The sequence below is a fragment of the Limanda limanda genome, chromosome 5 (genome assembly GCF_963576545.1).
Source record: "Limanda limanda chromosome 5, fLimLim1.1, whole genome shotgun sequence".
In the NCBI taxonomy this organism is placed as follows: domain Eukaryota; kingdom Metazoa; phylum Chordata; class Actinopteri; order Pleuronectiformes; family Pleuronectidae; genus Limanda; species Limanda limanda.
In genome coordinates, this window is record NC_083640.1 from 9893420 (window position 1) to 9998094 (window position 104675).

Consider the following 104675-nt stretch of genomic DNA (forward strand, 5'->3'; position numbering starts at 1 on the left):
GGGTTAAAACGGTGCAAACATCCTCTGTTCTTAGCCCTAAACAAGAGTAAGGGGAAACTTCCAAAATTCTCTATTAACAGGGGTAAAAACATATACATCCTCAGAGAGAGAACACTGTGACCTTGAGAGGTCACATTTAACAACACTCATAAGGTATAGATAGGTGTGAATCATACACCGTAAAAACTTCTGTAGAATTTACAGTAAACATATGACAAAAATGTTGCCAATGAAATATTGTAAAATTGCTCTTGGTACGGAAACACTTTTTTGTATAATTTACAGTAAACACCAGACAAAGAATTTGCTGAAAAGTACAGTTAAATTACTTTTGGTACGTTAAAGTACACAAAATAATCTACAGCTCCCTGAATCTATAACAGGTGTTTTTTTAAATAAAATAGTCTTGCCTTACAGTAGACATCTGGCAAAAAAGTTGACAATAAAGTATTATAAAGTTGCTGTTGGTACCTGAACATACACTGAAATGAACCTTCTGTATAATTTACAGTAAACACCGGGCAAAAAAGTTGCAGATAACAGAATGTCATATTGCCGTAGTTACATATATACACATATACATATGTAAAGAATTTAAAGTAAAAACCTGACAAAACTGGCAACAGTAAATGACAGGATACCACTTAAAAAGGGGGTTTTGCTGTATGTAATTTACCGCAGTTCATTTCGTTTTAACAGAAAACCAATTGTAAACTAGTTCATACCATTATCTTGTCTTTTATTCAAATCAAGCCGTTTTGAGATATTAACTCCGGAGAACGTTTGAACAATTGGGTCTGGACTTTCTCTGGAGTTTGTCTTTCACTTATGCAATACACAACAGGAGATACAGGCGTGTTCACAACAACACAGAAATCTCAGGAGCGTTCAGGTGAGAGGTAGTTCAGCAGGGAGGATATAATATAAAGTGAAATTGTGGTAAAAATGCATTGAAATGTTTTGGTGCTGCCTACTAAAATTGATGAAAGAGACTGCCTGGTTAAATAAAGGTTTTAAAAGTCAAAGAATCCGACAGGTCTCAAACATCAATCGCTACCCACACGTCTTGGCTCAGTTTACTTCATGTGAGTTCTGCAGACGTTTTAAATTCTCACACTGTATCAATGATCCCTCACATCATCCAGTGTTTGTATAAACTGAACCTCAGTGTGGACCCTCTCCACATGTTACCCTGTATCATCACCTCTCACGTTCTGTCTCTTATCATCAGTTACATACTTCACTTATCATCACTTATCTTTATCATACTTTGCTGCGTTTACAGCCTCACTGGTGTCAATATATTATATTACATGCTTTCTAGTTTAAAGCCAAGTCTGAGTTAAACAGAAAAAGGGACTAAGGAGATCTGGCTGTATTCTAAACGCTTGGCTAAGTATCCAGGGGTTTGTATTTTGGCCTTGACTGGCTTGATGAAACTTGTAGACCGAGGAAGGAGGAGGGGCTCTTACGCTCATGGAAATTTGGCTCCGGACCATGTTTCCGGTTGCCCGATCTGGCTCCAATGAAAACATGTTGGATCCCATTGTGGGAAATATGTAAACAGATGAGTATCTTCCCCAGGGGAGTTGAGCCTTTTTCTACTCACTTAGGCCCCTCCATCTCTATAAACAAACGCTCCTAAACGTTCACTCAAACTTCGGGATAAGAGCCAGTCCTTAAGCACCTCGCAGGATAAATCCTATTGCTGCACAGTGCAGGAGCAGCCAAGCAGCTCAGCCAGCGAGACACTCAACTCATATGGCGCACCGCAGCCTCCTCCAGCTTGTCTAATGGCCATGTAAAGACTTAGGTTTCTTCTTATACAGTCTTTCCCTTCACTATAACAAATGATTAGACAAATATTCACCTTTTGTTATGGAAACATCTTATTGAAAAAGACATTTCAGCTAATTCTGTATATGGACAATAGTTCAACAGGCTGGATTAGTCATGGAAAACACACACAGATGGCAGGAATATGCTGTTTTATTGCTGGATTTTAGGTCCTTCAGGTTTTCCTCTTCTAATTTGTTCTGTCTTCTTATGCCTCTGACTTCTTATTTCGAAAGCAGAATTGCATTGTGGGTAAAACTGTCATGTGAACCTTATCTCTAAACACTATAGAGTTACATATGCATGCTGTTGTCCTGTGTTTGTGTTCATGGACAAATAATTAAAGAGGAGTCCCTCAGGTCACAGTGGCTATAAGCCAGAGTCAACCCACGCTGCACAACCATGCAAATACACTATGCAAAGCCCTTTCTCTGGCGGGATGCACGCACCTAACATAGCATAAGATTGAGGCAGGTGCGTGAGAAACAACGTGAAAATTGATAGTTGACAGGACAGTTGTTGATTGATTAACTGCCTATCACTGTAGAAAACCCAGTTTTAGAGTTGAGGAGGATTCTTCGGCATGAGAATCCGAAATGTAATAAGCGTATTCACCATCAGAACAAAACAGAAATATGTTTGACACTCAAGTCAAGTTTTTTTTTTTTCTGTCGATATGTAATAAAATAAATATTGCTCCATTGGATCCATTATCTATATTTCCCTTATCCTTTAGAGGGCTGCGGGGGCAGGGGGGGCTTGAACAAGTCCCAGCTGATATTGGGCAAAAGATGAAATACACCACGTAGAGTTCGGCAGTCTATCACTGCACTGACTTGCCAATGTCTCCACTTAAAAACACATTTTTAGGTGCAACACCCTGCTAATGAGAAGAAGGTGGTTTATGGTACACTAAGTTGGAATTGGGGGAACGCTGCCACTAGAGTTCTCACCCTCACCCCAAACGCCTTTTCTTTCTCTCTATGTTACTTTGGTGAGTGATCTCCTGTGGGAGGTTTGTAACTTTCTGATAGTCGCAGCTTAAACTGCCACAATCGGACCCAACAAGTTCAAGTGTAATGTTGGACTGGAGATCCGTAAAAAAGACTTTGAAGTTATTGAAAAATTTGGTTGGTGTATTTGTTACTGTAGCAGTTTACCATCACCCGTACATGGAGCCCAACAGAATAAATCTCCACGTGTGGCTGCAGAGGGCGGTGCTTAGTAAAAGTAACATAGTGTTGCTTTAACAAATATTCAACTTTTGCTTTGTGCATCTTTGATAACTACGGTGTGTGTGGGAGTTTCCCTGTTTCTCCTCACAGAGAGGGATATGCTAATTAACCTTCAGCCTGGTTGGACACGTTTCTGTGTGTAAAGTTTAACTGCCGGCTGCTTTTCTCATATATGTTTTATAGTATGCCCCACTGCGAAATGGCTATGCAATATTAAACACACCCTCAACACCCAATCTATGGTGTGGGGACCATGGCCAGATTAAAGCAGGTGCAGCTTCATGGAATATACAGCCAGTGGAACCAACAGGATATAATATTTCCAGACGATCCTTATTGTTTGTTTTAACCCTGCTCAGACTATTTCCTGTCTGAGATTAATAGCGACTTGCTATCAGTTTGACATGTTTTTTTTATTAGTTGTGAATAGGCTTCAACCCACAAGCTGTGATAAAGTTTTCATAGCATGAGACGAAAACAATGGAGTACGACTTCTATCCTCATTTTTCATTTTGTGAATAATCTGGATATGTTGAGACTTAAGCTGAAATGTTCATAATAAAGTCAAACTAAATCATAGGTCGATTTGTGTTGTATTTGGAGAAGTCGACCAGGCAGTTTTTTTGCAGTTTCTTCAAAGGCCTGATACTAATCTCAAGTGTCTGTTTATGTGCTAAAAGAGAGAATATTCAGTTTGTGCAGTTTTACAGGCAGTCATATTTGTGCTCATGACTTTTGAAGTGAGTTAGTTTTTTAAATTTTAATTTAAATATATATATCAAGGTTATTCTTGACATTTTTACTTTATTTTTGATATGCAAAATTTTATCAAAAATCTTCTCCCCTGATTTATTTCTCTTTATTTACACAACATTTAGACTTTTTTCTTGACATTTTGTCTTTGCCAATACGCTCGTTGAGGGGATATGGCCTATACTGCAGCCAGCCACCAGGGGGTGATCAAGATGATATAGTCTATGTAAAGTATATGGAGATTTAACATTGTATACAATGCCTGGTACTAGACACGGAATTATAATCTTGCTCCATATCTGATGTGGTATTAGGTACCTGTTTGCCATTTTTAATTATTTTCTCCACAGAAATTATATGTTAATGTTATGTTGACTGATCCCACTCTTGCCAGAACATAAATTAATATGGATTAGTATTTGATTTGGTCTCTTACAGGTTGAATGCATGCTTTTGATGGTTTGTTTTCTCTGTCATTTTACAGTTGGGTGAAATTCAAAGTGAATGGTTACTAGAGCTGTACAAGGTAAGTTTTGTCCTCCAAGGTTTTGGATCAATAATTTATAGATTCAAACATTTGCACTCTTGTCATATGTTGCTCTTAGGTTTTTGCTCTTAGTCTGGTCCAGTTCAGGCAACAACACATTTGTCACACATCGTTTTTTCTAGCTCACTTACGTAGGCTGCTGCTGCATCATCATCATCACACACACCTGCTGCCTGTGCCTCTGGAAAACAGATACTGTGCTGATAAGTGAGAACAAAGCCACACTGGGCCCAACACCGAAACTCAATAAGATAAAAAGTCCACATGACCTCTAATAGATGGTTAACTTCCTCCTGTAACACACAGCGATGACCCTCTTCACTCCTCGTTACTCTGTAATGTCAGATGTGTACACTGAGGGCCGCCTGCTTTGTTACAGACTGTCCACATCTACAAGCCTCAGTTCATCGCCCTGCACTTCCAGGAGGTGGGAGGGAAGGACTACATGGCGAACATGGGCCATGCAGAACACTTCTTCAGGTACGATTCATGTGCAAAATTCATGACCCTCGCCCCATCTCACAATGTTAAAGAAAAGGAAAATATCTTCCTGAATCCCCTCCCAGATCTTGATCCACACCAAAATTTGATGTGTTTTCTCTGTCCCATACCACATCCTTCCATCAAGTTGGTATCATGGTAATCCGACCTGTTTTTGGCAAAATTCTGCTAACTAACAGACAGACCTTGACCTGTTATAATTTGTTGGATTATTCTCTACTGACCAACGTTGTTACCTCAACCATACATAACCGAGGTCATGTTTTCATTGCTGTTTTCTGTTTGTTAGCAGTATTACGCAAAAACCACTTAACTGAATTTCATTGTAGTTTGGTGGATTGTGGGCCAAGGAAGAACCCTTTTTGACTTTTTCATTTCCACTTTGTTTGATGCAAGACTGTAAGGGCCGTTTTGTCCCTTTTTATGTAAATTCTCAAAGAATAATTTGGAGAGCTTAATGAAAAAAACAGGGTTTTTAGAAGACTGTGTGTGAAATTTGGCGCCACTTGGTCGAATGTAATATAAATTGTAACAATTCATTAGAATGTCTAAAAACAACTAGACCTACGTTATTTATTTTGTTGACTTGTTCTACTTACATTATCTGAAATATTGTCAACAATGTTCAAAACGTTTACTCAAGGTAATGGGACGTTTTATCTTTTGTTAATATTTCGAGTGAGACACCCCTAGTGGCCAAGGTTACATATTGTTTAAGATGAGTGCCGTGCTTAAGCAGTGGTGTACACACTCTACAAGTTCAGTTTATACAATTTCAGAAAATAGTTAAAAAAATAAAAAATACTAACATTAAACCCCAAAAGACACATTTTAAAAATATAGAACAAGTGAAGATTTGGCTTTTTTTATTTTAAAAATGCTGTTAAATTATTTAATAATCCCTAATAACTGTTTTAGATTAATTGTCTAATCTCTTCTCTTCCTCCTCAGGAACAAGCTTTTTAGTTTGTGTTGTCGCCTCCTGACTGATCTGTCTTGTGTTGTTTCCAGGAGCATTGAATCCCATCAGGAAATGAAAGACTACAACAGGGTGTGCATCTATGTGGACACCAAGTTCCAAGCAGAGGACGGCTTTACAGTAAGTCCTCAGACAAGTCAGAGTAGTTCACACCTGTTTCCACTAGATGGAGTCCTCCTCCATGTTAGTGCTCAGTGGCCTTTGGAGCTACTGCTTGGATCTGCTATGAAAAGGAGCTGGCTGTAGAGTGGAGCATCATAAATAGTGCTGGTCTGTGTGAAGCACACATTTTAACTTGTAAAACTGTCCATATCAGAGAATGTTAACGTATGTTATATGTGTGTATTTAACACATTTAAAGGTTTGTATTTGCTGTGGAAAATAGAGGCCAAAATCAGCTTTCTAATAATGGAGGTGACATCATCCGGCTGCTGCGTAGAGGCTGAAATGTGATGAAGACATTTAATCCAATTCAATAAAAGATCTGGAGTGAGACACTGTGCTCATTAAATGTTGTTAATCTGACCACAAAGTCATTTTGAGTATCAAAGTCAATAATTGATCAACATTTCTTATTTTGATAAAACAAAATGGACATTATGGGAGATTTGATCAAAGACAGACTCTCCTGTATGTCTCATTGAAAGTTAGTTTTTGTGATGAAGACATTTTGTTTTGTTCTCGAAAAACAAAACAAAATGTTTTTAGTACATTCTGTTGTAGGTGTGCCGATTCCTGCTCTAACAAGAATCTGTTTTCCTCTGTGAGTTTGTGTTTCTGAGTTTGGTACATTACTCTCAGGTATGCAAACGCATCTTTTGTAAGGCTCATAGATCTCAGATATACAACGGCAAACAAAGTTGTAGAAGTAACACAATGTGGGCACAGACCTGGCACCGGCAGGAGATATTTTAAAGACAGGTTTGTTAAGTCGTGCCATTACCTTACATCTCTTTATCATTGTATATCGCTGCACCCAGAGACTGTCTGCATAGCTGAAACCAACTGGTCATAACAACTGCTAGGACGTCGCCCGGGTCATGATGCCGACCTCGATGCCCTACATCTGTCCTGACAGAGATTATAATAGTGACTCACACAGCATGAGGGTGTTTTCAGCATCTATTGTATGATTGAATTGTGTTGTGTTATTGCTCCCAATGCGTTTTTCAGTGATTCCGTTCATATGTGGTTTTAACATCCATCTTAAAGGGATTCGATCACAAGTGGTCAGTGATAATTTTATGTGAGGCCGCACCCCCATGCGTCCTGAGATCCACTTTCTGGACACATTCTTTTTGCTGTGTAAACACAAATGTGTCCCGGGCCACGAATGAGAACCAACTACTCAGCGGACGTCCTCTGATTCGTTCCTGTTTTTATGGTTTTTTTGCGCTTCTTAGTGACCATTCATTGATTTGTTTGTGGCCACCGCCACATTGTCAACACTGATTACCACATCATGATCGATACTTTTTCTTGTATTGGTAAAATATGTCTGCGCACAGTCATTCATTCAGCCCCTCCTGACTCTAATCCCTCTCTTTCATTCTCTGTTTCTCTCTTTCTCACTCACACACACACACATTGTCACTGGACACATCTGTAAACTCTTAAACTGGGTAAAAACATAATTTGGTCCTCGTGAACAGAAATGACGCAGGTGATTATTTGCATACAGAGCTGTGAGAGAGTGAGATCCAATCACACACAGTCACAGGAGACACATTCAGGATGCATTTGTATTCCAGAAGTGAACAGACAGACGTAACGCTGACCCCTTATGATCGGACCTCTCAGGACAGATGTTAATACCGGGTGTGGACAGGGCCAGTGTTAGTTTGTGCCCTGGTTTGTGGGTGTAACCCCTCCCCAGGGGAGAAAAGTGGCTGCGTACTTCTTAAACTATTAACCCTCACTCCTCCCAGGTGATACCCTCACACTGCATGTGTGACAGTAGGGGTCAATGGCAGCATCTGTAGACTGTTGGTGTGGGAGGTAAAAAAGGGGGAAGTCAATGGCCAGGTGTGTGTGTGTGTGTAGGGGGGGGGCAGGCCAGGCCAAACTCAATACATTTAACTCCAGATTAAAACTATTGATCCCAGCCTATTTGTGCACGATAAATAAAGTGTGCGAGGGGGTTGGAAGACAGCTGGGACTAAGTTTCCCCTGCGCTCCGAGTGTTCGCACCCTCCACTCTTTGCCCTGAGAGGGTTGCGCCCCCCCCCTCCCTCACCGCCGCTCCTAATGCCTCATTCTCATTTCGTCGGTGCCACCCGCATTGATTTTCAATTTGTTTCCCCCTGGCTGCAGATCATCAGTTATGTGGCCAAGAGAGAGTTTGGGGGGTTCTCCTCTCAGGGCTGCGGGAGTGGAGGGGGCTGACTTGCATGCATTCCCAGTACAAATGGTGTTTTGATAAAAAATCACTTGTAAGTCAATATTTTTTTATTAAACTGTGCACAAACCTGATTGATGAAGATAGGTGTTTGGCAGAGTATGTGGAGGAGAATGTGTATCTGTGTTTGAGTGTGTGCTTTGCTGCACGGTTTGAGCGCTCTGTGTTGTCACTGATCCAACATAAACAAGGACACGCTTAGGTTTTTTTAAAATAACTAATTATCTTGATATCCTCCTTGATTTTCCCAGAAGAATAATAAATATACTCTTTTTTTTTCAAGCAAAAATTTTATTTTTAACTTTTTCTAGACCTGGTCCTCAGAAATATTTGTGTTTTGATTTAGTTTAGTTAAAAACAAAAGAAAACTTTGGGGCTTGTACCTGAAGACGAGATGTCTGGCCTTGCTCTAACCTCGCTCCCTCAGTTTGGACGAGTTGGTCACTAATTGCCGCTCACTGGAGCCGACAATGGAGACTCTTCCATTTTATTAAATGAGGAGGACTTTGGCACCGAAGATGAATGATCTCTTCAGGGAGAGATCTCTCATGCTCTGGCTGGATGGGGAAGGGGTGGGGGGGTGTACCGTGGCTCGTCACGCCCTGAGCCCTCCGAGCCCTGGCTTATTTTTCTTTGTCCCCCCCCCCCACTCCACCAGTCACATCGGCAGCACTGGCAGACAGCAGGCCTACTGCTTAATACCTTTTAAATTGTTTTAATTTTCTGTCTCTATTGATCTCGCGGGGCATGATTAATCAGATCAGTGGAGCAGGCAGTTAGTACATTAAAAATTGTCAGCACCACGTCAGGGATGATTGGGCGCTGAAGTGTGTGTCTGAGGGATAGCATGTGGATGTGTTGTGCAGCCACGCAGCGGCTTTGTGCGGCGAAATTCTTTTTAAAGTTTCATGTGTCTTTGGGAGAGTAACGATAAACTGTGTCGTACTGTATCGTTCAATACAAGGCTCACAATTCAACTCACATGATGGGGGAATAAAACGATTAAATCCATCATTGCAGCAGCTGAGGTGATTACTCCTGTTTATGACATCTTACTTTTGGTTTCATTGTTAATCACTGCAGAGAAAACCTCTACAAGCTATTGGTGAATTTCAAAATGCTGAAAATATATAATGTTTTGATGAAGTGTAAAGTTGCAATTTGAAAAAGGACACGTTCAGGTCATTAGACAATTAATTCTGTTGTTACCAACAACATTTGAAATTGCAACGTTTTTCTTTAAAAACTGCTAAATATTCCAATGAAAATATTGTGGTTCACATGTTTAGGCCCTACTTAGATTTACCACATTTAAAATACTAGTTCAGTCAGATGCTGGTTGCATCTCTCTCTGAAACCGTCAAAGTGAAACTGCAGTAATTGAGACCGACTGCAGGACTCAGTCCACGGAGCCCTGAATCCACGGCAGCTGCACAAAGAGCTGTTCACCTGTTTATTCAAAGTTCTGTGAAGCTTGACTCACGCAGAACCAGGAACCTGAGGATCAATTGCTGTTACTGGTGTTATGCTCTATGACCTCACTTATTTAAAGTTATTAGTATTGAGGGTATCACACATCGAAATTGCACCAAATTCACCACTGCACTATTGAGCCTTAACAACACACGTGCAGAGTGTGAAGCCCACAGGATGAGTGGTTCTCGAGATATCTGAGCCACAGACAGAGATTTTTGTAGAATTAGTAGATGTGATAAAAATAAAAATGATTCTGATGTTACTGAAAATATTTAAAATTGGTAAGTTGACTTATTCTGGGCTTCACATCAAACTTTAGCTTTTGGTCATTTTCCTGCTTATCCTTGCAGCAGCTGTCTCAAAGTAAAAGTGTTGACAAAAATAACAAGAGTTATGTTCCACTTGAGTGGGATTTGTCTCACACTTTTTAGACGCTTCAGTTCCTAAGTGATTTAACAGAAACCGATCTTGCATACGATAACTTGTGTTGCTCCCAGCTGCATTTATCGGATATTGTACAATTTGAACACTCTTTATTTCTGTCTCTCCGCAGGCCCTGGGCAGCATGTACTTCATCCACAAGACGCTGAAAGACATCTATCAATATGACTTTAATGGTAAAAACTTAGAATGCTTAATTGTGACATTCACATTGATTGTGATTATTTCATTATTCCTTAACTGATGAGAGAATTGTCCCTTTTTTCTTTGTAAAAACAAAGGAAGTAGAATTAGCTCCATGTAAACCACTCCCCTTTTACCAAGTGCTGTTTCGGTAATGTTACATTAATGCTCATAATTTCAATGTTGTGCATGATTGACAAGATTCAGGTCATTTTTCGAAACCAGGAAGAGCAAAACAGCTTTCGGTGTGTAACGACACTTTGATGGCCGCCCCACCTGAGCATGTATTTGCAAAGAACCTGAATTCAAAGTGGAGCTGTTATTTTCCTGCTGCATAGTCCAGTCACGTTAGGTGTGAAAAAGCTCCTCCGAAAAGCTTATGGAAGAACCATAAACATCCCGGAGCTGCCACTGGCCGCGTGGCCCCAAACCGATTGTTGCTCGCCGAACGCAGTCTAATGGCTCGCTTATAGATTCTCTCATCACGTATGCCGCTCTGATGAGGTTAACACCAGTTTATTGATTGCTGTTTGCATGTTTTCTCACTCTTTTACATGTCACGCTTCTCTCCCCCCATCTCTCTCCCTCTCCGTGCAGTTAAGGATTTTAAAGCGGTGTCAGGGCAGAGCAAGTACGTGGGCTCCCTGGACGGGGTCACCACAGTGGAGAAAGAAAAATTCCCAAAGAATTTCTGGCCTGATGTGAGTTCGCACGCATGAGTGTGCATCTGTGTACGGCTGCATCCGTGTGCAGGTGTAGGGAGGGGTACGTGTGGGCTGCAGGGAGACGTTGTTGGGACAAATGAGTCTACTGGGGCTGTGGGGGCCGTCTGCCTGCTCTGACAGGGAGATGAGACAAATTATGGGGAAGAATCAATAATGATCAGTTTGGCCCTTCAAACATTTGGAGCGCTGCTGTTTACTCACTCACTCTAATCTGTCTCTGTTGCAGTTCAAGTGGTCCAGGAAGGGCTTCATGAGGACCCGCTGGATCATCCGCAACCAGTATGTACCGTGCACAGACCTCACGTTTTATAACACAGTCAAGGTCGCACTCAAACCGCTTTCAGTTTTGGTTCTTTGCGGACTTCTGCATTTACTGGAAAGCTCGTCTGATGACTCATAATGAAACTGGCTCTACTGTGACCTAAAGCTTCTCAACAAACCTGAAAGCCACTGATAACATCTGTGTTGGATCGTTGATCAACAACTCAAAGACATTTCATAAATGTAGGACAAGTGTTTTTTGCTTTTAATGTCGAGCTCCAACACTAATCTCACACCAAAGTAACCTTAAGTTTTGAAAAACAAATCTTACTTAAAGACATTAAGATGTTTATTTTAAATTTAAAGAAAAGCTATAATCAAAACATTTATATTTAAATGGGTCACATGCCTACTTTTGTGAGAAACCTAAAAAACTTTATGGTGACAAACCAATAAAGATTTATCACCCACATTTACTGTTTTGTTCTCATTTATGATCAGAGTTGTTTTCAGATGCAGCTGTTTAGTGGAGCCCTAAAACTCTCCTTATACAACAGCAAGCAGCCAACACAAGCTGATATTTCCTTCAGCACTCGGTGGAGACCAAAACAGAGCTAAAACAGAGGGAATCTTGGATGTATAGCCAGGTGTATTCTGGATGTGTATGCAAGCGAAACCCAGGAGGCAAATAAAAGCAACTAACGCAAGTTTAATTTTCTGTGAATAAAATAATGTGTAATTCACAAAATGTTAATTAATAAACATCTGATCTGACATTCCCGCTTTCAAAGCATACAATAAAAATCAGCGAGGTACAAATCCTATCTTGGCCTCATTTGTTGTTTGAGCTCTATCCACGTTTAGGAATAATACTCCAGTGCTGCTGCAGCAGCTCAAACTCAGACCTCCTGTTTTCTCATCACCCAAGTTATTAATATAATCTGTGTTGACCCCTCCCCAGAGTTTTACAATAACTGGAATTATTCCTATAGTTTAGGAACTAAACTTTCAAGTTACCAGCTATTTAACCTATACAGTTTATGTAGCAAATATAGTATGTTGCTCTGGTGCTGATTGATATTTTTATTTACTATTAAGAAGCAGAGAGCGTATCTTTCTGTCACTGAATGAAAATGAATGAAACACACAGTGATGCTGCTGAGTAGTGTAGTCACTGTTTGCTCAGCCCTGGTGTTACATGGGGGTAAAAACAAAAGGAGACCACAATCCATGTGCCACTGCATCACGTCCTGAGTCAACACTGCCCTATTGTCCGGCGCACATTAATTGTCTCCCAGCGACAGCCGAAGAAAAGGAGTGAATGCTCGACACAAAAGACAAATGTGCTTGTTTGTGGACTCGGATTTTGAACACGAGTGCACTTGCTGATAAGCAACCGTTGCAGTGACACCTGTGTTGGCGCACACATATTAACACACCCACATGCATACTCTCCTCTGGTGTTTCTTCCTCCACCTGCTTCATATCACCTTATTGTGTTTGTGTTTGCTTCACAGAGGTTTGGACCTGGTCAACGTCCACCTGTTCCATGATGCCTCCAACCTCACTGCCTGTGAATCCAGTCCTTCCATTTACTCAGCCAACCGCAAAAACGCTCTGAGATACGTCATCAACAGGTTGGCCCTGCAGCTGTGTATAAACATGGCTGTAAAACGCTCATATATGTACAAACATATATATTTTTTATTTCTGTGTCGTGTGAAAGCAGCTGGCCCATCCCTTCTTGGGATTATAACACAGCTAATTTACCAACACATTTATCTTCTTCCGGTATTACATGAACAAACATGAGGAACAAAAGACGTTATCATATACAGAACTATTACATCTATACACGATAACAAGCTTTTTCTCTCTCCCAGGCTTTCTCAAGGGAACTGACTAATTTATATGTTTCATATGTAAACAGCCATCTCAGTATTTGCACCTCATCCATATGTACCACCCTTGTTACTTTACTTTACAGAGCATTACACAGTTCACAATAGAAGGCACAGTAGAAAACAAAATGAAACTAATTTTCTGCGTTGATACAGCGCATTGGACAGATCAGTTTTTCCTCTTTTAAAGACATGGATTAAATTACCTCTTTGAATGGATTGTGTCTAATGCCTAATTTATACCAACATTTGCAGTTTTTGTTAAACGTGGGTAAACCTGTAAATACTCCTTTCTCTTTGCAAGTAGAGGTGTTTGCTTCTGTTTATTTATATATATGCACACACACACACACACACACACACACACACAAACACACTCAAAATAAGGTTTAATCCGTGTGTTTTGTTTCCAGGATATCAGACAGCCGTTACTCTCCTCTGCCTTTCTTCCTGTTTGGAGATTTTAACTTCCGTCTGGACACTCTCAGTCTAGTCCAGGTACATTATATATATTTATGATATTTATGATATAACAACTGTTGTTTTCAGCTGAAGCTTGTGTGTGTAGAATGTGTGTGTGTGGAAAATGTGTGTTTTATGGTATTTTAACACACACACCTTCCTTGTGTTTGTTGTCTGTGAGCAGCATCTGTCCACTAAGGCAGAGGCTCAGACAGTGAAGAAGGACAGCAGCAACGAAGTGGAGAGAATCACCTGGGAGGAGAAAGACAATGACCACCAGGTGAGTGAAGCAGTTAAACAAACAGCTGACATTTTTTATTTTGAAGTGCTGCCTCCGAATCCCTTGGCTTTGCCTCTCGTGCAGGTGTTGCTCCAAATTAAGGAGAAGCAGTTTGCCTACCTGCACCAGGCCTATTTCATGGAGGACAACGTCCCGTCGGTGAGAGCACCATCTCAACTCTCACCCACACAAACCCCATCAGCTCTGCCGCAGTCTCACAGAAACTCTAGTGATGTAACATACTTACAATTCAACCCGCTGCTTAGCAACTATCTGGCACGTCTTCGCAGATATAGATTAGATCCTATCGGTAGGAAATGATGCAGTGTGAGTGACACATGATAAATGCAAAAGTCCGGAGGTAAACAAGACTGATAACTGAGACGGTGATTTGGCTTTTCACCTGGTTTTAAGTTGCACTCACTCACCTCATGATGTTTTTTTTTCTACGTGTTGAGATTTCCTTAGCGATTATCATTGATGTCTTTTGTTCCTCAGCTTCTGAAATATGACAAGGAAGTCGCAGACTTTCAGGATGTTATTAGAGAAGAGGAAATCAAGTTTCCACCGAGGTAAAACTGGAAACATTCTGCATATAAAAACTTCCAACTCTGTTTTAATTCCTCTCATGACTCTCATCCTCTCATCCTCAGCTACCCCTACAGTGAAGAGTACACTAAACCCACCCAGTACATGAACACTCGCTGTCCTGCCTGGTGCGACCGTATCCTCATGTCACACACTGCCCAGGAATTCATCCGCAGGGTCAGTCAGTGCCTACTGTGGTTGTATTTACAGCTGAAATCCCAAACTCTTAGAATGTCATCAATTATCATCTCCACAAAGTGTAAAATATATTTAAAGAATCACCCTTTTTTGTAATGTTTAAGAAAATTAACAGAAAACTGTATCTGGACGTTCTCTCTTCACCCTCTCTTCAAGTTTTAGAGAAATAAATAAATAATTAATGAAATTTTTTCGACATTATGGCTCAAAAACATGCTAAGTGACAAAAACAAACAAATTTCTTCTTTACAAAACATCTTTGCAACAGCAAGCATTCAAGGGGAAAGGCATCACTTTGAAAAGTGTGGAAAACATGTTAGTCTCTGTCTAGTGGCTCCAGTTTGAACAGTATTGTTGTTATCATCGTACGGTTGTGTTATCTATCGGGGGCTCATGTGCAGATCTCAACAACTGTGTTTTCTTTTAATTTGCTTTATTAATACAAATGACAGAGAAATGAATTGTGTCTTTTCAGAGAGACGATGGTGAGAGGGGCATTGTTTACAACACACTGGGTCCTAACGTCTGTATGGGAGACCATAAGGTAACAGAGGAGAAGGTGTGAGCTGGAGGTGAACAAAGCAGCCACACAGAGTAACTCTGTTGTGTAACTCTCTGTTTTGTGTTTCTCCTTTAGCCTGTTTTCCTCTTCTTCTCATTGAAGACAAACGACCATTGACTTGGATCCTTGTCAAGGGTAAGAGTGTGTGTGTGTCTATGGGATGGTTCCAGAAGGAGGACTCAGAGTGTGAGAGCGATCATAGTAATCTTGCTCCTGTCCCCGGAGAGCCATAACCCCGGCTGGCCCAGTGGACTCAGGATATGAACTAAGATGAAGTGCCTGCGGGACACAAGCTCTCCTTTGTGCCCAGTGTAGTTGGAGCCCGAGCGATCAGCACCTTTCACTGATATATGTCTATTGAATCCTCTCCACTGTCACTGTGGCACCGTCCTAAGTGCATCGCTGGGCCGCTTTTCATTAATTACCAGACGGACGGTCGGCCGAGAGAGACATACATTGTGCCGGACAGCCTATTGGCATTTTTATGGCCATGATTTTGTTTTGCTGCCGCTCAAATTTATTTGTTTTAAGGACGGACGGCTTTTTCATGAGAATCCTTCTTCACTAGGCTGCAAAATGATGAGTTACATGCAACGAAGAGGCTTCAGGGAAGAGTCTTTAAGACAAAGTTCAGTCCAGTTAAGCAGCAACTTGGTATGTCTCGGGCTGATAAGGATGGCTGCCATTTAGCGTTTATCTTGTTTACTACCTTTAAATAATAGGTTAGGCTTGTTTTATATTCCTTGAGTGCAAGAGCTGGTGTCTCCACCCACAGTGACCTGCACCGACACTCTGACCTACACATTTAAACTGAGTTTAACTGTATATCTTCTCTCATATCTGGGTGTGTGTGTGTGTGTGTGTGCGTGTGTGCGTGTGTGTGTGTGTGTGTGCAGGTCCCATCCTCGGAGCTCCTCCACACTGTCAATACCGGAGGACTTTTCAGCATGATGGTTACCCACTAATACCCACCTGTCAGCTGGCCACAGGGCTCGATTCAGTCCCCCTGTGCCCTCGGACACTCCACCCTCACATCACCGGTGTCTCCGAGCTGCTCTCACTCTCACATCCTGTCCACCAGAGCTTTAGCGACTCGGAACACTGATCTATCCACAGCTGCTGTGAATTTCTGAAGCAGTTTTTCAGATTTTTCTCTTTCTCAGAAATCCACCAACATCAAAACCAAGTGACACTAAGGATGAAAAATTCCTGCAGGTTTTCTTTTTTTAATGGGAACCAAACATTGATGTGAAGACTTGAATGTGTGACTCTGGACCGGGCCCTTTACATGTAGGTGTACATGTAATATATTTAAATATTCCTAAAGGTGTGAGTAGAGTGATTTTAGTTGTATTTTTTAAAATATGCCTTTTTTAACAGGCAGTGTCAGACAACCCACAGCCAAAACCACGAATTTAGTCATGTTCTTTGGCCCTTAATACTGTAAAAAGTGTAATTTAGTAAATCCTCTCTGGCTGGTCAGTTGTAAGTTAGAGGTCAAATTCAGCCAATCATAATCCAGTGTTTAAAGATTCAGGGTAATTTACTATTATCGTGAATTGTAAAAAATGTAATCATGAAAACTAAAAAGCAGGTAACCAACAATTGGAAATAATCAGCTCGACTGCTCACATGATGTATGCTTTTATTTTGTATTTGTCGCCATTGTGAGTTCAGGTATTTAATGTCAAGTTATTTACTGCAACAACAGCGGGAGAAACAACAGAGGAATGCTTCTAGCTCCGTCAACTGATGATGTCTTCACTCAGATGTCCCAGTTAGATAAAACGCAGAGAGGATTTCTCGATGACATGTTTGTCTAACACACTGGACTTAACTCCTGATAACATTTTTGATCACACGATAAAAAACATTTTAGAAAAATTTCTCAGAAATGTGTCAGAGGTTTATATTGGTCTCATTATTCAGTCAGAGCAACAACGAACCAACTCAAGCAGTTAAGTTCATTTTAACCCAGAACCAGAATCTTTTTACCCTGTTGATTATACAATGATGTCCATTCTGTGCACCAACTGTACTTTCCTACTAAGTGCTTTATTCCACAGCTACAATCTCAGCAGTCCTCACATTGTTTTTACTGTTCTCACTAAGTGTTAGTTATTTTTTTCCATTTGTCACAGAAAACGATTTCTCTCTCTGTTCTGGTTGGCATCGACCATATTTCATTGCCAAAAGAATTTAACTGTACAGGCCTCATGTGTGAAGATTAGGTGTGGATGTGCGAGTCAAAAATCCTGTTTATATACAGTATATATATATATATATATATTTAGCACCAGAGCTGTAGCATAATGTGTTTGTGATGTGTGGCTTAATGTTTTCTTTATCTGGCTTTGAGAGAATATAAAACATGTTTGTGGTTTGTTGCTCATTCTGTTTTTGATTTTTGTTGAGTGTTTTGTGAAACTTATTTTGTCATAAAGATCTTAGTGGTAAACCAACACTCCGTATAGATTCTTAGACATCAGCTTCTTTTTTTTTATGCATAAATTCACAGATATTCATATTAGGTTTTATCTGTCACGTTTGAAACGTTGCCATAATAACATCAAGGTCAGACTCTGTGAATCAAGTCAGTTCGTGTAGATTGAATTTAAGTAATAAATGTAGCAGTTCATTTATGGACCAGTCATGGGAGTGGAGGTGGTTTTAAGGCCAGTATTACCTTTAAATTAACCCTGGTCCAACACTACATTACTTTTGTAAATAAAATATTACCCTCACAAATATGTTGTGTTGTTTATTGGCTTTTAGCAGCAACGTCTTTTACTCTAAATCCAGTTGTAACACTGCCGGGGATGTTGATTGACAGCTTTAGGTTAAGGGAACAAACAGTCATTATATAACAAATAAATTCAGGCTTTTCACAATAGTGTGATTTCAATCTTTGTTCTCGTTGGCACCTTCTCTCATTTCCTTGAATCAAAAAAACTTCTCCACCCTAGTTTCTGATGATCCTATCTGAACTGATGTCAACTGCAGTGTCCGAGATATGAGAAGAATCCCGTCATACTTATATCATCGCATTTTGCTGTGTTTTGATTCGGAGCATGCAATAGCACACTAATGAGAACTCGGGAGTCCGACCTGCATTAAACAACATGTTTATTACTGTACGTCTGCCCTGTGTTTTTCTAAATCCAGTTGTGGAAGGAGTTTTGCTTATTTTGTGGCAGAGGAGAAATCACATCTAAAACGGACGAGGCAATCAAGTCGCCCTCCAAAGCTGCAGAGGGCTGGTGTTTTTTACGACGTGCTTTCTAGACTGAAAATGTTCAAGGGCCGACAAATCAAAAGACTGATTCCAACCTGAAAAAAAATCATAGTTTCCTTATAAAAGATTTATAATGTCTGATTTCCTTTAAATATTTGCAGCATCAAAACTCCAATATGGACGTAAACAAAACATTTACTGGCAGGATGGTAGTGTAGGTCATGATCATGTGTACAGTGCATTTACTGGTAGTTTCCGGCCTGTTCTATTGTCTTTAATGTGACTGGCTGGGCGGCATTCCTCTCCTCTCTTCCTCTGGCACAATCATGTCAGGCCAGATGGAGGCTAAACTCACTGAGCTTTAATGGTAAATGAGCTGCTCTGCCGCTATTGATTTTGTGTTGCGTGATGTCGAGCGGGCTGCTGGGGTCATTGTCTTCAATTAAGCCGAGCCACACTGGTAAAGCACACAAGAGTTGACCTTTGAACCTTGTACTTCTCTCCAGCTTTTGTGCTTCTGTCGCTCGCGGTTTCACTTTAACTGTCACTTGGCAGCAAATGCACCCACGGAGGCTCCAGCCTCCCCAGCCAACTAATGGTTCAGTTTGAGTTTGGTTAAAAGTAAGAATGAAATCACCAGATATTACAAATAACGCACAATAGTTTATTGCATTGGCCATTGACATTTTTCACAATGTACAAATTAAATCAAAAAGGTGTATCTTTATTTTAACCATCTTTGATTTAAAATGTATTTATATAACATTTAAGAATTTTTCCATTGTGTCTATATTAATAATGTAAATTAAAATGTGTTCCTGACATCGTAACAGAACTCACATGTACGTTAAACTCATTACAATAATGTTAAACTCATGACAAAAATCTTTTATTATTTCAAAGTAACTTTCCGGATTATATTTCCCTTAAATTTCAACCTCAAAATGTTCCAGCATACTGGGTATATCAATGAGTAAAGAAAGTTTCATAAAGTTATTTGTCCATATGACATGACACTTTGCTGTTTTATTTTGAAATTCAAATAAGCACAAACAAGTCTAGCTGTTCAAATGTAGAACACATGACTACCGTTGTTCTCTTCTTTATTCATTAGAATCAGAAACAGCTCCATCATGCACTTCTTTCCCCCCATGTTACTTTCTCATGTTTTTACAAAATGAAGAGACCTAATGCCCCCACATGTCAGTGTAACCGTGTAAAGGTCACCGCAGTGCACTTTATGGATCAAAAAAAAAAGGCTACATATGTCATTGGTCAGACACCTTAAAACTATAGGAATGAGGAAGTGGATCTATGTATGTATTTGTTTATTATTTGTGGGATTGTTTATTATTTGTGTGATTATGTAAATATGGGGTTTTTGTAAAGGAAATGTGTTAAATATGGGGAAGTGACGTCCCGCCGGGAGGTGTGTGTTTTTTTTGGAGCTGCGGGCGGGCGGTGCGGCCAGTGGTTCGAGGAACTGGATATATAATTTACAACCGAAAGGATTTTTTCTCTGGAACGGGATTATTACCTGGGAGATTTTTGTAATGGCTTATATCGTGGACTGAACATTTTCTGGGCACTGGAAGGGGGTGAGAAAGCGTGGACTTTGATTTGTTTGCGGCACTCACCTCGCCACACCTGCAGACATTTTTGTTTTGGACGTTTGTTTGGGGATTATGTTTGGACCTGGGGTGGGAAAATATTGTTGTTTGAGTGTGTGTAAATAGCTTGTTTATGTTCACGGGTCCGCCAATGTTTGCGGGCATGAGCGAGGGGGGTTATTGGTGTTTTGTGTAAATACAGTATATAATAAGCAACCTGTTTGAGTGTTTTCCGTTTATATATATATTTAGTTAATTTTTGGTAAGACCGATAACTAGGTTATCGGTCCAATTAGGGATTTTTCGTTTATGTTAACTTGTTCAGGCAGCGTGCAACAAACACAGTGGGTCGGCTCCGCCCGTGTCCTTTAAATTTAATGCGTAGTAACTTTGCCCTGGGGTTGAAACAGGGCGATTTGTTACAGAGTGGTGGCCAGTATGGGGCCCAGTGGATGATAAAATTAAAATCGATATCGCTGTGTACGGAGCATGTGCGTTTGTCCCGAGGAGTTTTTTTCTCCCGTCGGGCTTTTGTTTGTTTCAAGTTAAAATAACACGGGCCGAAAATTGTGTTTGATACAGCTTCTTCAGTATCACGGCACTTTACGTGTTATCTATATTTCATTAAGAATTAAGTTGCATAACTGTGTTGTTTTTTCCAATAACTGTATTAGATATTCAGTGACTGTTAAGTTTAATTAATTGATTTGTGGCATAACTGTGTTGTTTTTTCCAATAACTGTATTAGATATTCAGTGACTGTTAAGTTTAATTAATTGATTTGTGGCATAACTGTGTTGTTTTTTCCAATAACTGTATTAGATATTCAGTGACTGTTAAGTTTAATTAATTGATTTGTGGCATAACTGTGTTGTTTTTTCCAATAACTGTATTAGATATTCAGGGACAGTTAAGTTTAATTGATTTGTGAAGATTAGGATCAGAGCAGGGTAGCTGTGCAAACCGGGCCTACCTATATATATATATATATATATATATATATATACATACATGTATATTGCAACTACAGTACAGTGAATACATCCTTTTATTAACGAATACTGCAACATTACGCACACATTTCCCTGAGGGCTTAGCTTCACTTGTCAGTAAAATGGCGGCTTCAAGGCAGCAGGGGTCACCCAGGTGTGATGATGCACCTGAAGAGAGCTCACTGCCCCTCATCGATTTGGCTCGAAATATCCCTTCTCCTCCTGAAGATGACAATTATCGGCATGTTACCTGTAGACACAACCGCAGTGGCCTCAGTGAGGTAACCAGCATGCTGGAATCGATGTATCTTGACCCCCAGGATGAGGATCAACATCAGTCAGAGGACAGTGATGATAATGGAGCCATTGGAGTGGAGGAACATCTGCAGGACTTACAGTTAAAAATTGAGTCTTTGGAGAACCGGTTTAAGGAAGCAGCCGATAGTACGCTCAATCGGGAGGAGGGGCTCCGAGCAGCAATTGATGCAATGGCTAAGGAGGCGAAGGAGTATATTGACACAAGGCTGCAGAGATTTGATCAAGCTCTGGTATCCTGCCTGCAGCGGAGGGATAAACGGTGGGATGAAGAACTTAAGAAGACCATCAACAAAAGCCGGTCTTCATGGAAGCCTGTTAGTTTCTCCACTCCGGCTGTGGTCTTGTCTGCCGGCCGCCAAACATCTGTGAGAGATGGTTCACTCCCGGCCGCGGCCGCAGCTTCAGCTAAACCACCTATTAGAATGGAGTTTCCCCAGTTTGGTGACTCGAGGAGTTCAGCTGATGTCACTGATTTCATCGAACAGTGTGAGAACTTTCTTTCTTTAAGACCACTGAGTGACTTTGAGTTCCTGGGCACCCTTAACGCCGTTCTAAAAGGACCAGCACGGAGCTGGTGGTTAGCCGCTCGCAGCAAAATAGCTAATTGGGAGATGTTCAAAAATGCATTCCTGGAAGCTTTCTTGCCCACTGATTACCAGTCGGAGATTGAGGAGCAGCTCCGTTCTAGTGTGCAATCACCCGATCAGTGCCTGAGGGACTTTGCCTATGATCACCGGGCACTCTGCCTGAAGTGGAGTTCCGATATGGCAGAGGAAGAGGTGGTGCGGCGAATCCTCAGATCGTGTAATCCACGGCTGGCCAGTGGCCTACGTGGCATTGTGTCCACAGTCGACCAGCTGGTTAAGGTGGGGTCTTTGATCGAGAAAGACTGGAGCAACTCCAAAGACTATTGGAACCGCGTTCAGCAGTCCCACTCTTCAGACCGTACTAGCAAAAAATCCAGCAGGAAACCTGAACATTGTCAGGGCCGTGGACATGGTGCGGATGTGGCATCGGTTCTGGGCAGTCCAACCCTCCTGGTCGTACCAGTAAGGATCAGAGGATCACACGGAGATGCCGTCCTTGACTCAGGCTGCACATACACATTGATGAACAGAACCTTATGGAACAACCTAAGGAGGGCTGGAGAGACTCTGAACGTGAGTGAAGTCCCGAGGTTCGTTATGGCCAATGGACATGAGAGTAAGGCTCTAGGGAAAACTAACCTACTCCTCACCCTCAATGACACTCATGTCTCCATCAGCGTTCATATATTGAGTGATGATCAGCTGTATATGCCTCTACTACTCGGGTTAGACTTTATGTGTGCAAGCCAGATAGTCTTAATGCCCCACCTTAGGAAGTATGTCATGCCAGGGGGGACAGAGCACAAGTTTTTAACGAAAACCCGGGATGCATTGCAGTGGGGGTTTCAAGGCTCAATAATCAATTTTTATGTAGCAGTATTTGAAGAGGCTAGCATCAAGCAGCCAAGCCTGCCTCTAGTAGAGGCTCAACCGGTGGTGGTTAGGCCACTGCTGCAGAAATGGCCTACAGTTTGGACAGAGTCCACAGGTGCAACTGAAATCGTAAGGCACAAAATCATGACCACGGATGAGCTGCCAGTGCGAAAGAGAGCCTATAGAGCATCGGTACATAAGCAAGCAGTCATCGAGGAGCAGATTAAGAAGATGCTCAGTGATGGTGTGATAGAGCCTTCCTCGTCGGCCTGGGCCTCCCCAGTGGTCTTAGTCCCAAGGAAGGATGGGACACCCCGTTTCTGTGTGGACTATAGAGGCCTCAACGCCAAAACGCATCACGATGCATATCCAATGCCGTTGGTGCATGAAATTCTGGAGTCCATGCAGGGGGCCCGATATTTTAGCTCACTGGATCTCCAGAGTGGTTACTGGCAGGTGGCCATGGACGAAGAAAGCAAAAGGAAGACCGCCGTGACCACCCATCTAGGCCTCTTCCAGTTTAGAGTTATGCCATTTGGACTGCGGAACGCAGGTGCCACTTTTCAGCGGTTGATGGAATCTGTCCTTGGGGAGTTAAAGGGGAAAATCTGTTTCGTGTATATAGATGACATCATCATTTTTTCCAAGACTCAGGAGCAGCATTTACAAGATCTGGATGCTGTCTTCCAAAAGCTGCATGAGGCCAGCCTAACCCTCAATGTGAAGAAATGCCATCTTCTTCAGACTCAGTTAACATTTTTGGGGCATATAGTATCAGGGGAGGGTGTAGCCGTGGACCCAGCAAAGATTGTGGCCATATCAGCCTATCCAGCACCAACAGACTTGAAGAGTCTCCAAAGATTCCTTGGATTAGTGGGCTGGTACCACAAGTTTCTACCTAGACTAGCGGACATTGTGGCTCCACTGAATAACCTCAAGAGGAAAGGGGTATTGTGGGAGTGGACTGAGCAATGTCAAGACGCCTTCGAACATCTCAAGATGATGTTGCAGTCACCACCAGTGTTGGCTCAGCCGCAGCCGCTCCTTGGCTTCCAGGTGCACTGTGATGCCAGCGACGTGGGACTAGGGGCCGTCCTGATGCAGACTATTGACGGGGAGGAGAAGGCCATAGCCTTTGCCTCAAGAACACTGCAGGGTGCAGAACTGAGATACTCCACCTCGGAGAAGGAGTGCCTAGCTGTCGTCTGGGCAGTGGAGAAGTGGCGACACTACCTAGAGGGGGAGATGTTCCAAGTATTCACGGACCACAGTGCTCTAACCTGGGCCTTTAACTGCCCTAAAACGTCGTCTCGCCTGACCAGATGGACTCTGCGGCTCCAGCCTTACTCCTTCAGAGTCAACTATAAGAAGGGCTGCTGTAATATTGTCCCTGATGCACTATCCCGGGCACCGCCATTATCAGAAGGGAACGTTTGTGTTGCGGTTCCAAAATCAAACTGGTCTGCCTTACCCAGCTCCCTTCAAGATATTGAAAGTGCCCAGCAGTCTGACACACTTTGTAAAGAGCTTGGCCTTTCCATCGAGCAGCCCACACCTGGTCGCATTCACTATGAATACCAACAAGGAGTGTTGTACCGGGGTGTGCCTTCAAAGTACGGGGGATTTAATTACCAGATGGTTACCCCAGATGTATTGGTGCCAGAGTTTCTGGTTTATTTTCACAACAGCCCTTTTGGAGGACATCTAGGGAGGATGAAAACCCTCCTGAAAATATTGGAGGTGGCGTGGTGGCCAACGGTCCGAAAAGATGTGTGGAGCCATGTCCGAGCCTGTTCTGTGTGCCAGCAATATAAGCCATCCAACGAGAAACCAGCTGGGCAACTCCAATCCACAGAGGTCAAGGTTCCAGGAGAAATGATTGGAGTAGACTTCATGGGACCCCTACCACTAAGCAAAGGCCGGAATTCAGTGCTGATGGTAGTCGTGGATTACTACACCAAATGGGTGGAGCTTTTCGCCCTGAAGGATTCTAAGACGCCAAAAGTCTGTCAGGTCCTGAAAAATGACATTTTCACTCGCTGGGGGGTTCCCAAGTACTTGGTGTCAGACCGAGGCCCCCAATTCACAAGCCAGCTGATGGCTAGCCTTTGTCAGTCGTGGGGCGTAACCCATAAGCTCACTACGGCCTACCACCCACAGACCAATCTGACAGAGAGGGTCAACAGGACCTTGAAGACCATGATCGCCTCTTTTGTGGGGAATTACCATTATGATTGGGACCGGTGGCTGCCAGAATTTAGGTTCGCGATCAACACTGCAGTGCACGAGACCACTGGGGTGACCCCTGCAATGTTAGCTCTTGGTCGCACCCTCAAAGGCCCACTGGAGCGTCTCATACACCAGTCCCCTGCACCTAGCTCATCAGCATATCACATCCTACACTCACACACACAATTGCTGGAGGAGGTTGAAAGGCATGTTGGGGTGGCCAAAGCTAGACAAGCCAGATATTATAATGCACGACGCAAAGATGTACACTTTGCTGTTGGGGATCTGGTCTGGGTTAGGGCACATCCTTTGTCTAAAGCCTCAGCTAAATTCTCTGCCAAATTTGCACCCAGATGGTCAGGGCCTGTAAGGGTAGAGAAAAGGTTAGGTCCTATTAATTACCGAGTTCGTTGGGTGTCTGACAAAATGAAGGTGGACAATATAAATGTGGTCGACCTGAAACCCTACTATGGTCCCGATAAGCCGCTGGCTGGGGGGGGGGGAATGTAAAGGTCACCGCAGTGCACTTTATGGATCAAAAAAAAAAGGCTACATATGTCATTGGTCAGACACCTTAAAACTATAGGAATGAGGAAGTGGATCTATGTATGTATTTGTTTATTATTTGTGGGATTGTTTATTATTTGTGTGATTATGTAAATATGGGGTTTTTGTAAAGGAAATGTGTTAAATATGGGGAAGTGACGTCCCGCCGGGAGGTGTGTGTTTTTTTTGGAGCTGCGGGCGGGCGGTGCGGCCAGTGGTTCGAGGAACTGGATATATAATTTACAACCGAAAGGATTTTTTCTCTGGAACGGGATTATTACCTGGGAGATTTTTGTAATGGCTTATATCGTGGACTGAACATTTTCTGGGCACTGGAAGGGGGTGAGAAAGCGTGGACTTTGATTTGTTTGCGGCACTCACCTCGCCACACCTGCAGACATTTTTGTTTTGGACGTTTGTTTGGGGATTATGTTTGGACCTGGGGTGGGAAAATATTGTTGTTTGAGTGTGTGTAAATAGCTTGTTTATGTTCACGGGTCCGCCAATGTTTGCGGGCATGAGCGAGGGGGGTTATTGGTGTTTTGTGTAAATACAGTATATAATAAGCAACCTGTTTGAGTGTTTTCCGTTTATATATATATTTAGTTAATTTTTGGTAAGACCGATAACTAGGTTATCGGTCCAATTAGGGATTTTTCGTTTATGTTAACTTGTTCAGGCAGCGTGCAACAAACACAGTGGGTCGGCTCCGCCCGTGTCCTTTAAATTTAATGCGTAGTAACTTTGCCCTGGGGTTGAAACAGGGCGATTTGTTACAACCGTAAACAGACCAGAGATCAGTAACTTATAAAAGTAAACATCTTCTTTTAGCTTCGTGTTGTGTATTGAACCCTCTGATGTCCTGCTCTGAACATGCTTCGTGGATTTAACTGTGATCTAAACTAATGTGATTTTTCATGTGCTCATGCATGTGTTGCTGAAGTGCGTGTGCGCGCGTCAGACGTGGTGCGGCCCGAGGCGCAGCACGGAGAAAGCTCTGCGGTGTTTGCGCAGCAGCAGGCGGATCTTGTCGTCGTCGGAGTCGGGGTCCAGGGGCTTGTTGTACTCCTCGTCCTCCACCTCGTTCTCCGAGGCCTCGCCCCCCCCGGCCTGCAGGCTGCCCTGCGTGGAGCTCGGCTCCGTGGAGCTCTTCTTCCTCCACTTGGTGCGTCGGTTCTGAAACCACACCTGAAACACAGCAAGGCGCCATTCACTGTGCTGCTGCTGCTGCTGCTGCTGGAGGAGGGTGCGTCATGTTTGGAGACATTGTGACACATCGAAAGCTGTGGAAATCAGTCATGACCCAGTTTCCGAATGGATGAATGCATGAATGAATGAGTGGGTAGAAGGATGGATGGATGGATGGATGGATGGATGGATGGATGGATGGAGGAAGCGGAGTATTTAGGACTATATATATCCTGTTTTCTTTCTGGATTGTACTGGTGCACTGATGATGACAGTTCTACGACTTATAAGTTGACTACCTTTGTTTCTAAATCTTGGAGCAAACAAAATCCTCTGGATTTTACATGGTTATTTTTATTTACTCTTATTAGTGACACTGCTGCTCTGGTTTGTATTTTCTTTTTCTGAATAATGTCTTATAAGCGTGTTTTAGATTGGGCACATTATGTGTACGATGCAATAATAAAAATCAACCAAACAACCAATCATACATGATAATTACACATTACATTACCTTCAGTTGTGAATAATTAAGGAAATATGCAGCAGCTTTCAGAATTAGACTCACAGCTGCACATGAAACCATAAAATACAACAAAAAAATAACATGGTGATGGTCAAACAAAGACAAATTAAACAAAAAAGAAAAAGAGTAATGTGTCCAAAAAGATTATCCTTCAAATTTGTCAAACGTCTCCCAGGGAACAATAATTTTCACATCCTACCTTAACTTGTGATTCGGTCATTCCCAGGGAATAAGCCAGCCTCGCTCTCTCAGGCCCGGCCAGGTATTTGGTCTGTTCGAAGGTTTTCTCCAGAGCAAATATCTGATGTCCACTGAACGTCGGCCTGGTGTGTTTCTTCCTGCCAGACATCTCCCCGAGAGGAGCACCGCCTGACAATATCAACGCAGAAAATGTTACAGACATAACACACTTTTGTTTGAGTTAATTCATTACACAAGCAATGCAATGTTATATGTACAACTTGTGAAAAACAGAGGGATTTACTAAGATATATTAATCGTCTCAGTTTGAATTTAGGCAATCCATTATATATAGTCACAAACTATCTATTTGTTTTCCTATACGCTGAGTTTTAGACTGAATCAATTAAATTATATTTATGCAGCATGATATATATATACACATATAAGTATTATGCATATTCTCTAGTATTTAGCTTACACCCCTTGAACCCATCATCCGTACATTTTATTTATTGTTTTTTCTTTATCTATGCTACACTTTTAATAACAAAACTCCTACACTCTTATTTATATTTTAGAGGAGTAAAATGTATAATTTGTATTGTATTTATGATCTCTGACATCTATGTTTTATAGTTCTGATTGATTCACAGCAAGAAATTTGTTGGTGTCAGCATTCTTTCCTTCACTAATGGCTAGCATCCTTAGGTGTGTGCTGACAGACAGACACAGGGATGTAGTAATGCAGTGATGGGCTGGATGCTGAGCCCAGCCTTCAGTATTGAGACTCACTGTTGGTGCACTGCTGCCTCCCTCCTCTCCAGTCACAGCTGCTCTCGGCCCAGCAGCTCACACTGCGAGCCTTCATCGGGCACTCGGCGCCCGGCTTGGTGAAGCCGCCCAGTGACGAGTTGTAGTCTCGGTTATAGTACATGGACGCGTTGGAGACGGAGGGGCTGAACCCCCCCATGGTCGAGTATCCAGACAGCAGGGTGGTGGTGCCCGTGGTGCCCATCATGGTGCGACTCAGGATGTCACTGATGCCGTGGGGTGTGCCTGCTTGCAGCTGGCTGTTCAGGCCAGGGTTGAGCTTGTAGAAAGAGTTGGGCACTGAGTACTGGTTAACCGGCGCCTTTAGATCCGAGGGGAACTGGTTGAGGCTGTTGTTGAACAGAAAGGATCCCTGGATGTTTGGATCCATGGGACGTTAGTAACTCTGGCTCCAGATTTCAGCAACACATCAAACGAGATCCAAGCAGGAGGAGACCTCTGACGGGCACACGAGGAGTTCTCCCAGCCACGGGTGATGTCAGGATCTGGGATCACACCCTGCACCGTTCCCAGATGCTCAAACAATCAAGGGCACCAATAGCAATTTTAACAAAGTCTGTGGTGTTTGCCAAAGTTGCTACCACATCAGAAACGTTGAAACAGCAGATAAACTCTTCACTTCCGCCCTTCCCCTCTTCTCAGCCACCGTGTGACGTTTGATAGCTCCATATCTGAAGTTCTGGACGAGCCCTCTGCACACAGATCTTAGTGTTCCCCCAAAGACATATCCCTCCTGCCGCCTGGCTCCTCAGAAATCGTATAAATAAGCAGTATCTGGAAATGGAGTGGCACCTTGATAAAGATAGGCCACATTAGAATTCAGCCTGGGATTGGCCTGGGTCTCGCTGCTTTAATGCCTTTCTATTGGCTCCTAGGTGAAAGCCAAGCCTTTTATTGGAAGGCAGCAGATTAATTGAGTTTTGAACAGGTGGAGTGGGAACAAGTAGATTTTTTGATGGCCTGCCATGTCTGACCAAGTGTGGTGGAGCTGAGGCAGCTGGAGCACACAGAGGAGGAGGAGGAGGAGGAGGAGGAGGAGGAGGAGGAGGAGGAGGAGGAGGGCATGCTATGCTTATACACTGGAGATTTTACACAAAAACATTACATAGTTTTATTGTAAATTATACAACACAATAACACAATGCACCAGTTTATAATAATTAAAATTGTGTATACATGATTTAGATCCTGAATAAATACTCTGAATAAAGCAAGGCCAGCCCAATAGTATTTTCTGATTACCGTAACCAGAATTAGATCACTAGCAAATTAAAACATGTGGAGTATTCAGATTTGACATGCTTCTTAAATAACGTCCTGTTGGAGTTTTCACAGCATTAAGCAACTTCAATATTTAGATTAAATCCTCTGTAAAATGTAAACAGGAATACGAATAGAATATTAAGAAATTCAATTAAACATCATAATTCTTAAAAAAAGGAATTAGATTATTATAAATCCTATTATAAATTATGTAAGATTATTATAATAATTCTAAATCAGAATAAGGACAATAGTCAGATCATTGGTGAACGAATAGTCACTGTGGAAAAAGTTCTTCCATCATAGGAACAGGCCCAATCAAATTAAACCAGAAATTAAATTAGAAATCTCCCTTTGTTTTCCACGGCTCCTCTACTTCCTGCTACTGGTTCAACATGGCGACACACCCTTGCTTTTCTTATCGATGAGTGGTATGACTGTATCATATCAATCTGTTTTTGTTTTACAGAATGTGAATCTAGTCATTTTAGAAAACATGGAAATCTCAGAGAGAGCCACACATGAGGGATCCCTCTCCCAGGATGGACAGAAGTGCAATAGATGCCACGTGTAACTGAGAAAATCAACAAAAACAACAGTATTTACAACATTGATTAGGAGAAAGAGTTTTAACATGTTGGAAAGGTGGTGATTGCCTATCACCACCGGAATGATGCACCTCAAAGTGTAAAGTGTTCCTGACTCAGTGATACATATGATAGATAATGTATGGAGCAGCTACCAAGTATGAATAACTGTTGTTCACACATTCACTCATTAGTCGCATGTCATGCTGTGATATGTTGTGAGTCCATCTGCAGATGCTGAATTAAAGCTCAGAAAGACCAACGTTCACTTTGCTCTTTATTCAACAGAAATCGCTGCCACAAAAATGGTCGTTGTCGGCAGGATCACTCGAGTTAGAGGACGTGTGAACACTGTGCATAGCCAGTGTCCGGGACTATAACCTTAACCCCCCCGACAAAACAGGGTGGAGAAGGATATTGTGAGGATCCTCCAGGGTTGATCACCAGTGGATCTGAGGAAAATAAGTGTGTGATGATTCTGGCCTCTGAACTATTGAAAGGTTATTGTTGAACAGATTTTCCTTGTTTTTCTTGTGTTTAGATTTGTGTTCAGTATTTTTTTTTTTCACTCCCCTTGAGTTCAGGGTGACCCTCCATTTCCTGTTTTATTTGGAAACTTCTTTCCTTGTGGGTATCTCTTGCCTTAATTCCTGTCTTTGTCCTGTTTCCCGCTCATGTGATTTTGCCTGAAATGAGCCCCCCCTGTATAAAGTTGGTTGATGTCATCGTTTTCACATTTTTCCTGTGGTTCAGTTCTACCTTCATTTACAATTTTACATGTTGTTTCTGTGCAGTTTGTTTGCTGCTGACAATTTGTTGCATTACATTTATTTCATGTCCATCAGGCAAGTCTTATTGTCTTTTTAGAATAATATCATTGTTCACAATAAAGGAAGCAATAAATGCTAACTTGTGTTATTAAGATCTGTGATTTATATTTATATTGAAATGTGCAAAGGGAGAAAATGTATACTCCTACTACTACTACTAATAATAATATAATATTTGTAATTAATGAGTGCAATATTCATGTATCCATGCAAAGGGAACATAACAGTAATCTAGTTGTCTGATAGTTACTTTTCCGATAGGGAAATAGGTTAGGGTGCATGAATAGAGTTCAGTTCTATGACTAGAATCAGATGCTTAATGTATAAATCCATTATATGCATGTGAAAACATGTTCAGATGGGTGTATTGTACTATAAAACATGCCGACTCTTCCAGTGTGTTGTGGGTGCAGCTTGCAGTATCTCTGAGTGTCATGTGATTTGGAGTTTATGGGGAAAAGCCTTGTGTTTCTCAGTAACTTTCCAGGAGTGATGATGTCATTTTGGATTTCCAGCCCTCTCCGCCTCCTGTCACATGATCATGACCGACAGTCAGTGGGGAGTGAAAGAAATGCACACGTTTGGCTGTAGAGGGCAGAGCTGTTTGACTCACTGGTCTACCTCAGTTGGGGAACTTTTTAATTATATCAACCTTTGCAATATGCAATCACTCAGCCTTGTGTGAAGTTTCTGCAAATGCCGCACAGCAGAAGTGAAATCTGATACTTTGGTGGTATTTTCCATGATGCGTTGAAATAGGGGACTTCCACAGTGTTTCACTTAGAATAAGGTCACACTGCATCAGATTACAGAATATTGCAGATAAAGGATTAAAATTAACACAAGTATAAATAAATAAATTAATAAATTAAAAATAAATAAATTAAGGAAAGCATAAACAAATAAATAGATATAAAAATAAATGGACAAATTAAGGAATACATGATTATAAAAATGGATAAATACATGTGCAGATGCGGAAAAGGCCTTTTTCATCGCAAACGTTATTTATTTATTTATACTTGAATACATTTAAGGCCTTTTTAAAGCCTTTTCTGTATTTTTTTATTTTTAACATGTATATATATTTATATATATATTTATGCTTTTGTAATTTTTTCATAATTGCACTGCGGCTTGGATAAAAAGGCCAAATTAGGGTTTGCATATTCAATTATTAGTACTAAGTGTCAGCATTCAATATCCCAGGAGAGATATGACCAACTTTGTAGTAAACACAAGCGATTACAGTAAACTGATGTATCTGAGATAGTTATATTATTTACAGAAAATTCTAAGACATCAACAACTTAAAACATACAACAACAACTTACAGGTGTTTTTACATTCTCCTCACTGGGGATGAAAAGAAAAAAATTAGGGCACCAGTGCCACCCTGCCCTCAGCTTGAGGAAAATTTCCAAAGTTTGGTTCCGCCCTCGGGTTCCTCCCCTTTCAAATTCCTTTTTGGTCTGTTTGTGTTTTGGAGCCACACGTGCGCCTTCTTAAAGCCTGACAACATTCCCATAGCTGCACAGTAGAACCAAGACAGAGACGTGAACCTATCTCCTGCCAAGACACTTAGAAAATTACTGGGAGCTGCTTCGTGATGGTGAAGGACAGTGGAAACTCTGGTGAGATAATGTCTTCTACTTTAATGTGCAAATTGCAACACTTCTTTAAATATTAATATGATTATCTGTAAATGGGAATTTGTCATTTAGGTTGAAAAATGTAAAGGTTTTTATTTTATGTTATTTTTTAACAAAATAGTAACATTTAATAGATATTAAGACATATTAGCATCATATGTAAATATGTATGTATGTATGTAAGTCTTTTCCTATCAGTTGTACAGGTGAGCAACAAATGAGGGAGAAGAAATTAAATTAATATCAGGAATCAGGCATTCATGACCATGTGCAAGTGTAACATTAAAGATCTAAGACATATAAAGAAACTACAGGATATGACTGTAAATGTGCAGCTTATCACTGATGACCTACTTGTGTTCGGTCTATGTGAGCTTGTTGATTAAATATCAAAAGTGAAAGCATGAGCTTCAGCTACTTTCAGAATGACCTATTTAGTATTTGTAAAGTTGTAAACCGTCACAAGTTTTATTGCAAATTTTATCTTGAGTGTCAATATACCTTTAAACATTAAAAAGGAAATAATTAATTATAACAGGATAAGTGGCCAGTATTTACTTCTTCTTGTCATAAAAACACTCATGAACACATTCTTAACTTCTTTTCTTGCAGGTGATGCATCAGAGACATCACACAGGTGCGGCATGTGCTGCCTCGGCCCTTTGACCTTTCACAAACGGGCAGTGGGAGAGAAGGTCCGCCTGAGCTGTGGGGATCGACGCGCAGAGAGGATCGAGGGCACCTTCAAAAACGGCCTGGTGTTCAGCAGCCGCACTGTGAAGGTCCAGGAGAAGATTCGTCTGAGGGTGGAGAGAGATTTGATCTCGTGGCACGGGGCTCTCCGCGTGGGCCTCACAAACGTGCCTCCCTCAGACAGACCCCGGCCCCTGCCTATCATGGCCATTCCCAACCTCACCGACCGCCCTGGCCACTGGGCTGCTCCTGTGCCTGAGTCTTACTGCCAGGCAGGCTCAGAGCTGGTGTTCTGGGTTTCGTGTGGCGGTAACATGTATTTCACAAGCAACAACAGCAGGCAGCACAAACTGCTAGCAGGAGTGGACCTGAGCCGGCCACTGTGGGCCATGATAGACATCTATGGACAGACGTGTTCTATTTCACTCCTGGGTAAGTTTACCCTCACATTACCATGACCTTTCTCTTCTTATCTATTTGTTGACCGGGTATTGTTTGGATGAATTTCATCAAAATGATGATATATTGTCTCTCTTGCTCTTCGCTGCAGGCTCAGAGAAGAAGAAGATGATGTCCACTTACAGATCCTGTCCTGCACCTGAATTCCCCACCTCGCCTGTTGACAGCCGTTTGATATCTGACAATTCCAGACTCTGCGAAATTGAATACATCACCTGTCCTGAAACAGACGTCTCAACAGGTAAGACTGCTTCCCTCCAAATACTCTTTGAGTCCAGTGTTTATGTCCACAGAGGAGGAGGAGGGTGTGATAGTGTTTGAGCTGAAGCTGCCAGACTTGTTTTGATGATTTCCCTGTTGTGATCACAGACGAACCGTGTGTGGTGTGCATGGTAAGGGAGGCCGAAATCACCCTGCCTTGTGGTCACCGGTGTTTGTGCTGGCTCTGCACCCCTCTGGTCCTCCAGGAGTTCGGCACCTGCCCGCTGTGTCGACATGTGATCTGAGCCTGAGGGGAGGGCGAGTTCGTCTCTGTGACAGCTCCAGGACACCAGCCAGACAATGCGTCATAAAGAATATCCTATGAGTGGCACTTCCTGAATGTGCCCGGCGGATAAAGCTGACACTTAGAACAAAAGTTGTCCTTTGAACAAACCTTGTCAACACTTTATTTCTAAATATGTGAATATTCTACTGAGATATAGATGTGAAGATACTGATCATGTACAAAAACCTAAAATATTGCAAAACTATACTTTTGTTTGACTATTTGATTTTTGCACTGGGTCAGATGTATTATGAAATAATACACATAGTGTAATAATAATGTCCATTATAGTTTCCACTGATTGATGTTGTAAATATTAAATAATTTATTGTAAATATTAAATCAATCTTTATTTTTGTAAAGTTTATAAATATTGATGCTTGATCTTATTAAATTACAACAAAAAAAGTATCAGATCACTTTCTATATTTTTATACTGGTTGAATGTGTTGTTGTTGCAAAATGTGTGAATGAGCTTCAGTTGATCTTGGCTTATAAAGTGAATACAAAAATGAAAAAAGTATCCATTGCTGTACTTGTTCGTTTTGTTCTAACATGATTTTTGCAATCACAGCACTGATGCTTATGTGTTATATAATAATAATATTATTGTACAGTGTTGTTTCCCCTTTTTGATGATGTACATTTTAATTGAATCTTTATTTTTTATAAAGAAAGAAATTGTCTTTAATTATGTTTTATATTGTTAAATTATCATACCACAAATGTAGAAATAAAAAAAGTTACATTATTCTGCTTTCTATTATTTTCATACTTATCGAATATGATGTTATTGTAAAATGTGTGAAGCATAAAAGATTGTGAACAAAATGAATCTCTGCAAACCATAGTAATCCAATTTAATTCAATTTTACTTGCATAACACCAACTCATAAAGTACATTATCTCCAGGTACTTTACCTAGTTAAGTTGAGATCAAAATTATAGAGAAACCCAACAGTTCCCACAATGAGCAAACACTTGGCGACAGTGGAGAGAAAAAAAACTCCCTTTAACAGTAACAAGCAGAACTGGACAACCCGGATCCATTTAGCACAGACCAACAACACATGAAACTAACTTGTGACTATTAATCATTGCAGTTATGATGGTCATTGGTCAATAAAGATTAATATCAACTTGGACAGGTAACACACTGATAATTTAACTTTAATAGTCTCTGATTATTCACCTTTGTGTCATTTGTGTTGCACGTTTTCAGATACGCTTCATAGTGAAAGTGTTTCAATCAGCTGCTGTTGCTTTCATTATTACCTGTTTACAATTGTTTTCAAAGCCGTTCAATGTCAAAGTCAAAGCAAATTGACTTTTAGTGGCAAATAAAAAGACAGACACAGACACATGATGGTAATTTGGTCTTGAAGACCAGTGTGACTTAAAGTTTAAGGAATCATCAGCACCAAAGCTTTTTCTCACTGATTCACATTTTAACTTTTTATTTCCATTTCAAATTGAAAGAGCCCACATGTAAATAGATTCTGCTGTAGGTGTGAGAACATGCCGGCGATTTTGGATCCCTCCTCTTGATTGACATACTGTGCAGATTTCATCTTATTCATACATATCTATGTATATTATGCAACCATTGTAGTTATCAAGATGTTGCATCCCAGTTAACGTATGTCTCAAGCAACAGCCAATCGAACCAACAACACGTTAGGAGCTCAGCCATCCACTGAGGATCTCACTAGAGATCTTTGCTGTGTTTAATGGATACGATCGGGTGACAAGGTTCAACGTCTGCAGCTTGTTCAAAATGCTACTGCTCATATTCTAACTAAACCTAACCGTAGGTCTCATATCACTCCAATCCTAGCATCCCTTCACTGGTTGCCAGTTGAATTCAGTTTTGACCTTAAGATTCTTTTAAAACACATTTTAAAGCTCCACATGGGCTGACCCCCACTTACACATCAAAGCTCTTGACTACCTACAAACCCAATCACACCCTAATATCTGCCAGCCTGTCCTTGTTGGCTGTCCCGAGGTCAAGGCTGGCTACTCAAGGTGACTGTGCTTTCTGTCAGGGCCCCGAGGCTCTGGAACTCCCTGCCTGATGTGATTAGACTCCCCAACTCACTACCTATATTTAAATCACTGCTCAAAACCTATTTCTATAGGTATGCATTTATAACAGGCAATTTGTAATTCCAGACACCACTGTATTATTTGAAGTCCTTTATTCCTCTTTTCTCACTTTTATTGCAACAATAACAATAACAATAAAACTTCAATTTTATTGGTCCAACAGAGTTCAAGAGTGATGTTCTGATGGTGTGCATCCTTGTGTCCCATTGGTCCGTCAGGGAGGTTACACGTTGACTGTGAACATGATACAATGTCACAGAGAGGGTGTGGGACGATAACCAGATGAATAGGGGTTTGGAAAGTTGTCGGTGATGACTTCTGAGGCGTCTTAATTGGATATTGAACCCGAACCTGTTGCTCTAACGCTCCTTGTGGCAAGCAGTTGAAAGTGGACCAAAAGAGCGGAAGGGAGGGAATCACAATCCTGCTAGTCATAAGAGTGCCTTACTGGCTACTTCTTTTTGGCCCAAAAATAAGGGTTGGGGGAGTAAAGGTAAAGGTTCAGGTTAAGATTAATGTAAAGGTAAGGGTCGTGTGTAATATAATAATAATTTTAATGTACAGTGTTGTTTTCCCTGTTTAATTCAATCTTTATTTTTTGTGAAATAAAAAATTGTCTGAAATTTAGGTTATATCTTGTTAAATTACCAAACCAAACATGTAGAAATAAAAAAAGTTACATTATTCTGCTTTCTATTATTTTCATACTAATCGAATATGATGTTATTGTAAAATGTGTGAAGCATAAAAGATTGTGAAACGAAATGAATCTCTGCAAACCATAGTAATCCAATTTAATTCAATTTTACTTGCATAGCACCAACTCATAAAGTACATTATCTCAAGGTACTTTACCTAGTTAAGTTGAGATCAAAATTATAGAGAAACCCAACAGTTCCCACAATGAGCAAACACTTGGCGACAGTGGAGAGAAAAAAAACTCCCTTTAACAGTAAGAAACAGAACTGGACAACCCGGATCCATTTAGTACAGACCAACAACACATGAAACAAACTTGTGACTATTAATCGTTGCAGTTATGATGGTCAATAAAGATTAATATTAACTTGGACAGGTAACATACTGATAATTTAACTTTTATAGTCTTTGATTATTCACCTTTGTGTCATTTGTTTTGCACGTTTTTAGATACGCTCAAAATGAAAGTGCTTAATCAGCTGCTGTTGGTTTCAATATCAACAGTTTACAATTGTTTTCGAAGCCATTCAATGTCAAAGTCAAAGCAATTTGACTTTTACGTGCAACTTTAGACAGACACGTGATGGTAATTTGGCCTCGAAGACCAGTGTGACTGAAAGTACAAGGAACTTTTTCCCACTGATTCACATTTAAACTCCTTTTTATTTCCATTCCAAATTGAAAAAGCTCCACATGTTAATAGATTCTGCTGTAGGTGTGAGAACATTCCGGCGATGTTGGATCCCTTCTCTTGATTGACATACTGTGCAGATTTTATCTTATTCATGCATATCTATGTATATTATGCAACCATTGTGGTTATCAAGATGTTGCATCCCAGTTAACGTATGTCTCAAGCAACAGCCAATCAAAACAACAACACGTTAGGAGCTCAGTCATCCACTGAGGATCTCAGTAGAGATATTTGCTGTGTTTAATGGATACGATTGGTTGACAAGGTCTGCAGCTTCTTCAAAATGCTACTGCTCATATTCTAACTAAACCTAACCGTAGGTCTCATATCACTCCAATCCTAGCATCCCTTCACTGGTTGCCAGTTGAATTCAGTTATGACCTTAAGATTTATTTAAAAAAACATTTTAAAGCTCCACATGGGCTGACCCCTACTTACACATCACAGCTCTTGACTCCCTACAAACCCAATCACACCCTAATATCTGCCAGCCTGTCCTTGTTGGCTGTCCCGAGGTCAAGGCTGGCTACTCAAGGTGACTGTGCTTTCTCTGTCAGGGCCCCGAGGCTCTGGAACTCCCTGCCGGATGAGATTAGACTCCCCTGCTCACTACATATATTTAGATCACTGCCTAAAACCGATTTCTATAGGTATGCATTTATAACAGGCAATTTGTAATTCAGACATCACTGTATTATTTGAAGTCCTTTATTCCTTTTTTCTCCCTTTTATTGCAACCACAATTTATGCTGTTCTCAAATATGACAGCTTCTCACTCTGCTGCCAATGAGAGTAGGTATTTAGTTTAAAAAAGCCATGAGGTTATGAGATTTGTGGTTGATATGTGTTTTAAGTGTGCGAAATGTGTGCGATATTTGTTTGATATGTGTGTGATATGTGTCTGATAAAGCACATTTGCTCTGGCAACTGTTTTATGAGTTGGTGTTGTGAAACTATTTCCACAGACTGATGGTGGCATTTTTGTGATTCTTCTGACATCTGCTGGTGGATCTGTTCAAATTTAACACAGCTGCACACAGTTCCTTTCACCACCACTGGGAGGCAGTGTAGCACTGCTCATCATGTCAATGACCTCGGCAAAGAACAGAGTAGATCTTGCTCCCTTGACTCAGAAATGAGAATTTGTTTCAGAAACATTTCTAACTTTCAGTGTCAGTTTTTAAGAGGAATGGATGGGCTAAAAAATATGTATTAGCTTTAAATGCTGAAAACCTAACAAAACATAGAATTTTTTTTTTATTTATAAACATAAAATAGATGAGTGATGATCAGTGGAAAAATACGCAAAATAAACTGAATATATCTGCAGGTTTCATGTTTTCCTCCGAAAAAGCGGTTCAAGAAGTCAATGTCGAGCTGTTGGCTGACACCTCCTGGGTCCCATCTGGGGATGGTCTCCAGGGAAAAAGACAGAGACGAGACCTGGTTTCTGATCTAGCAGCCAACCATGTTAAATATTTATTTTGGATGGCAGAGCTGAGAACTGCTTCTGCACAGAGGGTGCAGGAATTCAGCAAGCGTCTGCAGACTAATGTGTCAGGAGCAGGACACATGGGAGTGGGGACTGCAGTGATGAAGGGTCTCAACAATAGCTTCACACTGGCACTGTCGTCCCAGAGAAACAGATGGTCTGCTGGGATGACACTGTGGACGTAGGAAAGCAGTAGCACTACTTCTTTTGGCTTTAGTGCTTTAGGGTGTTCTCATGCAGGGTGGGAAAATCGGGCCTGGTACTGGAACTGAACATGGAAAGTCTGAGACTGTGTGTGTGTGTGATCCAGGTATTCCTAAAGTTGTGGGGACCTAAATCTGGTTACATAGTCATTAAATCATTACATTTCCATCTTTACATTTTAAGTTGAAGACATGTTTTAAAGTTAGGTTAAAGTAGGTAAGGGTTAGGTTAATGATTAGGTGCAGCGTTAGGGTTGGGGTTGGGTAGGGTTAGATTTACATTCAGGTTTGAGTTAAGATTAGGTTTAGATTAGGTTTATGTTTAGGTTATGATTAGAGTTGAGGGTTACGGTTAGGTTGGGGACAGGGGACCCCTTAAGTGTCAAGAGGAGCAACAAGGTACACATCATATCTGTCTAGTTTTCTTATTCATCATTATATTATGGCCAAAAGAGGGTGTAGGAGAATATTTCCAGATGAATAGGTTTTTGGAAGGTTGTCGGTGATGACCTCTGAGGCGTCTTAATCAGATCTTGAAGTCTGGACCTGTTGCTCTATCGCTCCCTTTGGCCAGGAGTTGAAAGTGGGCCACAAGAGCGGTAGGGAGGGAATCACAATCCTGCTTCTCATGAAAGTGCCTTACTGGCTACATCTTCATGTCCTACAAAATTAGGGTGGGGCGGTAAAGGTAAGGGTAAGGGTTAGGTTAGGGTTTAGGGTCTACGTTTATGTTTAGCTTCTTGTTAGGTGGTTTTGGGTTTGCTTATACGTTTAGGTTAAGATTTGGTTTAGGTTATGAGGGTTTTGGTAACCTTAGAGTAGGTTAATGTAAAGGTTAAGTTTGAGATTAAGGTTAGGATAAGGGTATGGGGTAGGCAAGTAGTAAATAAAGTAAGAGTCAATCTCTAGGTTATCAATGTAAGTCAGTTTAATGTTTTCTGGAGACTTGAATGAATCTTTGAGTGTGTGTGTGTGTGTGTGTGTGTTTGTGTGTGTTTGTGTGTGTTCTCTCTCCTGGATGTCCCGATTCGATTGACCTTGCAATGTAGCAGGTGAAGAAGAACTCTGAAACATCTGGATCTTCTAGAAATGATTTTTGGCTCGGTCTGAAAGTGACCCTACATCTAAAGACAGTGACTGATACCATCATTATGCATGTGTCTCTTAGGCCTATTTATTGAGTTTGCTGTGGAGATCGCCTCCACTTCCGCTGCATGTGAAACACTGGAGGGCGGTACCACTGAGCCTGGGCCTGTATGGGAAGCTCTATTATTTCCAGCTGTGGATGGAAACTATTACTGAGTGCCTTCTCCATGATGAGCTTCACACACACACACACACACACACACACACACACACACACAAATACACACACAGTCCTACGAGCACCCAGTCAAACATTCAGGCCCATGCTGAATCATTCACCAAAGAGAGAAGACACTGTGTTGGTCTTAGAAAGAGAAAAAAGGGAGGGAGTGTGTGGGAGAGAGAAAGAAGAGCGGCACTGGTTCCCTCCTTCTTTTTCATTCACTTCCCCTCTCCGTCTGCTCTGAGGAGACCTCAGCCTGCACTCGCCTGTAAGTACTACACAACTTGTGCTGCCACTCGAGCTAAAGCATTCGTATCACAGAGAAAAAAAACTTCACCATTCATAAAGAAGTTTATTTTTCTTTTCCTCTGTTCTCGTCATGTGACAGACTGGAGTTCTGATTGAGTAGTTTTGTGTTGCACTGCTCCTGACACAGATTTGAGCATCATGTTGTTGTTGTTATCCTTCATCACTGGAGTTTTATTATCACTGGAAACCAGTGTGATGAAATAGATAGAGCTGTTTATCTTTGACCTGTCATTGTTGTGCTTAATCTTTTCCCCTATGAACGTTGGTGAGAAACACTGGAAGTGATTATATGGAAAATGGCATGAGGGTATATGAGAGGGACTTTATTTTATTATTGTCAAATATGTTATTGTATGTGGCTGTGTAGCTGCCTCCTCGCTGTGGTGTTACTTGTTTTTGTCTGGAACATTTGCGTCAGTGAATATTTTCCACTCTGGGATTTTTTTCACCAAACTTCTCAAAGTGAGAATCCTATGAGCAGCAGGTCCCATGAGGATGTATGACTATCCCCGAGATGTTTGTCCTCATCTTCCGACGCTGTGAGTCTTGGGACGTGCACAGCTCAGAAGAATGTTGTTTACTGCTAAAATAAACCCTGATGCTTTTGTGTTTGTTCTCAGAGACATTCCACAAGTCGTACCTCAGAGAGCGACCTGTGGTATGAATGACACATACAGCAGTGTGTGCATGATGTACAGTGCTGCTCCTTATCTGTGCTCCGCGGCTCGTTTATCTGTGAACTTGTATCTCCCTGCTTATATCTTCCTATTTAATTATGACTTAATCTTGTGATTTTTGCAGACTTGCTGTCTCTTGTTTTCTCTGAGTATAAAGGAGTTGGTAAAAAGAGAAAGCCCAGGGCTGTAATCCTTGAGTAACGTCATTTTTGATTGCATAACAGATTTATATCATGGTTTATTCACTTGCTGGAATCTTCTGCTGTCAGGATATTTAATGAGCTTCTGCAGTAACGTACTGGCACATACCTCTGTGTGGGGGGCTTTTATGCAGAACTGTGCTGGAATCCATCTATGTGAGGAGGTGGGTTGAGGGTTAGGGTCAAGGCTCTGTCCTCCTGTACTGACAGTGTTTCCCTGTAATAAATGCCCTGTCTTTGTTTGGCAAAGAGACAAGGATCCAGTGTGGGAGACGTGTCGAGTACAAGGCCAAAGTAGTAATCACAGCTTGCGTGATTACCTCATTTAGACCCTGTTAGCTGCGGAGTGGCAGGGTGTCAGATGTGGTCACAGCGGGAGAAGGTTCGCTGCAGCGGGACACAGATTATGAAGGGGGAGCCTCCGGAGCTGAAGCCTTAGCTGGCCCATCTTGCCACTTCAGGTTCAGCAGCTCAACTGTTTGGCAAAAACAACCCAGTGAGGAATACAGGCTCAGTAAATGGATATCTGCCCGGCTCCACCAAGCCAGACCACTGAATTATTGAAAAAAGCTGAGGACTTCAATTTCAAGGTGGAACTGGGCAGCACACACACACATAAACACACACACACACACACACATACACACACACACACACATGCACGCACAGTTATGTCTCCATGTCTTCAAAGGACATCACATTGACTTTGAACATTGATTTCCTGCAGACTTACTCAAACCATAGTTACCATTTGCCCTAACCCTAACTCTTACCCAAACCTTAACCTCACCTTAACTTAAACCTAATGTCAACCTTAATGTAAACGAACCATAAAGCATCTTAAAATGTATTTGATTTACGTTAGGAGGACTTGCCGTTTGTCACCATAAGTCCCCATAATGTGTTAAACAGCTTTAGGTCCCCAAAACACCAGTAATACCTGGACACTAACATACACACACACACACACACATACACACTTCCATGTAACATTTGTCCCGTCTTTTTTCATGAAGGTTTTTGCCAGGACTTAAATGACATGTGAGTGAACAGCTGACTGTGTCAGCAGGTGAGCGGATCACTCACCTGCACTGTGGACCTTGTCACTCAGTCCTCCTGCTGCACACGCAGTGCCAAAAACTCGCCTGTGAGCAGGTTAGATTTCAGATTCTGCAGTTGTTCGTCTCTATTGGCAAGAAATGCGGGCAAACTGGTAATCCTTGTTTTATTTGGGAAAGTGGTGCACGCTGGCGCGCCAACGGGATTTGAAAATTTGCTCCATTCCTTTTTGACTGTTGCAGGCTTTGAAGGATGGAGCAGCCAATCCTACTGGAAATTGTCTTATCAATACACTCATTGCATCTTCAACTTGGATAATAATTTGCTGTTAAAAGAGCAAATCATTTTTTAATCTTTGTCGTTCCGTCTCGTTACTACTGCTGCTGTGTGTGTGATCATGTGAGAAAAGTCTACAGGACTTGTGGTGTCAGCGGTTGATTAGATGTTGTTGAGTTAAGACTCCGAAACACTTCGAGAGCTACTGGAACAGACAGAGCTCCTATTCTCCTTTCGTGCCTGAGACCTGGCCTTTGGACACACACACACACACACACACACACAAACTCACACAAACTCACACACACAAACAGACACACACTGAAACACACATACCCACAGGGAGAGGGGGTGGGCATGGGAGAGATAAAGTTAGGAGGGGGTCCATGAAGTCATTGGTCAGTGTCTGGGCAATGGAGGTGATGAACTATTTGCGTTCCCCCTTGGTTAACCCTGAGCTGTGAAATATCACCTTATCGCAACAATAGGGCCGCTTCAGTGAAGGAGGTGCCCCGGACTGGCGGGCCAAGAGCATGGGTGGCTTTTGAACGGGGGCCGAGGTGGGTTGCCATGGTGATGCCTGTCAACCGGGAAGTCCTTCGTGGTGGCAGGCAGAGCGAGGGCTCAAAGTGAGAGTGAGAGAGAGAGAGAGAGAGGGAGATAAAGAGAGAGGGAGCTTGCGTGTCCTGGCCAGTTTCATGAGTGAGAGGTGGAAGGAGCAGGGACGGTCAGCGGCGTTGCTTACGTGCAGGACAGAGAGAGAGAGAGAGAGAGAGAGAGAGAGAGCGAGAGAGAGAGGCGTTGAGGTGCAGATTTGAAGGTGAGTGCACTCTTTCCTATGGGAGCTCAAGTGAGAGAGGGAGGGACATATAACATTGTGATTGCATGGGAACTTACTTCTGTTGGCCTGTTTTGCTACTGTGTTTTTTAAAGGTTGAGTAACCTGTTGTCCCAGGTTGATGCTCAGGGCTTGTACACGCTGCTCTGCAGGATTAGTGGTGTAGCCTAACCCAAGAGTTAGAGAGATGCCTTTGCAGGGCACCTGAAAACAAGCTGACCCGTGTGATGTGTGTAGTCTTGATGTTTAAAAAGGATTGTGGAAGAGTAGCTCTAAGTTGAGCACAGAAAGACACACAGAAGTTATCTCTTATCCACCAGCGTGAACCTTGAGATGCTCGTTCAGGGCTGGTTTAGGTGCTGGGGCCTGTTCAGAATTGGTTCTGTGACCCATCTGCGTGAGGGGGCACAGTGGGGAGTGTTTCCCAACATGCCGTCCCTTATAGCAGATATCAACCCTCACGGCCCCTGGACTGTGCAGGCATCACTGGAGTCTCCCCTTACTGTCAGGGTGATTTCCACAGCAGACTCTGATTCCCTTTGTGATATTACTGAGGGGTCCAGCTGCCAGCGCTCATATCCACCAACCGCACTCAGCTTTCAAGATACAAAATGACAGGCGTGAGGATTTCTGACGTTTTCCTCAGGATACTGTGTTTCGAGCCTGTATTTTTCCTGTGCTTCTTCAGGCAGATTTTATTTTCAGGGATTAGCCAAGCTGATGAACTACACAGTGCTTCAGCCCCACTGTTGGGCTCCTCTCCATGAAAAGAGGTTGTGATTTATTTGCGTGCAGCTCCTCCTGGGAACACGCAGCCTCTACATTGACAAGAAACATACAGACTGTGACTCCTCGTGGTGCTCAGGCTTGGAGGAGCACCATACAAGGTGGTGAAATAATCCCCTCCTGATAAATGTGTATCCCCCCAATAACTTCATATCATGAACTTGCGGCTCCAGGACCTTTTATGGGCTGTGTACACACATCTGCGAAGTTGCAAGAAGGGCAAGCGTGGTTGTGCTATCGGCCTCCAAGGACCATAAACATCCCTCAAGTAAACCGCAGACACTTCAACTGTTTAGAAATAAATGCCAGCTTTTTTTTTAATTCACCAAAGGTGCCTGCAATCTCCTTTCACCACTTTTTAATGCAGGATCGCTTCACTTGTATAACCTTGTTATGTAACTTGTTTGGCAGCAGTATCATAAAGTGAGTGTTCATGCAAGCGGGTGATAAGACTTTACCCGTCACCTTGTTCTCGGGTAATATCCAAGAATTAAATACTTTATTAGAGGATCAGAATCTGTTTGCACTTTTTATAAGAGTGCACAATAAGTCAATAACAGTGTTTGAATTCAACACCTTCAGCAAATATTGAGCTCATATTTTGGCAGGTTTTCATTGTGTAAACCTGTGTAAAGGATTTTTACGGTGCAGCAGAGTGCAACCTCATGGAGTCAATGATTAACCGCTCAGCACCCTGACACAGAAGCTGAGGAGATCACTCGTGATAATGAATGCAGATCAGCTCAGTTCACTCTTGTGTGTTTTATTTAAGTCCATTGTCCCGGCTCTTCACCAAAACATTCTCCAACACTGTGATTTATGGACAACATGATCCTCCCTCTGACCGCAACTCCTGACTTCACCGATCCAACAGATCCTAGAAATTTGTGACATATATTCCTGAGGGCGTGCGTGGTCACCTTGACAGCCTCGTTCTTGGTGAGAACAATGCGTGAAGCTCAGTATGTGGTGGAGGAGGAGGAGGAGGAGGTCATCTCAGGTCAGAGTCCTTGCTCAGAAAGACCTGCTCTCATCCATCTGTGGAAGAAAGAGGCAATGAGGAAAGTTTTATAAATAAAGAGCATTATAGGTAGTGCACTTGTTAAAGTTGAGCTTTGAGTAGTACTGGCAGTAGAGGAGGAGGTACATTTTTCTTTTACTTTGTAAAAAGTTCAAATTTAAAGAAAAGAAATCTACTCATGAAAAATAGTTTTTCTTCTTGTAAAAGACAGTACTTGCTGAGATTAGCATCTTCCCGAATGTACTACTTCATCATTAATTGCGCCTAAGGGAATGTTTTGTTTGATACAAGACGAGTACAGACTCTTATGCTGGCAACCTGTCCAGGTTTTATCCTGCCTCTCGCCCAATGTTAGCTGGGATTGGCTCCAGCTTCCTAGGCGACTCTAAACGGATAAGTGATACAGATAACAGATGGATAAATGATGGATGGAAGAATCGATGGATAATACAGAGTCTAATTACTAATAGTTGTTGATAATGGCTGCGTCTCGGAAGTGTTTCTGCACCAGTGATGCAGGTGCTGCAGGGGGCGGGATCTAATGTTACCTCCCCTGCTCTGATTAGATCAGTGAACCAATTCCCCTCTGGTTATTGGTTACTTTAAAAAATATATAAAATAAACTGAACATGTATTGTAAACATGTAGTAGAATATAGAAAGTACAGATCTTTACTCTTACTGTATATGCAGTAAAGTAAAAGTGAATAGTATCAGAAAATAAATTTACCTACCTATTTATGAAAAATGTATTTAGGTATAGCAAAGTGAATATACTTTGTTATTTTCCACTCAATGTCAATGGAATGATTTTGTCTTGTCAGATTTTGTGTGGTTGTTTTGTAACATGTTTGTGTTTTTGTTCTGTGGAAACGTCCCACGGTGATTCAAAGGAGACTCAGGGGTGTGGTGAAGTTCACCGACCTTGTCACTGCTGAGTCAGTTTGGCTCAGCAGCTTCAGATAACAGTCTGGTTCAACATCCGCTCCTTTAAGATAAAAAGAAGAGGAAAAGAATTCCCAACCTCCGAAGTAAAACAAGTTTATTTTTTTATCTCACAACAGAAATGTTTCATTTTAAAAAGATGACGGTATTTAGACTTCTTTTACTAAGTTTACTGAGGTTAACATCTGGTAGAGACCGGATGAGTTTCCTCGGAACAGAGGCAGAATTTTCCATTGGAAAATCCCTTGATTCTCATTTTGCAAGTCCTCATTTGCCCTGTTGTGGGCTCAAATGTGAAACAAGAGCAGAATGCTGAATGAGAAGTGTTTTCAGCGCAAGACACTGGTGTGGTGAAAGCTTGTCTGAAGCAGGACTTCTTCTCGTCATCACATGGGCCTTTTATGGCTTCATTTTTCTTCCATCACAAAACCGACCCAGTGGTGATAATGGAGCTCTCACCTAGCAGGGGTTTGACTTGTAAATACCTCGGCTTTAACGTCCACATATTTCTGACGATAGCATCAAGGGCTCACACACAGCCAATTCTGGAGCCTTGTCTCCCATGTGAAAGCTCATAGCCGCCTCCGCTACTGAGTCGCAGTAATTACATAAGAATGCACTGAGCATTCAGAGAAACCCAGGGAGAGCCAGACTTCTGGACAGGGATTTTCTTTGCTCGATATCAACACTGATATTTCCTTATTAGGTAGGATTGTGTTTGTTGAAGGGGGGAATGTGTGCGGTGCTGGAGTCTTCTCTGTTAAATTTTTGCTCCCCACAGAAATGAGACATAGAGACACTGTTATGACAAAGTTCAGTCGTCAGAATGCAACTTCCATGGGGCAGGGTGATTTAGATTGTAGACTTCTGAGTGGCGCTAGTAATAATATACTGAAATGAGAAATTCCATATCAGTTTATTTTACAGATTGTATATAAAAGCTAGAAGCATCCCAACTTGCTCCAACTATCCAGAGATTAAGCCAAAAAAATCCTGCATATGAAAAACTGGAAAAACGAAAACTTGCACACACATCCATTTGATAATAATGATAAAATAATAATAAAACAGAATAACACAACGAGGAAATAAAAATTAGATAATGACTACCTAGCGTGACAGAAGCAAAGTTTTAGAAAAATTAATTAGACGTGTTATTATTATTATTATCATTATTATTATTTACATGCAAACAAAGTCTCATTTTCATAATAAAATAGTGTGTTGAGTTTGAAGGTAATTTGAGAAGCGGGCAGGATAATTTTCACTTACATAATGGGAAATCCAGGATCCAGTGTTTTGGGAGGTTCAGGTCCTCTCAGCCACTGTGGCTTCAGTGTCTTGTGGAACTGCACAGAATTGCAACATTACACTGGTGGAGGGCTTCATCTCATGAATACTTGTAAATTATAAATACATGACAATTTTATTGTGTTGTTGTTTGCAGCAGTACAATGATAATAAAGAATCTTGAGTACATTTGCAAATGTGACCACACCCGTTGTGAGAACCACGAATATGGTAAACAGCTGTCATGGAGTCCAGCAGCTACTGCTGAAGCTTGAATGGCAGCAGTGACAACGTGGAAAAGGAACTTTTTTTTCTAAATTAAAGAGGCATGTGTGGAGATAATAATTCTTCAAAATGCCAATGAAGTCACCCAGTTATTTGTTCATCAGTGTGATGGGGCCTTCAAGCTGAGCAGCAGCCTCCTCAGGAGAGATCTAGTATAAACCCTCACCAATCATTAGAAAGTATGCAGTGTTGCTTATTGTTAGATGGATAATCAGCTGGGTGATTACAGTGATGGTATTATCGTAGACACAGACCGCCAGTTTCTATATTTTTCCTGTTATGTAACGACATTTATTGGGAGATGATGACCCTGATAGAATGATTACTGTTGTCTGCAAACTGTTACATTGATTCTCTCACCACACAGGCTCAGTGATATCTCCTAACCTCGTGCACAGAGACACACAATGCATGTAGTTTTCTCAGTCTTGACCACAATGATTATAGACCCATTTGTTCAGCTGCAAATGCCACATGGAAAACTCATCAGTGCAAACTCTCAGCCTATGGTAGCCCAGCTCACACTTGGTTATTACTCTCTTGCCAAGCTACTTAGCCTTAGATTTCACCAGAGCATATAAACTATCATGTCGAGGGTAGGGTTGGGGGGGTGTAAGGCTGCATGCTGGCCTTATTTTTCTTTGCCTACACGTTTTTTAAAGACCCTGATCTGTTTTTTCTTATTAGATCAGTGGTCTCAACTTTCAGTAGCTGATCTTCTCTATCATCCACTCCCCCTCAAGTCCAGCTTATTAAACCATTGTATGACTGGGAATAATGAGGCAGTCATGTGCGTCACACTCGTTGTTTTTGGGAGGGGGGGGGGGTTCCATGGCAACAGGGAAAAAGTAGGTGACGCTAACTTTCCCTCTTTGGAATACTGGAGCGATGGGATAATGGAGCAGTTGTCGCTCTGCTCATGATGTAAAATGGGATTCATGATATGGAGACTTTGACTCAAAGAGTTAAAAAGCAAGATTCAGAATGGACCTTCGTATTTATCAGTGACTTTTTTAAAGACACTGATTAAATGTTTTAAAATTAAAGAATGAAAGAATTTGGAAAATATTTTGATTAAAATAGAAAAGGGCAATTAGATATTAAAATGTTTGAATTCTCTATGTCTGTGCAGATACTTTTGATGCTGGGAAGAAGAACTCGATATCCATCACACAAGGACTTACATAGATCACATGCAGTCTCAGGTAAAGCCACTTTTTAATATTTCATTTAAAACTGTTTAACAACTGTCAGAATTTCCAGAATAACCAGGGAGAACCAGTCAGTCAAGTCCAGCGTCACTTCAACAATGTGCCATTAGTGCAGACAACAATTCTCCCACTAGCCACTGTAGATGAGAGGCACGGGGGCTTTCCCATGACCCCCATGACCCCGCGACCGCACAGAGTGACCGAAGCACCTGATAGAAATATGTAGTGTTCCAATAGAAGAGCTAGACTGCCCATCATGAGTGGGAGGGAGGTAAAAAAGATCACCATGGAAACCACAAAACGACTCCTAGCCCTGCTGGACTTTAGGGTTGCCATCGACGACCCTTTCCCAACCTCCCCGGACCCCGGCTCCGCCCTCCGGCTGGAGAATAGCACAGCCCGGTGAATAGAGAGTTAATGAGCCCATAATGGTGCTCTCCTGTTTCAGTGCCCCCACTCTGCACCTTGAATGAGGCCTTTCTGCCGTTGTGGCCAGAGAGATGATGAAGTGGGTGGAACACCACTTCCCACTGCTCCTGCTTTAAATAAATTAGAGGCCTTTTCATCAGAGGCTCCCCCACAGAGCTCAGTTATTGTCTGGAGAATAGCTGAGTCCCTAACAAGTCCACATGACCTCCTACAGAGTGTGGTGTTTACCCAGGGCCAGCAGGAGGACGCGACAGGAGCAAAGTTCACACATTGTTGTTGTTCATCCATATTTCCACTTTTCTTATATGTTTAGCAGCTTACGGAAGTGGTTGGCGATCCGAATGGCTCCCGGCTGATCTACTCCGGGCAGGCTGGATTTTCATCAGGGCAGCAGATACTAACTTCTCCAGAGATGACCCACGAAGTGGTCATCTCCCCTGGACTCCCCACTCCTCCCTTGAGCCCTTTTAGCTCAGCTAGACTGCCATCTGGAGAGTTCAAGGTATGAACAGAAATGACCTGCAGGCTGTGATAATAACAACACTGAGGTGGAGAGAGTGGGATTCAGTAAACAAGTGCTCCTCCCTGTGGTAAACTAAAGCATCACAGGCTATGGACATGTCTTTAACAATCAGCTGTCATTTACATTACAGACGTGTATTTTGACTGTTTTAAATGATTCTGCTTTTTTTCTCCAGGTTTCAGAAGTGAATGGAAGTGGCCCAACAGTTCTCAGCTTTGGATCATATTATGGCCCCTCACAATTGCATGGTAAAAATGGTCATTCAACTTTTTGGCTTGGAGAATACATTGAGGTAGATACCTCACTTTTAACATAGCCCGGGGGAAAACAAACTTTCCAAGTTACCAAGTTAAAGACAAATAAGAACTGGAAAAATCAGCAAAATAGGAAAAGTAAGAGCAAAAGTAAAAGTCTTAGGAATAAATACAGTAGCCACAATTTAATTTAAAACATATAAATCGATTAAAACAAAAACAGCAAGAGGAAAAATAGGATAAGATAAAACATCTTAAATTAGCCTAAACCAAAAAATTGTGGTTGAGTTTTGGATTGTTCTGTGTGTTGTTCAATGTTGCAGGTGCATGATGAGAAATACTGGATTTACTGAGCTCAGTAAAAACAGTCAATGTAATCCCTTTCTTTCTGGTGTGATCAATGAGTCCACATTAAAGGAGAGCAGGGCCATATCAAGAAATATATAACATAGGATAATTCAAATATAACCAGGGTTTATTGTTAGATTGAAAGCTCATGAATGGTTTCGTACTTCACCTGAAATTAACACTTTTCCATAATGAAATGTAACAACATTAATACTAAAATCACATTGTGGTGACTGTAACTCAGGTGGACTGTCCAATGGTGACCATGGCTCTGCCACTCTACCACGCAGCTGGACTCCAACCAGGGAGGAGCGGCTCATCAAGTTCTCTGGAATCGGTCCAGTGGATGAAACTGGGATGCCCATTGCCTCCAGATCCGTAAGACAAAACAAAACACAAGCTTTATGGATTTACCTTTAAAAATACATTTTTATGCCTCCGCACCCCTCATAGCCAGTTGCTGGAGGCATTATGTTCTCACGTTGTCTAGCCGTCCCATTCTTGTGAACACGATATCTCCAGAGTGCCCAAAATGATTGCCTTCCAATTTAGTACAAACACTCACTTTATCTCAAAGATTAACTGATTCGATTTTGGTGGAGTAAGGTCAAAGGCCCAGGTCGTGGTGATACACTGGGGAATTTCTTTAAATCTTGCACAAACTTTCTCTTTTAATCAAGATTGGATATTCTAAGTTCAAGGTCATGGCTTCACAATAAAGGTCTTCACCTCTTCAAACTTATCCTTAAACTCTGTCTTTGTTTTTCTGGGAATTTCTTTAACTTTTGGTCAGTTGTCATTTAGTTTGATTCATATAAATGTATGTGATTTGCACTAGTTGACGGAGGCATATAACAACATTTGTAGTCTAAATATATATATAATATATCCTTCATGTTACAGTTCTCAAAGCCTTATTCGACAGGTTTGTTTACTTTCTGCACCTCCCCTCTCTTCTTATACCAGAGTGTGAACAAACCCAGAGACTGGTACAAGAGCATGTTCAGACAGATCCACAAGAAGCCAGAGGGTAAGCATGTTCCTCCTCCTTCTCCTCCTTCTCCTCCTCCTCCTCCTCCTCCTCCTCCTCCTCCCACACACTCAAATCCAGAGTGAATTCCTCTCCGTCAGTGTCAGGTACAGCTGAGGGGATCCAGTGCAAAGGCAAAATGAGACATAAAGTTTGATGTCATTTTTTAAATTATATCTGACAATAATCACGGTTCTGATCCCAGCCCCGAAAATCGAGTTCATCATTTTCTTGGTTAGGTGTTGCGTAATAGAAAACACATTCCTTGTTATTTGTCTGGTTGATGGCACCATCACAGCAGAGAGGAGGTTTCAGTGGGACGTTTCTGCCTCTGTCATTTGTCTTCTTCAACAATAACACATTTTCAAAGCACTGACAATACTGCTGCTAACTCATAATGTGAACACACCACTTGCAGAGGATACTTGAAAACCTACAGATGTGATTACAATAATATCAAACCATAATAGGAACTATAATTTCAAATGTCCATATGCAGGCATTACATTGAAGCCGATATTTATGTTATCTGTGAAAATGTGGAATTCTCCAGACAACGATTTGAAATGTTGCTCAAATATGAATATATATATATATATATATATATATAAAAATATATATATATAAATATATGGAATGTGAATAAGTATAATGTTTTCTTTTATACATTCTTTATTGATGTCACTGAGCTAAACATAAACTACCCTTAAAGTGGGTAGGTCTCACTACAAGACAAATCCAGGTTGTGTTGGTAAGTGAGTATTAGTGAATGTACAAGTATGATATTTTGATTGATTTATCAAAGCTCTCAAAAAAGGGTCTTGTATTTGTTTACTAGAGCCTGAGCTGGAGGATTCTGAGCGGTGGTCAGCCGAACGTAAGTGAATTCACAAAAGTCCACATTGTTGTCCTTGTCCCTGGATCCATAATCACTCTATACTCAAGACTAATCTGCACTGATCTGCAGGGCTCCAGTTATCCGCCAGCACAGAAGAAAGCAGCGACACAGACAAGAATCTGTTCAGACTGACACCGTATGGCGCTCTACCAGACTGGTGAGTTTGCACTGATTTGATATGACTGCTTCAGGGTCACAGGGTGGATTAACATATCCCAGCATGCACTGGAGAGAAGACGGAGGCAAATTGCCAGAGCATCACACGGCACATGCCGACAGATTGACAATCACTCATTTTCAGGGCAATTTAATAAAGTCGTGAGTCAACCTGAGCAGAATATTTTTACACTATGGAAAGAAAATGTAACCCTGAGCCAAATAGCATACGCAGAGGAGGGTTCAGAGGCAGGAGCCAAACTTTAAGGAACAGACATGTTGTCGTATTTTACACTTGCTTAGTGACTCTTCTGATACAGTATGAATATGTAACTACAGCAGCATCCAGTAAGCTTAGCTTAGCACAAAGACTGTAAACGGGTACAGATCTAAGACTGTATATAAAGATGGAAGACATGAGTTTCCAGCTTACTAACAGTGTGGAGCCAATCTGCCTCAATTGCCACCTGGTGGCTGGCTGCAATATAGATACATGAACTACATTTCAAAAGACACAACTAAAATCTGCATGTCACATACTGTTTAAAAAGCATTTGATGCTATACAAATGTGTTGAAACATACTGTAAAAGGCATATATATGAGATATAAATGCACTGTATGCCTGTGTTAAAGTTAAAGGGCTTTAAGTGGTCATCAAGTCTAGAAAAGCATATATATATATGGTACAGTTGTGCCTGGCTTTATAAAGCCTAACAAAACCCCTGAAATGCTGAATTCTGAAAGTTTAACAAGAGAAGAGATTTAACAGTACACTGACGTTTATTTTTGCAAAAGTTTTCAATTCCTTTCAACTACTAGTAGACTACACACACACCCATATGCATTCCCACTTTTCATCAGATAAAGGCTGCAAGTGACGTCTTCACCTGAATACCAACCAAAACTCAGGCAGAGTGGAGGGAAAACGTGTGGGAGAGACAAGTTTGGATTTGTTTTTACAGGCGCTCACAATGAAGCCATGATTAAGTTGCCGTCCATGGTGTTTGTGTGTGTGTGTGTGCGTGGGGTGTTATGTTTCAGGAGCGAGGATGTAGATAAGCTGTCAGACCTGGGAAAGCAGCACCCTCAGCCGAAGAGCATATTCGACTTTGAACCGGGAAAGAGCAGCACTTCAGAGATCCAGAGCCAGGTATGACCTCACATGCAGTCAGTTAAAAAATAAGCTCTGATGTCACTCTGATTTCAGCAGAATAAAATGCCTCTGTGTGACCCTTTGACCTCCGTATTTACTCAGCGTTCACAGGAATTCCACTTGTAGTCTTGTAGTCTTTACTCCAGTGTGGATCTCAAAAACAGGTTTGAGGATGTGCACCTTTTTCTTTAAGGATTAAGACTTTAAGTCCTTGTGTTGCATCTTCTCACGCGAGCGTTCTAATAACTCTTTAATAACTGTGATCATTCACCAGGGTACCTGTCGCTTACCACAGGTGTGCTCACTCCTTCAATTCTTTCATTCATTTACAGGCAAGAAAAGACACGATCAAAGTATTTTTAGTGGTGTTTCTCCACTGAAAGGCTGTTTGACACGTTGACTCATGTAGTTTTTGTTAACCTCTGGGGTTGTAATTTATTGTCTTGCAGTAACTGTGCGTGCAGCCGTCTAGTATGTCTTTGTTTAAACTGTCCACTTCCCGAGTTTTTCTAACGGCTCTTGCAACATTGTCCCGGATCGGGTGCATATTGTGCCGCGTGTCTGCGCCTGTGAAGTAAAGGAATCTTTGTTTCCACTCCCCCATGAGAGCTGAAGTGTCTTGTGATCTGTATTATGGTGTTAACCTCTTGTGGTGTATAATGGTTCACAGCATGGTGACTCATTTAATTTCCTTTCTATGACAGTGGCCAATGTTCTATCCTTTGGACGCCATTTAAAAAAAAGAAAGAAAAAAAACAGACCATATCAGGTGTGTGCTGCTTCACAGGGACACGACAGGTAGTCAGGATAACTTTCATTGAGGGGAGGGACTTGGCATTCAGAGACACATTCAAAGGCTTTTACAAATAAAAAGAATGAGAGAAGAGTATAAAGAGTAGATTAATTTGCAGAGCTAACAAAGACAAACTTTTGTTTTATTGTAGGTACTTCGGCTACCCTCTATTATTATTTTGCAGTGTTAATTATTATAATGATTTGTTAGGTATATCAAGCGATTTTTCTTTGCTAAAAAATTATTTTAAACGATAATAATTATAATGAACTTTAACACACCCAATATTCAACCCAGAGTTACGCCCTTGGATGTTAGAATACTTAATGCCCTTTTTGTTCAACTTGAAACTGCCAAAGCGTTTCACACACAGAAAACTAGAGCACATACCTGCGATAAGGCCAAAACCAGCCTTATTTTTTTCATCATCAATGATTTATTCCCTCAGAAAACGGTGAAAATATTTATAATGTCTCACAATGCTTAAGAAAGTGAAAAAAAATTATCTTGATTCACACCAAAAATGCAAAAGTTCTTCCCTGACCCATTTTTTTTTTTTATGTAATCTTGCTTTTAACAAACAGACAGGGGTGAAAACGTGACCCATTTGGCAGAGGTTAAAAGTCATGAAATCGTAGCAATGCGGCCAGGATTTAACTGTTAGAGCGGCAGATGAAAGCAATTGTTATGAGCCCCTCTATGGTGTCAATTCGTTGATATTGGTGAAAACTCCCAAACAACTTTTGAATAATTGGCCCCTAGATTCCTGTGGCCCTGGGACAGTTACTCACGTTGAGTGGTTGGTAATCCAGCCTTGGTTAGCAGGTGTATGTGAGCAAGATGAATTTAGTTTAGTTAACTGTGTGACAACAGCAACTTCTCCTCAGTTTTTTCTTTTTTATGTCCTCAGACGTATTTGTCCCCGAAGATACAGCCTGAGAAACCAAAGCCTCCTTCTATTGAGGTGAGCAGCTTCAACACAACTTTAATTTCTGTCTTTCGGGATTGACATTTTTAAACCATTCAATAAGGGACACCATAAGCTCCAAACATCAGACTCTGTACTTCTGTTTTAATTGTTGCCCTTCCAACTCCACCATTCCTCTGGGCTCAGGCCAGTCTGGTCTCTGAGCTGAGTCGATTTGAGGCTGAGCTGGACTCGGAGATCCAGGGCCTGGAGAGGACGCTTTCCCAGAAGAAGCAGCGTCGAGGCCGGGGTGAGGTACTGAGCCCCCATCCTGACTCTCTCTGCTGAAGCATCCCTCCTTCCTCAATCTAGCAGAATCCTACCTCCACTCTCAACCCCCTCCCACTCCCAATGAAAGCCTGTGTGTCAGTGAGATCCTTCTGCTTGCTAAAGCTTTGATCACGTCTGACATGTTTCTCCCTCTCTGACCTGGATGACAGCCCTGATATCGCCTGCCTGCCTTGCACTCCGATCGATCTGCTGTGTTAATCACCTACCTGCACGCCGCCCACCCCCAAACAACCCACCCCCCTCAGCAAACGTAGATCTGGCTGGCAAAAGAGGAAGAACCTTTTAAATCAGTCAAATCGTCATCTTTAAATCCAAATTATGATTCTGAAATTATTTTTGCAATCCGTTAGCAGCTTGGAAGTAACCCTGACAATTTTTTTTTTGTCTTATCTAATCAGCTTCATGGGCAGACATTTTTTCTGCGATCACATGTAGCCCAGACAGATGATAAATGGTGCTGTTTCTAGCATGAGGAGGATAGGACCCAGGGGATTTCTTGCTCCCATGGGAGTGGTCAGCACCTCTACTTTGTCTGAGTTGTTGTGAGATTTCCTCCGAGCTGTGAGATACAGAAGTGCTGTGTGTTTAATGCTCACTGTGCTTGCAGGAGGCCAGAGGCAGGGATCCAGCAGCTGAAACCGCAAACTACAGGTCAGTGGCAACATTCCTGAAGAAAGCAATGTGGTGTGATCACTCCGAGTGATAAAGAGTTTGTTTTGATGACTTCACTGACTCTTGGACCATGTTTTCATTATTCAAAATGTATGTTTCTACAATAGATTCCATTGAAAGACTGAAAACAAAGTGGTTTTCTGCATTAAAGTGTCATTGATAATTGTGTTACCTGATAGAGTACTATTGAAGTATTGTGCTCAATGTGTGCAGATTACACATACAGGATAGTTTTAATTAGAGTCAGAGCCTTCACTTCTGACTATGAATGTGAGGTGTTTCTTGTCCTTAAACTTACTTTTTGTTTGTTTCTTATCTCTCTGTGCTGCCATGATGTAGTTTAATCATCAACAAGTGGAGTCCAGGGAGACGGGTGCCTAAATCTTAAATCCTATTTAACATGGAGATGCATAGCAGTTATTAAAGTGGTGGTTGTATAATTGGGAGACATGCAGGGCAGGTTAATATAGAGGCCTGGGTCATTCTCCACATAACGGAGCTCCGAGCACAATACTCTGCTTCCTAATCTACTTTGATGACGCTTCATTAAGCAGAAGAAACGGCCCATTGCTTCCTGCTTTAGGAAACCGACCACCGTGATTGGACCGAGCCGTAATACTTTGCGGGCTACCTGTTAGTTGATCAGGTGACTCTCTGTGTTAAGCGCTGTTAGGAGGCTGGTGAGCTTTAACAAGCTCAACTACAGTATTTGTTGCTTCAAACAGCAGACAGCATTCCACATTTCTCCCGTGTGTGTGTGAGGCATTCTTGGCGGATTCTCGCTGTTGTTTGCGAAGTTGATCTCATGGGTTTTGACCTCACTGGGGAGGTGGGACAAGGGGCTTTAACATTTTTAAGAGTTTGTTGCTAAGAACGTATGAAATTAAATCTTGCATCAGCAAGCAAAGAAACAGTCCATTTTTTTTTTGCAGTTTCCTGTTATCCAGAGAAGCCGTGTGTGTGTGTGTGTGTGTGTTTGTGTGTGTGTGCGTGCGTGTGTGTGTGGGCATCCAGCTGCAGACCCTGGAATCATTTCAGAAACAGGCTGGAAATATGCAAATAAGTTGGGAGGAAGCCCGGCAGGAAGCTTTGGGCTTTTGGGTTCATTCTTAACTCGGGCAAAGAAAAAAGAACAGACCCGTGATTCTGATCATGAATTGAGTTTCATGGATTGTGAGGATAATTTTAAATTGCGGACTTCAGCTAATCCAGATTCTCAGTTGAAAGATAACAACATGAGACACACAGTATCATCATCATGTCCTTTTAGGCTGTGTGACTGTTTGTCTCATCTCTGTCCAATGTATTAAATCTAGCAGCTGCAAATATCTACAGGAAAACTACACACAGTCATGTCTTCACAGGACATGTTGATTAATTTCCGGGAGACTTAATCTAACCTTAACGATTGTTACAACTTGCCCAACTGTAACCCTTATTCTTAACCTTAACCTTAACTTAACATAACCTTAACCTAGGTTAAAACCTATGGTTAAAACATGGATTCACCAAACCTTAATGATTTACGTTGTGGGGACTTTCTTCTTGTCCCCATTAGAAAAACAAGTCCTTACAACAAGGAGTGTGTGTTTGTCTGCCTGCCCTTTGATATAATCAGAAACCCCTTCCTCCTCATTGCTAATAATTTCCTGACTTTTCCAGCAGTTCCCCATCATCACAGCAGCCCGTCCATCGCTCTGTCGGAACGTCACTGGCTTCTGCTCCCACATATGGTAAACAAAGAGTTTTTCTTCTCCTCAAACACACATGCATATAAACCAACGGTACCATTTGATAATGATTTTGAAAAGAACCCTTATTTAAAGTCTATTCCTGTCAGTACTCTCCACAAGTTTCTTGCACCCACACAAGAAAACATGCACTTTCAGTGAGCCAGCCTTCAGTTGATCAGGCTGCATATATCTGATACAATCTTGCAGTAATCAAATGTAGTCTGACGGCCTCACGATCCTCTTTCATTGCCTCTGTCGTCTCCTGTTCTGGTATTTCACATTTAAGACGAGTCTGATGTGAGCACGTAAAAAGCTTTTGCAGTTTTTCTCCTGAAGAAAGAGAAAGCGCTTCAGATGCAGATGGGTGGGGAGGAAGTCCACAAAAAAAAAGGAAGTTAAACTCAAAAGAGCTGATTAAAGATTAGCTTTTACCAATTGTTTTTCTGGAAATTACAAGACCCTTTAGAACTTTGGCCGTCAAGGCTGTGATTTCCTTTATAGCGACACATTCAAAAACAACATGTGCTGAACAAAGTAGCATGTTTAAGACTCCACTCATACCACCGTGCCTCTTACTGTGCTCTACAGTAGAACGTCTCTCCCCTGCAAATGAAACCATGGAGCTGCCGCCTAAGAAAGACGAGAAGAAGGTGCGTTTCTGAGACCTCTGTGTAACAGCTGGGAAATTTGCCGATTTTTGTTTTTGTGATCTGAATAGATTCTAAATTGTTTATATGATGAGGGGGTCTGTTCTAATTTTTTTCCAGATGAAAGCAGCACGAGCCAAATTCAATTTCCAGGCTCAGTCTCCCAAGTGAGTTCCACTGTGAGCTAGTACAATAATCTCACATTCCTGCTTGTTTAAATCGTTGAAAGGAAACATGAAGTTATAGTAATGTCAAATTTAAAACTCTGGATTAAATCTAAATTGACTTTTTCTTTTCTTCAGGGAGCTCACTCTGCACAAGGGTGACATTGTTTACATCCACAAGCAGGTCGATGCCAACTGGTTTGAGGGAGAACATCATGGAAGAGCCGGCATTTTCCCCACATCTTATGTAGAGGTGACTTATTTCATGTCTCACATTTGATTTGCAGTTTGTGTGTTTTTTTTTCTAAGCCCATGTGATTAAATACTTTTCTTTTTTCCATCATAGATTGTTCCTCCTACCGAGAAGCCGACACCTATCAAGTCTCCCACTCTCCAGGTGTTGGACTATGGAGAAGCTGTGGCTCTATTCAACTTCAATGCCGACCTACCAGTTGAACTGTCTTTTCGTAAAGTGAGTAATATCAACATTCATTGGAGCAACCAGACAGGAAGACGCTTTCCTTCATCATCGAGAAGTTACAAAGGCTGTTTGCAGCTGTTACTATACTTTATTACTTTACTTGACAGGGACAGTGCATATTGATAACATTTCTGAAAATGTTAGCCACAGTGGCAAATTTTCCTCTGTAGTTCCTGTGCAGGGAATAAAACTGCATACATCAAGAATAAAAGCATTGAAAATACAGACAAATATTAATATAATAAAAACTAAAGAGACATAAATAGGGCCTGCCTTAAATGAAAGCAAGGGCAACAGCTCAAAAGGAACAATATGACAACAATAAACAAATAGCAATATCAATATGTATATATTAATATAAGGGCTTGTGAGGCATGAATATTTAGAACAGATACAGACCAGAGATTCATGTAGTTTATAGAGTTTTTTTGGCATGGTGTTTTTGACATGTTTTACAAATTAAAGACAGTGATGCTTGATAATGTGAGCTTGTTAATAAGTGAAAGTTGGAGGCACTGGTTGTTGGATTACATGTTTCTCCCATTTTCCGTCTTAATACTAAATTAAGCTAAAAGGCTTTGGCTTTGGTTTCATTTTTGGTATAATTTTTCTCATCCCATTTTCTATAAGATTGTTCTTTCCATTTGTCATATGAAGGCTACCTGTTTATGCCAAAAAACGTTTGTAAAAATCTCCAATGTAAGTAGAAAAAAATCCCTCAGCTAGAGCCTCAGCTCATAAACAGACATGTGATATTGTTATGATTTCAAGGCGATGATGACAAGACTCCAGGTGCTCACTGTTTCCAGGGTTTGTGCTAAGCTAAGCTAACTGCCTGTCAGCTGCAGCTTCATATTTGCTTATCTCTATCAAGAGAATCTATGTGAATCTGCAGAACCTGTAGGTGAGAGACAAGATTATAGATATATTGGAGCAGGGAGCCCTCTGGTGTCCATTTCTAGTTTGACCAGTCATGTTTGATAAGGTTTTGCTTGCCTGCAGGTAAACAGTCCGTGTTTAGAGCTAAAGAGGTGCAACACATCGACCAAAATAGATTGGCTATCAGCTTTTTTATTAAAGCATATTCTTACAAATACCTGATAATTGACACAGCCAAAATGTCACCTGGAGCTAAAGTATCACAGTTTTTTGTGTGTGTGGAAAAACGTTCAACTCATGTGTTAAATGAAACTTGTTGGACTGTTAAAACTAAAATACCTAAATTACAACAGTGGTACACTTATACTGTATAAAATGTGAGCAATGAATAGTAGCTTCATGCTGTTAGAAACTAAAAGTTTTGCAAGTTTGCAATGTGAGATACTGATACTATGGCCATTAACTGTCTTATTAGAATTTGCCGGTTCATGCATATGTGAATGTTAAATAGATTCCATGTCTTCAAACTGTATGTGTAATCACTAACTGTTCAAAATCCTCTTTATTTTCACCTCAGGGTGAGGTGATCAATATTACCAGGCAAGTCGATGAAAAGTGGTTGGAGGGGAGGATCACAGGGACCAGCCGGAGCGGCATCTTCCCGGTCAATTACGTCCAGGTCAACAAGATGCCTCGCACAAAATACTCCACAGACGACTACTCACCAGGCCCCATGTCTCCCGTCTCCCCTGGACCCCAGAGTCCAGGACGTCCACTCAACTCACCCTGTCCACGTTCACCATTTTCCCCCACCTCCCTCAGCCCCAGACCTGAGCACTCCCCCTTGATGCCATCTTCACCTGTATTTTACAGCAGCCCAGCTTCACAGTCACGCTCCCCCACCCAGACAGCCGCACCCAAAGAAATGGCAAATCACTGGCCGCACAGCACCTACAAAACGGCTTCACCCACCAACCAGAACAACCACTGGGCTGGGACACACTCGGCTAACCAGAGCTCCGCAGCTAGAGCAGTTTCACCCTCCACTCAGTCATCAGCATCCGCACACAGAGCAGGAGCTACGGCAGCGAACACTTCCAGATACACTGAACCCTCGCAGGTCTGCTCTCACTGCCTCTCTCAGAAAGTCACTGCACGTCCTCACCCATGGTGTTACTGTTTATGTTGACCAGAGTGTGGCTCATCATTCCTCATTTTCGTAATGCCTGACATAAGGTTTCTGTATTTCTAGGGTGCAATACCAAACCAAGCTGCTCCGTCTCATCCACATGTCAACTCCCTGCTGCAAACACACTTCCCCAACGACACCGCTAAATCAGCGGGGCAACGCAAACCGTACGTCTTGAGATTTAAATGATTTTTCACATTGTTGCAGAACAGACCAGGCTTTACAGCTTTGTTGAATGTGTGGCTCACAACGTTTGTCTATTTTATGTTCTTAATTTAAGATACAAAGCTGTTTACAACTACAGACCACAGAATTCTGATGAGTTGGAGCTCAGAGAAGGAGACATTGTACAAGTGATGGAGAAATGTGATGATGGCTGGTTTGTAGGTAAGAATAAAGAGAGTTATTCTCAAACTTTAACTCCTTAAATGTATGTCCATGTCTTCACTAGCATAGGGAAGTGGGGCTTTTTTAATGATGGGTGACAAATTATTGGCACAATTTCCTTATTGTTGGACCCCACGGTTTGTAATTTATTCAGGTTTTTCCTTAAATGTTTCCCTTCTGTAGATTGTACAGCAATGTGGAAAGTACTATCAATAAAATATATCAAAGATAATCAATATTTAAAACGTTTTGTGGTGACAGTTCCCCCTCTAGTGGATACCATGAAACATTGCAGATGTATACAGGCGGCACAGTAAACTCTACATTGTTTTAGATTTTCAATATGTGCCTGAATGTGTGTGTTTATATTGTGTGACCACAACTTGTGCTCTCTTCTCTGTAGGTACGTCAGAACGGACTCATGCTTTTGGGACTTTTCCTGGGAACTATGTGGCACCAGTTTGACTTCCAGGTTTCATTGCTTGCCCACGTCCATCTGGACTCACGAGAGCTCAAATAATCACACCAGCAGATCCTGCTCTGAATCCTGCAGCTTGTCCTCATTCCGTCACCCACCACCTCACTCCTGAGCCTGGTTCAGTCAAACCTGCATGTTCCCTCTGCCTCTAAGAGCAGAGGTGAAGGCCGGGACCCTGTGTGGTGCCTCACCTCCCTGCATGAGTGTGTGCTTACGTGTGTGTGTGTGTGTGTGTGTTGCTCTGAGACTTGGAGAATGTTTTCACAGACACGGTTAGAGAGGAAATAATAAATGCTGATGATACAGTTTCAGAAGCAAACGGTCGTTTTTGTTCCAGGGACTTTTGCTGCAGGAAAATTTGCATTCCTTCCCACTGAGCAGCACAATTCCTTCCAATGTTCAATTACAGTATGAGGCTGCATTTAGTCCTGTCACAAACCACTGCTGAGAGTTTTGAATGAGGATGGTACATTTCTGTTTGTGCATTTGTCGGATTACTAATGTTTCCTCCATATATCCCCTCAGATTCTCTTTCAGATCTCTGAAAATACCCTGGCCAAGATTGCAGAAACAACATAAACATCTGTAGATGACATGTCGAGATAAGTTTGCAGCCTTATATAAGGCTTTGTAAAAGAGGAAATATAAATAACGCGTGCACTTATTTCTGAAGAAATTTGTTCATTATTTGCAGAGCTGCCTTTTTTTAATGTAACGTTTGTCCATCAAGCAATGTAGTGAAATGCCAAAAGTGAAAACTAAGAGGTGGATCATGCTCTGTGCTGTAATAGAATAGGAAAATACACAACAACTCTGAAAGTTGTACCCGATCATCTGTGTTGAAAAGCTCTAAGTTTATTCTTTGCCTTCACAGCAAACGCTTAATGTTTTTGCTGTATGTGCCAAATCCAACCGTCCATAACATAAACAAAATTTAGATCCAAGCCCCCTGTATTTCTGCCACATTTGCTACCACTGCTTCCACAGTGTTTTTTCTCTGTTGCTTAGGGAGTTAACATCGACAATCTGAAAAATATTCAGAAAATCATTAACGTTTGTGCCAGTGCAGCGTTTGATGAATGTTTTCTCTCTAAGCCTAATTACAAATCCTCATCATGAAGTCATCTTATTTGATATGATATATTCATGATTTCACTGTAAAAATCATGCATAATGAATTATATTTAGTAGACAGAGGGGATGATTGTACAGACTATAACATTTTATCCAATTAAAAGTATAATATATATTTGCTTTTCAAAACTGTATCTCATATGTATGGTACGTATTTTTCTAAAGCAGTTATACATTACAGAGTGATGTTGAAATGAGTTTGTGTTCTTGTGTGTTTCTTTCTGTATTAAATCAACAACAGCATATGTGAACCTGACTAATGGAAAATACAGACATTCATATGGAATATTATAATATAATCACCTATCACACGACAATTATTTCTTTCATTTTAGAATTTTCAAGCTTATGAAATAACTAGAAATAGGGCACCATGTGTCTACATACATTTACTTCCAGACTCATAGGAGGTCAACATGACCTTTGACCACTAATCTAATCCGTTAACATTTGAGTCAAAGTGAGAACTGATCAGAATTTGAAGAAATTCAAAGGCGAACTTTAAATATCCTGTTCAAGAGGCATGTATGAATTCAATTTAAAGATGTAGAAACTAATAAATACATTTATTAAACAATGTATAAATACATGAAAACATGTACAATAAATACTACATAAATGAATATCTGCAAATAAATTGCTAAAAGTATAAATATACAAATAAATTAACACTTCCAGATGTAATATACAATTTCATTTTTTTTTCATTAATATGTATGTATTTGTGTATAAATGAATCAACTTATTTATTTATGGTATTGGTTTTTCGTCCTCCACCATTATCAAGTCCCACCAATCATCTAATCAGCAACACACACATACACGTCTCCGTATAGTTGTAAGGACTATGTAAAAATGATGACAACGATGGTATTGAACCAAAATTGGCCCTCATAACTGTAGATAGACACGCACAGACACACATAAAACATGTCTTCAAATTTATTTGATTGACGTTATGGGGACTTATCGTTTGTCACCATAAGTCCCCATAATGTGTTAAACAGCTTTAGGTCCCCAAAACATGAGTAATACCTGGACACACACATACACACACACACACACACACACACCAGGTGACAGGCTCTTCTCCCCTCCGCCAGTAGATGGCGCGCGAACACAAAACGCAGACTCTGTGTGTTTTGGAATAAGTGGCTCAATTATCACTGTCCTCCTCCTCTCCTCCTCTCCTCTCCTCCCCTGTCCTCACCTCTGCTGTCCTTCCCTCCTCTCCCTCTCTACTCCTCACCTCCCCTCCTCGACACGCCCCTCTTTGCTGCGGGAGCTCAATCACCGTATTCTGGTAGAAGAGACGCATGGCATCGCGAACGCGCCCCAGTCGTTGAGCAGCCCGCGCGCTCCCACAGGTGTAGTTGGTGACGTGAGAGGACGCGAGGACGTGAAGCAGGAGACGAGGACAGGAGAGGTCCACACAGCTTCACTTCTGCTGCCGAGGGAAACCCTGTGTGTGTGTGTGTCCCCGCGGTGTGGAGGCGCTTGTTGTTCGCTGCTGAGGTGGAGCCTGCGAGTGAGCGTGTGGAGGACAGACACAGAGACACTCGGCAGGTGGAGGAGACACCTTCAGTCACACCGCCCTCACCTCGGTAAGTCCTGCTTGAAGTGTCTCAGCTCTTCGTACCTTTTTGTTTTATGTCTTTTATGAAGTTACTGGTTTGTTGTGGACACATTTCTGTTCATGACAAGTGTGGGAACATTGGACAGAACCTCATGAGCTTCATGGTGAATTCTGTCCCTTCATCCTCTGTGATCTGTCTAACAATGATGATTGAAGCGGATCAACAGTCTAAAGAGACTTGGCAAACTTCAGCTTACACAAGGTACATGTTTCCTGTCTGCTTCTGAATCTAGAACAATATGGTCCCGAAATGATATCAAGAGAACAGGTTTATCAGTTGATATTGATTATTAACACCAGAGAAGTCACATTGTTATGGATTTTAAGTGTAAAGACCCGGAGTGAAGCTTTTTTAACTCACAAAACACACATTTACAAATCTGAAGGAGATCAATTATGTGTTAGACCTCCTCCCTTTTGCTTACACCACACATTAGTTGAACATATAAATTGAAAGTCTTAGACTCCATAGTCACCAGTACTTGGTCATTGTGGGAACTTTTTGATTTATCTACAGTTTGGTTTTTTACTTCTTTATGTCAAGTGCCTTGATATAATGTTGTGACAAATTGACCTGAATTGAATTCTTGCCTCTACGCTGTGTATACATCTGTATTGAGGAGAGGAGCAGAGGTTCATTTTGCACATTAATATCTGTAGTATGATGTGAGTGGAGGGTCTGGACCAGCTGCAGCCTCAGGGATCTTTATGAGTGGTCCATCAACGAACCGGTGATTATATTTTCCATTCTAACGTGGCCTGGTCGAGGATGATGACTCCGGATCGGCCAGGTCCACTTAGAGTTCAGGTTGAAGCCCGCACCTTTTTAATTATTTCTCCCTGTTTCCATTTAAAGTGTCTAGACAATGGCTGGGCCTCCACTTCACCTAATCAAGTGTTAACAAAACAAATGGAGGTGTGTTGTGAGCTCAGCAGGTGGGGAACTGCTTGAGGTGTCTCCCCATGTGTAACTCAGTCCCAGTGAACCCTCATGTTCTCAAAGCCCCCCCACCGCCTGCTGTTTGTCTAACTTCTCCATTGTGATTGTGACCAACTGCCTTCTTAAAAACTGAGTGTGAGCTATCCTCCCCTCATTTTAAATTGTGTTGGTTTCCTGATGGCTTTTTTTCTTTGAGAGAGAGAGAGAGAGAGAGAGAGAGAGAGAGAGAACACTATGTTTTCAGTCAGACCGGATAAAGTCATCCAGGAACCAAAAACAGACCACTGTAATTTTGGACATAGCAAAGCAGTGGCTTCTAGAGAAAACGGGTAAATGGCAGGCTTGTTGCCTTCTAACTTGAATTCATGAGTGTATGTCAATGAAAATTAAGTTTTAAAGTACTGTGTTTTTAAAAAGTTTATGAATATGACTATTTTCCTGTTACTTGGGGCCTGAACTAACTTTTCTCTAATGTAATCTGTTTCGTGCAATCAAGTTTTCCATTTTTGGGTGGATGGTTTGTGACTCACTGCAGTGTGGTTTTTCTGTTTCAACTGATCTTTGACATCAAAGCTTGTGTGACAGGACGTCTCTAATTATTTCCAACAAATTCCCCTGCCTGAGCATCTATGAATGAGGCGCATCGCTGCTGCAGCAGTAAATTCTCAGAGCGTGCACCTAATGAACAAAGTGGTGCTTGGTGTGCGCCTTTTTGTGCGTAGCGTGTAATGGTGCATGCAGAGGATGTGGTGAACTGTCGTGATTGCTGAGCTGCAGAGTGTGAAGTCTGTTCAGTGTGAACAGCAGTAACATGATCTGCAGATGATGATGATGCACAGGGAGATAAGTGGAGCCAGCACCATAGTGTCCTTGTCTTGTTACAGCCAAACTTTACAGTGGACACAATCCAGTCTGCTACAGCAGTGCTGCAGCAAAGTGGTCCGGATATTTAATAAAGAAATGAGAGATATTTCTATTTTTTTTTTGTTTTAATCGCAGTGGATACGGTTATGTAACATTTTAAGATTGTTAGAGCATGTTACAAATGTTGAGATGTATATGGTGGGCTGATATTATCTAAATGCAGTGATGATCACTTCATAAGGATTAAAATGAAACCATAAAATAGTTTCCCTTGGACCACAAAGTAGGGGTACTGAGAGGGCTGCAACATTCCCTATTGGTGAGGGTGTGTAACTGCCAGTGTTTTACGGAACAATTGTTATTTTTTATATTTTATTTCATTTAATTCTATTTAATGTATTTGAGTATACATATTTGTGTTGCATATCTTGACTTCACACATAGATTAAGTTCTTTGGTGTTTTAAGTTTGCTTTCGGTTGTTGCTAAACTCCTTGGCTCAAAATAATGCAAAAATCCCAAATGTTGACCTTCTGCACTGCATTTATGATGCCATTATGTTAACTTTCTCTCGGCAACCTCAACTCTTTTTTCCTGCTGTTTCGCAACAAGATCGTGGATATGTTTGTATTGTACGTGTCAGTCTCGGTTTTTGAATCGTCACTCGCCTGCTACAGGAGAACACACCCTTACCTTTTTCACTGAAAAGGGAGTAACCACAAAAATTACACACCTCAGCCTATAATTATGTTGATGATACATGGGCTATTAGTGATAGCAGCCATGATGATGCAGGAGCCCATCAACCAACACCCTTTTGACATAATCTGTTATTGTTTTGATGTGTTCTCATCTCCCTGGTGACTGCACTTCCATCTGACCAGGGTGTGATTTAAGAATGCACAGAATGTTGTTTCAGTGTGCCCGGTCCAGGGAGAGGCTCGCTGCTGCATTCTTCTTTTTTTATTCAGTGGTGTGTGTGTCCAAGTAGGTCTCTGCCAGTTTCTGCACTGCGTGACACACATGGGTAGAGTCAACAACAGCCGGCTGCATCACTGACGTGGGCAGTGAAAGGTTCAAACTGTGTGATTCATACCAGGAATATTCCCCTGCAGACACAGTGGTTAATCTGAGCGCAAGTTTTCAGTTGGATGTGTTGTGTCTGCTATGATCATCAGCTATTTGTTCAGTATTGGCATGTCGGGGAGTCTGTGCTTGTTCATTTCAATCCAGAAGATGTTGGCTCGGAGTTCAAGGAGAAATAAAACTGTCTCAGTTAAACACTCTGGTGATTCAGGGAAGGAGGTGAAGACTGTATGTAGGTGGCCAGGTTTGGCTGCCAGACAGTTTATTACCCTGAGGACGCAGTGATCCACTTACTAAACTTAATACCCTTCAGTTTACATGTTTTCTACTACAGTGCATATGGTAACAACCTCTTCTCCCCAAAGTTTCATTCCTTGGATCTAATGAGGTGTTAATTCTTCGGCTTAGCTTTGTCAAATATAATGACAGTAATGGCACTTAGACATTCCTTGCACTTAAAAAGTATTTTTCACCTTTCATTTAAAAAAAAATTACAAATATAACTGTCAGCTGGTTGCCATATCTTTGTTGTGGCAACGTGCAAATCAAAGTTAATGACTCATCTGGGGAGAGTCATCATTTTGCTGCTCACGGTAGATCACACCGTCTTGTGTCAGGCTTGTGTTAGCAGGTTTCGTTCCTTCTGCCCAGTCTATACTCTTTAAGTACACATTACAGTAAAAGTTCAGTTCACTGTTACAGTTTGTTTACGAGCCTCAGAGTATTGACACTCAGGTTTGCGGCCCCTCATCACCAGGGAGTTGCGCTCAGGCTTGTAGTGAAAGTCTTGTCTTATTTCTAGTCAAAGACAAATAAGAATACCTTTACTGTTTGCATTTACTCTCAGAACATTGACAGCGAACACTACATGATGGATGTATGAGTTATTTTGTGATTTCTGCTGTACTGCTTAACTATCAGTATCTTAAGAAGCAGCATTACGATCAGTAATGTCAAAAGCTTGTAGAAACTCAATATAATGTTAATAATATAATATAATTTAATAAATGTTTTACCATGAGCAGTATCTAATTAATAATCCTTTGGAATGAAACCCTTGCAGCTCCCAACATGTTTGAGCAGCGGGTCCTGGATCCAACATTACACAGGGCCTGTTCTTCCCCTTCATACCTCCACTATCAGTTTTTTGCCTTTAGGGCCAATCTCTCATAGATGTGACAAGAGCCAAAGGCCTTTGACTTATAGACATGACATGCATGAACGAGAATGTCCCTTTGGAAACTAAAATACAGTCTGAGCCGACTGCTGGTTATGTTTTTGTTTACATTTTTGAATACCTCATCAATCCTGCTATCTCATAACGGGCTTCATATGCAGAGTAGCAGAACAGAGATTTGGGTCTTTGCACTATATGCGAATCGGAATATTGTTGTCAGTCAGTCACAAGCTGATGCTAATAGCTATGAACTGTGCCAGAACATTCCACGCAGTGTTGGACTTTCAATTTAAGCCATCGTGTTAACTTCGTACTAGAAACAGATTTCATTTGTAGGTTAAGCAGCTCGGTAGTGGAGAAACATGATGGTCTTTAGAGCTCAAATGTCCTGTGCTCTCCTGGCATATCGCGTCTTTAGATACTGAACGGACAAAAAAAATACTGAGATGTTCCTCAACAGCCCTCATTAATACAAATGACAGAATCCTTTGGCTGCATTTACTGATCATTTCATTATTGTATAATCTCACTAGGGTGACGCCGTGGTGCGGGTGCAACTGTCACATCAAGAAGATTCCTGGTTTGAATCCCGGTAAAGCATGTTATCCTTGTGTCTGTGTGAAAATTTCCTCCCACATTCCAAAGACATGCCGATTTTGGGTTTGGTTAATTGAAGACTGAGTATGACCTGCGATACACTTGCGACCAATCCAGGGTGCACTCCGTCTCTCGTCACCCCAGCTACCACCGCGACAAACAAACTATCATTAATCTAATATTTCTTACTGAATTAAACTACAGTTGTTTAGTGGGTAAAGAGTATCTTCAGGATAGCTTAACTCTGTAATTTGATCCACTTAAGTGTCTGCTTCAATATTTTGACAATTTAATGCTCACTATTAATGTAATACTAATAGGTACAGAAACTGCACAGTCTCTGTGTTGTATCCTTAAGGCCTACTTCCATTCAAAAGAAGGTTATGAAATTGATAATTTAATGTAAATAAACAATAATCCTGCAATAGGATTGTAACAAAGAGTCTCTTAGCACCTTCTGTTTCTTGCTATGTAGTTATGCATGTAAGTCATAAATCTGTCTATTGTGGTAGTCAGAGGTGCAAGTGTTTTACCACAGTTACAGTACGTGTTTGCATTCTCCTCACGCTGACGTCCTGCTGTTAGCGGCTGATGCTGCGAGCCACCGAAATAACTTCACGACTAGAATGTTTCTCATTGTGTCATGTGTGTGTGTGTGTTGCTGCCAGCAAAAGCAGCGAGATGTCACCAGAACAGAATTCACCTTTTATGTATCCTGGCAGCTGCCCAGCACTACTTTTGTGTGATGGAGAGGTTTCATCAAACCGTGTTCAGCAGTTTGCTTTATTCGAGCAGCAGTGCAGTCCTGAAACCTCATCAGTGGCCAATTAAGCACAGACCATGAGTGAATCACTTATCCTCACCACCACTGTGCTGTTTGTTAGCTCTGCCGCATTCTTTCTCATTCCTTTCCCTTTGACATCATCTGCCACTAGCGTTTTGTTACGCTGTGAACAGTGGACATTTACACAGAGAATTAGCAGGGTGCTTGGTACTCTACAGGAGAAGCTGCCCAGGCTCATGAAACTATTTGACATCCTCAGAGGCTGGGAAAGTTTGGGGGCGGCTGCTCCCTGTCATTATCACAACTGCACTTATTTCTTGAGGCCACAGCAATTAAGAGACGTTGATGATGGTGAGCCCAGTAACCCTGCTAATTGGCCCAGACTGTTAATGAGTAACTGCGTCTACACATCTTGTCCCAAACATTTGTGGAATGTGCAGATGATGAAATGGGCCAGAGTTTGGACTGATTTGTGAGAAATTCATGGCTGATGTCCTGGATCCAGCATCTGGGGTTTACACTACTAATTCATACACACACATTTGTAAAATGTCCAGTGTTATTCTACCACATAATCATGTTGTCACTTTTATTATATAAGGTTTATCATACAAATTCAAAATAATTGATGTGCAGTTTGTCCTGATCTGAAAAACAACTGCAACTGTGAGGTATAAGCCACAGTTCTGCAGTTCCCTTGAAAGACTGATGCAACACCAGACTCTGTGTTTTGAATTATAATAAAGATGATTTTTTTAACTATTTGGTTGAGAGAGAGAAGCAGTCTGTACTTCATTAGCTTATAGTCTATGAGTATTACTTGTTGCACGTCTTCAACTAAGATATATCCACATTTTCACAAGATGTGTTTCAGTCATAGACACACTGGCTCTCTCTCTGCAGTTTGCAGGTGTTGATGTGTTTATGAACCTGCATGTGCTCTACCCATCATCACAGCACACCTCAGACCTCTGTCTCCACACGCATTCACAACAATGTTCCTATGCAAATTTGAGCAGTTTGTGCCGTAACCTGGCAACACATTCACAGGTTATCAAGCCAAAAACAAAAGCAGCATAAATATCTCCCTGCCTAAAACATTGTGTGCTCTGGCTGTGGCCCACTAATATTTAAGAGGATAGTGTAAATACATTATATAATATCTAGTTTAGTTAGTTTAGTAGAAAACATTGAACACCTCTTCCAAAACAGTTAAAGATGTGAGAGTATATTTAAGACTCACTTATTACTGGTGTTGCATTCTGTCACTGATCAAATTACGAATACAGGCTGAACGTCCCCACTCCCTGAGCCAAAGTCAAACAACATGGAATTGGATACATAATAGTCATTGCCAGGTCAACTCCCTTTTAGCAAACAGCTTTTGTGGATCTTCATTTTCATACATCTACAAAAATGAGGGAAGTTCTCACAAGCTTCTGGAGGAAATATGTGCTACTGTGCATACTGCAGTAACGCATCATTCTGTGAATACTAATTATAATTGTCATATTTTAAAAACTCACTTTGATCAACGACTGGAGCATGTTTGTCTGCCTTGTCATGGAGCCTTCTAGTCGCATGATGGAAAATAAAATAAAGCAAAAGCCTAAAAGAGCACAAACACCTTGATAATGAATGCTGACTGTAAACACCATGCTATTGTTCACATTAAGTTATTTGTTCTATCTGGAAAAATGACAACAATGACAAACCAGTGGGTAATGTGATTTTCCTTAATATTGCAATCATGCCAATCTGTAAAAGAGGAGTAGAACAGTCAGAACTCCATCACATGGTTTTACTACACATTGGCGTCTCCATAAACATGATGTATAGTGTTACATTTAGAAATTCACAACAGACTTTGTGTATGGCAGAATCTGTAAATGTCCGTGCAAACGCTCACGATTCAAATCCAAAATATCCTCTAAGGAACTACAGATTTACAAAACACATCAGAACTGTTTATTTTTATTTATGTAGCCCATTCTCATGAAGTGGTCTTAAAGGGCCACCATACTCCATGCCATAAATCAACTATATACTGTATACACATAAACTGTACTCAGTGCTCACAGTTGAACACAATGAAACATTACACTGAGTTCGCACAAATTTTTTGTTTGCATTTTTTATTCTCTTTGTCTTGAGAGAACATTTGGATTTCATGAAACTCTTTGACTTTTTTTTAGACACTTAAACAATGTTAGTCATGTGTCTTTGGTTTCAGATTCTTCCCATTCCTTTTCAAAGTGGTTAGACAATCCATGTCAACGAGACTTAGGCCAGTTGAAGCGAAGTGTTGCTGGAGATGAAATATGACTTATATCAATGTTGACTGTCTTTACTTGTTGCTCAAATATTAAATATGTTATATGAAACAAGTCTTCATTAAAATGTTTCAAAACATTTAGATCTATGTTTTTATATTTTGTTGACGTGTGTTCTTTCATAATTCTCAATGTTTCCAACAATCTTCAAAACATCATTGTAGATTTTCATCGACAATGATTGTGTCAATGTCATCAAACTAGGTCCTTTGTCATCGTTTTGCTTTAAAGCGCCCCATGCACAAATTTAACCTTTTTAATCTGCCCAACGCAGGACTCTAATTAAATCGACATGCAAATGTTAGCATCCCAGTTGTTACTCAAACTCATTTATGTTAACTCATCTTTTTTCTCCCCCAAAGTTTTTGACAAGTGACCGTTGCCTACCTGATCAATCGATGGCGCTGACGGTGAACCTGATCGGTCCTTCACCATGGGGCTTCAGAATACTTGGAGGAAGGGACTTCAAGAAGGCCCTAACCGTATCAAAGGTACTTGTCGAATGCTGCCCTGTTGCTGAACCTCGTCACACCTTGTCAAACTATATCCTCTTGTTTTTGTCAGAACAGTCTCAATTGGCATGTCATGCAAAGTCAACTTCCTCTGCACTACAGTTCTTTTCTTGTCTTTGTTTGTGTCCATGGGCTGCTCTGTACCTATTTCCTTGACTACTGAACCTGTTAGAATAGAATGGAAGTAGATTACATTAGAAGGAAACCACTGATTACAGTACCAGTGGAAGTTGTGTTGGGAGGTGAGGGGGCTCCTGGTCCCAGAGTGCACACGTGTCGGTGTGTATTTAACTTTCTGCCAGCGTGCATCATTAAACTTGTACTTAACTTCATGGATTCTGTTTTGACTGTCCGTATTTTCACAGTCCCTGGATAAAGAACTGCATTAGAAGAAGTGAAAATATTACCACTGTAAGCAGCCAGCAGCCAGTAAACAACACCAGGAAATGTTTCTTAGATGGACTTGTGCATGCCAGAGACACCCAGTTCTCCCACATCCTGGTCCTATATCATCACCTCAGCCTGGATTTTCCAGAGCGGCTCCTCAGACCATAAAAAATAAATTATGGCAAAACTATGGCGGGTTACCAATGCCTCAAACAGACTTTCAAGCTCCTTCATAAGCTTTTATTATTTTGCCCCCTCTTTACAACTTCTGCTAGAAAAACATGTCTTCTGATGAATAATGGGCTCTCGGTCTGATTTTGTTACTGTCTAGTAAACAACGCCAGCATGTCTTCTCGTCTCAAATATCAGAGGGTTCTCTGAAGTGACAAGCATTCCTGCAGAGTGAAAAACTTCATCAGTAAAATTTGTTTGCAGAGTCCAGTTTGAGAAATGGCTCGTCTCACCCCATGGCTCACTTCCAACCCCAGCCGCCCGCCCCCTATACATACTTAAGCGGCCATAGGGTTGGACGATCTGAAGTGGTTGCGCTTGGCACTGAGACGACATTGATGCCCTCTTTTATTCCTGTTGGCCTGAAAGATGGCTTGCCCCTGTTTTTCTCAAACACAGACCCAGACCCCTGCAAAAGAAAGAACCCCCAACAGCTCTTAGTTTATGTGAAACCAGGCATGTCCTGATCAGAAAAGGCACGCACTATTGTGGGTCACCACAGCAACGCTTAATTGCCTCTGGAGTGGGCCCACAAACATGGTACCTCTGCCGTCTTGCTTGGCTTAACTTACAAATAGCCGTTTGACTGGCATTCCCGATGCATCCATTTTTCCTCTAGTGCTGCAGAAAAGAGCCTGGACCCTCATCAACGGGCTCTTTATATAAGTTGTTTTGAATTCTTTGCTTTATTGCCCCGATCTCTTTAATTTGAAGGCGAGCACTGCTTCTGCTTGTGGGAAATATTGTGTTTCTCTCTAAAGTTTAAATCAGTTGCAGCGTCAACCTCTCATCTTCCCTCTTTGTTTCAGTAAGCCTGTGTGTTTGGGTGTATACGCCTGAGACACAGGGCCCAAACGGAGACTGGTGGCTTGGACGTTATGTTTGGGCCCATTAGTGTGGAATTCACTCTGATGTGGTTGTATAACATTGGGTTTGACATGCGGTGCGGCTGGTTGCAAAGGTCAGGCCCAGTCAAACCATCAAGTAGTGTCACACTAATGACTTCTCCCCAAGGGTGTCATGAATCTGTCCACTGTTGACCGGCACTGCCTGGTTCCATATGTGTGTGAAATGCTGTGGCGTCTGTTGGTATTTACTATGAGTGGTATGAGTTGCAGATGGAGGCATCTCATCAACACCTTTTCTCATGCCATTGACGAATTGTCCGCACATCCACGAGATACCAAGCTGTCAACACTTGTGTCATTTTCAGAGGAGGACCCCAGGGCAAGTTACACCTAACTGGAACTCAATCTTCTCTTCAACAGGTCAACGGGGGCAGCAAGGCAGAACACGCAGAACTGCAGCTTGGTGACGTTATCTTGGAGATCAATGGAGAGAACACATCCGACATGCTGAACGTGGAGGCCCAGAACAAGATCAAGAACTCCAAGACCCAGCTGCAGCTCATGGTGGAGAGGTACGCTGCCATGCAAATATTCCTGCTAAAAAGACGTGCAGTTTTAAATGCATACAGTATACAGAATATTGGATTCATAAACATAATACAATACAGTGCCAGGCAACCCTTTGTAGCATAGCCCCTCCAAATGAATATCTTGCACTTCCCAAATTTTCTGTGTTTGTGCCCAGACCAGCCTCCCCAGCCTTTATCTTCCTTTACACTGTTTTTAACTTTATCATTGAAGCACTGTACAAACAAAACAACTGATTGTAATCAGGGGAAATGCCAGCAAGTATGAGCGCCACACTGTTCCCTTCCCTGGCCCTTCTTAGTAAACCCTCTTTAGACATTTGCCAAGACCTCGTTTGGATGACAGGCAGTTGGCTACTGAAAAGCTTTTGCTTTTAGCCGGGACGACTCTTGGCTGGCATTTTGATTAAAGGTCCTTCTTAAATTCTCATTTCTTGTCACTGTCACTCTCGTCACTCTCTTTCTTAGACTTCTTGCACAGAGACACACACACGGACATACACACACGCCCTCTCACGCTCATGTGCTCTCACATACTTCCTCCCTGGATGTCCCCTGTCCGTGTGAGTGAATTTTTCCCTGCTGACCTCATGTCTCAGACCCAGCCAGAAACAACACCATTACTCCTTGCCTGCCCTGCACAATGCCACTGTGTATCTCCCGTGTCTTTAATCCCACTCTGTTGACTGTCAGTACTTTTCAGCAAAAACACTGTTGCGCCCCTTACAGCCTGCTGCATTAATGCTACTGAGACAGAATATTATGTGTTTGAATTATGTTCAGAAAAGCTCCCAAGAGCTCTGTAATTGAGTAGCACGACCTGTAATGTTTAGTTTAATGTACAGAGGTCGCTCCCTTTCCAGCTCGACATCTGGTTGGCGCTCATCCAACCAGCAGTGATGTGGGTTCTGACTGTCATCACACAAATGGTGTCGCCCACTAGAAGAAGCCTTCAGCCCATCCTCAGAATAGAAACATGCTGTTTCAGATGTATCTGCTGCTTTATACAGAAACGCAGGTTTATTGTTGGTGCATCATATTAGATGTTTGTCACAGACTTGGTTAGAATAGTTTTACATGAGAAGCCAACCACACCATCGCTGACTTCTTATTAACCCCAACAGCTTTTTAGTTGGACTTTGTTTGCTGCTTCTTGTATGGATCAAATACTTCATTGATGCCTTGCAGTCTATGTCAGGTCGACAAAAGCATCTGTCACTTATTGCTCTTTCTGATCGGGACAGCCCTTAAATTAACTCGTAGGTATATGTTCAACATACAGCCACAGTTCAATAGTTTCCCCTTTGATACTGATATGATGGTGTGTGTGCATGTTCAGTTGTTTTATCCCCAGTGATTCAGAACAAAGAAAGTGATTCTGCTACAATGACAAACATGAAACCCGACTATATGACTGAGTTATGCCTGATGAAACAGCAGGGATAAGTATCAACACATCACTTAAAAGTCTGGTAAAGAAAGTTACCTTATGTGCCTTGATGAGCTTTAAAATCTCTACAACTTGCGGAATCTTCTATCCTTATGGATAAGAAAATGTGTCCAAAAAACCCTCTTAAACATCTGCATGTCTCTGGATGTTCTGTCAATCAGATGAGTGTGGGCTTTTAAGGAGGTCTCATAAGGAGGCTTGAGCTAATATTGCCTTTTTCAGTCAGTTTCAGCTGAGGGGCTTTAAAATAGGCAGTTTGAGAAAAACGAGGACTTGTTTTGAACTGTAAATCACAGAAAGTTACTCTAGTGGAGGCCCATAATCAAAATATAGAGATGTCAATGATAATAATCTTTCCCCTCTAAGTGATTTCATATTTACAGTGAACACATTTGAAGAATCTGCCTGAGGCAGGTGAGCGTGACAAGTCCAGGTAGCCTCCACAGCTGTGAACAGCTAATATCAGCGAACGGTATCACATACTGATTTATGGTGGTATCAAATCTCTGTAAAGTCTAAGTCAGCATTTTGACTGGAAATTATTCTATGAAGAACACCTGTAACCAGGTCACCGTCTGTAAACTAGAAACGGACCAATCAGTGTATAAATCTGTCCTTGTCTGAAGACCACAATTTCCTCCGGTGTTGTGATGCACATGGTAGAAAGTTTAAAAGCACAAGGAGAACATTTTTCAGCTGAGCAGCTCTGAGTTTGATTCTGAAGTTTTAATGTCTGCCACATTAATATCTCTCCTACGGGAAGAAATGTCTTACAGCCGCTGTGTCAGTTTCTGTCTCCTAGCCATCTCCCTCCTGCACACAGTCTGTGCAGCTCAGCCGCGAGAGGTGTGTTTCTGGGTGATTTACCACAGGCATCCAGGCCTTCCTGTGTGCCTCATTACCTCGGGCTCAGCCAAGAGCCAGTCAGCCTCTGGCCCTGCAGTTGGGGGGGCACTGTGTGTTTGCATTGGCCTATATACTGCCCATATTTTCCCCTCCAAATTCAATGATGGTATTGCTTGTGTTTTCAATTTAAGTGAGTGAAGCAAAAGTGACTAGTTCGAAAGATGAGAACCAGCCAGAGAATCATTTTAAAAGGGGGGGGGGGGGGGTGAGCCTGCAGTACTTGTCTGCTGTAACATTAAGATTCATGGGGGCGTACTGAAGGGTGCTCGCCAAAATATCAGCCAAAAAGGATGTCAAAAAGTTGTTTTAATTTTTTTCTAGTCTGTCTTTCTAATCAAGTCAATTTAGACATATAACTTTCAATTATTTTCTTCTACACTCAGCATTTTCCCTGAAAGATCTTGACCATTATATTGCAAAACTTGAGTCCATCAGCTCATTTGTGAATGTCATTTGGACCAGGTTCACACACGTTGCTTATTTATTCAACATGAACTTCCCAACTGCTTTACATGATTTCATTCAATCACAAAGCAGATGAACAGACTTTATTCCACATGCGACATAGATAGAATTTGTTTGGTCTGATAGGAGTAATGTTGTCAGTTGATTTTTATTGTATTCTGTCTCTCCAGACCTGAACCTTCCAGCCCTGGACAGACTAATGGCATCAGCACGCCTGAACAGCTCACAGGACGCTTCCAGGTCAGTGCAGTAGCTCCACTGAGCTTTAATATGTCTTCAGTTTGTATTGATTATCAGCCATCGTATACAAGATTGATGTAAATAATTGTATTCTCATTCTCTTATTTGCCTCTTAACTGTGATCACTATTGCCTGCTTTTATTTTTATATAATGTGGTATTTTGGTTACACAGTGTATTCTGCTTTCTTTCTACTAGAACCTGATATGGATTTTTACTGGCCAATACCGATGAAAGCAGTACAATAATTCTTACCAATATATTTATATTAATAGAAAATGGCAGTGATTCCTATGCTGTGGTTTTCAAAACCTTATGACAAAGAAACGTAATTGAGGCTTGATATTTTACAATAATATCAATAAAAGTAAATACACATACAACCAAATGTATAGAAGAAGAAACAATGCATGTATATATATTTTTTACATAAAATGTAAACATAAATGCAAATCTTTTCTGCATTGTTTATTCTGTAAAATAAGTTAATATCAGCAAACATAGACCTCCCTAGCAATAAGTATCAGCTGATATAATTGGACAAGTGATAAGGCGGTCGGCCTGTTTGTTCTACTGCCCTCAAGATGGAAGTGGCAAACCTGCAGTATTAAGATGATTTTATGTTTAGTAGCATTAACTTTCCTCTGCCATGATGTTTTGTAGGAGGCAGTAATAGTGAGTCGAGATGAGAACCAGAACTACAAAGAATACACCATCTCCAGCCCTGCATCACTGTCTCCTGGGCCATATTCACCACAACCTCCTGCCAGCCCTGACCGGAAGAGGGAGAGGCTGACGCCAACCAACAAGAGGTCGCTCCCGTAATCCTCTATTTTTCACATTGGTCAAAAGCATAGATAATTTTCCATCATGCAGATCAAATTAGATTTGATTGCATATCTGATAGAAACATACATTACTGATTGGCTGCAGTGTGATATGATTCATTTTACAAAAATTCCCCATGAAATGTAAAATAAAGGCTTATGAGTCTACTCTACTTTCTGCATTGTACACATGTGCAGTCTGGTTACTTGAACAATTCTCCTGAAATACAAGAATGAAAAGATGCTCTCCACATGAGCACAGTCTATGGTTAAGTCTTAAAACAGCTCGACCTTTCAGATGAAAAACGGGTCCATTCACTGCTTAAACACGCTCGCATCTGGACAAAAAGCAGCAACAAGTGCTCTCTAGACAACAGGGCAGTCAATAGGTATGGGAATAACAGACAGAAAGTGGAGCCATGGGATTGTACTGTAGTAACAAAGGATATGCACAGGATATCACATTCCACCGTTAGCATTCACTTTAACAAAAGGCAGAATGTGGAACGTTCACCACACTTTCTCTGTGCACGGCCATTTGTTGTCTCCCGGATGACTTTTACTAGGTCACAGTTCAAACCCAAATCTGCTCCCCATGTGGACTGAAGTTTGTTGTCCTGCACTGCCCCGATGTTGTTCTCAGTGTTAATATACTTGCACATCAGCTCATGTTTATCTCATGTTTAACTCATAAATCTCTATTTCATCACACAACACTGCCGCAATGATTTTAAGAAGTGTATTTATATTTCAAATGATGGTGTATGATTAATTAACAGGTTATAATGGCATCTTGCATTATTCCTTATGTGGTATGACAATGTATCATTATGAATAGTGTCATTTTATGAATTAGATCTAGATATAGGTGATATGGATAAAACCTTGTATCATTATAGTATGTTATTTTATATTGTATCAATTATACATCACATCATATACAAATCCAACAATGCTATTCATTAATCTGTCTGATTTGTTGAAAGCATTGTTCACAGGACTCAAACAGTCAGTTGCACATAAGCAACGTATATCAATCATTCATGTATATGTCTTCTGTTGTTCTTACATTATAGTGTCCAGCTGCGCTCATGGTCGCCAGAGGACAAGGGTCACAGGCTGTCCAGACCTCTGTCACAGGTCAGTTTCTGCCACATCCTTTTCTTCCTTCTTCGTCACTATTGACCTTTGATTAAGCGAAGATGTTCATTCAAAAGTTGCTAATATTTATTGATAAAATAAGTGTCCACCCTGAAAATATGGCAATAAGATACCAGCTGCTGTGGCTCAGGAGGTGGGGTTGTTGGTCCACTAGAAGGGTTGGTGGTTTGATCGCCTGCACCTCCAGTCTTTGTTCTGAAGTGTCCTTGGGCAAGATGCAAAACCCCAACTTTCCCCCAATGACTGTGCCAAAAGTTTGTAAATAGTGTGTGATGAAGAAATTCTCTCTGAAATAGATTGGAAAAGTGATATTTACTCAGTCAGTTGTCTTTAATTAGTTGATGATAATTTTTAAGAAATATTTGTACTGTCAATGTCCTGATTTGAATTCAGATGATCGATTTTCTATAAAAAAAATTAGTTTTCTCCTTTGTCTTTTATAACATCTGTAGAAATCAGGATGACTGTCAGGGAACATTGAGCACATACAGTACATATATTATGCAGTCGTACCGGTCAAATGCACATGTCCTCACAGAGTTGATGTGTGTTTCACGTGTGGCTGCAGTTTTAGGCTGCAGTTGACTCAGACAGTACAGTTTAAGGTTTTCGTCGTCTCCGTGGTTCTTTCTGTGGGAGATGTATTTATTTTGACTGTACTGCCCGAGTCAGTTAGAATAACATGTCTGAATTCCAAGCCTTTCCTCTTTAATTGTTACTCTGATGCCACAGAAGATGCCCTACAAAAGTTTTGTGGCGAGGCAGGATACAGAGAGGGTTTGACATTTTTATAGCAGGTAGTGAAGAAACTAAAAAGGTCAGACTTTGAAAACATCTGACATTAAGCTGGAGCTGTTTCTTTCAGAGCCCACATGCTCCCAGGGGAAAAAAAGATTAATTTCCTTTAAAACAATGGCCTTAACCTTTAGCTGCCCGAGTGGAGTCTCATTATTCTCAGCAGAGTGGTCAAATAAAGACTTGGGGTTATCATTAGACTGCAGCAAAATTATGCTGCTCTTTTTTACCATTCCAGCGCTGAAACCAAGAGGGGGGACTCGGGTGTCTGGGAAGACTTCAGTGAGTTAAAGAGAGAAAATGTTGTGGGAAAGTTCATCATGAAGTATTTGAGCTATGCCTCCATGCTTGGTCTCAAGTATGGGTCCCACTGCAAACAGAACATGTGAGATGACAGAGTGGGTTATACAAATATACAAGTCCTTTTGTCATGACACTAGGAATTCCAGCCATTTTTATAACTCTGGACATTATATAAAGTTAGGAAATATGCTGAGGTTTGAACTTCAAAACATTCCAGTGCTCCTTCTAAGAGGCCGCTCGCTGAGAAGGTTCATTTTCTCTTTGGGATTCTTTGTGTTGTTTTTGTGATATATGGGATTCAGATGCACTGTCACTCACGTCGTCCTCCGGTCTCTGGAGTGGAGGCATGCGTCACAGTTAGTGGGTTTTGAATTGTTTCACACTGGGAGAAAGATGAGCCAGTGTAGCTATGAAGTAACCAGAGTCCACGTGTGTCTTTTGAGTTTGTTGTCATTAGTTTTTATTAATAGGTGTGACTTAAAATTCCACATGTACTCAGGACCACCTTGAAATCTGGTCAGAGCATAAGGCAGAGACGGAGAGCTCCTGGTAATAACTCATTTGGTGCGACTGCAGAATCACACAGCATGTTGTCTCCTTTCAAGTTTCAGCGTGTGCAGGATGTATGTGCAGACATGAGTCAACTCTCTGACTGGCTCACTGTTTAAGTGTATTCAGCAGAAATATGTGTGATATTCACTGGGCTGACAGCCACCACAGACAGACAGTAGACTGGACTGGAGATGATGGAGCAATTCAAGGCCCTCACGCTTGACGTGAATTGGCTCGTCTGTGCCATGGATCCCTTTTGGCTGAAAAGCTGTTTTAAATAAACCACGAAATTCCTTTTTTTTAATTTTGGAACTCCTCCGATTTATACATACAAAGATCAGCTTGTCATGGAGAACATTAACTCTGGAGGGAGTTTTTTCAGGTCTGAATGAATAACCCTGATTATCAACTTCAAATGCTTATGACAGGGTTTTGTGGCCATGCTGAAGAAAAAAATTACAGAATAGTGTAATTTTGAGAATAAAGTTGTAATATTTGGAGAATCAAGTGAATATTTTGGGGATAAAGTTGGAAATAGGACAAAATGAAGAGGAAAATGTAGAAAATGAGCAGTGCAGAACCTGTGCTGCTAGGGTTTCCACTGCTGGATCAAAAATCTTACACCAATCTCACTTAAGATAATGTGGTGCTGATTAGCCATTTAGTGTTTTGTTATTCGTGAAACTTACTCAACAAGATGCTCCACATTCCTTATTTTAACGGAGGAAACATGCTGATCTTCTGACATTTTCTTTCTAAAATGACAAATATCGTAAATTATGATCTCGAAATAGTATACAAATTTCAGATTTCTTTTCACTTTAAGTGGCCCTGATGCTTTCAAATACACAGTTCAACTTATACATACAACATTTATCACTGTATTATTTATTACTAAAGGCACTGTGAGTGAAATAGAGATGATGTTTTCATCAATCCAAAACCACAATCAAAATCCCACTGCGGAGTTACAATGAGGCTGTGGCGAGCCAACCGTTTTGGAGCAAACTTCCGTATTGGCTGACCAAAAAAACACAGCTACGTTGTGGCTGAGAGCTCCATCAGTGAGCCTAAAGGAATGAACTTGCTCCTGTCATGGCCGTCCATCCAGCCTCACATGTTTGTGGTATTTATGGAGCTGCACATCCTCCCATTCTCATCACCATTTTTAAATTCATCCTTTCTCTCGTTTTCCTTATGTTAAAATTCCCATCGTCTTGTATGCTCCTGGGAGAAGTTACATTCATTCTATCTCCTTCCACTCAACTTGTTTTTTTTCACAATTTTTATTTGTTCATTCTGTGTTTTTTGAATTTATATCAATCTATAGACTCTAAGGTGGCAGCAATATAAGTTGTTTAATCACTGCTTAATCCACCAAGATTTACTTTTTCTTGTGCAAAGTTGGAGTTGTATCACTTGCTCTCTCTTTTTGGCTGACCCCTTCTTCCAAATGGATGTCTCCTCTGGTTTTAAAGTGGTGACGAGCCTGCCGCCCCAGCGCTGTGATTAGTGAGCGTACTTCTTTTACAGCGTTCAGTGGGGAACTTGCTGGGGTGAGGCCTGCCATTGGCACACTGTATTATGCTGCTCGGGCTGGCAGGAACACAACAGCCCAGTGAGCGCTGACATGCAGAGCCTCTATGACAAGGGCCTCTGTCCTGCCTAAGAGGTGCAGAGTGCCGCTGTATCAGGAGATCAGCCTTGCTAAAAAGCTCCTAAAAGGCTTTTCCTTCCCTGTTTTGGCTCCTTGAGTGAGGAGAGTGGGATTCGCAACGTGATCCACCATTTTCCAGGGTGTTGGATGTCCTGAGAAAATGCCCCTGTACAATAGTGGCTGTGAGGGCAGAGGCTGTGGACAGCTGGTGCTGAGTTTTCCTTCGCGTCACAAGGGTTGTCGTTGTGTGATGTGAGCTGGAAGAGGTAGGGGGTGGGGGGGTCTGAGTGGACATCAGGGACCCTGTTGAAATTCCCACACTGCATTTAAGTTTTCACACCACTCTGCAGAGACCAGAAGATGCTTTAACACTGCAATGTCTTTTGTGTCACATTATGGAGCCCTTCTGACAATATACCAACATTTTCTTTCAAAATGGAAAATCACGACTAAGGCAGACGCTAGCTTTGACTTGAGTGTCTTTTCCACACATTTTGACATAACTCATATATGCATTTGTATTTTTTTTTTGTGCTGCACATTTTCTGTAATTTGTGAAAACGTCATGGTTTGGTTTGGACTCAAAAATGAAATCTGTAGGGCTCATTAGTTTTCGCTCGGGCTCGGACACAAAATTGCGTCCCAAGTCTTGTAGTGTAAAACATTTTCCCTTGCAGTCTGCCTTTACCATTACATTTCCCACACTACAGATATATAGTCATGTGAATAATCGGGCATCTATATGATACATCATGATCAATAGGTCTGAAAGATGATATGAATAAGGAACCTTTTGGAAGCATCTATCCGAAAAAAGTCCCAACCCTCCAGCAGCTGTAGGGATTTAGTAAGAATACTTGAGTAAAGCTGTTTCTATCTATGTTTCTTAATTGCCATTCGTGCCATTTATGTGCAGCGGGTAGTTTTGTTCTGTCCTGCCATGATGTGCAGTTGTATTTTCATAGTATTTAATATCTCCTAGCTTACCATCAAGCTTCTTGAAAGCCTGATATTGTGTGTGAACTGACTGGGCACCGTCATGATTCAGAGCATCTGTTTATATCATTAAGAAGTGACCGCAACAGGATCTGTGCGATGAGCGGGGCCAAAACCAAACTGCTTTTCATGAGACATGACCCGTCACCCGGCCATTAGGAGCAGGCTCCATGTCTGCGTTTGCAGTTGCTGCACTTTGAGGTTCTTGGGGTTGCCTCAGTGGTTCTGCATGGTCCTGTGCTCGCTAGGGAAGGCAGATTTCTAAATATTCCTTGTCGAGTAGGATGGCCAGTTTTAGGCCTGTACAGACCCAACGTTTCCCCTCTAGGCTAAAAGTGGGTAGGGTGACCTTGGCTGGATGACATGTCTCTTTATCCAGAGATGACGTGGTAAGTATCCTTCCATACATCCTCCATCCCATACGTTTCTGTCCCCCACCCTCTTACCAGCCGCACGCTGCCCGCCAGCTCATGGCTTTGTCCTGCTCTATTCGAGAGCCTGTGGTGGACTGGAGTGCAAATCTGTGGTCATTGCTTTGGAACATATTGTACATTTGACTTGCAGGAATAGAAGTTGGTTTATGTATTTTAAATTGAGTCAAAATGTAAAACTTTTTATTGCACATACTGTTGGTTAACTGTGAAAGTCTGAAGACTTGTAGAAGTTAGTGCACCTCACCTGCAGTGGCTTCTACTCTAGGGCTAAATGGAGATATCTTTTCCTTGACGATGATAGTTAGGAATGATGTACTATTTCAGGTTTGACATGAGTGGGGCTGTTGTTTGGTTTGGCTAGCCAGAGCTGTTCTAAGCCAAGCCAGCATCAGGGGAGCAATGCTGGCTGTGTCCACGGTGGAGGGATGTTTTCTTCTTCTCCTGCTCAGCGAGCTCTGTGACTGGTCCGCGTGAGGCCTTTTCACGTGGACTTTTAGCCGTTAAGCTTGGGGTCCATTGTGGCCACTGCGCCGGCAGCATGCCTCTCCTCATCCCCACCGATTGATCAGCACACCTGTTTTTCTTTCTCCTGAAGTGGAAAAGCAAACTGGGGCACTTTTTATTCCCCTTGCTTTCCAGGCCCCCGGGCGTACTCCTGGGGACATTCGGCCCTGCAAGTTTTATGTGGGAATGTTGGCAGGGAGAGATGGGCCATTTTACTCTATGGTGCTGTTTACGAAGGCGGTTGAGCAGTATGTCAACATTCCAAAAGTTGTTGTGGAGGGAACGACCCGAATAACTGCCCCTTAGTGTGTTCACGCCTACAAAAATAGACATGTCAACATATCTTCCCCCCCAGTTTTAGAGGGGACAACACCTTCCTTTTCAGGGGAACTGTTACTAGGGCTACTTTTTTTGGTCATAAATCATAATTATTAAGCTGGTAAAATATCATCTGCAGTTAACACTGAAGAATTACTCTGCTACACTGAGACTCTAACTGCATATGTTGCAGACATTATAGATTTATGTTTTAGCCATTAACGACAATTCCTGCTGAAACATGAGCTTTAATCTGTACTCCATCGTATTCTATTGCATTTTCAGTCATAACAATATGTTAAACAGTAGAGTTATATCTCTGTGTAAAACTGATTTGAGATGTGGTGAATTTTTTCCGTCTAATTACTGTAGTTGATGCTGTAGGAAACATTAACTACCTTTTATGGAGGAACTTTGACTGAGCTGTTAAAGTAGCACTTTACTTCCAGGTCATGATTTCAGTTGGCACATATCGCTAAGATAGCTTCGTTTGATTGCTATTATCTTTTTCTCTGGATACTATCAAAAGAGGAATCCAGGCCACCATAAATTAAAAGTTTCATGAAGTCCAGCAATTTTAAGTCCAACCATAATAAACTCCAGATGTCTGATGAGCTTGATATGCTGCTCAAGTCGGAGCCTTGTGGTGAATATAATGGGGATGAAAAATGCGTTGCTCGTAGCATCCTTCATGGATAAATAAATGCTCAGACTCATACTCATTCTTCATTGTGTCTGACTTTTGGTGGCAGTGTAAGTGAGTACCTCCCCCAGACCACCTACACTTTAATCACATGAGGCGGCTTTAGCTGCTCGGTGTCTGCTCTGCATGTATTCATTTATACGGAATAAATGCTAACTGGTGGAAAATAAAGGTGAGAAAGCGGATGACAATACCTCCATACAAAGGGTATTAGCAATCACGTTAGGTTTACATGCTCTAATGTAAAGAAAACGCATCACTTTCCTTATACTGTCCAGTGGTGCACCTCGTCTTTTCAACCTCTGTTTTAGTTCCTGTATATTCAAGGCCCCCGCACCAGTAAAGCCATGTTTGCCCTGTTGGCCAGTTTGCCCACTCTCGTGTGATTGCTGTTCCAGTGCAGGAAATATCGACCTCCACTCTTGCTTTACCTGGCTTTGTTAGGATGCCAGACTTACCACTAGACATGCATTATGCAAATGTAGGGTATTGTGATGTCCAATGACATAACAATACCCTGGAAGTATCTGTTGCATCACTTTACTGAAGACTTCAGGAGTTTTTAACTAGTTATGAAACTGTCCTATTTCGACATTGCTGGCCCTTTATGACTTACAACAGCAAGAAAATTGTGATTTTCTATCAACTATTCTCAATGTGTCGCCAGGACAGATAACCCGCGAGGTCTGAGCAACGATTTATGACCGTCAAGCATGATAACCCTATGTTTAGGTCGAGGGAGAGGAAACAGAAGAGGGGGGAGTAAGCCGGGCTACGTCCTAGGCTAGAGGCTAGGCTAAAGGCTAACCAATACAGACCAGCACTCCTGAGTCTGTTCCTTGCGAACTCCAAGTCTCTTACAAACAAGATGGATGAGATCAGAATGAGAACTGCGATGCATAACTTCATTGCTATGCATCCTGCAAACAGCTGTGTTATGGTGTGGTTTGATACTCCAGCCAACTTTAAGCCCCTATTTGTCGAGAGACTTGGTATTGTCTCAGGGGGGATGTTCCATTTAACCACAAGAGGAGGAGATTTCTTGACCTGTATAAATGCAATTAATAATGAATGCTTACGTTAACTCAGTTGTAATATTGTTAGAAGATTGTCTTTACTGACACAGGGTTCATAATATGTGTCCATATTTTTATGTGGATATTTTGATCATGACGAAAGCTGTTGAGGCCCATCACCATTGGTTTTTCCTTTAATTTGTCACCCTGCGTGTAAACGCTTTGGTGTTACAGGAAAGCTCCTTAGGCACTTATACTGACTTAAGACTGGAAACTGAAAATTAATGTCCCACAGGCATAAAGTAAAACAACTAAATGTAGATCTGTTTATAACCAACAGTGGCAACAGTGCACAGACATACTGCAGTGCTCACAGTCGTCCCTCTGCTGTTCATTTGGCCTCTAATCTTGTACATATGGTTTATATCTGGAGCGGTCTGATGGTGTGTGGCCGTCGTGAGCGAATGGAGAAGAGGGGGTATCAACACTGGCATCATGGAGATCTGTCACTTTATTGAATGCTGCACTGTATAAGCCTGTTCCACGAATTATAGAGGATTGAGAAGATTGAGCTAGACTTTTAAAGCTTACTTTATGTTCCATGAAGAAGTGTACATCTTTTTGGAAAACGGTAAGATGCCTTAAAGCTGGGGTTGGTAATCCCGGAAAAGTTACACTTTGAAAAAAAATGCTACCTTTACATTCCTACCCCTCCCATTGGCCGGCTTGTTAAAGCTCATTCGCACAAAACATGAACGGACACTGACTGACAACTGCTAGAGGCTGAGTTTTCCAGGACTTGCTCACTAACTTCTGACAATCCTCCTTTGCTTCAGTGGTGTATGTCTCCCAGACTCAAGGCTCCGCTCATGTGCAGTGAAAGTACAGGCAGCACGCAGGCAGGTCGGTTAGTGACAGACAGGTTCACTGACCAATCATTTCATCCGATCCAAATGAAATGATTGGTCTTGTTTTACAGTCCCCCAAGGGCCACAGACTTCAGCTTTTTTTCTTTTCTTTACAGAAGACTTTATTGATGGCTATGAATAGGATTTGAACTTTTTACCTTTTGAAAAGGTAAAAAAGTGTTTCAGAAACAAATGACCAACCCTATAAACTTAAAACAAGATGCAGCTGTTGTATATTAAATGCTGTGCTTGAAAATACCGCGAGAGGATCACTTAAAGCAAGGTCTATAGGAGATGTAGTCAGTCTGCAGCCATCATTTGGATATATTCACTCTTTTCCCAGGGAATAATTCATGAATCTTGATTAAATAAATCAGGCACTTTTAGTTGAACTGATATGAGTGAGTGCAATGTGGTGCAGCTCAATTGAATTGAATTAGGGCCTTGGAGGAGGTATGTGCTCTACTGCGTGCCATTCTACAGTATTTGTAGTCTGAGACCGTCAGTAAAACGGCTGCATTGGGATGAGGCCATAGAAAAAAGTAAATAAAGTTAATGACATGAATTTTGATATAAAACTATGCCCCTTGATTACCCATAGATTCTCTTATTTTATTACAGAATGTGGAAACAATAATGAACCATCGCTCAGACATAATTACAAGGCAGGCACCAGCGGTGACAGTGGATAACGAGCATGTTGGCCTCAGGTCTTTGCTCAGGACCTCCACCAGTGCACACGGCTGTACACAGCCCTGATTATTACCCAGCCCAGCATGTCTGGTGTCCCCTCCCTCGTTTTAGTTCAGCAGTCATGTCTGTGGTCGAGACAGTGAATAAGCAGTAATAGCACTTTCTCACTGCAGCACCAAGCCTCTCTAAACAAAAGCTCCTCCAGGCATCACTCATGTGCGATCCTGGCCCGTGCCCTGTAATTGAAGCTGCAGGGTGGTGGTGATGATGATGATGATGCAGAGTGGCCTGCTTGGAGCCAGACTGTAGGCTCCTCCATTGGCAATGTCCCCAACATCTCCCACGGGCCTTGATTTAAAACAGCTGCCCTCAATGCTCTTCGCCATTTCCTGTTTGTTTGCGTCTTTAAGCGACCAATCATATAAGTCTTTTTAGTGTTTAAGTGATTATGTTGCATATTTTCACTATTCATCCTGTTTTTTTTTCATTTCTTCAGCGTAAGCCGGTCACTTAGTCTTTGTCAAAAGTGTGCGATGACAGAAACCATGCAGCATTAGCAAAGAATCCCTAAACCTACTAAATAAGCTTCATTACTGTTATTGTTTGTAGGTCATATATAGGTTTGAATGATTTACTGACCTGGTGTTATTTTTCATAGATTGCATGTTGGCTATTTCAGAGGCAATATACACAAGCATCAGACTTTGTTTACAATCCTTCAATAAAAGCTTTGTAATCAGCTGAATATAAAGCATCAGATTATCAAAATTATCTGCAGGACAGATATTATTGCTGACGGAACCGTTTCGGCCTGTGGGCCGCTAGTTTAACTTTATGGATGCAGAAGATTACATGTTCAACTTGGTCCGCAGACTGTCTGTGAAGCCCCGCCCTCACTGATGGCCTCTGTTTGCCTGTTTAGATTGTATTAATATTGAACATATCGTTAATTCTACATTGAATTTCCTTGGGCCCCTAACAATACACATGTCAAGTGTGAAGCTGAAAAGATCGTTCAAGATATGTTTTCCACATACAGACAGACAGAGATTTTAGGAATAAGTCGATAGATGTTGCTTTGCTGTGATTGTTTCACAGAAAGCAACGAAATCCAGTTCACAGCTCAAACAAAAACACAAACACAGAAATGTGGAAAACACAAAACTTTTCTAATTGGATCAGAAAACCGTGAAGTAACTAGGGGTTTCAGGACATCTTACTTGTGTTTGAGTGTTTGGTCTCACACATTCTGCTCAGTACAAAACTTCATTGACAGCCTTTTAAGTCAGATATGTTATTGTATATGCAAGTCAAGGCCAGCACAACATCCAGGATCATTAGGGAAAGTCACTGGTATGTTGCCTATAAACTCCTGATTACAGTTCAGTGCGGCTTTAATCAGAGTTTCCTCCTTTAGCCGGCCACAGGAACCAGGAAGAATTGGCTGCAGATTTTTCTCCAGTGGTCTCTCCCATCTCTGAGTCACGCTCCCGTCCAAGACAAAATAACAGGCTTTCCTCTGCTCGCCTTTGCCCCTCCCTGAGTTTGTTGGTGCATGAGACATAGGGGCATTGTTGGCACTACCATGGTGCAGTTTACCAAACACATTGCAGCTCGGAGATCAAGCGTGCGTAATGGTTTAATGGCTCACAATGGAACAGTGATGATTTTAGAACAAAGATGTTTCAGACGCAGTATAAGGCCGCTGCCAGCCGTGCCATGGTTACAGCTATAAAAATCTGGCACTGGACATTGCGGCATGGATGATGGTGATGGGAGAACCGCTCAAGTTTTTTCAACTTTCTAAGGTCAAGCTCAATCACAGCCACATTCTCCCAGTGGAGCGCGTGTTTTTTTTTCTCTCTTCTTCCTTTTTGTTTTTCTTTACTTCATTGCATTCCTCTTGAGTCTCATAGATTAGAGTTGCGTTTTTATCTGTAAACTCTCCGCTGTTGGAGAGCCTGAAGATCCACACTCAGTAGCCAGACACTTATATAACATAGGTATGGTTTGCATTAGTTTGGATTCATACACACATACTGGGCAGCTTCCCTAGGTCTTCCCGATACGAATCCCTAAAGCATATATCTCTTTCAGGTATATGCCCTTGAGATTGTTTCGCAGCAGGAGAGGACTCAGTTGTTCTCTTGTATTGTGATGGTATGGAATAAATGATCTTCTGAGCCTGCTGTTATTATGCTGGGTTTATCCTGGGAGGAATCATAGGGAGACGCACCAGTGATCATTTCTGGTAAAGGCTTCCTGGCACGCACCACTAATCTGCCCACTCGCTAAGGAAAAAGAAGAGGAAAATTGGACTCAATTGAGAACAGAGACATTGTTCAAAGAGTTGCTGAATTGGAAGCGGGTGCTGGCATTGGACGCACAAATCTTTGACTCCCATCGGTGCCACTGTGTCAGCATCGAGCTCCAGCTCAGTCTCAGACGTGTACCGGTTCGAAAAACCCGGGCTGAGGCATTTTTTCCTTGGATGGAACCTGTGTAAACCTGATGCCAGCTGCTGACGGTTAGAGAGAGAAACTCAGTGAGCTTATTTTCAAAGCTGTACTGTGGAGTTATCTGGGGGTTGTTTGCACTCTTGAGTTTTCCTGGACTATGCACAGACCCAACAGACCGTAATGGCTCTGTTTCCTTAGCAAACTGGAAATTATGAAACTGTTTTGAAACTTGTTTAAAACATGTTTCTTTTTCTTTTTTTCCAAATCATGTTATTGTGTCATTGCAGCAGTGCATGAGCCTGCTGTGATCAGTAAGCGGTCAGTATCAGAGGTGCACATGGTCGATGCCAGTCAGTGATGTATATAAATCTGTTGGTATTCCTGACACTACAAGTGCCGGGTTTGAGTCATGAACTGTGCACACACTGTGCGTGGGTGTTAACTGTGATCATGTTCCCAAGGTCAATTTCACATGTGGATCAATCAAGCTCTTTTATGGCGATTAAAGTTCAACAGCTTTAAACCTTTGCACTTAATGTCACAGTCTTCTCCTATCTTGGTTTCAGCTACAATTAAAATATCTTTGGCACATCTACTGAGTCTATGAATGGATTGTGTACAGTAGGTATGTAGCGCCCTCTTCTGGCAACAGTTGAATATTCACTTTGCCCCTTTTGGAAGGTCTTTTCTCATCCCACGATGAGGCAGCGACACAGTTTATGTTTTATGACCATGAATAATTGTGAGATTTGCTCTGCATCTGGAACCTATTGAAGTACATGCTGGCACTGTCGTTTCCCATCAAACCAATACTGGAATTGGTGCCAAACATCTGTTGCCACACAATCCATCTTCTATCAGCTGAGGGAACTGAAGTGTAGCTCTGATTATAAATGGTAATCAAGATAAAAATGTAATAGAGGTTCCCCTCATTGTGGGTGGATACTGTTTATATTTGAACCAATATGGCACAAGGACCTTCAATTCAGTATGTTTTTTTTTCTGTGGGTATTTAACTCTACTTTCTGTTGGTGTTATATAAAATGCTAAGCTAACCAACACAGGGGCGGAAAGTCCAGTTATATTATAGTTGAGGTTGACTGCAGGGGTTTTATTGCAATATCCACCAAGAGCAAGAAATCCACGGACGAGCCCTGCATCAAACCAAAAAGGAAACATCACATAGTGCAAAATCCTTCAACCAATGAGGAAATACCCAAACTGGGCCCCAAGATGTCATGGACACACGCCCATGGATGATCAGCCTGTGGTGGGCCTGCCTCAGCAGAGGCTGTGTTATGATTAAAAGGCCCAAACCCCTGATGATGCTAAGGTACACATGACGATCTGTCCCTGACATCTGCTGGTGGTTGGCAACTTATCATCAAACGAGTGCAGAAGACCTTCAAACGTTAAAGGGACATTCAGCATCTTGTTCTGTTTTTAAAACCAACATCAACTTAAGCCAACTGGTTAATTAATTAGCAGCTTTTAGTGGTACAGTATTTTTGTCCGACCAGGTATTTCTTCAGCTTGGACATGTTGCCCTGACCAGTTTTGCATCATGGATCACAAACACTGCAGCGAGTGTTTGTTTTTTGTAACCACACGTGTGATCGCTTTCGCCTCGCTATAGGCCTGACTCACTGTGAAGTCTTGTTTAATGATTCTTCCTGGTTTTATTGCTGGTTGAAAAACGGCTTTCTGGTTCCCATTGATCTAGAGTTTGGACTGATGTTATACTTGTGCTCTCTTTCTTTTTGGCACTGTTTAATATCAGTTACAACAATTATAGCTACAGTTGAATGCTGGACTCTTACGTCAGTATCGCAGAGTACTGACTCATGTTAAATCAAACGGAGTCATGCAACAGAAACTTTGAGAACACACAACATGAAATACTGTACAATCAAACAGTGACTGTTGTTTGTTCTGCTTGTGAAAGTGCTCCAGTGTTCTGTATGTGGTCTCTCTCCTTCTGGAATTCATTTTAATTACTGATACATCTCTCAGGTTTGATCTTGACTGAATATATCCAACATAACTGTGTCAGACTTTGTTTTATTCCAGGTTGTCACACAGTACCATCTCCTCAGATTTAAAGCATTCTCACATAGTGACACTGCATTTGTCCAGAGCCAGTGTATGTGATTAGTGGAGACATTTTCTGCTGAATTCCTGCATCTGCACTCAACATAACTCCCTTTGTGTCTCTTGTGCAGTATCATTCCATCATGCTCTAAGCACTTGCCCAAGTATCTTAATAGATTCCTCAGCTCACAATGTGAAGTTGGTTTCAGCTGCTGCGAGACGTTTCACGCTCAATTACTTTCTGTTTCTTCTTTGTGTCGTCTCTCTTCCTCCACAGGAGTTCTCCCCCACAGACTACAGAAAGAACTCCATGTCCAGCAGAACCCCGACACCACCAGGACGCTACTCTCCCCACAGTCCCACTGATCGGGATGTACCCATGTCTCCCCGACGCAGGTAAACAGCAGGCGCATCACAAACAGCAGCATTGTATTAAAACATGTTAAGACACCATATTCCCAGAAATATATATACAGTTGTCCAAATATAATTAGGAAACAATCAATCTATGTGAAATTGGTTGGTTGGACATTTTCCCATAAATATTCCAGAAGATACACCACTGTCTCTTAGTGTCACTCCACCCCATGTTTTATACTGACCTTTTGTGTATTAAAGTAACTTTTTAACTAATATCGAACTGTTTACAATTATTCCCAATCCAAATCTAGTTCCTCTCCAAAGACAGGAGAGTAAAACAGCATCCACACTCCGGGCAGACAGTCTGCACCAATTATAGGCCAGCAGTGGTTACTCCCACCTAACTACATTGGCAATCAGTACAGCACGTACCTCCCCCGAGACCCAGCAGTCACATTATATTCAATCAAACTGCACCAAAGTTCACACACTTCTAGATATCAATGCCCTAAATGTGCCACATTTAAAACAAATTCTTGTCCTAAACGATGTCCTTCAAAGTTTTGTTATAATCCGTCCAGCAGTTTTTGTGTAATCTTGCTTACATACCAATAATCAAACAGACAGGGATGAAAACATGAATCGGTCTAAAAACAAACAGATATAATTCACATTTATTTTCATTCAAATGAATAATGCTTGGGTATCAAATAAATCTCTGTTAAGACTTTTGACTCTTTTGTTATAAGTATTAATTGATTGTATTTTATCAGATGCAAAAACATCAGCTATATATTAGCCATCAGAAGTCAAGCTCTGTAAATATCAGCATTAGCATTTGTCTTTGAAAAAATCTGCACTAATCCTAGGAACGCTGAACTTCCTTCGTTGTCCAAGTTGGGACAGTTTTGATATGAGATAATCAACCTAAACATGCCAGAAGTTATATCTGCTGCATGTCTATTATATTGAATGATAAATGCTTGTTGTAGTGTTTATAATAGTTCTTTATTTTCCATACTTGAAATGTATCTGTGAGGCCAGTCACTGCTAGAAACTTTCTGTTGTATATTTGTAATTGTTCCTTCCTTTCAAAGGTCTGTATGGAAAGGCAGAGTTAAGGTGTGAATGGGCCGAGGAGTCTGTTAGTCACATTGTGAATTCACTGCTGTGCTGCAGCTGACCCCTGGTGCTCTAAGCTGTTTGCAGCTGCACTCTGAGTTGACGTCTGCGTTTGACTTTTAGCCTTTGTGAAACTTTATATAGTGTTCACCACCTGCACTTCAGTTTGCTCTTTCTTGCTTCCCCCACTCTGAGGTGATGAAGCCCTAATTTGTCTCATTTAGTTTTGTGCAGGTGCTGAAAACGATCTGGATTCACTCAGAATCACCAGTGTATTTCTGTCTCAGCAGAAATGAACATCTTTATCTAGTCTTTCTCATAATCCATTGTGTCCACTCTCTCTCTGCTGGAGAGCCTGGTGCCTGTGTTTTCACAGAGCGCCATGGTTGACTTTGGCCCCACTTCCCTCCTGGGTAGCCACATCTAGTGATATGAATTTTCAGCAAATGCAGTCATAGCCAAACACCCCACATTGCCAAAAAGTCAGATTTTTTTTTTCCCCCTATCCCCCCTGATTGGCCTCCAGTCTGGAGCCCCCAGCCTGCACAGCAAGCCTCTCCCTGCTCCTCCCCAGCCAATCACAGACTCAGTGACACCCATTCACCCACCCCTTTATGTCGCATGGCCAATGACTTTGAGCCCTGGGGCACACCTTTCAGTCAGAACCTTGTTTTTCTGTCTTGTCTGGTTTAGATAGAGGTGTGTGTTCAGCATCTGAGTGTGTGTGCTTGTTTAGTTTGTTTCTCTGTGTGCTCTGAGTATCTGCAGCAGTGTGTGAAACAATAGGACCGGTTCAGTGAGCTGAAGCTGAGCTGCCTCTTTGTCTTTGATCGGTTTAAGGTGAGTTTGGGATATCCAGTTTAGCCATTGTGATATCTTTCCTCAGATAACTGTGTTTTTGGTTTGGATGTTGAACTGTGAATCATTCGCATTCAGAAATGTGGTCGGAATTTAGCCCTGTGATCTTGCATATGTTTTGGCTACACGCATTTTGAATCTCTGCTATGACTAGATTGTTATCATTGCTCCGCTTTGCCAAGTCTGGGCATGGAAACCAGCAGCACATGAGTCTCAGATGCAGACATTGTGTAAATGTGAGACTATTTGAAAGAGCCATTCCCAGATTAAAAAGCTAGACTGAAGTTCTCTGATACTTTGTGAACTCTGTGCATGAATCTGTGCACGCAGCTGCTCGTCTAGTTGTGTGTGGTTCTCTCTCTGACCATCATCTATTTGTTTCCCATTTGACCTAGACTTTCCATGTTGTTTTGAGATTGCATGTCAGATGAGCTGGTGAGCGAAGCATAAAGGGGAAATGGCTTGCTAAGGGTGGAGCTGAGCATGAGGAGAAGTTTGAGCGTGTGTTTTTGGAGGTCTGTTTTCAATTTGAACCACGTTCAGTGATGCAGAGGAAAAGGCCTGAACATTTGTTTTGGGCACATATTTGTTGTCTCATGTTTTTGTCATCTCCAGTTTCATTCACATTTTCTCATGTGAGGAAACGATGAAAGAACAAAATGCAGATTTTCAGCTTTAACAAAGACTCACTGCTGGACTTTTCAATCACAGTCCCCCAGTGTAAGAACAATGCAGCTGGACAGTGATTCTAAACCTAAGACCAAAGCAGACAGGGAGTTTTTCTTTTACTGGTCAAATGGTTTAATGGTTGTGAGCTGAGTCATACTAAGCACGTGTTTGACAGATTGAAGACAAGCGAAAAAGGGAATATTACTTCTTTTCAGAACTGTCGGAGCACAACAAGGGAGGACGCCAAGGATTTGCAGAGTAAATACCACTGTGCACAATGGGTTTGAAACTGAACATGTGAATCAACTTTATCAGTGTTCACTGGACAAATTTTACTCTTACTCACAATCATTGTTTTACTGCAGATACAATATTCAGGAGTGCAGAGCAAATTATAATACTAATCTGAATTTATATAGCATCTCAAGGTGCTTTACAACAATAGCTTTACATAAAAGGACATGAAGACATTGAACATATTAAACCATTAGACAATTGAAAGTGAAATGTGAGATGAGACAAGAGTCTAAAGGAAGCAAAAAATTATATAAGTCAATTTAAAGCCTCATAGAGTAGTGATGGTAAAATATGTTACAATCTATATGTTAAATCACAGCAACTGTTGACACTGGTGAAGTTGAGGTCATTGTCTCTGAGCAGATTCTCCACAGCGCAGGTGTCAGTTGAACAGTAAATATTTGGGCAAATTCTTTGAGAGTGACAGCAGGTGAGACAGTCAGTCAGGCTAAATCAACTGACTCTTCCCGACATGTTTGCTACAGGCGGAAAGCATCAAACCACACCTGGCCCAGTTAGCCAACCGGTTCCTGCTGACAGCAAACACCCAGCAGCACCGTGCACACTAATACCTGACACAAGAACACACTTTGTGTCTTTGTGCTTCTTGTAACTTACAAATGCATCTGCCAGTCCAGACCCATGCGTCTCCTCAGCAGGGGGCGGGGAGGGACTGGTATTCAGCCTAACATTAGGAAGCAGTAAAGGGAAACCGCTTTTCCACCACAGCAGGGTTAAAGAATTTACTTGAAAAGTGAGCCACTGATCTTTTGTGCTAATTGTTTAATGACCTGACACCATGTACAACCCCTTCGGTAAAAGTTTCCTCTCCTTCCCCCTCCTGGCTGAAAACAAGACGCAAAGTTACAAGTTTTTATGTTGTTCCTTGACTTTTTCTTAGATTTTTAATTAAAGCTTTGAAGCTCGTGTCTGTCATTTTCTGTAAGGACTTAGGATTTTCTGCTTACATAATCATAGCTTCTTAAAAGATTTAACTCCTAGTTTATGCATTAGAAAAATAACACATGCAATAACTTCCATTGTCAGTCTTATGTCCTTTTGTTTTAACCTTGGGGCTGTTTTCTGAGTCACAACATATTCTGTAAGGTGATCGGAGGTCGATCCTGCAGAGCCTGTGATTGGTGTTTGGCCTCTTGCCTGTGGTGCGCAATCTAGACTTGATGTTTGGAGGTCAAAGTCTCAAAGCCAGCTGCTGCCCCCATCCCTCATTTCCTCTGGATTCACTTAAACCACACTCACCAGAGTTCACAAAGAGTTTGGCCCACAGTTTGAATTCAGAGAATATTATATCTCACGTTTTTCCCTCTTTTTCTTTCCACAGCAGTTCGAGCTCTGACTTTACCATGCAGAGGTTCGACAAGGACTCAGAGGTGTACAAGATGATCCAGGAGAATAGGGAGTCGCAGACGGAACCTCGTCAGTCCAACACCTTTAAAATGCTGCAGGAGGTCCTGGAGGCTGATGAGAAAGGTTAGCACTATGTGCACAATGGGGTCCGGAATTTGTCTGAAATTTGCCTTTCACATGTGAAGAATGCAGCAGGAGGTTAAGACACATTCAACAGAAAAAATCTCCACAAAACGTTAAGGCGGGATGGAGAAGGAGGAATAACATGTATTAATTCCGCCACTGAGAACACATGTTTGATTACAGGACACTGAAACCAGTGTCGACCCTTTTTACCAAAAGCTCTTAAATCTCTTTATCTAAGTTTACATCTTCATATACGTCTTCCACGTGTATGGCTTCTCCTTTTATCCTGTATTCTTCTAGTTTTTCTTCAGTTTTGCGTCTGTGATATGTTTGAAACTTCATCAACTTGCCCGTTCACTCGTGTTGAATCCTCCAGATAATATATATAGAGTTTTGTGGGCTAGCAGAAAAACTCTAGAATGTCCACAGCAACTGACTCGGACATTTGCATTCCCACAAACAGCCCCTACAGATCATTTCATAAATCAAAATTTAATGTTCATTCTGTTCCAAAAAATCTATTTGTTGGAAAATTGTAGTTACATGAAACCTTTTAGATGGAGCATCAAAAGCAATCAGACTACAGACATGTAACAGATTCCTATCAGCGGTTGCTTTCAGAATTTGTCTGTGTCAAATGCAACATAATTCACATCACCTCCTGCAGTTGTTTGCTGGCTGCATGTCCATCTTGAAATCATCTGTCAAATGTGTATCACGCAGACCAAGTGAGTGCGAGTAACAGAATAGTGACTTCCATATGGTCTTCACCTGGGCTGGATCTGGAGAGAACAGCTCTCCAGTGTACAGTTCATAATCTGAGCAGCATATCTCGGAATTCCTCTGTTCTCCTTTCACCTCTTTGCTTTGATAGATGTCAGAGCAAATAAATCTAGATAGGTCTTACATTCTTTCCTGATGCAATAATGTCCAGTGTGTGGAAACCTATTTCATGAAGCGTGTCCAATGGGTGATGACTAGTGGGAAACGCAAACACGCTCCACTGGCAGAGAGCAGTGGAGACAAGCGGTGTTGATGTGATGAGACACGCAAACCTATCAAAACATCTTTGTGAGCAGCGTGTGTGTGTGTTTGTCTGTGTGTAACTTCAGAGGCGGCCCTGCGGTTCCCCGGGAAACTTTCGCCCAACGTCCCCAAACCGAATACATCAGTGGGAGGAGTCAGCAAATATCATACCTGTGAGAAGTGTGGCACCAGCATTGTGTGAGTCCACTGTCACATGATTTTACACGCTCACTGTCATAAGTATTATACTGCAGTAATTACATGGATCATTTTCTTTTCAGTAAAAGATGCTGCAGATATTAAGTGTGCGTGTTTGTTTTATTATTATTATTATTATAAATGTTTTGTCTGTATTGTCTGTAATCATGATGCAGATAAGTTGTCTCCTTCACTTCTTGTTACAGGCAAAACTGCATCATGTTACTACATTGACAAAACATTTGTTTATAAAAATGATTCAAGTGGAACATGAACATGTTTTTTGCGGTGGTGTCAAAGACCCTGTTCAGACCTGCTATTAACATCTGTCCCAAGAGATGCGAACACAAGTGGACAGTGTTAATTGGTATTAAAATGCTTCCTGTGAACTTTCTTGATCATATCTCACTTCCCCGTTTCGCGAGTAAACGTGTGTTTTGATTTTGGGAAGACCAAATTATGTTATTATTACCCAGTCTGAGTTTGATGTATCCGTTGTAAATGTTTACTCTCTCCAAGACACAGAATCAGGAGGGGAGCTGCATATGTCTTGCAGCTGTGCGATGAAGAAAGATTTTAGTCAGTTTAAGAAAAGTATCATTATCATTATATGTTGGTCTGTGTTGATACAATAAAATCCACGTATGGACAGTGAGAAGACTCAAAGTAGGTCAGCTCAGGAGGCGGTCCTTCACATGTGGCTCCGGAAGCATTTGAGTTCTCACAGCGAGAAGAATGAGACAACCTCTTAATGTGTTTTAAGTGATCTGATGCATTCAGACCTGAATGTGGTGCCGACCACTTGTGATTCGGATCACTCATGACAGATATTAGTAGCAGGTCTGCTCAAGGTTTGTTTTCCTTTAAAAGTTAGACTATGTCTGTCTGTTCTAATCTCTCCAGCTCTTTAGTTGATTCACTTTGGAAATCAATTTACTCTGTTATCACATCGACTCCAAAGTCTCTGACTGCCTTCATCTTTCCACAGCTCACAGGCCGTGCGTATCCTGGACGACCGCTACCGCCACACAGAGTGCTACGCCTGCGCAGACTGCGGTCTTAACCTCAAGATGAGAGGTCATTTTTGGGCTGGAGATGTGATGTACTGTGAGAAGCATGCCAAAGAGAGGTATCAAGGCCCAGGTACTTCCCCCCAAGCCACCTTGTCCCCTCGCCAATGAAAGCGCCACGCCACATCTGTCCCTCTTGGGACGCAGAGTGCTGCTTGTCTGCCTGAAGAACCACCTCATCTGACTCAGTTATAGACCTTGGCATGGAGCACGGAGGTGGACACTGGTCAGTGACATGGCCGAGGATGATCTTTTCTGATCCCATTTAACTATATTTTGCAATATTATGATTCACATTCTTGCCTTTGGTATAATTGTATCTGAATTTGCGGCTTTGTTTTTCACAAGATGCAGCCTCCACAGTCTTTATATATAATCTTAGCTCTAATGATGCACAGCTTCCATGGACTCAGGCCACATCACGTTCTACGGCCAGTTTTACATTACACCAACAATTTAGACAAACTTGGCAGGACTGTCTCTCCGACTCTGACGATCTGGATAATCAATTGAATCTTCTGCTGAACACAAAGGGACCAAAAATCTCACCTACACTGCATTAGTGTACAGTATGAACAAATGCAGTGTGTATACACAGTGCTCTGTGTGGGTGTGTATGGTTGCATGCTTTCACGTGCAGGAGTGTGGTGGCTTCTGCATGCCTTAGCTGCATCTGTGTGTGTGTGTGTGGGTGTGCGTGTGTGTGTGGGTGGGTGTGTGCATGCATGAGCGAGGGGAAGGGGGGGGGTGAGCACGTAATAACAGACACAAAAGAGTTGAGTTAAAGTTTAATTTCTTCTGTATTTCTTTTGTAAACAGAATATGGGTTAAAAAAAAGGAGAAAAAAACATTTGCTTATGTTTTGATGCTTATGAGGGAGATTTATTCAATACAAAATATTTTTGATGTTTTTGTGATTGAACTGTATTCTATAATATAAACCATTTAAAATGCATTCTGTATGCACAGGCCATTTAGTGTGAAAAGATTTGATGACGATAATGCATTCACAGCAGTACTCAGAAATACACTTTAATGTTCGCATTTCATGTGGCACTTAATAAAATCGCACAACCTGAAACTGCTTCGGTGACTATGATTGTGTTGCAATAATGTCTGAATCCAAATGTCTCCATACATCATCACTGCCTCATTACATTTTGGTGACATCTGATTGTTGTTGGCTCTTTGCCACATGGTGAGACAAATAACTACAGTAATATATAGAAAAAAATGTTTGTCTTTAGTGCTTTGTGTAATATGAACTTAAGATTTTAAATTAAGTTCAATATATATTTACTTGCAAAGCTGACATTTTGTTGTTCCTTCATGGTGATAACTTCAGATGTTGCTAATAATAATAATAACTCGGTTCACTCCACAGGTGTTAAAATACATCTGTGTGTAGATTCACGAATGTCTTAAATTTCTGCTTTCCCTGCTAGAACTTGTCAAAATGTCTGCTGTGCTAATACTATATAATTTCATTTCATTTTTCATTTAGCTGACGCTTTTGTCCAAAGCAACTTACAATAAGTGCATTCAACAATGAGGATACAAACCCAGAACAACAAGAATCAAGAAAGTACAATTTCTTCAAAAAATAGGACAGTAAATGTAAATACATATATTACTTCCAACAAGTTTATTTTGACGTCACTGTTGACCTCTGTTAAATCAGTCCTTTAAACTTCATCATATGTGGGTATTCTTCGATTACATGTTCAAAACATTCTTGTTGTTTTTTCACATAACGAAGTGTAATAAAATAAACCCAAATTATTTCAAGGGAGGTGGATGGGGGGGTCCCCTGGACTATTATCTGTCTGGTGGGGGTCCTTGGCTGAGAAAAATTGCAACATCTAACATACATTTGCATAGATAGTACTATATATGTATAGTAAAGGACTGTGAGACTTCATGATCCACGTTAGTTAAACTACACACCCCTTTTTCATTAAGACAGAATTCATCGATCACATGATCTGATATGACATCAGACGTTAATGGTCCTTATGAATGACAGCTGAACAGGGATATTACAGTTGAAAGAAGACAGGTTTGTCAAGTAGGGCGTCGGCCTCGTCTTATTGGCAACATAATTTGCAGCTCTGGTTCTCTTTGAGAACTCATGAAAGTGAGATTAACCCTGGTTGCAGTCTTTGATATAGAATATTATTCTACACGTTTATTATAATCCACGTAAAATATGATCCTGAATAATAAAAGATCATGTATATCAAGTGAAATTCCTGTAATTCACGTTTCTAACCAGACGAGGGCAGTATGACTATAGTTTCAATGTGTCCCTGAAATTGGTAAGGGCTGAAAAAATGAGGGAGCAGAAGCAATAATTACATTTTACGTGTATAAAGATCATACATTTACATTAAAATACATTTATTACCCTGGGACTTAGGTTTATAAACATGCAACTGAACAGGTAAGTGTAAGGATATCATATTGATTTATTCAGTTATTATACAAGTGCTCCTTTACATGTAAAATGCATGTTTGCATTTTGTATAAATAGAATCACTTAACATAAGATTGTAAAAACTGTTTACGCTGGATTAAGTGTTACCGCAGGCCAGTCTACTGCTACCAACAATAATTCTTAATGATCGTCAAAGGAATT

The 104675-nt window shown here is 41.5% G+C and overlaps 5 protein-coding genes across 10 annotated transcripts in view; 4 read left to right on the top strand and 1 right to left on the bottom strand.

Moving 5' to 3' along the window:
• The window catches only part of inpp5l (inositol polyphosphate-5-phosphatase L), an 18787-nt gene extending 713 nt beyond the window's left edge, over positions 1-18074 (top strand). Inside the window, exons 2-16 of the mRNA XM_061071480.1 lie at positions 4309-4350; positions 4751-4851; positions 5884-5971; positions 10279-10342; positions 10947-11050; positions 11301-11353; positions 12853-12972; positions 13650-13734; positions 13883-13978; positions 14063-14137; positions 14477-14550; positions 14632-14743; positions 15240-15308; positions 15402-15461; positions 16223-18074. Of these exons, the coding sequence (XP_060927463.1) occupies positions 4309-4350; positions 4751-4851; positions 5884-5971; positions 10279-10342; positions 10947-11050; positions 11301-11353; positions 12853-12972; positions 13650-13734; positions 13883-13978; positions 14063-14137; positions 14477-14550; positions 14632-14743; positions 15240-15308; positions 15402-15443 (1125 nt within the window). The 3' untranslated portion in view covers positions 15444-15461; positions 16223-18074. The remainder of the gene's footprint in view (positions 1-4308; positions 4351-4750; positions 4852-5883; positions 5972-10278; positions 10343-10946; positions 11051-11300; positions 11354-12852; positions 12973-13649; positions 13735-13882; positions 13979-14062; positions 14138-14476; positions 14551-14631; positions 14744-15239; positions 15309-15401; positions 15462-16222) is intronic.
• Positions 18075-26515: 8441 nt separating this feature from the next.
• Positions 26516-28814, bottom strand: nkx6.3 (NK6 homeobox 3). The gene is made up of 3 exons (XM_061072236.1): positions 28406-28814; positions 27630-27799; positions 26516-26904 (listed from the first exon to the last, which is right to left on the bottom strand). Exons 1-3 carry the CDS (start codon positions 28812-28814, stop codon positions 26674-26676), a joined length of 810 nt encoding a protein of 269 aa, XP_060928219.1. The 3' UTR covers positions 26516-26673.
• A 3871-nt stretch (positions 28815-32685) lies between these two features.
• Positions 32686-34731, top strand: LOC133002386 (E3 ubiquitin-protein ligase NEURL3). The gene is made up of 4 exons (XM_061072187.1): positions 32686-32758; positions 33389-33901; positions 34020-34169; positions 34298-34731. The coding sequence occupies exons 1-4, from the start codon at positions 32734-32736 to the stop codon at positions 34432-34434; spliced, it is 825 nt and encodes a 274-aa protein (XP_060928170.1). The 5' UTR covers positions 32686-32733; the 3' UTR covers positions 34435-34731.
• A 6484-nt stretch (positions 34732-41215) lies between these two features.
• On the top strand, positions 41216-64662 carry sorbs3 (sorbin and SH3 domain containing 3). Of its 6 annotated transcripts, none has more exons than XM_061072211.1 (21): positions 41216-41249; positions 49799-49871; positions 50620-50808; positions 51005-51077; positions 51676-51809; positions 52398-52461; positions 53300-53338; positions 53429-53516; positions 54559-54667; positions 56374-56427; positions 56578-56685; positions 57329-57372; positions 59056-59126; positions 59715-59776; positions 59894-59940; positions 60076-60190; positions 60284-60409; positions 61875-62417; positions 62550-62653; positions 62767-62873; positions 63277-64662. In XM_061072211.1, the coding sequence occupies exons 2-21, from the start codon at positions 49860-49862 to the stop codon at positions 63336-63338; spliced, it is 2151 nt and encodes a 716-aa protein (XP_060928194.1). In that variant the 5' UTR covers positions 41216-41249; positions 49799-49859; the 3' UTR covers positions 63339-64662. The 6 variants fall into 6 exon arrangements, with proteins under 6 accessions (XP_060928194.1, XP_060928193.1, XP_060928198.1 ...); XM_061072210.1 differs by lacking the exon at positions 41216-41249 and adding an exon at positions 44211-44322; XM_061072215.1 differs by lacking the exon at positions 41216-41249 and adding an exon at positions 44211-44322 and having other exon boundaries at positions 61875-61976.
• A 1058-nt stretch (positions 64663-65720) lies between these two features.
• Positions 65721-103118, top strand: pdlim2 (PDZ and LIM domain 2 (mystique)). Its single transcript, XM_061071425.1, has 10 exons — positions 65721-66089; positions 74264-74392; positions 76300-76451; positions 79458-79527; positions 80190-80338; positions 81430-81493; positions 95221-95339; positions 99592-99740; positions 100856-100967; positions 101956-103118. The coding sequence occupies exons 2-10, from the start codon at positions 74300-74302 to the stop codon at positions 102146-102148; spliced, it is 1101 nt and encodes a 366-aa protein (XP_060927408.1). The 5' UTR covers positions 65721-66089; positions 74264-74299; the 3' UTR covers positions 102149-103118.
• The last annotated feature ends 1557 nt before the right edge of the window (positions 103119-104675 follow it).

Bases quoted from the DNA above. Each gene is read 5' to 3' on its own strand.
- sorbs3 (XM_061072211.1), top strand. The intron at 50,809-51,004 runs GTATGAACAGAA...TTTTTTCTCCAG, and splicing joins TGCCATCTGGAGAGTTCAAG to GTTTCAGAAGTGAATGGAAG. The intron at 59,777-59,893 runs GTGCGTTTCTGA...ATTTTTTTCCAG, and splicing joins CTAAGAAAGACGAGAAGAAG to ATGAAAGCAGCACGAGCCAA.
- pdlim2 (XM_061071425.1), top strand. From the start codon at position 74,300: ATGGCGCTGACGGTGAACCTGATCGGTCCTTCACCATGGGGCTTCAGA. The intron at 79,528-80,189 runs GTCAGTGCAGTA...GATGTTTTGTAG, and splicing joins AGCTCACAGGACGCTTCCAG to GAGGCAGTAATAGTGAGTCG. The intron at 99,741-100,855 runs GTTAGCACTATG...GTGTAACTTCAG, and splicing joins CCTGGAGGCTGATGAGAAAG to AGGCGGCCCTGCGGTTCCCC.
- LOC133002386 (XM_061072187.1), top strand. From the start codon at position 32,734: ATGGTGAAGGACAGTGGAAACTCTG. The intron at 33,902-34,019 runs GTAAGTTTACCC...TCTTCGCTGCAG, and splicing joins GTGTTCTATTTCACTCCTGG to GCTCAGAGAAGAAGAAGATG. The intron at 34,170-34,297 runs GTAAGACTGCTT...TTGTGATCACAG, and splicing joins TGAAACAGACGTCTCAACAG to ACGAACCGTGTGTGGTGTGC.
- nkx6.3 (XM_061072236.1), bottom strand. From the start codon at position 28,814: ATGGATCCAAACATCCAGGGATCCTTTCTGTTCAACAACAGCCTCAAC. The intron at 27,800-28,405 runs GTGAGTCTCAAT...TGATATTGTCAG, and splicing joins GAGGCAGCAGTGCACCAACA to GCGGTGCTCCTCTCGGGGAG. The intron at 26,905-27,629 runs GTAGGATGTGAA...GCTGTGTTTCAG, and splicing joins TGACCGAATCACAAGTTAAG to GTGTGGTTTCAGAACCGACG.